This window comes from Saimiri boliviensis, chromosome 3 (assembly GCF_048565385.1).
Source record: "Saimiri boliviensis isolate mSaiBol1 chromosome 3, mSaiBol1.pri, whole genome shotgun sequence".
In the NCBI taxonomy this organism is placed as follows: Eukaryota; Metazoa; Chordata; class Mammalia; order Primates; family Cebidae; genus Saimiri; species Saimiri boliviensis.
In genome coordinates, this window is record NC_133451.1 from 163,726,384 (window position 1) to 163,870,562 (window position 144,179).

Sequence of the window (144,179 nt, forward strand, 5' to 3'; positions counted from 1 at the left end):
GAAAAAAAGATTATCTCTCTTTTTTAAAGCATAAGTCTCTAAGTGAGAAGTTGATTTCTTCCCTTGCCACTTCCTTGGGGTCTTAATCCACCTTATTTGTCTGCAAATGTTTACTTTTATTATGAGCTTTTTGAGATTGTAACAATAAATTTGATGGAACTCACATAAAATTATGATCCCTGAGTTCTAGTGAACTAGTTTATCTCCATGTTTAAATACTATAGCACTAAACATGGACTCTTGAGTAAAATATTAATCTATTTGTTCACTTGAATCATTTATATTTTAGCTGTGTACACTTTTCTTAATAATGTGCAAATATAGAATATAAATATATAGACAATAATGAGCAAATATAGAATCCCCCATGGAAAAAAAGAAATTAAACAAAAGCTTTTCCTTAACGTTAATGCTAAGAAAACAATGTTTCTCCTTCTCTCTAAATTTTGAATCAGTTACAAACTCAAGGCATTTAGAACTTACATAATTAACACACCTTAACTCACATGACTGAGATAATGTGCTTCTGATTTAGATTGTGTTACGCTACCCTCTGTGGCATATCATTCCTTTTTTTTTTTTTTTTTTTTTGAGACAAAGTCTCACTCTTGTACCCTAGGCTGGAGTGCAGTGGCACAATCTTGGCTCACTGCAACCTCTGCTTCTCATGTTCTAGTGATTCTCTTGCTTCAGCCTCCCAAGTAGCTGGAATTACAGGCACCCACCACAACCAGCTAATTTATAAAACTTTGCAGGTAAATTGAGAGGGGAGCCTCTGACTCTCATGTATTATGAAGCATTATGCCAGAGCCAGATGTTTTTGTATGTGTGGAAACAACACATGGCTGCTAACAGAGAGCAAAGACACTTGGAAATAAGTATGCATTCCCATTTAGTCTATTATGACCTTAAAAATTCATTTAACCTTTATCTTGTCTCTTTAATTATTTTGCAAATGGATAATATATGCATCAAATAAAACTAGGATGGTATAAACAAGGGGATATTGCGTCATTTCTCCATAGCTATACCATTTGCCCAAGAGACTGGATGAAGAGAGAGATCAGAAGTTACAGTTAGTGTTTATGGAACACCAGGAGATTTCCTATTTCTATCAGGTAGTGTTTTAGGTATTTACTAATGAAAAAACAATCTACAGCTTAGAGGCTAAAACTGCAATCATTTTAGAATCTCATAGTTCTGAAGTTTGATTGGGTCAGGTAAACAATTATTTCACTTGGGGTTCTTCACAAAGCTGGCTTAAGTGTTGGCTAGGGCTAGAGTCATCAGAAGAGTCCCCCTACCATCAGCCTGCCCACTGGGATGCTAGGCAGGGCCTCTCCATCTCTCCATGTGATCTCAGGGCCATTCCCTGGGGCTTCCTTGTGTGGCTCCTTTGCATGGCCTTTTCAGTAGGGTAGCCAAATTTCTTTAATGATGGTTTCTACAAGTGAACATTCCAAAGTAGGATGCAGAAGCTACCAATCATTTTCAAAATTAGAACTGGCACACTGTTACTTCTGCTACATTCCAATGGTTGATGCAAGGCAAGACCAGATACAATATGAAGTGACTGCTTAAGGACATGAATTCCAGGAGGCATGGCTCACTGGGGGCATCTTTGGAGTCTAGCTACCACACACAGCAAGTTAGAAAAAAGGCATAAAATCACGGCTTCCTTTCTCAAGAGTGTAGGAATCTCCACATATACTTAGAAAATAACTCTAGGTTGGTATTTTCAGTATGTTTGTAGAACAGCAATAATCTCTGACGGGGCCCTGTGCTTCATAGTTAAAACACCTGGGTCCTGGTGCACTGGCTCGTGCCTGTAATCTCAGCACTTTGGGAGACTGAGGCAGCGGATCCCTTGAGTTCAGGAGTTCAGGACCAGCCTGGGCAACATGCAAAACCCCATCTCTACTAAAAATACAAAGATTAGCCAGAAGCGGGTGCAGTGACTCACACCTGTAATCCCAGCACTTTGGGAGGCCAAGGCGGGTGGATCACCTGAGGTCAGGAGTTTGAGACCAGCCTGGCCAAAATGGTGAAATGCCATCTCTACTAAAAATACAAAAATTAGCTGGTATGATGGTGCATGTCTGTAATTCCAGCTACTTGAGAGGCCGAGGCAGAAGAATCACTTGAACCTGGAAGACAGAGGTTGCAGTGAGCCAAGACTGCAGCACTGCACTCCAGCTTGGGCAACAGAGTAAGACTCTGTCTCAAAGAAAAACCAACCAACCAACCAACCAACAAAAAACAGAAAAGAAAAAGAAAAAAGAAAAGATTAGCTAGTCTTGGTGGCACATGCCTGTGGTCCCAGCTATTCCAGAGCCTGAGGTGGGAGGTAGTAGTAAACTGAGATTGTGCCACTAGACTCCAGCCTGGGTGACAGAGCCAGATCCTGTGTCAAAAACAAAACAAAAACCACTTGGCATACAGTGTTCCTCAACCAATTTAATCCAGACTTGTGATTTCAATTACATTTTTCTGACAGAATAATTTTCAAAAACAGAAGAGGCTTTATCAATATTAAATGAAAATAAAAATATATCTTATTCCAAAGGAATGATCATATATTAAACTGACTGGACAGAACTAACAAGAAATACAAGCAACTAGATAAAGTTGACTGACGAGTAAGGATATTATGAATTGCCTCCTGGTGGACATTTACCGTTCAGCCTAACTTAGAAAAAAAAAATAAACAATAAAATTTTCTGAGAAGCAACCACCAAGCCATAGGCCTCTGGGTCTGCTATGCTGCACAGTTGTCCCTGCCCATATCATCAGTTCAGTTCGTGATATTTACAAGAGCCTCTGTGACCTTAGGGAAATGTCTTACGTGTTATTCCTACAGACTCTTTGTTCCATTTATTTTTATGCTTTTTAGTACACAATATTAAACTTCCAAATTAATACAATATACCTTCCTGTGGTTACCAATGCCAAGGCATGCTTAGCAAGTAACAGAGACTTGGACAAATTAAAAATAAGATGTGGTTCTAGAAGAACAGACAGTCTGAGGACAATAAATAAAATAATGTCTCTCATGTACTTGGGAATCTGTCAAATTAATAGACTATTTGCAGCAAAGCAAGTAGTTAGTTTACCTAATGATTCACCAAAATCTGGTCAAAGGATGCATAGTGGGCATAATTGAGAAAGTTTACCTTAACAGATAACATTGAATTATTTTCAAATTAATATAAGTACATGTAATTATTGCTATTATTGCGTGTGACCATGACTGACACAGGACTCAGGGATATAACTTACTACTAAGCCAGTTCCAGCTGTTCTTAGATATTTAAAATGTAGTTCAAAGAATACTTACTTGATGGAGGATATTTATTGGGATCTGAGATTTGATGAAAGGGTGATGGTGACTTTGGTGGTTGGCATGGGGAGGTCATTTAAACTACCTATAGATCCATAGAAGAAAACAAAGGAAAAAGCAATTATGGGAATCCAATAGAGGGGCATGTTAGAGAATCCTAATTTGCTTCTTTAAATTTCTTGCCGAATATTTGAGAATAGGAATTTCAGATCCGTGCTGTCATGTGTACTGTTGGTATAATTTGGGGATCTACTAAGAGTTTTTGCTCTATCTCGGAGCACAGAAAAAAGTGAAGGATAAAGGTGAAGGAAGCACTGTAACTGGTCACAGTTAACTATAGCTAATGAGTCTTCATTTCCCTTCACTGGTAATTCTGCAAGATAAATCTTATTTGGGAATTTGTTTAATGATTTGAAGGAAAGGCCTATATCTTACACAATTTATAAGCAACAGCTATTTCTAGGCTTGTTTTGAAGGACAGGAATGAATACAGCTGGCAACAATTACTTTTAAAATGTAAGGCTTAAATAAGCATTCTTTTAAAAGGGTATTTAAGAGGGTAGCCACAGCTGGATGTTCCTATCATTATGCCTCCCATATCAATCAAAGTTTTTCTATAGTCTAGGTCTCCATCAAGTCCAACGAACATAACTAACAAAATGTGTATTTATGTAAACATAACACTGTTATTAATAGTAGCATTACAATAATCTGGGATGGTTTGGTAGCCCTCCGCTGTTTTATTTTCAGCTTCTGCCGTGGTCTCGTTAAATAGTATATGAATGAAATAAACAGAGTTCTTTAAATTTGTGGGGAAATCTGAAAGTCTGCCAGCAATAACTTTTCCAAATTCAAAGTGACTATCCTTTGAAGGATAGTGTGTAGTGTGCTAGTTGAAAAAAACAAAATATAGATTGATATTGGTGGTTGCTACACATACACATATACACACACATACATACACATACATATAATATATATCACATCCTGGGCTTGGTAGTAATCAGAGAAACTCTCAAGGCTGCTGATCCTGCTAGACACACGGTGTAGCGGTTCAGTGTGCCCGGGCTGGCTGCAGCTGCCTTCCACATGCAAGAAGCCACCTGAATGCCACTTCTGAGAATCAGTAGTAAATGTAGAAAATTACAGGTGAGGTATACCTGAAATATGTGAAATAGAGACTGACATATCCTGTAGTAGACTATATAGCAAGTAGGCCGAATGCTTTTTGTACAGTGCATAGAGTTCTTTAAATTTGTGGCATAACCTGAAACACTGCTAAGGATAAAACATCACTTTGTAAATAAAGTTGAGTGACTTACACTAGTTAATTTAGAGGACTAAAATGAATCCTCTATATTTTCATAGCCTTGCATGTAAAATCATTGGAACTCTAAAATCAAAGTATTCAACTTTTGCAGTTTTTAGGTATTGTTGTACTTATTAGAAACAGAGTTTGCAAATAGAAAGAAATTGAAATCTACCTCTACCAAACAAGGAACCGAATGTTCTCTATGATGAGAACACAGACATTATAAAAGACCTAACTTTTGAAACTTATAACTGTGCTTTGGAATATCTCAACTAGTGGAATCTTTTGATGGAGCTGTTGCTTCTAATTGGGTAACTACATTTTGTATCTAAATGGATTAAAATTAAGATGACATAATTTTGTAGTATTTAAACTTAATTGAAACCATCAAAATAAACATATATTTTAAAGACTTACGTGATGAGCTTTGTCTTGTAAAAACGCTTGTGCAATACAACTGAGTAAGGTTTAAAAAAGACAACAGCTAAGAAAAGATTTGGAATGAAAAATTTGTACATTTCAGTATAGAGAAATTAGAATAAAGAGTAGATTTTATTTAGCAGAGTTTGTTGAGCTTAATACGTATCTTACCACTTAATTTTCTATTTAAAACATTATAGTTTGCAGAGAAGCATTTGTTAAAGCTGTCAGTAATTTCAAATTTATGTGAAACTATGATGATTTCAGGAAATTTTTTGAATAAATTAAAAATAAGAAAGGCCACACTGAAAAAAAATTGCATTCTTTGGAAAAATCCCAGTATCTGGTATTGAAGAAAATACAAATAAGAAGCTGATTAAAGAGTAAGTATTCTGCTTATGCCACATTTAACATTTAGGTAATTGATAAAAAGCAGTTTCATAAAATTATATATATATATATATATATATATATATGTCACTGTTAAGGATTTTCTATTAAAGAAAGCAAAAACAGCAATAAAAATAAAATGTGAAATAAGCTTTAAAGCAAAAAACATAAAATTCTAAATAGGTCTGAAGATTAATTACAGCTTAGTTATAGATGACGTTATTTAAAACAGCATCAAAAAAATTAGCTGGGCATGGTGGCACGCGCCTCTAGTCCCAGCTACTCAGGAGGCTGAGACAGGAGAATTGTTTGAACCCAGGAGGCGGAGGTTGTGGTGGGTGAGCCGAGATCTCGCCATTGCACTCCAGCCTGGGTAACAAGTGGGAAACTTCGTCTCAAACAAACAAACAAACAAAAAACCCCAGCATCCCATGATAGTACTTAGTTATCATAAATGACCCACTAAACAAAAAGTTTCAATTACTTCTCTACTGGACAGAACTTATTTTAATTACTGTGTTAGCTAATGGCTTAATAGAAATGATAATGTGACATACATATTTCTCATTTAATTTTTTTCTCTAAACATAAAATTTTACAACCATGAAACTGAAGGAGTCAACCTATTAAATGACTATTAAGCTTGCAAACAAGCTAAGTGGTAATTAAACCTGTGTAAGCAAAAATAAATCAAAATTGTAGCTTTTTAAAAATCAATTTTCATTCCCCGAATTCTAGAGAATGTATACTCTGCCTCCTTTGCTTGTGTTTCAGGGAAGAAGCCCAAAATTTAGGATTCATAAATTAAAATTAAATATTAAGATCAGTAAACCTCAATTGCCACGAACAAACAATATGAAAGAGTACTCACAAACACGACCTCTTTGTTTACCCATGTTTCTTAATGTGATAGCTATACTATGAAATTCCTAAAACAGATGGGAGACTGGCTTAATATTTTGGCAAATAAACACATTCAAGTTAATGAAGATTGGGAGACACTCTGGATTTCAGCGTAAACAATTAAAATTAAAAGATGCTACATTTCCTATTCCATCAGTTGACGGTATACTCATTTTCCTGGCAGAAATTTGGAATCTAAGCAGCTCAGATCCCGTGAGTGCAAGCAACTGATATGCTTAGTGCAACAGGGCCCTGTGAGCAGGCCCTCTAGGGCATGTCCTCTGATTCCTCATGACCATGGACCTTTCCCCGCTTAGTGGATGCTGGGAGTGATCAGGTGGCCCCGAAGAGCAAGGGCCTGAGCCCCAGTCAAGACTGCTGTCAACCTCCATCTGATGGAGGCCACTTCCTTTCCATGAGGCTGCTAGGAATGTCGCCCTATACCCACACTATTTCTATTTTTGCAACATTCTTCCCAGTCCTTTCCTTCCTTCTCTTCGTCTCAGCCAAAGTAAAAGCATCCCTGGAATTTAATGGACTGAAAGAAGACCAGACGACTGAGGGGCAGAACGGGGCCTGAAGTGGCTCTGGAAGCAAGGCGGTTAAGGGAGAGGCAAGAGGGTTGAGCAGAGAGGCAAAAGACAATCTCCCCCTACCCAACTGCCCCTCCCAGGAGCAGATACGGCCCCAACAGCCGGCGATTCCCTCCGGCCTGGAAGACAAAGGAAGGATCAGGGCCCAGTGGTGACGGGGAGGGTGGGGGCAACGACTCGCGTGAGCACGGGGACGTGAGAACGCAGCCCCCGCCCCGTTCTCCGCCTCCCCTAGGAAAGGCGGGGCCCCAACAGCGCCCCGTGACGGGTATCCCCGCAGCGCGGGTAGCAGATCCCAGGCGCCCGCACACGCCCAGGCACAGGCCGCTGCGGACGGGCGCGGTGGGGGAGGGGAGAAACGCGGGGGCGGAGCCGGCGGGTAAAGAAAGGCTGAGCGGCGAGGCGGGGGCGGGGCCTGGGCCAGGCGGGCGGGGCCCGGAGCGGGGCGGGGCGGAGCCGGCAGGCCGGGGGCTGCCGGAGACAGTCACTGCCCTGACGGCGGCGGCGGCGGCGGCGGCGGCGGCGGTTGGCCGATGGGGGTTGGAACGAGCACGACTGATTCTGCTGGGAAAGCTGGAACTGGCAGCCACCGGGGGCCAAGAGGAGGATCCGGAGCTGGGAGTGTGCCCCGGACCCGGCGGAGGAGGCGGCTGCTGTTGGAGTCGCGGGAGCGCTGCTGGCGGCGGCTTCTCAGCGAAGCAAGTGTTTGAGACCGAGAGTCCGCAGCAGCGGCGGCGGCGGCCACGGAGGCAGCTAGGGCCGAGGTAACCGGGGGGCGGCAGCGGCGGTGGAAGTGAGGCTCCTCCCTCGGCTTGGAAGCTGGGAGGCTGAGGCCGGGGCTTGGTTCAGTCCCAACCACCCACCCTCTCCGGCCTCGATCCCCAGATTTGCCCTCTTTCCTCCCTCTGCCGTCGGCCGGATGGGAGCGGGAGCGGGGTACGGGGTGGGAGCGCAGAGGCGGAAGCCGACCGGGAGGCGACCCCTCGTCGGGGATTGGCAAGGACCTCGGGCACCCCCTCCCCCTTCAAAAGACACACCCCTATCTCGGGGCGGGGCGGGGCGGGGTGCAGAGGCGCTCCCAGCCTCGGGAATGGCAGACCTCGGCGTGGAGGCTGCACCTTCGCTCGTGGCCTCTCCGAGGTGGCCCCCCTGTGGCTCCTCGAGGAGGTTCAAACCCAAGGTGCTTCCCTGCGCTGGGAATCCCGGAGTTCCTTTTGTCTGTCAGCTGAAACTGGAGGCCGGACCTGTGGGCAGACACCCACTAGCACCGGAGCACTCTACTCTTTATCCCTTTCCTGCCTTGGAAGGAATTTCTCCCTTGCAGCCTATTCTGCAGCCAGAGTGGTAGATTTTATCCCTGACCTCCATCCTTGGCCCAGAGGAAGGGAGGATTCACATTTTACTTGTGTTTGATTTATCATTCGTATAAGAACTCATTTTTTTTTTTTTAAGCTGTTTCCCATCCAGCTGCGACCCCGGTAATCTTCCCCTAGATTTTTGCAAACTATCAACAAAGAAATGTGCCTGGGAGTAGTAGACAGTCCTTGACTGACTGGACTGTGTAAGTTAATAGAGCTTCCGTAGCTGGCGCTGTTCTACCAGTCTATTGGGAATGAGTGTTTTGGCTGGAGTTATAAGGACTGTATGTACGTAAAGTGTCTCCCCCACCCCTTGCTATGGTAAAGTTGAAAAAATCTTGGGTAACTTGATTGAAATGTGGCTGTTTGGGAAGCGTAACAATGGGGAAGGAAAATGCAGAAAGGAGAATGTGATTATTTCAGGGACATTTGTCTAACTTTTGAAAGTGCCAAAGGTGAAGTACATGGATTTTTGAGATTACGTTAACTGGTAATTGCATCTTTTATTGACCTTAATAAGTTTTTAACATATGATGTTTTGCACTGAGGTTTTTGTTTGTTTGTTTTATTTTAGTTACTTGTGGAAATTTTTGATTACCTGGACGTCTTAAAACCAAGAAACCTGTGAACAGGTTCCTTAAGAATCTGGTGTCTTGAAAAATGCATTTTATGAATGCTTTGAATTAAGAAGGTCTGTCATTTCTGCCACATAAGAGACTCTATAATCTGAAACAGTACCCTGGCAGTTGCCCAGATGCCTGAAACTGGCAAGATCTAGTACTCTGAGTGATCATCCTTCAACGAGAAATACAGAGCTACTTACATTCTGTACCTCATACCGTATAAATGTAATCTCTCTGATGGCATTTAATGCAATGGACCTCTTTTCTGAATCTAATTGTCAGATGCAGAATTAACAGTTGGAATCTGGAGAAGCATTTTGTACAAATTGAAAGATTTGATTTTTTCTTTAGTTTTCCAGATGTATTGTCTCGTCTCTGTACTTGAAACATCCACAATCACATAAACTCCGGTCATAACCATGGAGTTATGTGACTCATTAAGATATAGGAAAAGTGTTGCTGAGCTGTGGAATCAGGCATTTCTCTCTCAGTTCAACAACTAAACTAATGTATAGACTATTAATCAAGAATACGGAACCAAATAAAGTCATGCATGTTCTGGTGACAAAGGAACTCTGTGGTTGTTGAATTTTTTTAGTTACTCTGTCATTCAGTCAACTTAATATGCATCCTGTGTCATAATGGATGGAAAAACCTGTGTTGATGTATCCAGACTCTAGCAAATGAAGATTAAAAGCCTATTATGACTAATCCTTGGGAAGAGAAAGTCTGCAAAATGGCTCAAACCAGTTTACTGCAAGGGAAGCAATTTTACTGTAGGGAGTGGGTTTTCCACAAGCTTCAGCATTGCCTCCAGGAGAAAAGTAACTGCTGCAATAGTGCTGTCAATGCACCATCACTTGTAATGAATTCTGGGAATAATGCTAGTGGTGTCTCTGGAAAGGGAGCTGCCTGGGGTGTGTTGTTGGTAGGAGGGCCTGGCAGTGGCAAGACGGCCCTGTGTACCGAACTCTTATGGCCAAGTTCACCAACAAGTTTGCAGAGAGGTTTACATCGCCAAGTTTTGGCCTTTCATTTCTGCAAAGCCCAGGACTCTGACACTTTGTGTGTTGGAGGGTTTATTAGAGGTCTAGTATCCCAGATCTGCCGCAGTGGACAACTCCCAGGATATGAAGACAAGCTAAGGGATCCAGCAGTCCAAAGCCTCTTACAGCCTGGCGAGTGCGAGAGAAACCCAGCAGAAGCATTTAAAAGGTAACAATAAAAATGTCATGGTGTTCAGATGTCTATGCTGAAATTGAATTAATTTTTAGTTGTAAGTTTTTGTTTTTTTAACTTTGTAGGGTACTTTTACTGGTGCTATACATTTGGCCTTAATCTGAAGTTATGAATATACCTGCTTACTTTGAATATCAAAGGAAGTAAAATTTAGGTTTTCGTATCGCACAGCATATGGATTAAAAGTGTATCTCGATTTTACTTAACAACAATATGTTACTTATATTACCTATAAATGGTAAGAGAAATTTATTCTTAGGGTAGAGAAGCACATTTAGCTGTCTGGAAATAGGTTACATTTTCAAAGGGAAAACTATACATGGAGCTGAATCTAGAGTAGTTATCAGTATAGCATGTAGTATCTTTTTTTTTTCTTACAGTAGTAGTATTTCTTTAAATAAGAAAGGTTTTCCTTAAAAGAGATTATTGACCATTGAGAATCTGAAGAAAATTTGTTAATGAGTTTTGGGATTTATTCCCTTATTAATTGAAAAGCCGAGTGATATTTTGATATTTTGAAGTATGTGAATTTATAAAATAGTGAAAATTTGGGATCATCTTACTACTTTTACTTTTAGTTGGTGGTACAAAGAAAGTGTTTTCTCCTAACTTCAGCAAAGCTTTTTTTCATGGTAAATGGATTGGTCTAAGAAGTGAGCAAGTTGCTTTTCAGAGTGGTTTCAGATTCAAATCTGTTCAAGAAAACTTAATTCCTTGAAAATATATTTTTTTGCATATCATGCCTCTGCTCTTTGTAAAAGCGGCAGGCAAATTGTTAGTTTGTGCCTCAGTTCTGCTTGAATTACCCATTTTGCTATAAGCTTTTTCTCTTCTCTAATAACATTCTTAGCAGGCAAAAGTTTGTTCTCCAAAGATTCTGGTATACTGTGCACTGGAGGTGTGTGTGTTTGTGTGTGTGTGTGTGTGCACGCGCGTGTGTGCGTGTTTGTGTGTTGGTGGTGGGGCTCTCTTCTGTGTGAGTGTGTTTCTAGGAGAGATTTGAACTGCTCTGAATAGAGTGATGTTTGTTTTTATAATAGTCTCAAATCTAATGGGGTGAAATCTATAAATTTGGGAAATAATATTGAAAATATTTAATAGTAATTACAGTAAGCAGAATGTTTCAATCATGATTCTGAGTACTTTACAAATATTAGATCATTTAATCCTCATAATAATCCTGTGAGATAGTTACTACTCCCATTTTATAGATGAGGAAATTGAGGTACAGAGAGCCTAAATAAATTGTCCAAGTTTACAGACCCGTAAGTGGCAGGGCTGAGATTTTAAGAGGGTCTGTGTGTGTGTGTGTGTGTGTGTGTGTGTGTGTGTGTGTGTGTGAATAATCTTAGAAATTCTTAGGAGGACTTGATGGGAAGAGGAGAGGTTTAGAAAGTTTTATGTGTCAAAGCTGGAGAACGGAAGTTGTGTCACAGTGTGGTTTGAGTGTGGATTTTCAGGTTACCCATAGAGGGAGTGGTATTCTAGAATGAGAATTATGGGTGGTACAGAATTCAAATATGGGAGGAGTTTATTAAAGTCAACCAAAGGGACATGTCTTTGAGAGGTGTGATATTCCTGAAGACTCTTTAACGTGTACATGTAGTGCAATTAAACTCAAGGCAAATCTATTATCTTTTGTTGTTAGCCATCAAAGTAAGTGTTAAAACTGTTGTATCATTCTTTAATTAATGAGAAAATCTATTAGTTGATACCTGTGTCGTGTGAGATGCGAGGTTTGATGAAGAGTATTCAATATGAAATCACTGTATAGAATAATGTATTCTTTAATATAAAACTATACTTTTTAATAGAATTAAAGTCTGTACATAAGCAACTCTTTTCCCCTTCTTTTTCTGAAGATACTAGTGACAGAGCTGAATTTTCATTTCTTTGTGATAATCTCATAAGCTATTTAGATTTATTGGCACCTACCAATAACTTTCAAACAGCTTAGTCTGAGATGAACTTAATCGAATGTAACCAAAGTATGTAATTTATAATTTATTGGAATTCATATGTAAATTTCTAATACCCAAATGTTCAATATTTTAAAATCATGTCTGATTACTATATTTTTGATATATTTTGATCCTAAGCATAGCTTTCTCTATGCTATCAAAGATTTTCCTGAAAAATAATTCTTTTATTCAATTGTTCCTTTCGTTTTTTCTTTTTCTGGTGTGATTCTCAGTTATTAACTAATTGAAGAGGAAGAAGCAATTAGAGCTGTGTGTAAAAACCATATCAGTCCTGCCTCTCCGATTTATAGAAAGAGCCAATCACTTTGCATTCCTAGTCTCCACTTTAATAAAAGAGAAGGCTTAGTCTTTCTACTTGGACCATTTTGGTGCTCTTCACTGATTTCTTACTGGATTTTTCTAAAACCTGTGTCACTTTCTTTCTTATTCATTACAGTAATTGATCATGGTATTAATTAGGTAACTATGGTATTGGAACACTCTTTTTGATCATTGATAGAGACACATTTTTGTTAAAACCATGAAGCTGTAATACAGATATATTTACATGCAAACCTGAGAGCACAATTTGAAGTTAAAAAGATGTATTTTTGTTTTGTCTGTGATATTAGATAATCTAGGCCTCTACATTTGGACAAATAATTCAAGGTTCTATTAGTAGAACCTTGTCCTACTGATATTGTAGGTTCTATTAGTGATTGACAGATTTCTTAAATCCATTTGAGAATTATAATAGGAATGTATTTTATTTAGGCATAGATAGATATAATTAAACAGGTGGAAAATGGGCAGAAAACCATTGTTTCCAAAGAGTTATAATATTTTGAGGGAAATAGAAATGAAGTAAGCTAATTATAACATGACAGGAGATTAAATATAAATGTAAGCAAATAGCAGTGAAATATTTATTTATTGCTTTTGACAAAAACTAAATCCAGAACCAGCTTTTGTATTATTACTTTTTAACCTTTAAATTTTTGATAATATTGATGCTTTCATATACAGAATTTTCCCAGTTTGTGATAGTTCAACTTAGGATTCTTTGACTTTAGGATGGTGAGAAAGCAATATACATTTAGTAGAAACCTTACTTTGAGTATCCATACAACTGCTCTCTTTTTAGCTTTCAATACAGTATTCAATAAATTACATGAGATAGTCAACACTTCATTATAAGATAAGCTTGGTGTTAGATGGTTTTGCTCAAGTGTAGACTAATGTAAGTATTTTGAGCATGCTTAAGGTAAGGTAGGTTAAGCTATGATGTTTGGTGGGCTGAAAGTTATTAGACACATTTTTTACTTAAGATATTTTCAACATACAATGGATTTATCAGTGTATAATCTCATCATCGGTTAAGGAGCATCTGTATTCATATGTGAAACAATTTAATAGTTATAGAAGGTTGATAATGAAAAATTTTAGTTATTTGCAGATTCACAAAGCTGGAGAAATTGCAGAGAAGTGATTTACTTACAAAGTATGCTTTTTTAATCCACTTATCTTTTCTTCAGTTTACTTCCTAGCTTCCTTTAAATTTTTTTATGTCTGGTGATAGTAGATAGAATATGTAATATATGAAACAGTATGACTAAATGGTGAACAGGCAGAATTCTGCCTTCATGGAGCTTAAATTCTAACATTAATATTTATCTTATTCCTATAAAAAGAAGTAACCATCAGAGTAAATACTTGTTATAGTATTTATGAAACACATGAACATTTAAACATTGATAGAATTTTGCAATTTGCTAAAGGAAAGGATGTGAAGACACATTGATATCTTTTTCAAATTTTTTTTTTCTTAACTGGTTACAATACAATGCTATTTTTAATTTGTTTACAATATTTTATTTCCACATTTCTGAAACTAAGTTGATGATTATATTTTTACTTACTTTGAGAACCAAAGGCTGATTTCTTTAATTTTGCCTCCCATTTTAGGCCTTTAGTGCAAATCTTTGTATATTTTGCATTGAATGTATCTTTTCTAGAGTTAGTGTTACAGGTGGACTCCTAGTAGCCCTAATAATTGTAAAACAAATTACAATTATTTTTGACAAAAGGCTCAAGCATCTAAGCGTATGAGGGTGGAGGGTAGTAGCATTAGGTTTTGTGGCTGGTTTAGAAGATAGTTATTTCATTCAACCAGAAACTCCTTTCTGGACTTTGAACAGAAAAATCGTTTTGCAGATTTAGAAGGATGTGTAAGTTTTGAAAGTTTATAGAAAATTTATGCTAATGGTTAAAGGCAGTATACTTTGTTAGAAAAAGAATGCAAACTCGGAGACCAAATGCTGACATTTGTTTTGTATGTCAAATGGGAATCTTTGAATGTTTGGATGTTCTTTCTAGTTATCTCCTCCAGGAGCATTTATGGATCTTCACTTATATCTAGGGTTTAGCTTTTTAGCTTGTGTTGTAGTTATTTATGCATGTATCTTTTGTTATCTTCCCTATTAGGCATATGCTTCTTCTTGGCATACGAATTTCTGATCCATGACTGATGAATTTTTTATATTTGCCATAGTGCTTTGTATGGCACTTTGCATATAGTAATTGTTAAATGACTGTCTTTTGAATGAGTGCATAATGGTACTTGCCTGTCTAGAATATGTGTGATAGGCATATTTCTCTTGAATAAGAAAGCAAATTGAAATGTTACATGATTTAGGTAAGCTTTAAATGCAGACAAGACTGGCAGAGTGATTATTAATTTATTAACCTGCTGTCTGTTCTTTAGCATGTATTAATATGGCATTAGTCCAGATAGTTTTAAGTGGCCAGATATCTATATCCTGTCTCAACTGGCTCCAGGCATTTTTGGCACACTCAACAAAGGGGCCAAGAACAGAAGGGGGCTGGAATGTGTGCCTCCTTCTTACCCTCACTTGTATGTTTTCAAGGCAAAATATATTACATTCATGATCAATATTGTATAACTAGTGCTATTTAAGATAACTGTCATTATCCATTCTTAAGTACTGTCAAATTAAAAGATCCTTCTAAAGTATCATTACTATTCAAACTTTAAATAAAATAAATATATCAATATAATTTCATAATCAGATGTTTACATGTTTGTCTTTTAGTCTAAAGACCATCATCTTTCACTGAATGGTCCATTGTTTCCAACGTTTAACTATACCCTTTCTACTTCAAGTTATAAACTTCTGTTTATTCAGATCCCACTTTCCCTTCTGAAAATCTTTTCTTTTTACCCTAGATTGGCCGTTTTTTTAATACTTCAATCTAAATGCTGCTTCCTTTGGTTCCTGATACTCTATCATTTGCTGAACCAGTCCTCAGCCTCTAGTCACTTCTGCTTTAATGTACACCACTAAATATTGCTCCTGTTGCATACTTAGACCTTTGAAGTCAGCTACGCTCTTAGTTCTTTTCTGCAATCTAATTTGTTTGATAACTCAGAATCCTTTTAGATCAAAGAGAGTAAAGTGGTGCCCTACAAGTTGAGTATGTTTCTTTTTTTCCCAATTCAGTAAATTTCACATATATATTCAGATTTTTGCTTTTTCTTGGAAAAAAAACACACCTGGAAATTTTGACAATACTGGGCTCTCATTCCTTTGAGTCAGCTGATGTTTTTATATGAGCCATACATGCTCTAATTTGATTCAGTCTTTACCATGTTCTATTATTCTATACCAGGACCAGTTCATGTGTTTACATATGCCAGCCTGGCTCCTACTCATTTTCAAAGACAAATATGTTTTTTATTCCTCTGGAGAAAAACACTCTATTCTTTATCACTCCCAAAATTTGCTCTCATACTGTCTAGAGTCTGTATCTACAAGTGCTGCTTCTTCTTCCCTATTAATTTCCCTTCCTCTTTCCTATCAGTTTCTAATTAGCTTACTGAAATCTAACGTTCATCTCTACACATTTACAGAAAGATGTTTTTGCATTATTGCCTGTGAACTTATTGCTCAATTTGCATTTAGCCTTTAAATGATGTACTTTAGAGATTTATTATTATTATTATTTGCACTTTTTTCCTTTTAGAATCTCCCACTGACTCTATTCTTTGGTGGACCTTCCTCTGGGTTCTCTCTGGGTGTTTTCCTCACAAGCTTAGATCTTCTCTCTTTATACATATGCCTTCAATTAATTTGTTTACTTACATGGCTACCAATGCATAGATAAAGCTGTTGACGCAGATTTGATTGCTAATAAGATAGCAATTGCTAATAAGATAGCAGTCAAATCTGCTTCAACAGCCTTATCATCATTCTGATCAATAGATATCCTTTCACTTGGTAGTCCCTCACTAACGTATGCTTAAACTAGCTTCTCTTGAAGCATTTCTATTCGTTGATGATTTATTCATTTCTTAAACAAGTATTCAGTGTCAACTATGTGCCAGATATGTACTGTTAGGGCTAAAGTGGTGAGCCAAGCAGAACACTAAATTACGTGAGGGAAAATACATTGAATAAATAATCACACAAATACCTGTTAAGAAAACACCTTTGGTAAGTGATAAGAAGGAAGAAATAGGATGATAAGAAAGCATGTAATAGGAAGCTTGATTATTATCTAGAAATCTGGGAAAACTGACTCCTTATCTAAGTTCTATAATGATTCTTATTTCATAGGCTCTTTTCTGCTAATAAAAATGTAATCTTAGGATCATTGATATTAGCGTCCCCTGGGAGGTTGTTAGCAATGCAGACTCTCAGGTCTAGGGAATCAGAATCTGCCTTTTAATGAGATCCCTAAGTGAATCCTGTGCGCATTAGAGTGCTTTGAGAAGCACTGTCCTAGGCAGAATTCTAGAGTTTTCTTTGACTATCTTCTGTCATAATATTCTAGTCTAAAATATTTCATCTTTTTCTTGGGATAGTCCTCGAATTCATTTACCCTACTCTACAATTTTTATTCACCCATTCTAGTTGATCTACTTGATTCATTTTTCTCATAGTTGTCTAACTAACCATAGTAAAACAGTATTTTCTTTAGGACATTCGTTGAGCTTGTGATAACCCACATAACAAATTCAAATTTCTCTGCTTAGTTTTAGAAACTTTTAATAATTTGATTATGCCTCATCTAACATATATTTCTATAAGTTCAACAGAGTGCACTGTGCTCATTCATTCTTTCAATAATTATTTTTAAGTGTATGAGACATATTAAAGCTTATAGGAGATACGGACAAATGAGAACATTCCAATTTTTAGCATTTAGTAAAAGCTTTACATGAACAGTAGAGATATGAAACTTTTGTTTGATGTATGTTAAGGATATGATTTTTTTTGCAGTTTGCTTTTAGGTCTTCGTTTTTAGCAATTTTGCCTTTTTAAATTTTAATTTTGTGAAGTAAAATAGTTTGTTTTTTTTTTTTTTTTTTTTTTTTTTTTGAGACGGAGTTTCGCTCTTGTTACCCAGGCTGGATTGCAATGGCGCGATCTCGGCTCACCGCAACCTCTGCCTCCCAGGTTCAGGCAATTCTCCTGCCTCAGCTTCCTGAGTAGCTGGGATTACAGGCACGTACCACCATACCCAGCTAATTTTTTTTTTTGTATTTTTAGTAGGATGGGGTTTCACCATGTTTACCAGGATGGTCTCAATCTCTTGACCTCGTGATCCACCCGCCTCGGCCTCCCAAAGTGCTGGGATTACAGGTTTGAGCCACTGCGCCCAGCCTGATTTTTATGAAATAAGATAACTAAATCCTTTTTTTTATATTTAAAAATCTCTTTGGCTGGTTGTGTTAGCTCATACCTGTGGGAGGCTAAAGTGGAAGGATTGCTTGAACCTAGGAATCTAAGACCAGCCTGGTAACACAGTGAGACCCAATCTCTATAAACAAACAAATCAACAAATGTCTTTGAAGTGTATTCCAATTGGTTGCCTGTCTTTACCCTCTAGTTGTTTTAGTAGTGTCTTTGACCATATAATTTTCATTGTTTCAAATTTCAAACCCATATCTATTATGCTAACCTAATCTCAGAAATATTTCTAATGCCATTTTCTTTCTACTGTGCACATGTTTACCTAAATGTAGTCTTTAATGATAAAATTGAGTTTGAAAATGTTTATTTAATTGCTTAATAAAACTCAGTATTAAGAAGAATTACATGTTCCTCATAGTTATCTTGAAAAATGATTTGGAGCTTTCCAGAAACTGGTAGCCTTTTACAGTTGTCTCATTTGTCTCTATTGTTGGCTCTATTCTTTGTACCTCTATCTTATTGTGGTCTTTGTCCTAAGATATTGCAGGTCTTTTCACAAGAGGAAAAGTGTACTTCTTTGTCTTTTAATTCTGGCTCCGCCGTTAAGATTTGCTTTGGCCAGTGGATTGTTAACAGACATGACCCAAACAGAAGCTTGAAGTTGAGCTTGTCTTCTTGTGTTTCTCCACCACAATGAGAAGGACAAGATCTTGCTAACACTGATCCAAGGAACATGAGAGAGCTGTGGAGCAGATGGGACCCAACCTGCGACTTGTCTCCAACCGTAGAGTAGATCAACAAGAACACAGATGCAGAAGAAAGCTAAAATGATTGTTATCTTAAGCCACAGAGTTTTGGGGTGTTTATGATATACCAGTATTGTGAAAATAGCTAACGATACAAAAATTAAATATTTAAAATGGGAAGTCATTAATTTTTATCAAAAATATAGGAGTCACCATTGATTCATCAGTTTCATTTGTTGTCTACATTCAGTCCACCAGATACTTTGGTCCTGTCTCCAAGATAAAACAAATACCTCCACCTCTCTCTCTCTCTATCAGTACTACTCCCATTTTCTACTGCCTGAACTACTACAGCACTAGATTCCTAACCTCTCTTGTTGTTGCTATTGTTGTTGCTCTTATTTTCACAAAGCAAAGTTACCAGATCGTGTTACTTCCCTGTTTAAAATCTGCCAATAGCTTCTTACTATGTTTAGAATAAAACCTAAGCTCTACATGGTCTACCCCTTGCCTAGCCTTTGACCTTATCCTGTACACTTTCTCTTTCCACATGGTTCTTCATCGACATTGTCCTTATTATATTCTAAAATAGGCCATGTTCCAGCCAGCACGTTTTTGTATGGCTACTCGCCCTGTTATCACTTAGGTACTATCTTTAATGTTACCTCCTCAGAGAGCGTTCCTTATTCACTGAGTCTTTAGAAGTCCCCTACCCAGTCATTGTCTTAAATCACATCACCCCATTTAGTTGTCTTTATTCTTAATTTTCAGTATTCTTTCATGATCTGGAACTATTTGTTCATTCATTTCTTTTGACTTTCTGCCCATCTATTGGCATGAACAGAGTATTTGCCTTTCTTTTCCTCTTTGTATCCAAGACTTATTATACCATAAGAACTTAGAAATTATTTCTTGAATTAATGAATAACTATTTATATTTTAACTTAACATTATAATTTTATTCACACTGATAATTTTTATTGCTTTAGCCATATTCGATTTTTAAGTAGTCCATAGTTGTTTTTTGTAGAACAATTTATGTATGTTGATTATATAGTTATAGATGAAAAGGATTAGTTTTAAACCAGTATTTTGGTTATTGTATATGTTGAAATTAATTTTTATCAAATGGAAAATCTTTTGAATAGCAGTAGATTTATGTTATTTGATGAGAGTCATAGGAGGTCACCTTTTGCCTCTCTTCTATAAATCAAAGTTTCAACTGTGGAATAGCTGTTATTCTTTCTGAGACTATCAAAGTTAATATTTATTTGGAAAGGAGACAAAAATTTTGAATTCAATCTCAATTGATATATTGGTTAAGTTGCCGCTGAGAGGGACACAGCTCACAAACAATAAAAGTCACAGGAATTGAAAGAAAAAAATTAACAGCCCCAAAGGAGAAGAAATCCTTATAAGAAAGCAATTTATGGGAGAAATGTTAGATTGTTTTCATCCCCTAAAGCGTTTCAGTGAGATGGAAAGTAAACAGGAAAGCAAACATACATGTACCTACTCATTTTTTTTTTTTTTTGGTCATATCTGCTTCTAATCTGAGTTTTCTGTCATGTTTTAAAGAACAAATAATCCACATATAAAGGCCCTGAGTATCCTTTCGAATTGAAATCTACTTTACTCACACACATACCCCATAGATGACCCTTCTTGGGTATTTCCTTTTTATGAAATCTATGTAGTGTGAACATAAGAAGAGATATATGGGTATACACACATACTTGTTACAGACTCTAGTTTTGTACATTTTTTTATTCTTTAGCAACAGTTGTCAATTTCTTTAATGCATTTACAGACAATTTTCTTTTACAGTAGCACAAAATAAGCCAAATACCTGGTGGTAAATCTAATCAAAGATGTGTTCAATCTGTACACTGGAAACCAAAACATTAAGAAAAACTGAAAAAAAATTAAGTAACTGGAGGAATATATCATTTTTATGGATTAGAGGATTCGATATTGTAAAGAGGCCAATTCCCACAAGTTAACCTATAGCTTCAATATAATCCTAACAAAAATCCCAATTGCACTGTTTGTGCATTTAGTCTCTTACAATACCTCACATCATGTAGCCCCTGGAAGCTCCCCCTTACCTTCAGAAGTAAATGAGAGTGAAATGAGCTAATATTGTATTAGTATTTCTTTGAAAATAATTTTGACGTCACAGACTCCTGGAAAAGTTCTCATACGTTCCTAGGGTTCCCATATCACACTCTGAGAAACAGTAACCATCCATTCTTTTGCTCACCTAGTTGACCATTTCACACTTCCCACTTTTCAACCTCGAATACCTCCCAGCCCTTACTCTTAGCTAGTAAATTGGCTTCCTATATAATAAAAAGTATTTAAATAAATAGCATATACATACACACGTATATATATTTAGAAGAGAACATCTACACATTCACTGGAACATCTACTATTCTAACCCTCCTGCATTTACATCTATATAGTCTACCTGACATTAACTAGGGATATAGAGTATGGATCTATACGCTAATTACGGTTAAACCATCGGTGCTCCTTTTCCATTCACTTATTTACCAGATCCCACCCCATCTCACCTACTCAATGACATATTTATAGCACTTTACACTTTCTCATCATTATTCAAATATCATGTACTAGTTCCCTTTTTAAAACACTCCCTCAACCTGCATCATTCTTTATCTACTACTCAACTTCACTGCTCCCCTTTACAGCAAATGCTTCAAAAAATTCTGCCCATATTTACTATTCTTCTTTCATGCATTCATGATCCTGTTAGAGTATAATCAAGCTTTATTTTCTACTCCACCAGTATTCCGAAACCTCCATATTGCTAAACCCAATGCTCACTCCTCAACAGAGCTAAAATACTTGACATGACTTATCTCCTACTGCCCACCCCACCCCACTTCTAGCAATACTTTCTTCACTTTCTGACTTTGTTCTCTCCTCTTAACAATACTAGCGACTTTTTCTTCATATCTTACCAATCATGTTAGTCCATTTAGTGTTTCTATAACAGAATACCTGAGGCTGAGTAATTTTTAAAGAAAAGAGGTTTGTTTGCCTCATGAGTCTGGTTGCTGGAAAATCCAAGAGCATGGTACTGATACCTGCTTGGCTTCTGATGAGGGCCTTGTGCTGTGTGACAGCATGGCAGAGAAGTGGAAGGGGAAGCAGGCGCATGCCAAGAGACTTAGCACTAGAGGCAACCTCACTTCATAACTCACCTGCTTTCTTGGGAACTAATCCATTCCCTGGAGATCTAATCTAATCTTAAGAGAAACATATTAATCTACCTTAATAACTTATTCACCTCCTAAAGGGACCACCTCTAAACATTGCTCTACTGAGAATTAAGCTTCCAACATGAGTTTTGGCAGGAACACTCAACCATTGCACCAGCCTTTGATCTTGAAATACATCAGGGTTCAAATCTTGGATCTCTTTTCTTTGTTTGCATTTGCTTCTTATATAAAGCTCGTTAATGGTCTTAATTATCAAGTATATCTCAAGTATATCAAGTGGACCCAGTATTATTTACGCAGCCAGCACCTCTTCTCTGAATTTAGACCTATAAATCTTAACTGCTTACTCAACTTCTTTGTGTAGGTTTCTAATGTTGAACATGTTCAGAATTAGACATCTGACTTCCAGCCTGCATTTTGCTGCTCCCTTAGTCTTCTCCTTTTTAGTAAATAGCAATTTATCCTTCTAAGGAAACCACTAAGTACTAGTACAGTAATTGAAGTGAGAGACAGTGGTGCTTGGATTTGATTTGGTGAAGTATCATTGCAAGTGAAAAGTGTATCCTAATTTATGTTTCAAGATTCATCTGACATATTAGATGTGGGGTATGAAAAATTGAGGTCCTCCACTTTTATGTCAGTTATAGCTATTAAAATTTGTTTGCTATATTTGAAATTTAAACGGATAAATTTTAAATATATCTATATTCATGTATTTAATAATGAATTCATTACATGTTAATATAAATAAAATTTTGATAAAAGAATATGTTGTCTCAGACCAAAAAAAAACTTAAGAGAATGGCATTGTTTTTCATTTTTTGCAAATCTTTTTTAGTTTGTGTTGAAAGCTTCTTGAAGTGTTATTTTTCCTTCTTTAGAGAAAAAATGCCTTTTTTCTCTGGTTCCCTTTAAGGTTTTCTGTCTTTGGATTTCTGGCATGATGTGCCAAAATGTGGTTTCTGGGTGTTTTTATATTTTATATTTATTGAGTTTCTTAAATCTGTGGATTGAGGCTTTTCCTAAGTTTGGAAAAGCCTTAGTCTATAGTGCCTCCAGTTTATTAATTGTTTTTATTTGATGCATTCTTTTTCTTTGGAGACCACAATTACATATATGTTGTTCCTTTTAACAGTGTTCCACACATCTTTTTAATATTTTTCTGTTTTCTCTTTTTCTTTTTTTTCTCTGTGCTTCAGTTTGGATATTTTCTATCAACTTGTTTTGAATTTCTAATCCTGTCTTCTGTTCTAATAAGAATGGTGTTGAATACATTCAGAGTTTCTAGTGTCAAATATTGTATTTTTTTTAGTTCTAGAATGGAATTTTATTTCTTTTTATAGGTTACATTTCAAAATTATAATTCTTTTATCTATTTTTATCCATCTGCTCTACTTTCTTTAACATATTAGTCATCGATAGTTTATACTAGCAAAAGTATTTATATTATTCCTTGGTCTGCATCAATTATTTTTGTTTTCTCTAGATTATCAATCTATATTCCTGACTTTTTACTGTTTAATAATTTTTTATTTTTTATGTCTAAGTGTGTGTTAAATGATTATAAATTTCCAGGTGATATCTTTTATCAGAATAGGCTTTCTAATTAAAACAAAATAACAACAACAAGAAAACCTTGGACCGATAGGGTGAGGGGGCTGATGCAGTCAGTCATTAAGCTGGGCTTGTATTTTTTTATAATATTATTAAGACCCCTGGTTTATTTCTATTATTTTTATGTGGTTCTCTTAAGCTTTTGGTTGGAGACTCAGAAGAGTCTTTTTAGCTCTGAAGACCCTTGGTAATTCAGTTCTTCCCACCAACATAAGAAATTACGTTTAGCTCTTTAGCTTCCTGCCCTTCATACCTTCAAATTCTTGAAAATCTTCTGAGTTACGTGTTTAAAGCAAGCACCTTGCCTTTAGCAGAATATTGTTTCCAACATACTGACTATGAGAGATTTCACGTTGGCTTTTAGATGCAGTTAGCCTAGTTCCCCAACTTTTTAAGCATGACTCAGAATATAAGTAAATGTACCTTGAGGACATTCAGCCTCCTGTTCGGGACACTACATGTTGGCACTTTGCTTTATAAAAGGAATATAACTGACCCTTTGAAAGCCTTGCTGGTTTGGTTCTCCTGGTAGAGTCCCTGAGGGTGAGCCAAACCTGATTCTTAGTCTGTAACTAAAATCAGTAAAGGCTTAGCAAATAAGCAAATAACCCCTGAGAAGACATTAGCAGGTCATTCTTTTGCTCACTTTGGAAGAGCTCCTATCCTCTGAAATTCTAATTCATCTTATCTTCTTGCTTCAACAAGCCCTCTCATATCTTGAAAAAGATAAATTTTGTAATTTATTCATTTTTTTTTTCTAGTTCTTGTAATGGAAGTTTTGGGCTGCTGCCACCTCCTACTACATTTTATCTGGCAGAAGTTCCTATAAACAAGATTTCTCTGGCTCTTTCCAATTTTATTAGATTAATATCTTTGCTAAATAATTTCTTTTAAAAAATTAATTTTATACTTATTATAAATACATTTTCTTTTAATTCTGTGGCAGTTTTATAAATTAATTTGGATATGAATACATATTCTTATTCTGATCATTGAAGTTGTTGTTCTGTTTCTAAGCATTATAAGTTTTATAATTTTTTTCACTCTCTTTTTTGGATCTCCTCTCCATTATCATTTCTACCTCTTTGCCCGTCCTGCTGTCTAATTTTGCTATTGATTGCCTCCATCATTCCCCATCCCCAGTATGATCTAAATGAGGGCTAAAAATTGAGATACAAAGTCTCTACTCCAAGCTGATACTAGCGATTTTGGAAATTCAGTCACCGACCCGTGATCTTTTTAGGTTTAGTTCCTGTCTTTATTGAGGCTAACTTTATGTGGTCCCTGCTGCTTCTTAAAAGCCATAGCCCTGGGTGGTAGTCAGCAGTGCTTTTTGTTTTGTCTTTCTTTCATTATTAATAGGGTATGCCCTAGCTCTAGCTCCTTGTTCCAAACAGTGAGCCTGAGTAGTTCTGTTGCTGGAAGTGGGAGAATTTGTATTCCCTTTACTTCCATCAGCAAATCTGCAGGTTGCCTTGAATACTTCCTTGGCAAACTAGAGATTTTGTCTTCTTACACTTCTTTTCCATTTCTGATACTTTGAAATGTTTATCTTATTCTCGAATGGCTATATTTTACTTTTTATTTAGAATTCCATATTTTCCTGCTATGTTTTAACAAAGGGGGGACAGTTCATAAAAGCATGAAATTACTACACCTTAGTCCAAAATTCAGAGACAATTGTATTCTGAATTTTGGCCAAACTCCTGAACTCATTTCATTTATCAATTTTACTTACTAGTTTTTTATCCTGGTAAATACATAGATAATATTTGTTCCCTGATTAGAAGTATTAATTATATTGCCTGTTTGTTTGTTTTTTTTCTCTTCTACTTTCTTTACTTTATTGGATGGATAATTTTGTTCCTAAGAAAGGAAGGTCTAGGTTTGTTTTCCCAAAATAAGACAAGCTATATTGAGTAATAATTGTTAGTGTTTTACTTTTTCTACTTCTCGTCTTATATAAAAACATTTTTAATACCTGGCTTTTTGTACGAATTTAATCATTTATTTAATAAAGTGATAGGCGATGTGTCAGCGTGTACACCCCACCTATTTTAGAAAGTTTAGGTTCTAGGTGAAATTTAGCATCAAAACACATCTCAGTACTATTTGGTGAAATTTAGCATCAACACATTATACATTTAGAGTTTACCTTCTAGGTAGTAATGAGATTTTAGGCTTCAGAATTCAGAATGGATAAATTGCTAATCTTACATATAATTTAAGTTTTTTAATCCCATAAATATCAAGGTAACTGGTAATAAATGAAGAAAAAAATATGGATACTTACAATTGAAAAGGATTAAATTGGAGGATATTTATGGTTAAAATCATAATTCTGCATTTAGCATAGTAGAAGGGGTAACCGAATAAAATGAAACTTGTGAGAGCAAGCTTCATATTTACAGAAAAAGTATTCTAATACATAATAGGTAATTAACTACAGATCCAGATTTTTGCAAACACCTGCCATTGATTGAGTTTTCTGGAATTTCAATATTGAGATAAGTGATTTTTAGTAAAGGATTTGTAGCAAACAAACAGGAATTTTTAATACCCTCAAGAAAGTGAAATTTGAAAAGTAGCATATTCAGTTAGAAGACCTTAAAAGTTACAATATTATTTCTTCCAGAAAAATATTTTCAGCTAATTCAATTGCTGAAAAGTTAGCATCACTTGCCTTGTTTAGCCAAGTTTTAATAACTTTTATGTTTAATATTGGGCCTCAATGCTCTATCTTATACTCTTTGATATTTTCAGAAGCAATTTAACACAGTAATCAAGAAGAGGAACTTCGAAATGAATAGAATTCTGTTTCTTCTTCTGCCATTTATGAGTTGTCTCACTTAGCAAGGTACTTACCCTCGAAACCCTTGTTTCTTCATCAGTGAAATGGAAGTGATATTAGTATCTTAATTTACAGAATTTGGGTGAGGGATAAATGGGTAAATCCGTAGAGATTGTGCTTCTACATAGTCTAGGCATAAATGTCAGCTTGTGTCTTAGTCCATACAGGCTGCTATAACAAAATGCAATAGACTAGGTAGCTTGTAAGCAACAGAATTTATTTCTTGTTATTCTGGATGCTGGAAAGTCCAAGTTCAAGATATGTGCAGATTTGAAGTCTGGTCACGTCCTTTTTGTTTGTAGATGACACCTTGCTGTGTTGTGTCATCACACGGTATAAAAGGGATGAGCTGCCAGGCATGGTGGCTCATGCCTATAATCTCAGCACTTTGGGAGGCCAAGGTGGGTGCATTACAAGTTCAAGAGATCAAGACCATCCTGGCCAACATTGTAAAACCCTGTCTCTACTAAAAATACAAAAATTAGCTGGGCGTGATGGCGTGTGGCTGTAGTCCCAGCTACTCGGGAGGCTGAGGCAGGAGAATTGCTTGAACCTGGATAGCAGAGGTTGCAGTGAACTGAGATCATGCCACTGCACTCCAGCCTGGTGACAGAGCGAGACTTCGTCTCTCAGAAAAAAAAGGGATGAGCTAGCTTTCTGGAGTCTCTTACAGAACATTAATCACTTTCATGAAGTTTTTGCCCTCATGACTTAATTGCCTTCTGCAGGCCTTGCCTCTTACACCATCACCTTGGAGGTTAGGATTTTAACGTGAATTTTGGGTGGGACTCAAACATTTAAACATAGCAGGATGATTATGTTTATTTCCATTTTTATATTTAGCTTGACTTCCTGAGGAAGAAAATTTATCAACATACATTACACATGTTTCTGATTTAAAAGACAAATACATTACATCCCCCCAATCATTACCTCCCTCCAGAAAGCAAAATTGCTTTAAAATATCTACCAATTTAGTCACCTTCCAAATATGTATTTCAGTGTCTTTATGTTGAGTGTTTAGTACTTGAGAGTTTTGATTCATTATCTGCTTCTGAATACAGAGCATCTTGAACTAATACAGGTTGAATATCCCTTATCCAAAATGTATGGGATTGGAATGTCTCAGATCGGGATATACGTATTTGTAATTTTGGAATATTCTCATATACATAATGAGAGATCTTGGGAATGGGACCTAAGTCTAAACATGAAACTCATTTATGTCTCATCCATACTTTATACATATAGCCTGAAGATAATTTTATTTTTCCCTTGGGAATACAAATAAACTGTGTGTGACGTGCCTGTGTTTTGACTTCAGCTTGTCCCATGACGTGAGGTATGGAATTTTCCACTTGTGTTATGTCAGTGATCAAAAAGCATCAGACTTTGGAGCATTTTGGATTTGGATTTCAGATTTTTGGAAGAGGAATGTTCAACTTGTGTACTGCTTTCAAGTAGAAATCAGTGATCAGTAATTTTGGATTGCTATTACATTAGTTTTCTCTTCTGCTGTCATTTTAGGACCTTTCACTAGAGGCACACAGTTTTTCCTAGAGAAAAGTTTATTTTTCATTTATATTGTACTATTTGTAGGAGACTTATAAAGGGCCAGGGGGAGAGAATTACATGAGACATCAGTACGTTTAAGTGTATTGTTTAGAGCAGAAATGGGAAATCCCTTCTACAAACTTTGTGTCACTAATGTTACACTGATCATAACCCAAAGAAATAATTTCTTGAACTTTAGTATCTTCAGAGAGTTAAATATGTAAGTATTCTTCTTTTTTAAAACCAATGGATAACAAAACAAGTGCAGAATAACGTGATAATATTCTGAATCGTAACAGAAAGTGGGGAATTGCTGCTCCATTTATAATTCAAACCATGGAGCCTCTTTCTCTATTTCTTCTATTCTAGTTTTTTTGTTTTGTTTGTTTTTTAACTGTACTTTAGGTTCTAGGGTACATGTGCAGTATGCAGGATTGTTGCATAGGCACATACATGGCAAGGTGGTATCACCTGTACTGGTATTTCTCCCCTCATTCCTCTCCAGCCCTGCTGTCCCTACCCTAGCCCCTCCCACTGTCTGCAGTGTGTGATGCTCCTCTCCCTGTGTCCACGTTTTCTAATTGTTCAACACCCACCTATGAGTGATAACAAACGGTGTTTGATTTTCTGTTCTTGTGTCAGTTTGCTGAGAATGATGGTTTCCAGATTCATCCATGTCCCTATGAAGGTCACAAACTCAACGTTTTTTATCGCTGCATAGTATTCCATGGTGTATATGTGCCACATTTTTTTTATCCAGTCTATCAATGATGGACATTTGGGTTGGTTCTAGGTTTTTGCTATTGTAAACGGTGCTGCAGTGAACATAGGTGTGCATGTGTCTTTATTATAGAACAATTTATAATTCCTTGGGTATATACCCAGTAATGGGATTGCTCGGTCAAATGATATTTCTAGTTCTAGGTCCTTGAGGAATCACCCCACTGTCTTAATGGTTGAACTAATTTATACTCTCACCAACAGTGTAAAAGTGTTCCTATTTCTCCACATCCTCTCCAGCATCTGTTGTCTCCAGATTTTTTAATAATTGCCATGCTAACTTGTGTGAGATGGTATCTCAATATGGTTTTTATTTGCATTTCTCTAATGACCAGTGATGATGAGCATTTTTTCATATGTTTCTTGGCCTCATCAGTGTCTTCTTTTGTAAAATGTCTGTTCATATCCTTTGCCCATGTTTGGATGGGTTTTGTTTTGTTTTGTTTTGTTTTTTCTTGTAATTCTGTTGTAGTTCTTTGTAGATTCTGGATATCAGCCCTTTGTCAGATGGGTAGATTGCAAAAATTTTTCCCCATTCTGTTGGTTGCTGGTTCTCTCTAATGATTGTTTCCTTTGCTGTACATAAGCTCTGGAGTTTAATTAGATCCCATTTGTCTATTTTGGCTTTTGTTGCCATTGCTTTTGTTGCCATTTTTTTAGCCATGAAGTCCTTGCCTATGCCTATGTCCTGAATGGTTTTGCCTAGGTTTTCTTCTAGGGTTTTTATGGTGTTAGGTCTTATGTTTAGATCTTTAATCCATCTGGAGTTAATTTTAATGTAAGGTGTTAGGAAGGGGTCCAGTTTCTGCTTTCTGCACACTGCTCGCCAGTTTTCCCACCACCATTTATTAAACAGGGAATCCTTTTCCCATTGCTTGTTTTTGTCAGGTTTCTCAAAAATCAGATGGTTGTAGATGTGTGGCATTGCCTCCAAGGCCTCTATTCTGTTCCATTGGTCTATGTTTCTGTTTTGGTACCAGTACCATGCTGTTTTGATTACTATAGCCTTGTAGTATAGTTTGAAGTCAGGCAGTGTGATGCCTCCAGCTTTGTTCTTTTTGCTTAGGATTGTTTTGGTTATGTGGGCTCTCTTTGGTTCCATATGAAGTTTGAAGTGGTTTTTTCTGGTTCTGCGAAGAAAATCATTGGTAGCTTCATGGGGATAGCGTTGAATCTATAAATTACTTTGGGCAGTATGGCCATTTTCATGATGTTGATTCTTCCCAAGCATGAGCTTGGGATGTTTTTCCATGTGTTTTTGTCCTCTCTTATTTCATTGAGTGATGGTTTGTAGTTCTCCTTGATGAGGTCCTTTACATCCTTTGTTAGTTGTATTCCTAGGTATTTTATTCTCTTTGTAACAATTGTGAATGGGAGTTCACTTTTGATTTGGCTCTCTCTTTGTTGTTGGTGTATAGGAATGCTTGTAATTTCTGCACATTGATTTTGTATCCTGAGACTTTGCTGAAGTTGCTTATCTGTTTAAGGAGATTTTGAGTTAAGACAATGGGGTCTTCTAAATATACAATCATGTCATCTGCAAATAAAGACAAGTTGGTTTCCTCTTTTCCTAACTGAATACACTTTATTTCTTTTTCTTGCCTGATTGCTCTGGCTAGAACTTCCAATACTATATTGAATAGAAGTGGTGAAAGAGGGCATCCTTTGATGTCCTCTTTCCTAGGTTTTTATTCCTCTCTGAGTCCTATTTGATTATTCTTCCTGATATTCCTCTAGCATTTACTCTTAAGGCCATAACAAGGAGAATATGTTATATTTATTGAGTTAATTTATGCCTATACTATTCAATAGAAAGTATAAGTGAGTCAAACAGTGTATCTGAAAAATACAAATTTGTTTGGTGTACATGAATCACAATTGATTTTTTCTTCTTTCTATACTTGGTCTTGCTCTCTCTCACAGGTCAGTGGCCTTAAAGAAATATAACTGTACTGTTCACCCCAAACTTACAGTAGAGTGTTCTGGTAGTATTATTTTATTAAAAATTATAAGAATGATTTAACAGCATCCCAAGAGTGGGGAGATGTTAATGCCTAGAGCAGTTAATTACAGTAAACCATGCATGGTCTTCTTTTAATTTTTTAAGGTAATGCTTTAATTTGTAATGATAATGCTATTTATTTTAAATAACTGATTATTGTACTGTCATATTTTTAGTATCTATTTTGTCTAGGTTCTTAGTTGGAAGTGTACATTTTTTGGGGAATGATCTTACTGACATGAAAATGAACCTGTTATAAATATTCCAAAAGACTTTTCTCAGAAGATGTGCTCCCTCTCCTCAAAGGTTAGGTGATAATTTATGTAATGCACCTTAATCTTAAGAGAAGATCAGTTATCAAGAGTATAGGAAATGAGGCAATTGTGTGTTGCCATTTTTTCTGGAAGCTGGGATTTCAGATATGACATATAAATATTTCTCTAGTTTTATATTAGTCAAAGAAAGATGTTGAGTCCTCATTGTTATTCCTGAGTGACAGTAGCAGTTTTGGCCACATTTTGGCATATTGCAAATGTCCCTGCATTTGAAAGGTACTCCTCTTTTAATGACACATTAATTTTTAATTTGTTTTTGTGTAACTCTAGCATTTCCTTTGGTAGCAGTTTAATTTGCTTCTTTCTAGAGCCCCAACCAAAAAAATCATACACAGACTTTTACCTAGTACTTTGAAGTATGGTAAGAATACACTAATACAGCAAAAATGGATTGGAAGATATAAATAAATGTTTTGTAGGTATAAGTAACCTATATAAAGGAAAATTTTTGTAGTAAGCCCTGTATTATGATCCTCTAGAGAAACAGAAGAGATCTCTCTCTCTCTCTCTCTCTCTCTTTATATATATTATATATAAATAAATATATTAATATATATTAATATATAAATTATAACATATAATTAATGTGTAATTAATACAAATATATAATTAATATATAAATCTATATATATAGAGGGAGAGATAGATATATCTCTCCCTCTATATATATTTATATATTTATTTGTATACTTATATATATTTATAAAGCTAAATATATAAATATGTCATATTTATATATTTATATAAATATGTTTAGATATTTATATAAATATAATATATTTAGATATTGATATTTATAAATATATTTATAAAATATATTCATATATTTATATATATAATAATATATTTGGCTCACACAATTTTGGGGCTAAGAAATCCTAAGACCTATAGTCAGCAAGCTGCAAACCCAGGAGAGCCACTAGCTTTATTTCAGTGGAGTTCAGAGGCCTGAGAATCAGGAGAGCTAATGGTGTAAATTCCACTATGAAAGCCAGCAGTCTCAAGACTCAAAAGGAGCTGATTTTTCATGTCCAAAGACAGAAAAAGACTGATGTCCCACCTCATGCAGTCAGGAGGAAGGGTTAGCCTTTTGTTGTATTCAAGCTTTGATTGCATGAAGGCACCACCACACATTAGAAAGGAATATCTGCTTTACTGAGTCTACCCATTCAAATGTCAATTTCATCCAGAAACACCCTCACAGACATACCTAGATTAATATTTGACCAAATGTCTGGGCACCCTGTGGCCCAGTCAAGTTGGCACATAAAGTGAACCATCACAAGCACCTAGGAATTAAATGCAAGCCAACAATGAGCTGTTGTTTTTGTTTAAAATTTTAAAGGCATGACACTGGAATGAATAAGCACTGTTCTGTATACCAATAATGAAATAAACCCATTTATTCATTCATTCCATAAATATTTATAAATCATCCACTTTGTGTAAAGTTCTGTGTTAGCTGCTAGAAATGCATTGGTGAATAATATGTGGTTCCTTCTCTTTCAAAGTTTTTGAAAGTGGATGTTAAACTACCAATTCCTTAGTTACTTGATTAATTACAGTTGTTGTAAGGGCTTTCATGGATGTTGTAGGAGTGTATACATAAAGAACGTTACCTAGTTTGGGTTGTCGGGTAAGGAATGTAGTCAGCAAAGACCTCTCTGAATTAGTGATATTTGAGCTGATTTCTAAAGGATAATAAAAACCTTGAAATGAGGAGGGGTGAAAATTATGACAGGAAAGAGATGAGCATGTATAAGGGTTCTAAGGCCAAAGGGAGAATCTACTTAAAGAACTAAGAGCAAGGCTGATGAGGTTAGAGAAATTGGTAAGATGCCAATTTTTGGTCAGATCCTGGAAAACAGAATCCTATAGTTTGATTCAGCATCCTGCTAGGTCTAGATGGGCCTCAGTGGCTTCACTGCTAATGATCTGATCTAAGAGCATTGGTCTGTTCAGAAGAACCTCAAAGGACCAACAGGAGTGAGGACAACTGAGTAACAATGACTTGCTCAATATTACACATATGAAGGACACAGTCTTCTGAGTTTTGAATATTCAGACTCCCTGGTATGTACCAAGCTATGTCTTTTGTGTTTCAGAGAAACGTTAACAAGTAATAATTTAGCATTAATTTTAGTTTTCATACATTAAAATTTACTGTTTGTAGAGCACAGTTTTATAATTTTAATAGATGCATGGAGCTGTGATACAGAGCAGTTCCAGCACACCAGCAATTCCTACTTGCTATCCTTTTTAGTAAACTCCTTCGTGTAGTCCAACGTATGGCAACCACTGATGTAAATTTTATTCCTATAATATTTTTCCATGTGTCATATAAATGCAATAGCATGTGCAGCCTTGGAATCGGGTTCTTTCCCTTAGAAAATTCATTTAGGATTTATCCAGGCTGTTATGTGAACCAATAGTAGTTTTTTGTTTGTTTCTTTTATGACTAAGTTATATTCTGTTGTATGGATATGCCCCAGTTAGTTTATCCCTTCACCAGTAGAAGAACCTGTAGACTGTTTCTAATTTGGGGGATTGTAAATAAAGCTACTGTGCTGTAACATTTATGTACAGATTTTTGTGTGGCCATACATTTTCAGTTCCCTTTGGTAAATACTTAGAAGTGGGATTGCTGGGTCATGTGTTAGGTATATATTTAAATTTTTTACGGCCGGGCGCGGTGGCTCAAGCCTGTAATCCCAGCACTTTGGGAGGCCGAGGCGGGCGGATCACGAGGTCAAGAGATCGAGACCATCCTGGTCAACATGGTGAAACCCCGTCTCTACTAAAAATACAAAAAATTAGCTGGGCATGGTGGCGTGTGCCTGTAATCCCAGCTACTCAGGAGGCTGAGGCAGGAGAATTGCCTGAACCCAGGAGGCGGAGGTTGCGGTGAGCCGAGATCGCGCCATTGCACTCCAGCCTGGGTAACAAGAGCGAAACTCCGTCTCCAAAAAAAAAAAAAAAAAAAAAAAAAAAAAATTTTTTTAGAAATGTGCCAGACTTTTCTAAAGTGGTTGTACCTTTGTCATTGTTCTGCAGCAGCACTTGGTGGTGTCAGGGTTTTTGCTTATTTGCCAAATTCTAATAGGTGTCTAGTAGTATTATACCGTGGTTTTAATATGAACTTCTCTAATGACTAATGATGTTGAGCACGTTTTTATGTTTATTTGACCCTCCACTATCCTCTCTAAAGTGTCTATTTCAATCTTCTGCCCATTTAACATTTTTTTGTTTTCTTATTTTGAGAGTTCTGTATGTATTCTGAATAAGAGTCCTTAGTCAGAAATTTCCTTTACAAATATTTTCTGCCAGTCTTCAGCTTGTCTTTTCATTATCTTAACAGTGTCTAATAGCTATAGCTAATTTTGATAAAGTCAGATTTTCGATTTATTTTTTCCTTTATGGATCCTGCTTTTGGTGGAGTGTTTAAAAACTCCTTTCCTAACTCAGTATTACAAAGATTTTTCTCCTAAAAGTTTTACAGTTTTATGTTTTACACTTAAGTTATGATCTGTTTTTGGTACATTTTTCAATGATGGGGTGAGAGATATGTATTAAAGTTTATCTTTTTTTTGCATTTGGACATCTGGCTGTCATTGTTTGTTCAGCATCATTTGTTGAAAAAAAACTTGCCTTTCTCAGTTGAATTACCCTGGCCATCTTGTGAAAAATCATGTTCCTGTATATATGCTGATCTGTTTCCAGAATTTCTATGTATCTGTTGTTAACAAATACATAACAAATGTCTTGATTGCACTAGCTTTAATGGTAAATCTTGAAATTGGGTAGTGTGAGTCCTTCAACTTTGTTTTTCTCTTTCAGAATTATTTCTGTTATTTTAGTATTTTATAATTATTTTTTGAAGCCACATATCTTACGTAAAACAACTGGAACATAATAGTCTTTAACTGGAAACAGGCCTACGTTTTGTTTTCTGCAGGAGGCTTTAATGTGGAAGAGAGGTGAGTTAATCTAGTCAGGAGTCATGACATTTGATATGTGTTGTTGCTGTGGGTACCCTCAGTTCACCTCTGACTTCAAATCTTCTAATAATAGGTTGTATTTAGGTTAGGGGCTGATTTTCCAGGTGGATTTTATCAATATCTACTCTACCTTCAATTCTCAAATTCTTCTCTTCTGCGAGTCTCAGTAGTGAGGGCAGAAAATGGGGACATTATCTGTTTTTCTGATTAAGATGATGTATACCTCTTTACCTGGCTTCTGATCCTGCCCAACCCCTTGCTGTAGGCTGCGGTGGGTTTTCATTAGTTCCTCAAAGACAAGTAACTCTTACTCCTCCCCACCCATTCCTTATTAAGGCTTTTACATAGGGGTCATATGGGAGAAGAGCCTAGAAAAAATGGGGTCAGGGTTTCATTCCCTACCTTTCCCAGCCAGGGTGATTGCTGTATTTTTTAAAGCCCTAAGGTGTCAGTAGAGAAAGAGTTAGCAAGAGAGTGTGAATGCTCTTTATCAGTGGCTCTGGGGGCTCCACATTCTGTCTGTAGTTCACACTGTTTCTCCCTCCAGCTCTCTGAGGTGTTTTGTTGAAAGGCTAGGAGGGACATTCTTCCTAATACTTTATGTTTGAACAAGTGAGGAAGAAAGTGAGCTGAAACCTGGTGTTCCATAGAAACAAATTTAAAGACACTTTGGACATGTTCAATCTGTTCATCTACCTAATAGTATATTCCTTATAATTTATTTATAGTAGCTTTCAAAGCTCATTAATCTCCTAAGAAAAAGTCAGTACGTAAATTCATTGTATTCAATAAAATGAACAGTGGATGTCTTTCATTTCGGAATTTCAGCTGCCTTTTGCCAGGAAATCAAGAATGTCACCACAAAAAGGATGACTATGTGAAGTAATACACATGTTAATTCGTTAGAGTTAGGCCTTCCTCAATGTATATCTACTCCAAAACGTCATGTTATACATGGTAAATACTTACAATTTTATCTGTCACTTTTTTAAAAACATTAAGTAAATTAATCAGTAAAAGGCTAGCTATAGAAGGCATTACTCATATTCAAGACAATTGAAAATGGGGGAAAAACTAATGCAAGGATTTTAAATTGAATTAATAAAAATATTAAGAATGTAATAAATATTGGCTCAATATTAATGAAGATAAGAAAGGTAAGACAGTTAAGATATGCAAACAAAGTCAAACCCTGTATCATACTGTTGCTTTTAAATACAGCATTATCTTTATGACTGTGATAACCGAGTGTCATTACATTATCTCATTTGGAATAATAATATACATGTATACAAATATTCACAAACACAGGAAAGTCTGTTTCAGACTGTCTAAATTATTTATGCTTTGTGTACACATACTTTGGTGGGATTTTCATTTACAAATGATAAAATGTAATCTAACAGAAAAATGTGAATTTGTGTGTCACTTGGTATAGATATCCCCAAATAGGTGCTTTTGAAATAATTGAAAGGGTACTTAAATATGGGAATTCTGAGTTTAGTAAATTTTAATCCTTTGTTTTAAAGTAATAAAACTTTTTCCTATCAAGTATCATTCATTCATGAAGCAAATTTATTGAGTGTTTATGATGTGCTAAGAGTGGTTTTGAGTGCTGGGAAACTGAACAGTGCACAAGACAGGCATAGTCCTGCCCTCCTGGAGCCTACAGTATGGTCAAGGAGATGTGGAGGTGTGCAAGAACTTCACTCCTAGCCTTTTAACAAAAGAAGTACAGAAATAACACAAAGTGAATCTAAGAATGTGATAAACGCTACAAAGAAACAATTGCAGGAACAGTACTGCCGATGAGGGCTGCTTAAGATATGGTGGTCAGAGAAGGCTTCTTTCAGGAATAAAATTGGTGCTGAAACCTGAAGGGTAAGAAGTACTGCCTTGGGGAGGGAGCTTTCTTGGCAGAGAGAGTAGCAGCAAGGCCTTCAGTGGAAAAAAGCTCAATGTTCGAAATAGGTCCTGAATGGGGGGGAAAAAAAACTTGGTGTTAAAACAGAAAGGAAGACAGTGTACTAAAATGAAAGGGAGGACGTAGGAATGAATCCTATCTGCTTTTAACATGACTAAGACCATTTAAATAGTCCTGGGAAATAGCTTCAAGGCAAGAAAGTGAATCAAAAGCCCTATGTATTTTGTATTTTGAAACTATGAGAGACCTGTAATCCCAAATCTCAATATAATGTGAAAGTTAGTATCAACCTGAGATGCAAACCTGGCAGACCATTATTGGTTCAAATAAGTGCATACTCTGATGAGTATCAAAAGGACAAAAGCTCTCATTTGATCCCAGGGAGATAAGTTATAGACTTATGCTAGAAGTTTCCTGGACCCAGGTAAGCATATAGAAAGAATGAAGAGGGCAGGGCAGAATGAGTCACACAGATGAGCCATGTGTATGGGTAGGAAGGTATTGAGGGAGGCGGTGCAGTCAGAAACTCTACGGGTAGTTGTGTGCATCCCCACAGCTTTTGATCTTAATTGACTCGGGGGCAGTCAAAGCTCAAATTATTTATACCTGTAACTCTGATGCATAAGGAGACTTCTTGCCAGCATGGACACTGCATATATTTGACTTTTAGTTGCTGATCTGGAAAGAATTTACTCAAAAAGAGTTATCACAAGATACATCCAATATGTCTCAAGAACAAATGGGGAAGGAATGTGAAAAACAGGGCATAAGAAACACCATAAAAAATGTTTCCATCAAAAAAAAAAGAAAAAAGAAATCTGTCACCAAATATATTGCCTTAAATGAAAACATAATTAATGAGTGATTGCCCGAGTTAAACAGTTGCATGAAGCAGACATATAAGTGCTTGGAAAAGAGTTTATAAAACAGAATGAGATGGAACATAGCAAAAATGTTTTCTTATAATCACTGAATTGGGAAATTCCCTTAGAAATGTGACATAAAACTTAGAAGGTGTAAAAGGAAAAAAATAAAGACTGATATGTTACCTATATAAAAGTAAAAGGAAGAAGAAGAAGAGGGGGAGGGGAGGGAGAGGGGGAGGGGAGGGAGAGGGGGAGGGGAGGGGGAGGGGGAGGGGGAAGGGGAGGGGGAGGGGACATTGTACATGTCCAAAAAAAAAAACCTTTTAAAAAGTCAAAAGAAAAATGATAAATGGTGGGAAAAAATTGTATTACATACAACGAACAATTTCATTTTTGTTTGTTTGTTTGGAGTCAGAGTCTCACTCTATTGGCCAGGCTGGAATGGAGTGACACTATCTCAATTTCTTAACACTTAAAGAGTGCCAATATGAGAAAAATTAGCAGTCTTTTGGGAAATGGGTAAAATATATGAAAACACAATTTAAAGAAAAGGAAATATGATTCCTAGGTACATGTGACTATGGTTGCCCTTATGGTAAGGAATTATAAATTAAAAGCATAAAAAGATACATAAATAGAAAGAATATGTTCTCATACTCAATACTAGAGAAAGTTAACCTAATTTATTACATTTTAAAATAGCTAGAAAAGAAGAATTGTAATGTTCTCAATACAAAGAAAAGGTAAATGTTTGTGTTGATAGGTATCCCAATTACCCTGATTTGATTAATACACGTTGTATGTAGGTATCAAAATACGACATGTACCCTCAAAATATGTACAACTCATATATATTGTAATACATAATATTAATATATGTATTATAGAGTTTTTTTTTAACTATAATGAGGATGCTATTTTTCACCTAGCTGTAGAAAAAGTAAATAAAATTAATCACTATTATGGAGGGGCTAGGAAAATACCTACTGTTACACAGCTATTAGCTACGTGTTAGTAGATACATATATACACACATTACATATATATGTCTGTGATAAATACACGCATTACATATGAGTATATATATATATATACATGTGTGTACATATATATGTATACATATAATTCATAAGGAGAGCATCACTTTGGTAATATGTGTTAAAATATACATGAAGGTGTCCCTTAGTCTAACAATTCTATTCCTAGCAATATATCCTACTGATACACATTACAAAATTAGGTGGACAAAATATGATAGATTTAAACTGTACCATATCAACAATTACATTAAATGTAAATGATAAATACCTTAATTAAATGGTAGAATTTGACTGGATAAAAATACATCTAATTATATGTTGCCTATAACAATTACACTTCACATATAAAGAGACAAATAGCTTAAATATAAAAGAATAAAAAAGTAAATACCATGCTAACCCTAATTAAAAGAAAGGTGGTGTGCCTATATTTATATCAGACAAACTGGATTTTGGAAAAAAGAATATTACCAGGTATAAAGAGAGTCATTTCCTAATGATAAAGGGGCCAATTTCTCAAGAGGATGTAACAGTCATAATATTTGTACCCCTTATAACAGAACTTCAGAATACAGGAAGCAAAACTAACACTATCTTAAGAAGTATACACTTATATTCAAATATTTTATCACTCCCCTTTTAACAATCCATAGAATAAATAAACCAAAAATCAGCTAGTACATAGGACACTTGGACAATACTGTTGCCAAATGAGCCTAATTGTCATTTACAGAACAGTCTGCCAGCAACAATTGTATATACATTCTTTTTAAGTGCAAACATAGCACTTGCTAGGATAGATATATTCTGGGCCATAAAATAAGTCACAACAAATTTGAAGCTGTGAATGTTACACAAAACATGTTACCTGATACAATTGTATTAAACTGTGATGATAACACAGTAACATAAAGATAATTGGGACATTCCCAATTATTCTAAAGCTCTATAACTCACTTCTAAATAATGGATGTTTTACAGAAGAAAATAAAGGGAAAGTATTTTGAAGTGGATGATACTGAAAATGCTTAGAGGGAAATTAACATCATTAAAGGATTATTAGAGGAGAATAAAAGTATGAAAAATCACTTTAATTTCCACTATAAGAAATAAGGTAAAGGAAGAGCAAATATCCTGGAATAGGCAAAAGAAAGGACATAATCACTAAATCCTATTAATATTACCAAATTTCTTTCAAATCTATCTACTTTATGCTATCCCCACTGCTACTAATTTATAATATACTTTCTAATATCGGTAATGGTTAGTCAGTGGACCATAGTGGGTAAGAGTATAGACTAGGGTAACCCCCACTATGATGTGCCCAAGACTAGGGAAGGAGGAGATTGGGAGGAGGTGGGACTGGGTCCTGAGACCTGGTGCTTAAAACTGGGAAAGTCCCAGACAAACCCAGATGGATGGTCCCCGCTGTGTAGGTTCTGGAACCAGACCTTGGACTTGAATGCCTTTCTTGTCACTTACAAGTAACAAGTGACTGATCCTCTGTGCTTGATTACCTCTCCTGGAAATGAGTATTATAATAGTACCCATCTTAAAGAATTAATGTGAGAATCAGATAAGTTAATGGATGTGTGAAGTACTTAAAGCATATAGAGCACTGAATTAAAGTTGGTAGTGATGGCATTGGTGATAGTGGTAGTTCTGACGGAGATTTATTTTTTTCTAAGTTCTAAGCATTGGCCTCATATTTCTAAGTTCTAAGCATTGGCCTCTTTTCTTCTAGACTTACCCTACATCAAATTTTCCTTCACATATACCAGAGTTATCTCTCTAAACTACAATATAAACATATCAGTTTTCTGCTTAAAATATTTTAGTGGTTCGTTAGTACCCTTAGGGCAAAGCCCACATTTCATATTAAAACCCAGCATTTACTCATTTTCATGATTCTCATAATTCTTTCTTCTGTACTTCACTGGTTTGTCTCCTCTTAAAGCCTTTGCATGTGCTGTTGCCTCAAGTAGATTTTCTTTACTGCCTGACCTCCCCTAGCCCCAGCTGTTTCTCCTTACTAAACTCCTTCTAGCTTATACCTTAGCAATCTCAATTCCCCAATTTTCCTGACCTCTCCCTGAGACTTTCCCTAAAAAACACTACATGTTCTCACTCATAGGTGGGTGTTGAACAATGAGAATACATGGACATAGGGAGGGGAGCATCACACACTGGGGGCCGTTGGGAGGACTAGGGGAGGGACAGTAGAGGGTAGGGAGGTGGGGGAGGGATAATATGGAGAGAAATGCCAGATATATGTATATAGGTGACGGGGGCGGGGTGGGGGGTAGTGGATGGAGGCAGCAAACCACATTGCCATATATGTACCTGTGCAACAGTCCTGCATGATCTGCACATGTACCCCAGAACCTAAAGTACAATAAAAAGAAATATATATTTATTTATATATAAAAGTAAGTTAAGGTGGCTTCCTGTGTGCTGTGTCTGACGTGGTACTTACTATGTACATTATTCTAGTATATTGTGTTCTGTATATATTTTACCGTATGATTTTTTTTATCAGCCATCTTTGTGCTCATAAGGGACAAAGTGTGTGTGTGTGTATATATATATATATATATATATATATGTAAGATACAGTAGAGTAGGTTTTCCCAAACTCAGCATGTTCCTTGCCAGGATTGCCCCACATTCCCTTTACCCTCCTGTAGCAGTGTGATTGGTTCCTCAAAACCTAGTTCGTCTTGAGCACCTAATATATGAATATTATTCTGACATTCTCTTCCTTCCCTACCTACTGCACTTGAGTTGGTCATTTCTTATCTTTTTAGTAATTTTACTGCTTTTTCTCATAGCACCTGAACACTGCATTGAAGTTAATTCATTTTCCATTCTAGCTTGCAACAATGTCAAGTCTTTAGGTTCTACTGTGGGTACTGTGCTAGGTTCTGTGGGTACACTGATGAGCAACACCAATTTAGTCTCTCGTCTCTTGATGCTTCCAGCTGAAGAGAATTTTAAAAAATGACAGTAAATAATTAAATATATAATTGCAAATTTTATAGTGGAGTGGAAAAGAGCTACTATATTTGACATTATGAAAGCATGTTATAGTGATTTGACCTTGAAAAGGTTACTCTGAACTTAAAATTGAAGATAAACTGCATGAAGAAAGACAGGAAGTGCATATCAGGCAAAGGAAACTACAAATGAAAAGGCTCATATGTAATTGTGTCTCATAAAGTCATTGAAAGAAGGCTAGTCTGGCTGGAAAAACATTTGAAGTGACCCTGGCTGCAGCAGAAACTCACAGGAGAGGAATTGTTGGAGGCATGTAGATTGTTAGGGCAGCCCAGGTAAAAGAGATGAAGAGATGAGAGTAGTTTGGGTTACGGTGATGATGTTACAGACTGAGATGAATTTGAGATTTTTTTAAAAGAAATATTGATTCTTGCATGGTGATAAATTAGATCTTGGTGGCTATTACGTTGAAAGATTAAGAAAACAGTGTTAGAAAACATTATTTGTAAGTTTCTGGTGTCCATAACTGGATGGATTATGTCCTCTTCACTGTTGTATCTGCCCAGTACCTTATTGACCCCACAGCACACATCAGGTAAACATTTGTTGAAAATGAATGAGCATTGTTCTATTTATGAAAAAGTTATATTCAACTGCAATATAAATTACACACATAGGAAATGCATTAATTAATGAAATAAAGCCTAATAGTTTTGTTCTTTACTTGGAAATTTGAAAGTATGGGATCTTGACTATAGTTCATCTTTGTACAGTCTTTTAAAATAAAATGTGTAGAAGATAAGCTAGTATAAATTGCAGTATTTTTGTGAGAAAAATATTGATAAAGTACTTCTAAATTCTGCAGTACTCTTGATATTTTTCTTTTTATTAAGGTGGTCCCCAGCGTTTGTTTTGTTTTCTACTCTGCAACGTATTTTAGCTTTGTCATAAGGAAATCACACTTTTTATCACGGACTCAAAACAATCGGGGAATTTTGAAATCTAGTTTTCTTCATTTCCTAATGCCTTTGGTAATTTATAATTATGCTGAATCACACACAGACACTTTATTGTTGAAAATGCTGTAATTGGAAATGTAAACTATTTGGGACCAGTATTGTACTTAACATAAGGAATTGAAACTTGTATATTTTTTGGTCTGATACCTTATTTTATTCTTAAAGAATATATAATTCAGACTCTAATATTGAATAATAAATCTTAATATCATAGCCATTTGACATTCAAAATGCTCATGTGAATGTGCTTTACAGGTGTGTTCTACTCCCTCTTCTGGGAATGAAGCCTCCGCAGCAAAGCCTATACCTGCTTGTTGATTCTGTTGATGAAGGGTGTAACATTACTGAAGGTGAACAAACGTCTACCAGCTTATCTGGGACTGTTGCGGAACTTTTAGCTGGTCACCATGAGTTCTTTCCACCATGGCTGTTGCTTCTCTGTTCTGCCCGAAAACAGAGTAAGGCTGTCACTAAAATGTTTACTGGTAAGCGTAATTACTTACTGCCATCCTCAAATGCTTTTCATTAATGAACTAGTTTCTTAGAGAAAAAAATATATAGTTGAAGATCTACATGTTGCATTTGCTCCTTCTATCAGCTATTCCCCAACTGTGCCTTTGAAATGTATATAAAAAAGCTTTAGCATGTTTTAAAGATCCTTTCAACATTACCTTTTTTTCAAGATTCTTTTCCCAAGTGCTTTAGTAAAGGTTTGGAGTACTTCATGCCATATTTCCTGCTATACATCTTGGGGCTGTATTTATTATGCTGTTGTATCATGACCAGTTTATGGTATTTGTTCTAACTAGACTGAGCATCTTAAACAGTAGTGAATATGTTTTGTTTTGTTTTGTTTTTAAAAAATCAGGGGCAGTTTACTCTAAGGTGTTTTTCTTGGTAAGTGGACAGACAGTTTACAGCCTTTTAGGATACCTCTTGAAATATATTTTTCTTTAAGCCTTTTTCTGATGTTTGAGATTATAGTCTATATAATATATAAAAATATACTATCAGAGGTTTTTTTTGTTTGTTTTCTTTTCGCTTACTTTTTTTAGTTATTTACTATCATAATAAAGTTATGGTTACTCCTATTAGATTATTTAACACACCCTTCTTTGTCCTGTGGGAAATAAAAGGAGTGTAAAACAAGGATGTATCACAGGATATATAGTGTAATTAGAGAGCTACTAATTAAGTTAATGGGTAATTAGCCATACCACTTTTGAGTAGTTCTATACATTTTACATTATAGTGAAATCTTATTCGTTTGTTAAAATAATTTTCTGTAAGCAGCTTTATTCCTTCTATCAGATTGTCTCTCTTCAATTCCCTTGCTACTAGTGGCAGCACTTTTGGTTTCCACATATGGTATTCTTTTTTCTTACTGATAAAAATGTAGTTGGTAAAAGTTTAGTAATTTAAATGACAGTAGCTAACACTTACGTAGCACTTGGTATGTCAAGTGTAGGTAAAGTAGAAGCTCTTTTGGTCTGTGTCACCATTCCTTTCTTTTCCTTATTAGAGAAAACCAGTATTCACTTATTTTATGTGCTTTCAGCTCATATTTTGTATTGTGTATGTTTATAGTTTACATAAAGGAAACACTCCATACACCATCTTAGCTTTTACCACTCACTATCTGTGTGACTTTATGCAACTTATATTCTCTATTCCCTTATCTATGAAATGGGGATTATAATATTACTTTCCTTATAGGATTTTTCTAAGGTTAAATGGCAAATAACATATGAAGCACTTAGGACAATGCCTAATACATAGTAAGTACTTCAGAAAGTTGCTATTATTCTTATTATTTGGTTCTCTTTTTTTAGCAAACATTATTTTTGAGCTATATTCATTATAAATCAATTTCATTGGTTTTAATTGCTAAATAGTACTCCTTTCCATGAATAAATCTTCTATTGTTTTTTCATTATCCTACTCATGGACATTTAGACATTTTCAGTTTTTTGCTGTTACAAAAAATGCTTCATGAACATATTTGTTCATGTATTCTTATGCACATGTGCTAAAATGTTATAAATCTAGACTTGTAATTGCTGGATTATAGAGTATATACATTTTGAGCTTCAGTTAATTTTACTTCTTTTCACTGAGAAATTATTTCAAATGTTGGGCTGATGTAAACCTATGACCACCTCTCTGTTCATGGTAGATGTGGAATTTTGAGGTAAAAATGTAAGAATATTGCTAAAGTTACTAATACATATTATCAAATTGCTTTCCAAAAGGACGTATATCATTGTATTCCTACCTGAAAGTGTTAGTGTTGGGTGGTTTCTTGTTTTTTTTTTTTTTCTTTTCTGAGACGGAGTTTCGCTCTTGTTACCCAGGCTGGAGTGCAATGGCGCGATCTCAGCTCACCGCAACCTCCGTCTCCTGGGTTCAGGCAATTCTCCTGCCTCAGCCTCCCTAGTAGCTGAGATTACATTTGCACGCGGGTGGTTTCTTTTTACTTGTACCAGTACTGAATTAAGTCTTTTTTTATTTGCTAATGTGATATGTGAAAAAAGCTATGTCATTTTTATTTGTACTTCTTGTTTACTGTTGAACCCTTTCACCCTTATGCTTATTTCATCACTTTGCTTTTTTTTCCTGAAATTTTGCTATCTGACCATTATGTTTTTATTAGAAAGTCAAAGTGATTTTCTTACTTATTTCGAGGGCTTTTATTTGATATTTTTTCAATTCTTTATAATTTTTTTCAGCTGTTTAAAATTGTAATAATTATTTTGAAGTCTATTATATGTAACCTAATGTATTGTCCTTTACTATTCTGTATTCTTAACATTTATCTTTAGTGATTTTGCCTAGATAGATTTTTTTTTTACTAAATGATATGAAATAAGTTTCTAACTTAAATAATCCGTAAAACCATAAATTTTCTCAGCAAATTATTGACGCCTTTTACAATTACTTGGTGATATTTCTTTCATCATACATTAAGTTTTGGTATGTGTGCATATAGATATGTCTGTGTACTATTACTGTATTTCTAAACTATTCATCTGCTCTGCTAAACTATCTGTCAGCATTATTATGCAAATAACATGTTGGTTTAGTTTTTGTAATTTTCTTATTTCATTACTTCCCAGCCCTCTTATTATTCTAAATTATATAAGCAGAATTCTGACTACAATTAGGGTATTACCATAGGCTGTTTATAACAGTAATACAGGCTCCATTTAGAACATATTTTAAATGACAGTATACACAAATATTACACTGGAGATAAATTAATAATTATGCACTCTTAACACATTGTGTTAAATTTTGTATTTGTTTCCCTTCCTAATTGAAAACATGCTGTATATCAATTTGATTTTCTGCCTTTTAAATTTAACACTGACAAACCTTTTAGTGTCAACCTTTTAGTGTCACCATATTGTCTTCCTAATGACTGTTTTAATGCCTACATATTTTATTTGTATATTAACGTGCTGGCATTTGCTTAAACTTCTTTTTACATTTTTAGGTTTTATTTTCATATTGCTCATCTTCACAGGTTCTTTATGATAATAAGTAATTTCAGTAAGCATCAATTTATAAATATTGGCACAGTTCCTCTCTTTTACTTTGTTTTCACCACTAGTGTGAATGCCGTACCCTGAGAAATGTTTCAAGTAAGAAAAGAAGTGTTTCAAGGAGGAATAGAAAAGTTCAAGTAAGAATATAAACGAATAGAAAAGTACTTCTGTTTAGAAAAGTAAGAATAGAAAAGCAATAGGGAGGTGGTCCATCATTTCAGTAAGTAATATTTTTATTCCCCTAGAAGTTTTGATTATTTTTCAGCCCTATCTCATAATGTTTAAAAGCGCTTTGATAGCAGTATATTGTGTGTGTTCATAATAAGAGGATTACATGGGTATTAGTAAGAAGTTATAATTTTAAAAAGTAATATTTTCAACGGCCGGGCGCGGTGGCTCAAGCCTGTAATCCCAGCACTTTGGGAGGCCGAGGCGGGTGGATCACAAGGTCAAGAGATCGAGACCATCTTGGTCAACATGGTGAAACCCCGTCTCTACTAAAAATACAAAAAAAAAATAGCTGGGCATGGTGGTGCGTGCCTGTAATCCCAGCTACTCAGGAGGCTGAGGCAGGAGAATTGCCTGAACCCAGGAGGCGGAGGTTGCGGTGAGCCGAGATCATGCCATTGCACTCCAGCCTGGGTAACAAGAGCGAAACTCCGTCTCAAAAAAAAAAAAAAAAAAAAAAAAAAAAAGTAATATTTTCAGTACCTTAACTCAAGCTATTGAAGTTGTTGATTAATAGATATTCTTAGTTCTGTTTTAATGAACAGGTAACTATTATTGGTGATGAACATAATTTCTTCAATCTAAATTCCATATTATTAAGTATTTAGATTGTGGGAGTTTTATTTTCTAAATTACAAACACTTTGTAAATTTTCTTTTTGAAATTCTATACTTTCTTATAGAATCAATTCTATGTCCCTCCTCCCTCCCCTTCATTCCCCTGTCAAACAGTTCAGTTTTCCTTCACAGCTTTCTATTCTTGTTCCCATCTCAATGAAAAGAGCAAACTTCAAAGTCAAGCAATCAAAATTCTGATTTATCACTTTCTAACTGTGTCACTGTGAGCAACTTATTTAAGCCTTCTAAGATTTAGGTTTCTCATTTTTTCTATAGAAATTTTTATATCACAGGCTTAACAGATGAGAAAGTTATAATGAGTAAAGTGCTGCATTAGAAATAGCTGACTCTAAATAAATGTTGCTCTCTTTTATTCCTTTCTGAAGAACCATACCTATTACTGTGGAGTTTGTCTTAATAATCTCAAGTTCCAATCATGACATCTTAGTTAATTAGGTTTAAATTTTAGTTATTCATAATGCGTCATTTAAATCAATCAAGTAATGTAATATAAAGTATTACATTAAAGTATTACATCACTTGGGAAACCTTAAAACCCTATATAATGTAAGATAATATTATTTCTTAAGTATTTTATTTTATTAACAATGTACTAGGTATTCCCCTTATCTAACTTAAAATTTTAAGTGAGTTGATAAAGCCAAATGCAAATGGACACACAAAGATTTGGAGGCAGATCATCTCACATACTGGTAAAGGTAGATTGCTGTAAATTTCTAGGTATGTTTTAAACCCTACTTAGGTGAGGAGTAACTTTTTTCATAATTGAAATTTATCTTTTGAAATTATTTCTGTTGAGTATTTAATAATTTTGTGTGTGTATACATATACATGTAAAAGTAGATTCTATTTTTATATAGATTTAGGGATATATAAATCTATATAAAAGGGCTATATTAGGGCAACTTTGTTATTCATATTTCATTCTTGGTAGGTTGTTTCTTATTTTTCGGTAACTGTCCATTTCATCTACATCCTTAAAGCTTAGTATTACAAAGTCAAATTCATCAGCTTTTTCTGGAAACCTATTATTTGTCCTTCAGTGGTCTCTTTTTCAGTCCTTTCGGCAGAGCCACAAGTTAATGTCAGCTTCGACTCCTCCTTCTCTCTTTAATTCTCCACATTCACCAAATACCATACAATCTAGCTCTTATTAAAAATTCCCAAGTCCATCACGTTATTTTTGCTGCTGCTGCTGCATCTGCTGCCACCACCGTGGCTGTTGTTCAGGCTCAGAGTGATTTTCATCTAGAGTTTATCACACCCTCTTTAAAAAAGGTTTTGCCTTTAGTCTTGACTTGCTCCACTTCTTTGGATGTTAGAATATTCCTTCAAAGTGCAAATCTGCTCATGTTAGAGCCTTAGTAAGTTCGTTCACTCAGAAGTTTTTTGTTCTGTAAGATGAATATACAGTTGTCTAATAAATTCATATCTGTACATCATGCTGTCATCTCCCTTCAGTCAATGTTACGGCTTCATTTGAAGAACTTAAAATGAGTTTAAAATAGCTGTAGCTAGTGTATTTTTAGGTTGGTTTAAATTTTATTATTTATTTTACAGTGCTGAAGTTTTTTGACTGTAATTTGGCCAAGAAGTTGGATCTTAATTGGTTCAAGCTATTTATTGAGGATCTGAGATTTAGTTATTTTAATTTGATAAAATGTGTAATGTGGTTTAAAGGTAATGACTGGATATTCTAATTAGATGTAAATATTCAGTCACATAATTAAGGCTGTGTACATTCAAGTGTATAGATGGAAATATATAAATTATTTATATGAAAAATATCCTGTAAAAAGAAACTTTACTTGTTATATCTCCTGCAGCTTTTCCCCTAATCACTTGGGAGTTCAGATAATGTTAACTGGGTGCTTTTATGGTTATGTAAGACTGCTTCTTAATTAGTATCTATTACCATGGAGTTGTGAGAGGCACCAAGTTACTAAAGGAATAAGTAGTTGGATTTGTGGGTAGGAAAATGAAATTTTTTCTGCCATCAGTGTGTTTTTATAGAAAGAAAAGAAAACAGATTCACATACTAATAGGTACTGATCTGTTTATTAGTATTAATTTATTAATTGATTGATTGATTAGTTTACATCTTGAAGACATTCTCTACATTCTTCTTGAAGATGTGGTAACTTCTATAATCCTTTGCAACTGATGACATCTACTTTTTTATTTCTTCTTTAGGTTTTCGAAAAATAAGTTTAGATGACCTTCGGAAAGCATATATTGTTAAGGATGTTCAACAGTACATTCTTCATCGTTTAGATCAAGAAGAAGCTTTACGGCAACACCTCACAAAAGAAACTGCAGAGATGTTAAATCAACTGCACATTAAAAGCAGTGGATGCTTTCTTTACCTAGAACGAGTTCTAGATGGAGTTGTAGAAAATTTTATTATGTTAAGAGAGATTCGTGACATCCCAGGAACTCTAAATGGTTTATATCTCTGGCTATGCCAAAGACTTTTTGTAAGAAAACAATTTGCAAAAGTTCAGCCCATTTTGAATGTGATTCTTGCAGCCTGCCGACCTTTGACTGTAACGGAATTATATCATGCAGTGTGGACCAAAAACATGTCATTAACTTTGGAAGATTTTCAACGCAAGTTAGATGTCCTCTCCAAACTTCTTGTTGATGGACTAGGAAATACAAAAATATTGTTTCATTACAGTTTTGCAGAGTGGCTTCTGGATGTGAAACACTGTACTCAGAAGTATTTATGTAATGCAGCAGAAGGACACAGAATGTTGGCTATGAGTTATACCTGTCAAGCCAAGAATTTAACACCATTGGAAGCACAAGAATTTGCATTGCACTTGATTAACTCAAACTTACAATTAGAGACAGCGGAGTTAGCTCTGTGGATGATATGGAATGGTACACCTGTCAGAGATTCCCTTTCTACTTTAATACCCAAGGAACAAGAAGTGCTACAGCTGTTGGTTAAAGCTGGGGCTCATGTCAACAGTGAAGATGATCGCACATCATGCATAGTTCGACAAGCCTTAGAAAGAGAGGATTCCATTCGGACATTGTTAGATAATGGAGCTTCAGTAAATCAGTGTGATTCAAATGGGAGAACATTATTGGCTAATGCCGCATATAGTGGCAGTCTTGATGTAGTCAATTTACTTGTCTCTAGGGGAGCAGATTTAGAGATAGAAGATGCTCATGGACATACACCACTCACTCTAGCAGCTAGACAAGGACATACCAAGGTGGTTAATTGTTTGATTGGGTGTGGAGCAAATATTAATCATACTGATCAAGATGGTTGGACAGCATTAAGATCTGCTGCTTGGGGTGGCCATACTGAGGTAGTTTCTGCACTACTTTATGCTGGTGTAAAAGTGGATTGTGCAGATGCTGATAGCCGAACAGCTTTGAGAGCAGCAGCATGGGGAGGACATGAGGATATTGTACTGAATTTGCTACAACATGGTGCTGAAGTGAACAAAGCTGATAATGAAGGTAGAACTGCTTTGATAGCAGCAGCGTACATGGGACATAGGGAGATTGTGGAACACCTACTGGACCATGGAGCAGAAGTAAATCATGAGGACGTTGATGGCAGGACTGCACTCTCTGTAGCTGCACTTTGTGTGCCTGCAAGTAAAGGACATGCATCAGTTGTTAGCCTCTTAATTGATCGAGGTGCTGAAGTAGATCATTGTGATAAAGATGGCATGACTCCACTGCTGGTAGCTGCCTACGAAGGACATGTTGATGTGGTTGACTTGCTTCTAGAAGGGGGAGCAGATGTAGATCACACAGATAACAATGGTCGTACACCCCTCTTAGCAGCAGCTTCTATGGGTCATGCATCAGTTGTAAATACACTTTTGTTTTGGGGTGCAGCTGTGGATAGTATTGATAGTGAAGGAAGGACAGTCCTCAGTATAGCTTCAGCACAAGGAAATGTTGAGGTGGTACGTACTCTACTGGATAGAGGGTTAGATGAAAATCACAGAGATGATGCTGGATGGACACCTTTGCACATGGCAGCTTTTGAAGGGCACAGATTAATATGTGAAGCACTTATTGAACAAGGTGCTAGAACAAATGAGATTGACAATGATGGACGAATCCCTTTCATATTAGCATCACAAGAGGGTCATTATGATTGTGTTCAAATATTATTGGAAAACAAATCCAACATTGATCAAAGAGGTTATGATGGAAGAAATGCACTGCGGGTTGCAGCCTTAGAAGGGCACCGGGACATTGTTGAATTGCTTTTTAGCCATGGAGCTGATGTTAACTGCAAAGATGCTGATGGTAGGCCCACACTTTATATCTTGGCCTTAGAAAATCAACTTACAATGGCTGAATATTTTTTAGAAAATGGCGCCAATGTAGAAGCAAGTGATGCTGAAGGAAGGACAGCACTTCATGTCTCCTGCTGGCAAGGCCATATGGAAATGGTGCAGGTTCTGGTAGCCTACCATGCTGACGTCAATGCTGCAGACAATGAAAAGCGCTCTGCTTTGCAATCTGCAGCCTGGCAGGGCCATGTAAAAGTGGTTCAACTTCTGATTGAGCATGGTGCTATAGTTGACCATACATGTAACCAAGGTGCAACTGCGCTCTGTATTGCAGCCCAGGAAGGGCACATTGATGTTGTGCAGGTCTTATTAGAGCATGGTGCTGATCCAAACCATGCTGATCAATTTGGACGCACTGCTATGCGTGTTGCAGCCAAAAATGGACATTCTCAAATAATTAAATTATTAGAAAAATACGGTGCATCTAGTTTGAATGGCTGTTCCCCATCTCCTGTTCACACGATGGAGCAGAAACCTCTACAGTCAGTGTCTTCAAAAATGCAGTCGTTAACAATTAAATCAAATAGCTCTGGTAGTACTGGTGGAGGGGATATGCAGCCTTCATTACGTGGTTTACCTAATGGGCCAGCTCATGCATTTAGTTCTCCTTCAGAATCTCCAGATTCTACAGTTGACCGGCAGAAGTCATCACTGTCAAATAATTCCCTGAAAAGCTCAAAAAATTCATCTTTGAGAACTACTTCTTCCACAGCAACAGCTCAAACAGTGCCAATTGATAGTTTCCATAACTTGTCATTTACAGAACAAATTCAGCAACATTCATTGCCACGCAGTAGAAGCCGACAGTCAGTTGTTTCCCCATCTTCCACAACGCAGTCCTTAGGACAGAGTCATAATTCACCGAGCAGTGAATTTGAGTGGAGTCAAGTAAAGCCCAGTTTGAAGTCAACTAAGGCCAATAAAGGGGGGAAATCAGAAAATTCTGCCAAGTCTGGATCAGCTGGGAAAAAAGCAAAGCAAAGTAATTCGTCACAGCCAAAGGTTTTAGAATATGAAATGACTCAGTTTGATAAAAGAGTACATGTAGCCAAATCCGGGACTACTGCACCACCTAAACAAATGCCAGCAGACTCTCAATGCAAAATGATGATACCGTCAGCTCAGCAGGAAATTGGTCGATCTCAACAGCAGTTTCTTATTCACCAACAAAGTGGGGAACAGAAGAAGAGAAATGGAATAATGACAAATCCAAATTATCATCTTCAGAGCAACCAGGTTTTTCTTGGTAGGGTTTCAGTCCCACGAACAATGCAAGATAGAGGGCATCAGGAGGTGTTGGAGGGATACCCTTCCTCAGAGACAGAATTAAGCCTTAAACAAGCTCTGAAGCTTCAGATTGAAGGTTCTGACCCAAGCTTCAACTACAAAAAGGAAACACCATTATAAAAGGTAATATTTTGTCAACAGAAAGAGTAAAAAACAAAAGTATGGTTCCTTCTACTTGGAATGCTTTTTTCCCTGATCACATGACTGATTCCCTCAGTTAACTCAAATGTCATCTGGGCCAGACCTTCCTCATCACCCCTTGACATCAGAATTCTCTTGCCTCTGGCACTCCTTTTCCCCTTCCCTGCACTATGTTATCCAAATGACTTATTATTTAAAATAGTTTAGATGTTTTATTTATTATGCTTATTTTTCTCTTCTGACCTAAAATACAGTATTTGTAAAGGTAGGAAGGTAAGAGATTTTTATCTGTTTTGTTCATTACCGTATTTAATGTATTTGAAATAGTGCTTGGACCTATGTTAGTTTCCCAGTAAAAATTTGTTGAATAAGTGAACGAACTAATGAATGAATGTACTGCACTACTTATGGATCCCAGATTAAGAGTTCTTTCCTATTCTGTTATTTCCTCCTCTTAAAAGATCTTTGATGGTGGCAGAAGGAGGAGGTGTTTCTGTAATACTCATCTTTTTTTTGGTTTGAACACAATAATGTCATTAGCACTTAGTTGATAGTAAATATTAATTTCATTCCTTTTCACCCAGAAAGAAGTGAAAAATTTAATCAGTAGAAGATAATTTTTTTTTTTTTTTTTTTTTTTTTTTTTTTTTGAGACGGAGTTTCGCTCTTGTTACCCAGGCTGGAGTGCAATGGCGCGATCTCGGCTCACCGCAACCTCCGCCTCCTGGGTTCAGGCAATTCTCCTGCCTCAGCCTCCTGAGTAGCTGGGATTACAGGCACGCACCACCATGCCCAGTTGATTTTTTTGTATTTTTAGTAGAGACGCGGTTTCACCATGTTGACCAGGATAGTCTCGATCTCTTGACCTTGTGATCCACCCGCCTCGGCCTCCCAAAGTGCTGGGATTACAGGCTTGAGCCACCACGCCCGGCCGAAGATAATTTTTATGATGACAGATCTCTTGAAAATCTTCCAAGTAATGTTTTCACACATAAGGCATAAATGTGAAAAAATGGTAAATGGATTTTTTGCAATATTGGTATTTAGGGCACTTTATACCTAAATAAAATAGTCATTTATTAAATAAAAACATTTTTTTCTCTTCCCCATGACAAAGGATGCTTCATTCATAATATAGAGGATGTTAGTAGAAAAGTAGGTATGTAAGTTTTATATTTTATATACTTTTTTAGAAGCACATTTATTATATTGGAGATAAATCTGAAGATTGTCTTAGGGATCATCCCTAGCTTACACTGCAACTATATTTATGCCACTTCACTTAATGATTTTTCTTCCTCTAACAAAATTATACTCTTTCCTTTTTGCTACTTCTGTCTTTGTAAATATATTTTAGGAATATAATAGATGAAACATTATAGATTAATTCCCCATATTTTCTAATAATAAACACTTTTCAATGTGAATCTTGGGGTGACCGGTCAAATATTCAAAAATAATTTGAATAAAGTAGTTGATTTATTCCCCAAATGTGTTTCATTTTTAATATAATTCGTTCTGATGGTAAAAGCTTTCAGCTCTCATGATATCTGTTGTAAAGGCAAAGTATAAATACATATTAAAAATGAAACACTAGAATTAAGGTAAACATTTTGTGGAATTTTAAAAGTGGCTTATAAGTTACTTTGTGCTTTTTGTGGTAAACATATAGATATATAGAGATAAATGTATTATATAAAATTTGTAAGTGATATGGAGCTACATAATACAATGTAGAAATTAATTATTTGTTTTTTAACTTTTGCATTAGTTTCCTGTTCTGTGAAACAGAAGACATTGTGATTGGAGTGGTTCTTCAGCTACTGGATGGATACATGCCTGTTGATTTGCTGAAAAAAAAAAAAAAAAATAAGAAAAAAAAGACGAATGTGATATCTGCAGTACAGTTACCTTAATTACTGTAATGTGCCTAAATAGTAAGGCTGCCTTCTTAATGTAACCCTCTGTGCTTAAAAAATTTCATTTTTTGTGCTTTGTATTCACTACACAGGAATAAGCACTTTTTAAAAATGCAGATACATACTGCAGTTCCCTGATAAAAGCTGAAAAGAAAAATTGAGTATTTTAAGTTAAGATTTGATAAAATGTGCATGTGCCATGGTCAAATATATATGAAAAGGCAGTGTTCCTTGTATTTATTTTTTTTCTTTTTGTGACAAAAGAAACTTAAACATACTGTTTCAGTCACACTGCATTGTAGTGTATGGCCTGTTTCTTGTATCTTTAAAAACGTTGTTCAATAAAACAAATCTTGCAACTGTTTTATGTTCACTACACCTTCAGCATTGGATAAAAATCAGTTTCTATATAAATATCACATTGAATAAAAACTGATTTCTTGGCAGATTAAAAAATATATTTTTTAGTAGTTTAGGGAGCTGCTTTAAGTAGTTTAAATCTGGATTTTTCCCAGTAGAATTCTTCTCATCTCTGGCTAAACGTGTCAGAGCAAACAACCAACCAGTCTGTAGGCAGAACAAAGTCCTATTTCATCCACTGGGATATAATTTCACTTCCATTCACTCTGTCATTCCACCTCTAAGAAGACAGACTATCATTCCTGAGGCATGAAAATTCTCAGGGATAAAGCCATGCCTCAGTCACATGTGTGTGCAGAGAGAAATGTACCTGTCTATCTGAAGGTAGATTTTTGATCCCTGAACAATTCATTGACTAAACTGACCTCTTCCTCCTGGCTAAATAAATTCATTTTGCTGGCTTCTCTCTCAGCTGTTTCTGTTTTGTAAATTGCTGCATGACCAAAATAGCCCCACTCAAAATCAATTGGATTAATTTTAATGGTTTGGTTGGATGAATATTCTTGATGAATATAAAATGTGCTGTCCTTCACAGATGACACAACTCACCTGTCAATCGTAGCACATGTGTACTTTTTATTGTTACTTAAAATAATAGTGATGGATTTGCACTTTCCTATCCTCATACTCTTTCCTGTTTTCTTCTTTGTACAATTGCATGCAGGAGGGCTGGATGCCAGGGTTAAGATAAATTCATGACAGGGAAGGTTAAATAGGTTCAAATGAGCATGTGACCCACAGCCTTAATCTCCTTACTCTTAAATCAATGGAGCTATAGCTTAGATGGGTCATTTGTATGTTTGGAAAAGTTGTCAAAACAGTTTAAAAGCCAGGGTTTTGGATTTGATCTTAGAATGGACCTGTTAATCTTTTAGAACCCAGGAATTCTGTTCTTTTCATGTACTGTTGATAAGGAGGAATGAGGAAAGAGAATTTGGAGATTCAGCACAAAACCATTGCTACTTCTAGAACAAAACCTTTAGAATATATCCTAGTAACAAAGGTCAGTAATGTCATCTTCATATATGAAGGACACATGTGATACATTGTGGAAATAGAAATGTATAATTATGATAAATTGTTTCACTTGAATCTTAACGTAAGGCTTTCTTGCTTTTATTTTTTAAAGTCAGCAAAACTCATTTGTCTGTCATCTATAAGTCATAGTGAGGACTACAAGATAAGTTGATAAGTTCAATTGATATTAAGGTGACATGGCAATATTAATAACTCAAATGTGAATGTTTCAAGTATTGAATTCTTGTCCCTATGGGACATTTATTAAATACACTTAATAAGACTCTTGCAAAGTAGCCTTAAAAGTGTTAATGAGTCTATTAATAAATATGAACACATACTATTATTAGAACCAACTTTACTCATATCTCAAATACAGTACATTTACATTACTGTAGAGGATGAAGCTCTAATTTCTATTACATGTATTTTTCTTTAGAAAGAGAACCCTAAAAGCTGCCAATTTTTCTATTAACTTCGAATTATTGAAATTGTATTTATTTAATTTTATTATTTTTACAAAATTGCACCTTGTGGCCAAAGGGCAAAGATACGACATTGCGTAAGGGATTTATGTTTTTCAAAGAGCTAAATGTTTTCATTTCCATACTATATACACTTGAAACAGTTGGTAGGAAGAGCACCTATTGGAAAACTATGATATTCAAAGTAAGTATTCCTTGGGATGTTTTTATATAAATTATGTTTTGGAATAGAACATAAATGACTTTGAGTTAGGATAAGGAGGATAGGATGGGTGCTGGAGATGCCCTGCTTTGCTTATTTGTTTCTGTGGGGGATTTAATATTATAAATGAAAATGGCTTCTGCTCCATTAAAAAATAAAAATTGTCCCCTATAAAACTCCTTAATAGATATTTTTGGAATTAAAATCTTTAAATTTTATAAATCAGCTCTTGCCACTTCAAAACTATGATGCCATGTGCTTATAACATTTTTATAGCATTCTGTCTTGTGTCTATTTCCTAAATATCATGAGTTCATAATAAGGAAAATGATAAAAATACAGTGATGAAATAAAAACCTGAATGTTTCTAAGAAAGGTTTTGGAAGGAAAAATGACCTGAAATCAGTGTGTACTGCAAAGTACAGTCAATATTTTTTGTTCTTTGTCTTCACCCCAACCTCATTGGAATTCTCACCAAAAATAGTTTGATACTTAAAAAACAGAAGTAAATTCTTTCCTCAATATTGTTTTGGCTATGCAAATATTTGTTTTGCTTAATGTCCTCCATTTACACTTAGCAAATGTAGTTGCAAACAAATGCTTTCTTTTTATTTTTCCCTTGGTTTGGGGTATGTAAATAGCCTAAAATGTACATTGAATTTCACATTGTAAAAGTTTTATTTTATTCCTTGTATGATATTATTCAAAAAATCCCTATGTATATGAAAGTGCATAATAAATATATTTGCTTTACAGAGAAAATCTTGTTTTAATTTTCTCCTTGAACCAGTAGAACATGCATGATACACGTATAGTAAAAACAACTGTTAGTTGTTTTAAGCTATTATTTTAAATAAATCCTCAGCAAATGAATTTGGAAACATTTTACAGAGAAGAAAGTGAAATATAACACTGTCCAAAGGAAGGTAGAAAAACAAAAAGATTTAGTGTTTATATCGTCCTAACGTTCTTTTTCCCCCGTGACTGATTACATACTATATCACACCATGTCAGGTTTTGTGCATTCTTAGAATTGCAGTAATACAATAAATTCTGTACATGTGTGCTCCTTCATCAGAATATTATGGCCATCTTATGGTGGATATTTTGGGAGTTATTGCAAACATGGTCATTCATTTTATAAATAAAATTTGTGTGTTTCTTCACTCAGTAACTTGAGTCACTTCTTCATGACCTTCTCTTACCCTCACCAGAACACAGCATACATACACTGTATGTGTATACACACAGACACAAATGGCTTTTCGAATCTGTGGGTTCCACATCCCTGGATGCAACCAACCAATCTCAGATAAAAAATATTCAGAAAAAAAACTCTAAAGTTCTGAAAAACAAAAATTTGCTATGTGCCAAGTACTACCTTGAGTCCACCTGAATGAAGTCATGTGTAGGCATTGTATTAGGTATTTTAAGTAATCTAGAGCTTATTTGAAGTGTACAGGAGGATATGCATAGGTTATATGTAAATGCTCTGCCAATTCATATAAGGGACCTGAGTATCTGAGGATTTTGGTAACCAAGAGGAGTCCTGAAAACAATCTCCCTATTGTTTATTAAGGAATGACTATCCTATTCCTCCAAAGAGAGGTTTCTAAAAAGGCCAACAAGGTATCTTCTGTCCAATCATTTCATGAAGATTATAGTGTTCTGCAGTAATTCCCTTAATTATATTTTTTATACATTTGTTGAATTAATATAAATCTTACTCTAAAAAAATTAGTAATATGACAAAATGTATTTAAACACAAATGTGTGGTATACACAGAAGAATTTAAAACATCCTGGTAGCTAAATAAACTTACATGGAGTTTTCTAGCTAATGATCCAAGGAAATGCACTGTGAGAACTTGGTGATGACTCATGTTTTCACTCCTTTGCCCTAGCAATTGGAAGGATTCCAACTACAGTTGTCCCACTGGATCCTGGGTGGCTTGGTTCCAGGAACGCAGATGAATACTAAAATCTGTGTGTGCTCAGTCCCACAGTCGACCTTCTGTGTTTGCAGATTCTGCATCTCTCCAATACTGTATTTTCCATCTGTGACTGGAAGAATCTGTATATGTGAAATCCGCAGATAGGAAGGGCTGAATGTAGTAGTGGTTAGATATACTCTGAGGATTATGTTGTGGAATTTCTTGGAAAAATTCATTTATGGTGCAATATTTGTGCCTATCTTATTTTCAAGATACAGCCTCTGCTTGCTAGTCTTGCTTTTTTAGTAAAAGTATAATTATCCACTATTAAAATTATTTGAAATTTACTGCATATTTACATTTCCACTTTTAATTTCACACTATTATTACCACATTGGCAAAATTTAGCTAAGTTATGAGGGCCATATTCTTAGAAGAATATATTTGTAATGTTTCTAAGACCCCCGTGTGCCTATATTTTTTAGTCATTATTGGACTTTATGTGTGAACATTGATAATGCTATATATCCCGATAGAATTGAAGCTACATTTTAATGGGTATGTTTGTTACTCTCATTTCATTTGTAAAGTTACATTGAACTCTTAACATAGATACTTAGGAAAATATACAAATTCTAAATTGCTATGCTATCAATTTTTATAAATTGAACAAACCTATTTATCACCTGGATCAAGATGTTGGCTATAATTATAATCTCAGAAATCTATCTTGCCACTTCCAGACATGACCCCCAAGAAAGAAAGCCATGCTTCTGACTTTCATTACTATTAGCATTAACTTTTTTTTTAAACTTCACATTAATGGAATCAAACAAGATGTCCTTTTTGTACTGGTTTCTTTCCCTTAATGTTATGATTGTGAAATTCGTTTACACTGTTTTCTTTGTCCGTTTTTGAATTGTTGCATAGTATTCCATTGTGTGAATATACCATACTTGTAAAAAAAATGTTATTATTATACTTTAAGTTCTGGAGTACATGTGCAGAACATACAGGTTTGTTACATAGGTATACATGTGACATGGTGGTTTGCTGCATCTATCACCTTGTTATCTACATTAGATATTTCTCCTAATGCTATGCCTCCCCTGGGCCCCCACCCCCCAAACAGGACCCAGTGTGTGATGTTCTCCTCCCTGTGTCCATGTGTTCTCATTGTTCAACTCCCACTTATGAGTGAGAACATGTAGTATCTGTATTTCTGATCTTGTGTTAGTTTGCTGAGAATGATGGTTTCCAGCTTCATGTATGTCCCTGCAATGGAAATGAACTTGTCCTTTTTTTATGGCTACATAGTATTCTGTGATGTATATGGTGTCATATTTTCTTTATCCACTCTATTATCAACGGGCATTTGGGTTGGTTCCAAGTCTTTGCTATTGTGAACAGTGCCACAAAACATACGTGTGCCTATGTCTATATAATAGAATGATTTATAATCCTTTGGGTATATGTCCAGTAAAGGGATTCCTTAGGAATTGCCACACTGTCTTCCACAATGTTTGAACTAATATATACTCCCACCAGCAGTGTAAAAGCATTCCTATTTCTCCACATCCTCTCCAGCATCTGTTGTCTCCTGACTTTTTGATGATTGTCATTCTAACTGGTGTGAGATGGTATCTCATTGTGGTTTTGATTTGCATTTCTCTAATAACCAATGATGATGAGTTCTTTTTCATATGTTTGTTGGCTAAAAAATGTCTTCCTTTGAGAAGTATCTGTTCATATTCTCTGCCCACTTTTTGATGGGGTTGTTTTTTCCTTGCAAATTTAAGTTCTTTGTAGATTCTGGATATTAGCCCTTTTTGAAATACATGTTACTACTAATGGACATTTGGATTCTTTTCAGTTTGGGGGCCTTAAGAATACTGCAGGTAATAAGAGTTTTGTACATATAGTTGTTATCTGTGTGTACATATTTCTTTTTAATAATATAAATTACTGGATTTTAGGGTATGTGTGTGATGAGCTTTAATAGATAGTGCCCAATAGTTTTCTCAAGGGGTTTTATTAACTTTTACTCTCTATTGCTCTACATCTTATTTGGAATTTAATTTTCTTCTTTTCTTTTTATTTTCTTAATTCTATTTGGTTCTATACTAGTATTACCTTGAGATTTGAATTTGCATTTCCCAGATGACTAATGAATCAGCCAATTTTGCACAAGATTTTTGTCCATTTGTATATCTTACCTTGTCGAGAAATTTGCACTTTTTTCCCCCTGGAGTTTCTTGGCTTGTAGAAATGCTTTTATATTTTGGATTTAAGTCATTTTATAGCATATGCAATGCAAATGTCTTCTCACATTCTGTGCTTTGTCATTTCACTCTCATAATGACATATTTTGATAAACAAAAATTCTTATTTAATCTAGTCTTTTTAGCAGTTATGTGTTTTATGTCTTGTTGTATAAAAATTACCTACTCCAAGGTCATGATGATGTTCTTCTATGTTTTCTTAATGTAGCTTTTACTTTTCTTAATTATCAAATTAATCCAGCATTATTTTTTGAACAGTAGTTATCTGTCACTGTATTTTAGTGGTAGCTTTGTTATAAATCAGGTACTTTTATATAGGTTGGTCTTTTTGCCCTTCCTTGAGCCAATATTATATCCACTTAATCACTGTAGCTTTATAGTAAGTTTAATATCTGATAGTATAAATTCTCCTGCTTTTTCCCTCAAGATTGCCTTGGCTTTTTTTTTTTCCTTTTGGCCTTCTGCTTTCCATAGAACTTTATAATAGGTGTCTCAATTATTATTTTTTTAATCTGAAATTTTGATTAGGATTACACTGAATCTAAAGATAAATGTGGGGTTGGGTGAATTGATTTGTTTATACTAATATCTTTAGTCTTCCAGTCAAGAAAATTGTCATATCCTTCACTGATTTAGATCCTCTTTACCTTAAGTAGTGTTTCATATTAGGTTGGTGCAAAAGTAATTGCGGTTCTTGTCATTAAAAGTAATAAAAAACCTCAGTTACATTTTGCACCAATCTAATAGTTTTCTGTGTAGATGTGTTTCTATTCACTGTATTCCTAGGTAATTTTTTGCTTATTTATGCTGTTGTAAATAATATTTTTATTTAATTTTCTATTTATTTCTGATATATAGAAATATAGTTTAAACATTGAGTGTATTCAAAAATCTTGAAAAATTTATTTTTTCACTGAAGTATAACTTGCATACACAAAAATTCACCATTGAAAGTATAGTTTAATGATTTTTGACAAGTACAATGTAATCATTATCACAATTGAGATACAGAATATTTCCAAAACCTCAAAACATCTTTTTGTTCTCCTTTGAAATCAATTTTCTCCTCTTATCCCCAGCCTCTGTTAACAACTGGTTTCATTTCTTAATAGTTTCATCTTTCTAGAAATGCCATATAAGTGAAATTATATAATAAATAGGGAATTTTACCTGGCTTATGTTACTTAGCATAATGCTTTTGGGATGCACCCATGTTGTAACATGTATGAGTAGAATGGCTTTCTAATTCTGAGTATTCTGTATTCCACTGTAAGCTTATACCACAATTTGTTTATCCATTCACAAGTTCATAGTATTTGAGTTGTTTCCAGTTGTTGGCTAGCATGAATGATGCTTCTGTAAGCATTTGCATTTAGATATCTATATCAATATGTGATTTCATTTGTCTTGGGTAATACCTAGGAGTGGGATTCCTGGGTTGCTAGGTATATAGTTAAAATTTATAAAAACCTGGCAAAACCTTTTCAAAAATAGGTGTACCATTTTGCATTCTCACCAGGATTGGGAGAGATTTTCTGTTACTCCACATTTTCACACACATGGTATTGTCAGTCTTTTTTGTTGAAATTTTAATTTAGATGACTGTAGATTCACATGCAATCATAAGAAATAACACAAAGAGATCCCAGAGATCTTGTATACCCTTTACCTAGTTTTCTACCATGGTGACAACTTGCAAAACTACAGAACATCATAGCCAGTATGTTAACATTGACAATATCCACTCATCTTATTCAGAGTTCCCCAGTTTTACTTGTACTCATTTGTGTTTGTGTGTGTATGTGTGTGTTTGTGTGTGGAACTAATACATAGTTCTATTCAATTTTATCACATATATAGGTTCCTGTCTCTACACAATAGTCAAAATACAAAACAGTTTCATGACTACAAGTAGCCTTCTTGCTGCCTTTTTATAACCTCACTCAATTGAGATACAGAATGTTTCCATCACCTCAAAATGTTTTTCGTGCTCCTTTCCTGCCCAACCCATTCACTCCTTTCTCCTGGCGACCACTATTCTAGTCTCTATTTTTATAATTGTATCATTTAAAACATATATAAATGGAATCACAGAGTGTGTAATCTTTTGGATTGGCTTCTACTCTGAACTCCCTTGAGATGTGCCCAACTTTTGTGTATCAATGGTGATGTTTTTTTATATTGCTGAGTAGTATTCCACAGTATGTATCACAGTTTATTGAACCATTCACCATTGATGGACATGCGATCTGTTTCCAGTTTTGTGCTATTATGAATAAAGCTGCTAGCCACATTCGTATGTAGGTTTTTATGTGAACATAAGTTATTTTCTGGGACAAATGTTCAAGAGTGTAAATATTGAGTCACATGATAATCGCTTGTTTAGTTTTATAAGAAATGAACTTCTCAATTTTTTTTTTTTTTGGCTGTTTTCTTCTTTTCTTCCTTAAAATTTTTTTTTTTTTTTTTTTTTTTTTTAAAAGGAGGGCTCACTATGTTTCCCAGGCTGCTCCTGAACTCTTCGACTCATGTGATCCTACTTCCTTGGCCTCCCAAAGTGCTAGGATTAGAGGCATGGGCCAGTACACCTGGCTTATTGAGCTACATTAATGGAACAGGATACTTACTATTTAAGAAAACAAGAAATGTGGCTGAGCACGGTGGCTAATGCCTGTAATCTCAGAACTTTGGGAGGCCGAGGCAGGTGGATCACGAGGTCAGGAGTTCAACACCAGCCTGGTCAACATTGGGAAACCCTGTGTCTACTATAAATACAAAAATTAGCTGAGCTTGGTTTCACACTCCTGTAATCCCAGCTACTCAGGAGGCTGAGGCAGGAGAATTGCTTGAACCCAGGTGGTGGAGGTTGCAATGAGCTGAGATCACACCATTGCACTCCAGTCTGGGTGACAGAACAAGAACCAAAAAGAAAAAAAAAAAAAGGAAAGAAAGAAAAGAAAACACAAAGTTTTCCTGATTGACTGTATCACTTTGTATTTTCACTAGCAGTTTATAAATGCTCCAATTTCTTCATATCCTTTTCAGCATTTAGTATTGTCATTATTTTCTGTCTCTGCCATTCTCAAGTGTATAGTGATATGTGGTTATAGTTTTAATTTGTATTTTCCTAATGATTAATGATGTTGAACATTTCTTCATGGGTCTATTTGCCATCTATGTATCCTCTTCGGTGAAATGTTTGTATCTTTTTAACTTTGCAATTGTGTTGTTCTGTTGGTTTATCTTTACTGTAAAGTTTTGAAAGTTTTTTATATATTACAGATACTAGTTGTCCATCAGATGCATGGTTTGCAAATATTTTCTCAGTTTTGTCTTTTTATTTTGTCTCTCATCTTGTCTTTTTATTTTCTTCACCTAGTCTTTTGCAGAGCAAAAAGATATGGTTCAATTTTTCTATAATGACTTATGCTTTTTGTGTCATATATAAAAACTCTTTGCCTAGCCAGGGACCCCAAAGATTTTTACTCTTTTTTCTAAATGTTTTTCAGGGTTTTTTTGTTGTTCTTCTTGTTGTTTTTGAGAGGGAGTCTCGCTCTGTTACAGGCTGGCATGCAGTGGCGCGATCTTGGCTCACTGTGACCTCTGCTTTCTGGGTTCCAGTGATTCTCCTACCTCTACCTCCCGAGTAGCCGGGACTACAGGCATGTACCACCACCTTGCACAGCTAATTTTTTTTCTTTCTTCTTTTTTTTTTTTAGTAGAGACAGGGTATTACCATGTTGGCCGGGATGGTCTCGATCTCTTGACCTCATGATCCACCCACCTTGGCCTCCCAAAGTGCTGAGATTACAGGCATGAGCCACTGCGCCCAACCTGTGTTATGGTTTTTACAGTTTACATTTAAGTCCATGATCCATTTTGAATTACTTTTTGTATAAGGTATGAGGTTTGTTGAGTTCATATTTTTGCCAAAATATGAAATATGATGGGTATTCAATTATTCTAGCACCATTTGGTGAAAAGTCAATTCTTCCTTCACTAATTTGTTTTTGCACCTTTGTCAAAAATCAGTTGAGCATATTTGTGTGGGTCTATTTCTGAGTTATCTCTTTTGTTCCATTGATCTCTGTGTCTATCTATCAGTACCATACTGTCTTGATAGAGTAGCTATGCAGGAAGCTTTAATATGGAGCAGGGTGAACCTTTCCATTTTGTTTCCAAGATTGTTTCAGCTATTCTAAGTCACATGCCTTTAAAATAGCCTTTCTAAGTTTATTCAAAATTTTTCTGAGATTTTGATAGAAATTGCATAAACATGTTAGATCAATTTAAAGAAAATCAACATAGTAAATATCTTGTTGATGTTCTCAAACCAGGAATATAATATGTATCTCCATATATTTAGGTGTTTGATTCCTTTTAAGAACACTTTATAATTTTTCACATATGGATCTTATAATGTTATATTTATATCTAAATATTTAACTTTTGTTGTAGCAACTTTAAATTTGTTTTAATTAAATTTTCACAGTCATTTTGAGTATATATATATATATATATATATATATATATATATATATATTATCTTGCTGAATCCATTTTTCTTTTTTTGCTAGATTTTGGGGGATTTTTTGTGTAGACAATCATTCCATCTGAAAATAGGAATCATATTATTTGTTTTTTTCTTCTCTATATGCCTTTTATCTCTTTTTTTACCTCATTGCAGTGGCTAACTGTTCCAGTGCCACATTAAATAAGAGCAATGAGGATGGATATTCTTGTCTAAAAATTCCCAATTTTAAGGGGAAAATATTTAGTCTTTCATCATTAAGGAGGATGTTCACTGTAGGTTTTCTGTAGATGTTCTTGTCAGGTTGAGGTAATATCCCTCTCCTTCTAATTTACTGAAGAGCTTTTATTATGAATGGGTGTTGGGTTATGTCCAGTGTTTTGTATGCCTGGAATGAATCCTACTTTATCATGTTGCACATTTGTTAATACGTTGTTAGAATTGGTTTGCTAATCTTTTGTTGAAGAATTTCATCTCAGTTCATGAGATATATTGTTATGTAGTTTTATTTATTTACACTATCTGTGGTTTTGGTATCGAATTACTACTGTCCTTATGAAATGAGTTAAGCTGTGTTCCCTTCCTCTCATATTTTCTGCAAGAGATCATATAAAATTGATGTTAATTCTTCTTTGAATGATTTGTAGCATTCTCCAGCTAAACCATCTGGGCTTGACCATTTTTTCTTCAGGAGGTTTTTAATCATGAATTCAAATTTTTAATGGTTATAATAGGACTCTTCATATTATCTGATTCATCATTATTTCACTGACTTCCTCATTTGTTATTTTCAACTTTATTGTTTTCTGTTTTTATCTTTACTATTTATTATTTTCTTCCTTCTGCTTACTTTGCTTTATTTTTGAAAAGCTCTTCCTCAGATTGCTTCTTGTTAGTGGAGCTGGGGATGAATCTCCCTTGCTGGTGGTGCCCACCTGCTGTCTCTTACTAGGTTGGTGTTGGTAAAAGCAAGACCTGGGTCACCTCTATCAGTTGGGTGGGGGTCATAAGACATCCTGCTTCTGTGTTATCTAGTCATAGGGTGCTAAACTAGTTTGCCTTTCTCTTACCATATTTCAAAAAAAACCAAAAAACAAAAAACTAACCACTGTTCTATGAAGATAAGTAATTATCGAGCCCCTATTTGGCTGCCTTTTACCTGACATTCATCATTTACAGTCATTCTTAGTAGAGAGGAGGCCGGAGAAACAAGTCTACATCACTTTGTTTGGTTCAAAAGTTTCTTCTCAGTCTTTTTTTTTAACTTTAACCATTCTAGTGAATGTGTAGTTGAGTCTTATTATAATTTTTATTTTTTTTCCCCACTCTGTAATGATGCTGACTGAGCCTCTTTTCACATGCTTATTTGCCATCTCTATAGTTGATTAAGTGACTGTCTAAACATTTTGTCCATTTTCAATTAGGTCAAAATTCTATATTGTTATTAGTAAATATGACAATTTATTTATATATTTTAGACATTATGATCATTTGATAAAAAGACTATCCTTTTCCCATTGAATTACTTTGGCAGTTTTGTTGGAAATCAGTTGAACACATACATGTAAATCTGCTTATGGACAATATTCTATTTCATTAATCTATATGTCTATTCTTATATCAATACTACACTATCTTAATTATTTTTACAGTAAGTTTTTATATCAAGTAGTTGAGTTTTCAACATTTTTTTAAAGCAGTTTTGGTTTTCCTATTCATTACATTTCTATCTAAATTTCCAAGGCACTTTGGTAATATCCACAAAAAAAATTAGCCACCTTCGATCTTGACTGAGGTTTCACTGAATCTATAGAAAAATTGGGGGGAGACTTGACTTCTTAAGAATGTTGTGTCTTCTGATCCATGAAAACAATGTATCTCTATTTCTTTCAGCAATGTTTTCTAGCTTTCTGTGTACAGTTCTTGAACATGTTTGTTAAATTTATCCCTAAGTATTTCAAGTTTTTATCTGATGCTTTTGCAAATGGCATTTTTATTTTCCAATTTTTGTTATTATTATACAGAAATACAATTTTTGTGTATATGTGTATAGTGACCTTGTCAAATTCACTTAATATTTCAAGTAGATATTCAGTAATTTCTTAGAGATTTTCTACATAGGTGATTGCCTCACCTGTGAATAAAAGCAGTTGTATGTTTTCCTTTCCCATCTACATGCTTTTTACTTTTTTTTATAGCCTTACTGCATTGTCTAGAGCCCTAAATATGATGGTGAATATGTTTGGGGAATGGACATTTTTGTCTTATTCCAAACTTAGGAGGAAAGTAGTCTTTCAACGTTAACTATAATGTCAGTCATAGATCATTTACAGATACCCCTAATTATGTAGAGTGTATTTCTATTTCTAGTTTGTAAATAACTATAATCATAAATGAATGTCAAATGGGCAGAGTGTTGAGCAAACTAATTCAAGTTTAAAAGGCAAATGGTGACGTGGAGATTGAATTGAATCAGTCTAATTCTAGAACTTGCACTCTCTTTTAGTGTATCTACTGCCAAAAGGAGCCCCAGAACCTATGCTCTTAAATTCTATACCCTATTGTCTCTCAATATGGTGTTGGATATTTTAATTTAGAGACACTTTGGATGGAATAAACATATTTTTTATTTCAAAATTAGCCTAGCTTTAATACCGTATCCGGGAGGCAATATCCATTCAACTTCTTCCACACAGTAATTAGCATATGGTCTTTCATCTGTTAAATATAGCATATTAAATAAATATATGACATAACCATCTATGTAGAAAGTATCTCTATATCTAATATACAACTCCATTAAACTTTTAAAACTATTATAATTAAGAATGTGTTAAATATCTTAAATGGAATTAAGATTACAAAGTCAAAAGTTTACTTTAACATCAATATTTTAAGGGATAGTTATTGTGGTAAAGAAGAACAAACAATATAGTATTCATAGTTATTTTGGATGAGTCTTCAAATTTGAAAAGATCATGATTAAGATAAAATAAAATTTTAGCTATTCCAGAGGAGGAGTCCACTCAAATGCTTTCTTTCTTTCAATCTTTTGTACACAGTTTATTGTGACCAAAATGCCATCTTCACGTTCTTAATACGTCAAAATCCAATTCATCCTTAAAAACTAACCACTGTTCTATGAAGATAAGTAATTATTGAGCCCCTATTTTTTGCTATGAGCTGAGAAAACAGCAATTCAGAAGATAAATAATGTCCTATTCATCTGGAACTCCCTTTTTAGTGGTGATGGTAGGTAGGGAAAGGGGACAGAAAAGGAACAAATACACAAACGGAATGGGCCAAGCAGAAAACTGAAACATGGTGTATTAATCTGCTTTCATACTGCTACAGAGAACTAGCTGAGACTGGGTAATTTATAAAGGAAAGAGATTTAATTGACTCACAGTGCCATATGGCTAGGGAAACCTCAAGAAACTTATAATTATGGTAGAAGGCAAATGGGGAGCGAGGACCTTCTTTACATGGCAGCAGGAGAGAACAGAAGACAGTGAAGGAGAAAGAACCCTTTATAAAACCATCAGATCTCCTCAGAACTTACTATCATGAGAACAGAATAAGGGAAACTCTCATTCACAACTGTTACAAAGAGAATAAAATACCTAGGAACACAACTAACAAAGGATGTAAAGTACCTCTTCAAGGAGAACTACAAACCACTGCTCAAGGAAATAAGAGGACACAAACAGATGCTAGAGAGGATGTGGAGAAACAGGAACACTCTTACACAGTTGGTGGGAGTGTAAATTAGTTCAGCCATTGTGGAAGACAGTGTGTCAATTTCTCAAGGATCTAGAATTAGAAATTCCATTTGACCCAGCAATCCCATTATTGAGTATATACCCAAAGAACTATATATCGTTCTACTATAAAGACACATGCACACATATGTTCATTGCAACCCTATTTACAATAACAAAGACCCGGAACCAACCCAAACACCCATCAGTGATAGACTGGACAACGAAAATGTGGCACATATACACCATGGAATACTATGCAGCCATAAAAAGCAATGAGTTTGTGACCTTTGTAGGGACATGGATGAACCTGGAAACCATCATTCTCAGCAAACTGACACAAGAACAGAAAACCAAACACCACATGTTCTCACTCATAGGCAGGTGTTGAACAATGAGAACACATGGACACAGGGAGGGGAGCATCACACACTGGGGGCAGTTGGGAGGCTAGGGAAGGGACAGCTGGGGGTGGGAAGGGTGGGGAGGGATAACATGGGGAAAAAGGCCGGACATAGTATGCACCTATGCAACAACCCTGCATGACCTGCACATGTACCCCAGAACCTAAAGTAAAAAAAAAAAATCAGCAAAAAAATAAATAAATAAAATAAAATGCCCATATTTAAAGTTGCTCTTTAACAATGTAAAGTGTGTAACAATAATACCTAACATTTTAGGGAAAAAAATCTTGAAGGAAAATTTGTGAACTTACTCAAAAGATTTAAAGTAATGTACAAATAGATAAAATGCTTCAAATCCTAAGCTATTGAGCTAGACTAGGTCACAAAGGCTAGTTGTGGTTAAAAGACTGCAAGAAGTACTTTCACTTCGATTTGTTATTGAATCAGCTAGTAAGTATCACATGAATGTACCCAAGATCAAGGATGTGAATGGGACACAGCACCCCAGCATGCCCTTCTCTTCATAAGAGGATGTACTGTTGGGAAAAGCGGCAAAGGAGAAAGGACTTACAGAGTGCCTACAAACATTTGTTACAAGTAACGTATAAACAAGGAACAACAAACTGCAGAAGGCTGCAGGAGGCCTTTGAGGAGGAAAGCCTCTCTGTGTTTTTCTTGTATCTTAATTTTTGTGCCTCTTTCTCTTTGTTTTACACACATCCTTTTTCCATTTTTTGACATACTTTAACCCTTCTAACATTTTTCTGGCTGGAGCGGGACTTGCCTTGGGCTGCTGGTTTTTTCCCCCTGTTGGCACAGGCGTTGCACCTTTTTGCCCACAAGGTTTCTGACACGCAGCCTTGAACCATTTTGCTGATGCTGTTGCCTTTTAAGATATTACGTAGGTTTTGCAACTTACTAATTAATTAGGATTTTTTTTTTTTTTCTGATGAGCAAAAGTAATAAAGTGAAGGCCCCCTGGTCCCACTTTTTCTCTTAATCTGTCTTTCTCTCATTCCTTTGTCACGACCAAACTCGGGGTACCCACGGGTAATGTGAGGCTCATGGATTCCCTACATAGTGGTGCCCAATGTAGGGCTCCTAAATCCCTGCATTCTGGCACCCAATGTGCGGGGCTCATAAATTCCCTACATGTACAAGGTGGTTTGTGGGGCACACAGGGAGTAGGGCATGTGCATTTTTAGAAGAGCTCAGAAAATCATCAATTTCCCCAGCCAACCGTGAGTTATCTCCTGGACTCCTTTGAAAATAGAGCATTTCATTCTACTTTAAAGAAACTGAAATTGAATATTGTAGGTGAGGTCATATAAGTGAGGCACATGCATGAAAGAGGAAAACGAACTCCATCTGGGAGCTCTTGTTAGTGGAAAAGCTTTGTTCTTCCTCGTGAAATTAGCGAAGAAATGCACATTTTTTTTTGTGACTAAAATGTTAAATAAATAACCAAATATTTTGATTAGAAAACCAAATATGCATCCTAGTTGAATCAATAAAAGAGCTTCCACTGTATACTTTAGTCTTGGTACTTATGCTTAAAACTCCAAAGTAACATTTATTGAACTTTGTTTCCAAATTGTGTTAATAGATCTAAAATAAATTTTATGTTGTACTAGGCTTAGTAATTGCTGCAAACTATTCTTCCCTCTCAGAAAATTATAATGCATGTTGTCATACTAAAGGCTCTGAGAGGTCCCGCAGGAAAAATATTAACTATTTAACTTTACAAAAACGAGGTTTTTTTTTCCCAAAAATTTTTTTGACAATAAAATGCCTGTCTCCATATTCTTTTTCAAATTTATCCTGTTAAAGACTAGTTACTTTGCTTCTTGTCTTTTCTCATACCTAGGTACAGTTACACTCCGCATCATAATGCTCAAGTCAACTACGGATTACATATACGACTGTGGCCCAAAATCATTTAATGGAGCTGAAATTTTTCTATCACCTAATAACATTATAATGTCAAATGCAAAGCATTGCTCACATGTTTGTGTGATGCTTTGTGGTAAATAAACCTACTGCACTGCCAGTCCTATAAAAGTTAACACATATGGTTATGTACAGTGAATATTTGATAGTAAATGACTGTATTACTGGTTATTTACTATGCTGAACTTTTTATCATTATTTTCTAGTGTATACCTTACACTTAATTTTTTTTTTAAATCAGCTGTCAAACGGCATCAGTCAGGTCCTAAAAGAGGTATTCCAGAAGGCATCATGATCATAGGCGATGACAGTTCATGCATGGAATTGCCCTGCAGACCTCACAGTGGGGCAAGATTGGGGGGTGGGAAGTAGTGATATTGGTGATCCTGAGCCACTGTAGGCATAGGTTAGTTATGTATATTTGTGACTTGGTTTGTAACAGAAAAAGTCTAATAAGTTTTTAAAAAAATTAAACTTGGGGAAAAGCTTAGAGTATAAGGCTATAAATATTTTTACAGCTCTACATTTGTGTTTTAAACTGTGTTATTACAAAAGAGTCAAAAACTTTAAAAATTTAAAAATAAACTGTAAAAAATTGATATTAAGGTAATGTTAACTTATTATTGAAGGAAGATCAATTTTTAAAATAAAGTTAGTGTAGCCTAAGTGTACAGTGTTTACGAAGTCAACAGTCACATACAATAATGTCCTAGGCCTTCCCATTCACTCACCACTCACTCACTGACTCACCCAGAACAACTTCCAATGCTACAAAGTCTATTCATGGCCTATATGAGGATGTGGGGTCTGCTTTTTTATCTTTTATGCTGTATTTTTACTGTACATTTTCTATGTTTAGAAATTGTAGCCTAGGAGCCTACAGGGTCTAACTCTATCCCATTTCTTATGTTCCTATTCTGTGCTGCCTGCCCATGTCCCATTTCCCCCCTCCTTGTTTAGAGTCTCTCCTGGTCTCCTGGGATTTGCCCTTAACCCATATTCCTCTCTGGTGCTCTGCCTTCTGCAACTCTGCAAGGTGATGGCAGCTAAATTCTCTTCCAGCAGAGCTATGACCATGTCACAGCCTTTTTTGTGCTTCTCAGTCCAGTGCATCTGCTCTGCAGCTTTTCCTTCCTGTGGCCACCAGTTATCTTTTCAAAGCATCACTCTATTACAGCATAATCCGAGCTCTAAACCTTTAAGATCTCTCATTTCTAATAGAATGCCAGTTCATGCGTGGCACACAAAGCTTTTTACAGGCTATCTTTCACCTAACTTTCCAGTAAGTTGCTTCTTCCTCTTTTCTCTGCCACTGCACTACCACTGGACAGGCACCAAACCCTCTGCTCACGTCCTCATAGAAGTGTTTGCTATTGCTGGAACACTCTATGCTTTTTCACGGCTATATTTCTCTGCCCGCATTGACCTTTGCTCTCATCTCCCAGGCAGAGATTATTTATTTTTAATGACTATTGCAATGTATTTCTATATTTTATGGTTCTTTTCCTCTTTTATGCTAAACAGATTGTCTCATTTTTCTCCCACTGTAATCTTCATTTAGATAGAAAATGAGTCTTACTTATCTTGGTATCTTTTGGATTGTCTTGTACATAGTATGTGTTCAATTACTAATCTTTGGATTCCACTTTCTTTTCATTTAGAAACAGCTGTGTGGTAGTAAGAAACACTTAAATCCTGCTATTTTAGGCCACTTGTTAAAACATACTGTTTGCTTAATCATTCTCAGACAGGATCCCAACTCTTAGTACAAAATGGCATATATTTTCTTATCCCTGCTTTCCTATCTGTTCTACTCAGTTTGTATTGAATATGACAGAAAACCAACCAATTATTCATCACTTATTCATTTGAACATTTGTGGGTTGACTGCCTAATTGCTTTTAGTTGATACTCTACCCTGCCCTCTTTTTATTGGAGATAATTAAGTTGAATTCAGTTGACTCTTTTAAGAAAAATTTAATAGCTGTCACTGAAGTCAAAAAGGCCTATCCATTTGTCCTCTAATTATCCGACAAGCGTGGAGAAAAAGAAGGTTTCAGGTATGCAAAAAGAATAAGTGTGGCTGTCAGCCACACTCCATACCACAACCCTTCCTCTGAGCATTTACCATACATGCTACTGGTACAATAATAGTAACAACAATAATAATAATAGGCATTGAATTGAGACCCGGTAATGACTTGTTTGATACAAATTTTAATAGAAGCTGAACTGAAAGCAGATGTTTAGGAAAACTAGCTCATTTAAAATAAAATAAAATTGGGAAAACAAAAGAAGAAGGGCTACACAAGGATGAAAAATAAAAGTATAATCTTAAAACAAAAATAGAGCCCCTACAAAGAAAAGCAAGATAAGGTGACAAAATGTAATCCATGAGGCTGAGTGTGGTGGCTTACACCTGTAAGCCTAGCACTTTCGGAGATCAAGCCTGGAGGATTACTTGAGTCAAGATTTTGAGACCAGAAGGGCAACATAGTGAGACTCTGTTTCTACAAATACAAATACAAATAAACAAACAAACAAAAAGTGAGATAAATAATCAGTGAAGTCTACGATTTTGCCTTATATTAAGGTCCTAGACTACATGTCTCTTGATTTGTGCAAAAAAAAAAAAATCATTATTATTCATTAAACTGTAAAATAAACTTTATTCACACATTTCTTATTTGTTTTTATTTGTATTTCTCACATTTTTTACTTTTTTCTATTTGACTGTAATCATTTATTTTTCTGTTAAATTCTTAATTAATCAAGAATGATTTTTAGTGTTCCTTGAACATTGAGAATTTATTTGCCAAATGCATACTAATTGTGAAAACTATTAGATTGGCCCCACTTAAATACAAGAGAAATCTATTTATTGTTTTATTATCTTAGGTTTAATGCTTTTAATGTTTGTCTTGGACAATTCTGTTTGTGACCAACAATGCATTTATTTCAGTGCCAGCAACTTTTCATTGGAAATGTCATTTATTTATTTAGTCAATAAATGCTTATTGAATACTTAATGTCTACTAATTTTTTTAAAAGAGAGTAGAAATGTGATACAGAATAGAATCAGAATGTGTGCTCAACGACAGTAGAGGCATTTCTCTTTTGTTCATATCTAGCAGTTCTTGGCATAAAGGAAATGATCAGTAAGTAAGTCTTAATGAATGAATGAATGAATGAATGAATGCTTTGAAATAGGTTTCTAACCAGAGAAATAGACAAAATCTAGAAATGCAGGGTGTTTTACCGTTTTTATTTGTTTGTAGTCTTGTTTCTAAACCTCACATGTAGTGGGAGATAACCATGCTTTGTGAAAAAGCAGCCGGCCACAATACAAAAACACATATGACCTTGTAGAGAGTGAGACGCAGACTGCCCAGGATGCTGGCTGATTATGTTAGAGTTCTCTGGTGCAAAGAAACAAAAGCCAACTTCAACCAGAAGAAATGTATTTTGGGATATTTGAATCTCACACAATTCATGGGAAAGGTGATGAAACTTGCCTACATATAGGCAGAGCGCAAATTAGCTACTGATTCTAGGAAAAGGATATACAGAAAGAGCAGAAAATATTTGTTTAGGGAGTCACTGCTGGGGATAAATAAATGGCAATTGTTTTCATGTCTTTGTCACTCTGTTTATGATTCAATGAGGTCAGCCTGCATCATGCCTCCATGTCTTAGCTAAGAGAGGACAGAACACCTAATTAAATTCCTGACAGCAGTATCCAATGGGGAATAAATACGTAAGTCTCAAGAGGAAACCAGAGTACCATTAGGAAATGGAAATAAATTCTAGGAAAACCCCAAAGAAACAGTATCAGCTATAGTAGATGTATGAACTGAGGCATGTAAAGTGCTGTGAGTGGTGTGGGATTTTTAGTCTACTTAGAAGCTCACAAGTTAGCTAGTTACCATTGCATAGATGCCAGCTGTCATCAGAAACAGACAAAAGATATAGATTCCTGGGTTAGAGACAAAGAACGTTATTACTCATAGCACACCAAACAGCATGAGCTCCATCTTTGCACTGGTTTTTGTCTCACCCCAGGCTCCACTCAGATGATTTAGAGGCAGGCACAGAAGAATGTTGCATGCATAGAGGTTGTGCTGAGGAATGCAGAGCCTAAGAAGCCCTCAATCTGATAAAGGGGCCGCTAACAGATTTGCTCCAACTTTGCCCTGGAGAGAGCCATTGTCTTTAACTTAGGCAATAAAGAAATCATCCTCTGCATTGGAAGTATATATTATGTCTGCAAGGCTATTTACTACACAATATCTTTGGGGCTTTTAGTATTACATATTTATATTAATTTTTATTTATATTATATTTTATATTTTTATAGTTACTTCTTTTTGGATGTTTGTTTTAGGTTTGGGTGTCCATATGAAGGTTTGTTACATAGGTAAGCACATGTCATCGGGGTTTGTTGTACAGATTATTTCATAACCCAGGTAGTAGGCCCAGTATCCAATAGTTATCTTTTCTGTTCCTCTCCCTCCTCCCATCCTCCACCCTCAAGTAGATCCCAGTGTCTGTTGTTTCCTTCTTACACAAATATCTTTGAAAGGGTAATAGAAAATGGAAGGTGTCACAGGATGGGCAAAAACATGAGACTCATGGAAAACTGACTCCCAACAAGGTAAGAGTGTGAGTTAAGATGAGTAAAGGAATGCTGACAGATGAATGTCTGATTTAAGTCAAAGGTGGAAGAAGAAGCCACTGTCCAAAACATTAGAACTAACAGTCAAAAGAACTAGAGAATAAAGATAACATTAGGATCACACAGCTAAGAAATTGGGTTTTGCAGATTCAGAGAAAGCCAGGTGCTGGTGCTGATACTAGAATGAAGTTATCCTAAAACCCTCATTGTTATTTGTTGCTGGTGTGGGCCAGGCTGGCTTATAACATCAAGAACAGCATGTACATTTTGTGCCTCTATTTATTTGGTAGAACTTGAAAAATTATATGCATTTATTTGTGAGGAAGGTGTGGGAGCACGTAGAGATCAGGCAAAGCTTGGTTTGGAATTCAGCCAAGAGTTCAACTTCACTCCATTGCCTTGGTTATGAACGACTTAACGTCTGACATCACCTTAGTGAAAGAGTACTTAACTTTGATGCTGCCTTCAAGGAGCTCTTCTTTGGTGTTAATTCCTAGCATAGCAGCAGGACCTTTCACAGACTTCTAAGAGGGAAGAAAACTGTGGTCATCATGCTTTAAAATATTTTCCCCATTAATATGTCTTACTGTGTATGATATAGATATCTTCTCTGCCTATGCTCACAGGTACTTCCTTGGAGAACAGAAGCCAAATTCTGTCATTGTTGGTTGGTGTCAGCCCTTCCCACAGGGCAGTGATGAGAGTACAAATGTGGGACCTGAACCAAAAGTGACACCCTAAAACCTTAATGAGAGAAGACAGGCAAGTATGAGCAAGTTCCCTTATTTGCCCTGCCTAGACTTATTTCTCATGAAAGGTGCCTTTTAGGAAGAGTTGAAGAAGCAGTTCTTGGTTTCTGTTTTAAAAATACATCAATCTGTTAAGTGTAAACATTAGTATTAAAGATTAAAAGTCTGAAGGTAAACTTTTTTTTTTTTGGTTTTTGAAACTAAAGCACAAGGTTATAGTGGTTGAAGTGAGGGTCAGGACTTAGAGCAGTTAGCCCCATGTAGGAGAAAGATTCTACCTAAACAATTTAAAAAATATTTTTTAAGAGAAATAAAACCTGCTAAGTCATTTTTGAAATTTAAGCAATGAAGAGCTAGAGAGAATATAAAATAAAACATCAATTATACAAGAATTGTATGATCATTTATAAAGTCAGATACAACCTTTTTCTGAAGTATTTCCCCTTTTCAGTATTGTTCCTATTCAAATGTTGAATAATTACAGTAGCCATACATATGAAAGAAAAGTTTGACTTCATTTTAGTTAAAGCTGTTATTTAGGATGTAGTTAAATCAAATGTATTTTCAATGGAGTGTTTAAGAATAAAGACTTGAAGGTTATCCAGAATTTCCAATGGGTGAAAAGTAATTTTTAAATAAGAATAACTACTCCTCTAAGGTCTGAAATGCATATTTGGGTTGATTTAAGAACTCTCACTTTTTTAGTCAATTGGTTAAGTTGAGAATAACAGTTATTGCTGCAATGGATGATGTTCTGGTCCTACTTAAAATAATAATTTAGACATAAAGTTTGTCTTGAATCAGTGGATTTTCAAACCTGGCTTGTCATCTGAATCACCTAGCAGCTTCCCAGCATTTCTGAAAATCAGTTCTGCTTATGAAGTACTGCATTGGATCATCTTGTTCAACTTCCTCCTTTAAGAGAATGACTCAGAAAACTTAGTTTCATTCATCTGACAGATCTTCTTAATCCCTGTTGAATGATTTTCTATCCCCACCTCAACCCCTAAGATTTTATGTTTCTACTTTCACATCGATTTTGCTAACATTCTTTTTTCCCTAGAAGGGAATACATAGTGAAGATTCATTATTTCAGAGGAGACTGGATCATATTTCCTTCTTCAGCCTGTCACACAGAGAACAGAGGTGCTTCTGTTTTCCCATCAGGGATCAGCACAGGAAACAGCAGCATATATCCCAGTTGTGAGTAATTTTTCAAGTGGAGAAAGATCACCATGCTATATGAAATACAACCAAACCATGTAAGACACGTTATGAACTTGAACGTGTGTAGACCAAACAATATTATTGGTTTTTTTACTATTACTATCTATAAGCATATCTAAACATCTAAAATGTCTAAGTTTCTATACAGAAATAAGTCTAAAAATTAGAACAAGAATGCTATCAAATGCAAGAAAACTTTTTATTTTACTTGCATAAATTGTCCAGGGTTCCTTTGTATATTCTTTACCTGGATTCTTCCAATGATAACATATTACATTACTGCAGTACATTTACTAAAACTGGAAATTGACATTAGAGCAATACTGTAACAAAATCATAGACTCTACTTGTGTTTCACAAATTTTTATATGTACTCCTTTTTTTACAGTTATTTGAAGCTTTATCAGATATATCCTGAATTAGTAGTCCATATAGTTCAAAATAAAAAAAAAAAGAGTGGAGTTTGCAATAAAGAAGATTAAGTTATTACTATGTGCAGACAATGTCATTGTATACTTAGAAGAGCCCAAGTGAATCATCTGAAAAACTATCTGACAAGTAATGAGAGGTTTCAATAAAAAAGTAAAGTATATAATATATATTTTCAATCATTTTCACATATACAAACAATAACTGAGTATAACATATAGTGTCAGAAATATACTAAAATAACGCTTTTAATCTATTAGAATGGAAAAAATCCAAAAACTTGATTTTAAAAAAATCTCTTTTTATAAAGTCTATGAGAAATAGGCAGGATCACACATTGCAGATAGGAGTAGAAATTGCCACAATCCCCATGAAAAGCAATTTACTTATATTAGAAAATTGTGAATTCATTTACTCTTTGACCTAACAATCCCATTTTGGTAGTTTACCTACAGATATGCCTATACCTGTTCGAAAGTATGTATGTACAACTTTATTCATTGAAGCATTATTTGAATAATTAAAAGATAACTGGCCAACAATGATGAAAGTATAGCACAAAAATGAAAATGATATTGGCAAGAAATTTGAAAACCATACCCATTAGTAGGAGACTGACTCAATAAATTATTGTCTATTTAATGAAATACTCTGCAACTGTAAAAAAAAAAAAAAAAGAAAGAAAGAAAGAAAGAAAGCGGTAGCTATCTGTGTACTAATCCTTTAGTAAAGATTTACTAAAACTCTCCAAGATGTTCTGTTAGGTGAAAAAAAACTTTGTTTAGAACAGTGTGTATCTTATGCTTCCTTTTGCATAGAAAAGTGACAAAATGTCTGCATCAAACAACCACTGAAAGGGCACATAAAAAGCTAATCACATCACATACGGAAAGAGGGGAATAGAAACTCTCAGCTCACAGGGCAAAGATGGAGGTAGACTTTTCACTGGATACCATCCTTTCATTTGCCAAGTGAATTTATTCCCAATTTAAAATAAGTCAATGAAACTGACATTTTTGGTTTTTTTTTTTAAACTTCTTTTCCAGCTCAATATTCTGAAATATTATTTATTTCTTTGGAGCCCTTTTATTCTTTTTTGTCTGAATGCAAGTAGGTCCCATCTGCCAATCTGTACTGCAGTCATGCCATGATGACTCATTGCAGTGTCACCTTAGCACACCATGGTTGCAATCCCATGAACTAGCTAAGGATGCCAAACTCATTTCCTGCCTGAACTACAGGACTTAGCCAAAGTGTGAACTTTTTTAGTCAGGCTTAATTTCAAATCTAGTATTTACCATTTCCTACCACTCTGACCTTAGGCAAATTACTTAACCGTTCACATCTTGTTTCCTCTTTGTAAAATGAAGATAATACACTCACTACAAGGTTGTGAAGATTAAAGGAGTTAACATTATGAAACACCTGTTGAGGCACTAAATAAATGTTAGTTGCCCTTTTGTTTTTCTCTTTGATTTTCACATGGTTTGCTACATTAGGCAAACTATTTTAAATTAACTGACTGGAATCAAATGTGTTTCTTATTTATTCATTAATAACTTTCATAGTCATTGATGACTTGATTATTATGATTAAGAGTAGTTCCAATTTAACTCTTTACAAGTTCTTCTTTTGCTGATATTGTGACCAAGACTATAATTGGCCTTCTATCTGTTCAAACTTTGTAAATAGCTTTTAATGTATAGCATATTCCTTCATAAAATGCTAATTGCTGGCTTATGGACCTTTTGGAAAAAGCTTATTTCATCAAAACTCTGAATAGATTTTTGAGGCAGACAAACTTATTTTTTTCCCTAGCTAGTCAGAATTGATTTTACTGTGTGAAACTGCATGCTTTGATTTAGAGATCAGAAGTAGAACAAACTTTTATTCCTGAAGAATATCATATTAGTAATAGAGGTGAGGCAGAGATAAATAGGAAAAAGGTGAAAGCAGATTAAAAGTCAAATTAGCATCTGCAATAAACTTTCTCTTCAAAGATTAGTAAATATTCTCCTTAGTAAAATGAAGCTATAAGTTAGCTCATCCAGTGGGTGGGTACCTGTGATTTATTTGAGAATTTCCATGGACACAATTATTAAAACTATAGAATTGTCAGAAAAAAGAACCACCTTGTTCGGACACTTTATTACAGAATCATTGCAATAGGTATAAAAGCTATCAAAATACAGGAAAGAATTCACGCTGAATTCTGAATACAGCAAAAACTAGTTGGAGATTTGTAACAAAAGGGCAGGTTGGAAAGTCAGGTTGGTAGATAAAAATTTACTACGTGGAGACATCAAGGGCAGTAGGGGGTCTGGTGAAACTGACCTAACAAGACTCTTGCTGAAGATAGGCCAGACTGACCAGGTATTGAGGGTAGGGCATGAGGAATCTGATTATTAATAGATGCTAAGAGTGATCAGATATCAAGGGTGAAGAGATTCTCTCTAAACTACCTTAGCAGGATTCTTGCTGTAAATGGACACTGAAGAACAGGGGAGGGGAAACCCTGGGTTGAAACCCAGTTGAGAAGAGGGCTCAGAGAAGCCTGACTACAGTTTGGTCAAAGAGAGAGTGTTTGTCAGAACCTTATAGCTGAAAGTCAAGATTCAAAAATGAGACACATTTATACCCGTCTTTAAAAGGCTGGCATTTGGTCCCCAAATGCATTTCTGAAAAAGTATCCTGAAATTTTACGTTGTAAGTGGATAAGTTATCTCTGAGGACAACCTATAATGGAAATCATATTGCAAGATTTGTAGCTGTATGTGATTCATCACAGCATTACAATATGAAAAACAGCCAAAGGACAACAAAAATTGCATATTGACAGAATAAACAAAGCCAGCTTTCTCTTCATCATCTCTTGCCTTTGTTGGATGAAAACACTTTTCACCAAGTTCTGAGGAAAAAAAAAGATGTTCTTAGAACCATGTTGACCAATAACATCACGAATGGCCCCTGTAATTGCCTCTAAACAATATTTTTTTAAAAAACAGAATGCATAGGAAAAAAATGACCAAAGCTTTAGTGGTTTGTTTTGTTTTGTTTTAACAGGAAAAGCCTTTCCTTGATGTGCATGACTATGCAGTTTCTAGCGTTTATGTGGGACATATGCCTACACCAATGGTGAATTCTTTCAATCAAGTTAGAGGTGGAAAGGTCATAAGAGAGAAACTTTGGTATGAAGCTTCTTACAGAGCATGTTGTTGAAAATGTAACCTACATCCATTACCTCACGCATTTATCCTCTGTTTGGTTACAAACATTACAAACATTTAGTTATTATAAAATGTACAATAAATTATTGATGACAGTAATCACAATTGTGCTATCAACTAATAGATGTTATTCATTCTAACTGTACTTTCTGTTCCCATTAACAACCCCATTCTCTTCCTCATTCATTATCCTTCCCAGACTCTGATAACCATTCTTCCACTATCCATCTCCATGAGTTCTACTGTTTTAATTTTTAGCTCCCCCAAATAAGGGAGAACATGCAAAGTTTGTCTTTCTGTGCCTGACTTATTTCACTTAGTATAATGATCTCCAATTCCAACTACGTTGGTGCAAATGACAGGATCTCATACTTTTTTATGGCTGAAGAGTACTCCATAGTGCGTCTATACCACATTTTCAGTATCTATTCAACTGTAGGTGGACACTTAGGTTGCTTCCAAATCTTGGCTATTGTGAAAGTGCTGCAACAACATCGGAGTGCTGATATACTGGTTTCCTTTCTTGTGAGAATATACATAGCAATGAGATTGTTGGATTATATGGTAGTTTTATTTTTAGTTTGAGGAATCTCCGTACTATTCTCCATAGTGATTGTACTAATTTACATTCCCACCAACAGTTAATGAGAATTCCTTTTTCTGTACATCCTTGCCAGCATTCATTTTTGCATGTCTTTTGAATAAAATCCATTTTAACTAGGTGTATTCTCTTCAATCCACAGGCAAAAACTTTCATCTACCTTCCCAAATTAAAAGATCAACTCTTTAGAATTACTGGGAGAAAAATTAAACAGTGTCTATCAGGTTTCTACAATAAGAAATTGAGAATTTCACTTTTTCTGATCATCTTAACAAATTAAAATTTTAATATTTTGCCCCTTAAAAGGAAACATCTTTTAGGTCACAGAGTTAGTTATTCTGGTGATTTGGAGAGACAATCAGGAGGAGGTGGTACTCTTGCTGATCTCAGGCAAGAGGAAAGTTAACCCTGTAATAGCTTTGGGAGACTGAGCCATCTGGTTTTACAGTTCATTACCCTTTCACTCTCAGGAGCAACACATTCTGTGAGAAGTTGCTCTTTGCTTGCTGAGTAGTTTAGAATGGAATAAACAATGGGATTAAATTCATTCTGCTGCCCTGCAGGTTTCCATCCTCAGGGTACCCTCAATTTGAAGAATAGTAACATCAGCTCAGGAGTTGGGGAAATGAGAACAGCAGGCAGAACACATGGGCCTAAGGCAATCAAGGGATGTGTTTGTAAGGAAATAGCCTATTTAGGATGAAGCCAATAGGCAAAGCCAGAAACAGAGCCAGCCCCTGCAAACACAGCCACAGTGCACAGTCAAAAGACAGGCAACACTATGAACTGACCAAAGCACAAGAAATGCCTTTCCTGGGGAATCCATGAATTTTGGTAAAATCTAATTTAGAGATTTTTTCTTTTTTCTTTTCTAAGGAGAAATATCTTGTAAATTACAGATAATCCTCTCTGCCCTCGTCCTCCTCAGCCTAGGGAGCTGTGAAGAAAATACAGTTTACCAGACGTTTAGATTCCAGACACTGTGCTAAGACTATTATATACAGTTAAAAATGTACAACATTTTATAAAATAAGTTTTATTAACTATATCATATGAATTAAGGAAATAGTTTTAGAGAGGTTAAATAACTTAGTCATTGTCAACAAAGTAAGTAAAAAGACAGAGCCAAGATTTTTGTTTGTCATTATTGAATGCTAGCTGAACAAAACCCTGAAGAATCAGGTGACAATTTAGGCATCTATGGATGAGTCCAGTAAACTGCGATTGCAAATGTAGGAAACAAAATAATAAAATATAAAGGGTGACAATATTGTCTCTGAATTCATACAATCAATAAGGAAAATGTTACATAGTTGTTTGTACCTTACATATAAAAAAGAACAATAGGCACAACTTAAATTTATAATTGTTTAGTAATAAATGATTTTGTGATAGGAAGAATTTAAGGGTGATGATCCTCAGAAAATTAAGAAAATTAAAATATATGTCATTTTGATGAAAAAGATCTACCCATAGGGAGGATTTAGAATGAAATGATCTCTTAATTGTTCTCTTAATTATTGCCTTTTAATTACGAGAAAAGTTATCAAAACTGAAGATACACCAGTAGATGTAAAATAAAAGAGGACGAGATAATCAAGATCATCTGAGTTTCTCCCTGTTTTCTGAGCTTTTTAGGCAGAGAGCTTCAATAGGAAAACCTCCAGGAGGATTTTTCAACTGTTTCAGAAAATGAGATTCTGGCATGTCGTTGACATGGTTTTCAATGTGTGGGGAGTGGAAGGGTTGCCACAGGAATTTGGTTATCTTTGAAAATGTATTAGTCTGTTCTCACACTACTATAAAGAAATACCTGAGATTGGGTAATTTATAAAGAAAAGAGGTTTAATCAACTCATCATTTGACATTCTGTGCAGGAAGCATAGCTGGAGAGGAATCAGGAAACTTACAATTATATGGCAGAAGGGCAACGGGAAGCAGGCTGTCTTCACATGGCCAGAGCATGAGGAAGAGAGCAAAGCAGAAGGTACTACACACTTTCACACAACCAGATCTTGTGAGAGAACTCACTCACTATCAGGAGGACAGCAAGAGGGAAATCTGCCCCCATGATCCGGTTGCCTCCCACCAAGCCTGTTCTCCAACACTGTCGATGACAATTCAACAAGAGATTTGGGTGGGGATGCAGATCCAAACCATATCAGAATATCAGGAAAGAAACAAGATGAAACTATAGGCTATTATGTATAAACCAATTTTGGAGTAAGGCTTTGATACAAATTCAATGTCCTTACTGAAACAAAACAATCGAAACCAAACACTCACTACCAAACCAATTCACAACTGAAAGTGTTTTCATTCATAAAACCACAAAAATAAACTGTTTTCATACCTTTTCACTGTGATTCATCAATTAGCAAAAATAAATAAGGCTTAGTTAGCTGTCTTTCAGTGAATCTTGAGGATTAATGGTGCTGTGCTTTCTGTTAGTATAAAACATAAATTCTATTCGTTAAGGATTCGAATGCTAAACTGGAAAATCTTTCACAGCTACATGTGTGGTTTATTCCTGGCAAAATTAACTTTGCATCAATGTTAATTTATGCAGTACATGTACAAAAGCAAAACAAAGAAAAATCTGATTTCATAGGTTTCTGTAGGGACCATTCCTTTGTAATTAAACTTTGGAGCCTTTTTTTTAAATAGCATGTGATGTATTAGAAAGATCACTGAGTTAGCACCCAGGAGACCTAGAAAGTAACCTACACTTTGCTGTCCTTTGTTCCACATCCCTTACTTGGCTACTTTTCTATGCATCTGTGAATTAGAAATAATAATTCCTATTCTTCCAGCTGTTCATATGATTATATGAAAATATCCTCCCAAGCATAAAATGAGAGATGGTATACCCAGATTTTAAATACTGGTGACTGTTAATATTGAGACTTGATTCAAAATTATTTCTAGATTTTAAAAAAATTAAAAAGTTCAAAAGTGAATTTGAATAGTCATAAATTTCAGCATCTCAACACCAGGAGACATGAAATCTCAAATATTTACAAAGAAGAAAACAAGAAGACTACAATGAAGACAGAAAACTTAAAAATCATATTCAAATATTAAAAGTGAACATAATTGATTAATGACAGTATTTGATAATCTGTATTTTGTTCAGGTTAGCCTCCCTAGGATCCTGGACTATGGTTATATGGCTTTGTGTTTCTAGAGTCCTATTTTTGTTCTATAATTCAGTCTTTTATTGATTTATTAGAGAACTACCATTGACCATTTGGATCCCTACAGTTTATCTGTCACTTCTATCTTTTCTTCCAATTTATGCTTGATGTCCAAGCCCACTCTTCACAGGACAGAATACACCACAAACATTTTCAAAACCCTAATTTTAATGTGCTTGAAAAAGGCCAATGTTCCCCGAGGAAAATAAGTCAAAACTGGAAGAGCCAAGATCTTCAAATCTACTCTCTTTTTCCCAAATAGGCACACATCTCCTTTACTATGTGATAGTATATGTTTTCATTAATTACTGACACAGGTTTTGAGAATATGTATTCCCTCAAAAGAAGGTTCCAGTATCATTTTACATTGATGAATAGAAGAATGACAGGAAAGTTGAATTTCTAGAACCATAAGGCCTTGTTTCAAATCCCCCAAATATGCTTCTTCATATCCATAAGTTTCTCTTTAAAGTAAATACATTGCTGAGAACTAAGAGAGAAAAGTACAATAAAGGGAGAAACATGCATTTTGCCTAGGGCACTTTAATTGATCTAAACAAAGGCTGAGCTCCAAACAAATGTAGCTTTGGAGATCAGAAGAAGATTGCAGCTGCTGGCAAATAAGCAGGTTTTGGTAGTTCATACATGGGAGGGCCTGCTATGGCTGCTCAAGAGACCCCCTTACATTTTGCCGGTGGTTATTGAGGAATCAAAACATTTAGAATTCTCATGGAGATTTGCCTGAAGCAGGTATGAACATCCTGAGATGTAAAGTAATGATTACTTCATGACTAGAGGTGTTGCCCTGGTTATTTTCTCAGTCTCTTTTGGATTATTATTATTATTATTTTTTCCTTTGAGACGGAGTTTCACTCTTGTTACCCGATTATTCTTAATGGGAACAAAGAACACAAAGAGTTTTCTAACATGTACAGAGCTGTATTTCTCACGAAATATTTGCAGTAACCCCTTACATCAGAATCAGGTCATGGGCTAGGCAGTCAGATTATGGTCTGTAAAATGGGCTCCTAAAAGTACCTGGTTGTAGATTTATTACAAACTTCATATGCTAATTTACTTTTATATGTTACCTGTTTACAGAACTCTGCTGTACTTTGTTCTACCACTCATAGATATGTGTTCACCCTAAAATTAATGATGAAACCAAAATGGCTCTTGTGACTAAATCCACTGTGATCCTACAGTGCTGAAAGCACCACATTAAGACTTCTGTCTTATCTTTATTTTAATGCCCCAAGCTAATCTGAATGTAAGTTCTTTTTGATGGAAAGTCTAAATTCAAATTAACTCTGCAAGGCCTGGAAGAGGAGGAAAGACAGGTCCATTTATACCGAATCTAAAATAAACTTGCTTTTTGGCTGAGGGAACAGGTTGTTGATATGGTAGATCCTTCATCAGAAGATATGAGTACATATAGGTCTTAAACCTTTTAAGCTGAATAATACAGGTACAGTTTAGTTAAAAATACCTCTGGAAAAAAATGTTATTCAGTCTTGAAATAACTTTGAAAACCTGCTTTCTACGAAGCATTTCTGTAAGACAACAGTAATGTTTTTGCTTCGGATGGTTTCAGTAAAGCCTATCAAAAGGTCATGCTAACTAGCCAAAGAGAAGCAAAGGCCTCCCCACACCAGATCTAAGATCTCATAAAAGGAGAGTTATTCAGTGGCCACAGGAGATAATTAATCATGAGTCTTCGGTTTGCAGATGACAGAAATCCATTCAAATTATTCTCAAAGAGGGAACTTTATGGAAAGGCTAGGTTGCCTAACCATGGAACCACAAAATGCAGCTTAGCCCGAGGGCCAGCTGAATCCAGGAACTGGATATCCTCCTGACCGTCTCTCTTCTGTTCTCTCTAGATTTTTTTTATTGAGGATCGACTTCTTTCATAGGTTAGGGTCTTCAAATCTTACAATACTACCATTACAGACAGATTTTCTGTCTTTTCACTCTTCATAGAGGAGAATTTAGGTTGGCTCACACTTGAATAAGTCAACTCAATTGGGGGAGGTAAAATATTAGAATTCTCATGGAGATCTGCCTGAAGCGGGTCAGCTCCCCCTGGAACTTCAAGGTTGAAGGGGAAGAAAAGAACAGCATCCTAATGCAAAAGGGGTGTAGATCCTCCAAAAAGGGAAAAACAAAACTGGAGGAAGTCAATATACCTTAGAATGGGCAGAGATAAATTATTAGTTGTGCTTAAATTGAGAATCCTTGCCAAGGGAAACTGAGGGCAGAGGAATACAAGGATTAGAATGTGGGAGGGATATTGGGACTTATTTTTCCAGTAAATGGAGAAGGATCAGGCAGGCAGTATCTTGTTCAAGTGACTGTGACAAAATTCTAGGAAATTATCAGGCTGATGAGATAAAGAGCAACTTGAGATTACTCTGTAGAAAGAATTAAGGCCAATGAGCCATTCAAGCCTTGAGATTGTGATGACTCATGACTTCCTGCAACTTCCGCTGGTCTTCAAAGAACCACAGCCTCAGGGTTAGTGGGGCCCTTTCTGCCAAGTTTCAAAAGTATTTCAGACTGTGGTATCACTACTGACTGCCTACTCACCTCTGTAAGCCATTTTGGGCTGAAGACGTTAGAATTCTCTCATTTCCTCAACTCTACAACAGGCTTTACTTTTAGCAAATTTAATTGAAAGATGAATGCATGATTCTTTTTCTCTTTTAACCTGTTAGGCCTTAAGACAAAAGGCAAAGCAAAACAAAATTTTTTGAGAACTATTTTGAAAATTACTTCTATTCTGATATGGAACTTTATAAACCCTGACTTTTTTTTTTTTTTAAGAATTTCTTCTGTCTTTTGTTTTGAAAATTCAGTGAATATATTTAGACCTAAATGTCTATTCAGGCCCTTTATGTCTAGAGACAGATATTTTGTCTCTAATTATCATTCTGTCTTCATGTCTCTAATTTTTATTCTGTGACAATATATCAGAGAAGTCTTTTAATTTTTTTGAACTCCAGTTCTTTCAAGCATTTAGTAGAGTCAACACCTGCTCTTTCTGCTCTTCTTAGGACACTTACCTAATAAATAAAACAATATCACAGCAAAATGACAAAACCCTTCTGTGTATCTCCTTAGAATAAAAACAAGTTATTTCAGAACTTTAAAATGAAGTTTAATTAGTACTCCTTTTCAGCATTCCTTTTGTCAAAATATCTATCTCTGGACAAAGGACCTGAGTAGACATTTTTCCAAAGATTATATACAACTGGCCAACAAATATATGAAAAGATGCTGAACATCGCTAATCATTAGGGAAATGCGAATCAAAACCACAATGAAGTATCACCTCACACCTAATCAAATGGCTACCAACAAAAAAACAAGAAAACAAAACAAAACAAAAAAACAGAAAATAAATGTTGGCGAGGATATGGAGAAATTGGAACCTTTGCTCATTGTTGGTAGTGAGGGACTTCTCTTCCTGGATCCACAAGGGGCATGGTTTCAAAGGCAGTAGTTTCCCAGCTCCATGCCTCCATCCAGGAACCAGAGGGGTTTCAAATGTAAAGTACTTTGGGTTTCCTGAACAAGGGCTAGGTAGGGAAAGCCAGGTGAGGCTTCTTTGTCCAAAAATCCCACTGAAAGCTCTGGGAGGAGGGGGATCTATAACTCACGTCTGTGGACCAAGGAGCCAATCTGGTATCAGAGTCAAAGATCAATCACTCCAGAGGAAGTTTGAAAGAATACCTTTCATTGGATAAGAACATAAATGGGGAAGGAATAACTTCAGTGTTAAAACTTCAGGTGCTCCTTACCTGAACAGATATCCCTCTCTAGATTCCCCTCCTACAACAGCGTGGAAGCTCTCTGTCTGTCTGTCTCTCTCTCTCTCTCTCTCTCTGTCTGTCTCTCTTTCTCTGTCTGCCTGTCTCTCCCTGTCTAATTGCTCTCTCACAAAACTCTTTGGGTCAACACTATTTATATGAATGGTTAGCTCACCCACCTCCCGGGCCCCTTTCCCCATCCTTCAGTGTAAAAGAGGCCAAGAACCTCTTCTGAACTGGGAGCTGGGGACACTGTCCCAGTTACAGTAGGAATGTAAAATGGTACAGCTGCTGTGGAAAACAGGATGGCAGTTTCTTGAAAGTTTAAAACTAGAATCAACATATGACTAGCAATTTCACTTCTGGATATGTATCCAAAAGAATTGAAAGCAGAGTCTCAAAGAGATTTGCACACCCAAATTCATATCAGGAACTATTTACAATAGCTAAAAGTGGAAGCAACCAAGTGTCCATTGATGGGTGAATGAATAAACAAAATGAGATGAATACATACAAGAGAATATTATTCAGACTTAAAAGGAAGAAAATTCTGATACATGTTACCACATGAATGAACCTCCAGGGCAATATGCTAAGTGAAATAAGCTAGTCATAAAAAGACAGGAACTTTACAATTTCATTTATATGAGAAATCTAGAATAGTTAGATTCATAGAAACAGAAAATAGAATTGGTGTTTGACAGGGACTGGGAGAAGAAGAGAATGGGGAGTTTTTGTTTAGTGGGTACAGAGTTTAGATTCTATAAGATGAAAAGTTTCTTGAGATTAATTGCACAACAGTGTACATACACTTAACACAACTGGACTGTAAATTTAGAAATTGTTAATATGGTAAATTTTATGTTGTATGTTTTTAACCACCTTAAAAATAATTTTTAAAAAATAGCTCTAGGGATAGATTTATAGTTTTTGCATATTCCTTAGACTGTAAATATTATTAGAATGTGCAGTTCTAAAAATATTTTGGGGAGGCCGAGGCAGGTGGATCACGAGGTCGAGAGATCGAGACCATCCTGGTCAACATGGTGAAACCCCGTCTCTACTAAAAATACAAAAAATTAGCTGGGCATGGTGGTGCGTGCCTATAATCCCAGCTACTCAGGAGGCTGAGGCAGGAGAATTGCCTGAACCCAGGAGGCGGAGGTTGCGGTGAGCCGAGATCGCGCCATTGCACTCCAGCCTGGGTAACAAGAGCGAAACTCCGTCTCAAAAAAAAAAAAAAAAAAAAAAATTTTGATTATTTAAGTAGTAATGTTTCTATTATTAGTTGATTTGACATAAAACAGATTTTTAAATGTCTTGTAATTTATACTGGTTTGTGTTGTATAATATTTTCATCTAAAAATTACATTTAGGCAATTGTGGCTAACTTTGCTACATTAATTTTAAAAAACTATAATGTTTATAAACACTACTAATTTTAAAATTAGATTTTCCCCTACATATTCGCTTTTATAACATAAAAAATATGCATTTTAAACAGTGTTTAAATCAATCATAATTAATTACATTTCCAGACACATCTACTAAGCTGAGCTTTACAATTCCAAAGCTAATTATATTGAAAATGAAATTTTACTATCCCCAGGCGTGCTCTGTTATTTCCGTGCTCTAATTTAGGCATGCAAGAGTTTATTTGCTGCTAGGCAACACCTGATAAAAATAAGTATATGCAGGAACAATTATATACCTATGAAGACATGCAAAACTTAGCTTTATGTGAGAAAGGTTATCATCTGCTTAACATTTTGAATATTTTTTTGATTTGTATGTGTTTCTAGTACAATCAGGCAATATAGTCCTTGCCACAAATATAGACTGCAAAAGATACTGGGTTTTCAAAACTGAGGTTATAGTCAAGCTTTTATGTATACCAAGGCACAAATTTCTCTATATTGAGGCATGAGAGATGTCACCTAAGTAGGAGTTATTTTGTAGGTTAACAAGTGAAGACTTCTACTAGAATTTTCAACTTAGTATGGGAGAATATTAGTGTCTTAAGAGGTAGTCAACTACTAATCTCTCTAGAGAGGTAAAGTTTAATACTAGGTGTGGTACAGAAAACAAAGAGCTCACCTTATGCCTTTAATTTTTATTCTGTGACAACATATCAGAGAATTCCTTTAACTGTTTTGAATTCCAGTTCTTTCAAGCATTTAGTAGAACCATCAACTGCTTTTTATGTTCCTCTTAGGACACTTAGTTAATACAATAAAACAATACAACAACAAAACAAACAAAACCCTTCTGTATATCACCTTAGAAGAAAAAGAAGTTATTTTAGAATGTTTAAAATAAATTCATTTAGGATATTTTTTTTTTGAAAAAACATTAGCACTTAGGTAGTGACTACTATACAGAAGCAGCACTTTCAATGCAATGGAATAAATTTTTGTTGTTGTTGTTCTAATAGTTTTTGTTTTGTTTTTAATTGTACTTTAGATTCTGAGGTACATGTGCAGATCATGCAGGGTTGTTGCATACATACATACATGGAAAGGTGGTTTGCTGCCTCAATTCCCCCTTCACCTATATCTGGCATTTCTCCCCATGTTATCTCTCCCCAACCTCCCCACACACTGCTGTCCCTCCCCTAGGCACCCCCAACAGACCCCAGTATGTGATGCTCCCCTCCCTGTGTCCATGTGTTCTCATTGTTCAACACCTGCCTATGAGTGAGAACATGTGGTGCTTCATTTTTTGTTCTTGTCAGTTTGCTGAGGATTATGGTTTCCAGATTCATCTGTGTCCCTACAAAGGACACAAACTCATCAATTTTTATGGCTGCATAGTATTCCATGGTGTATATGTGCCACATTGTCCTTGTCCAGTCTATCATCGATGGGCATTTGGGTTGGTTCCAGGTCTTTGCTATTGTAAATGGTGCCAAAATGAACATATATGTCCATGTGTCCTTATAATATAATGATTTATAATCCTCTGGATATATATCCAGTAACAGGGTTGCTGGGTCGAATGGAATTTCTATTTCTAGAGTCTTGAGGAATTGCCACACTTCCACAATGGCTGAACTAATTTACACTCCTACCAATAGTGTAAAAGTGTTCCTATTTGTCCACATCCTCTCCAGCATCTGTTGTCTCCAGATTTTTTAATGATCGCCATTCTAACTGGCATGAGATGGTATCTCAATGTGGTTTTGATTTGCATTTCTCTAATGACCAGAGAGGATGAGCATTTTTTTCATATGTTTATTGGCCTCATATATGTCTTCTTTTGAAAAGTGTCTGTTCATGTCCTAACCCACTTTTGAATGGGTTTTTCTTGTAAATCTGTTTTAGTTCTTTGAAGATCCTGGATATTAGCCCTTTGTCAGATGGGTGGATTGCAAAAATTTTTTCCCATTCTGTTGGTTGCTGGTTCACTCTAATGATTGTTTCTTTTGCTGTACAGTAGCTATGGAGTTTAATTAGATCTCATTTGTCTACTTTGGCTTTTGTTTCCAATGCTTTTGGTGTTTTAGTCATGAAGTCCTTGCCTATTCCTATGTCCTGAATGGTTTTGCCTAGGTTTTCTTCTAGGGTTTTTATGGTGTTAGGTCTTATGTTTAGATCTTTAATCCACCCGGAGTTAATTTTAGTGTAAGGTGTCAGGAAGGGGTCCAGTTTGTGCTTTCTGCATACGGATAGCCAGTTTTCCCAATACCATTTATTAAACAGAGAATCCTTTCCCCATTGCTTGTTTTTGTCAGGTTCCTCGAAGATCAGATGGTTTTAGACGTGTGGCATTGCCTCCGAGGCCTCTGTTCTGTTTCATTGATCTATGTCTCTGTTTTGGTACCAGTACCATGCTGTTTTGATTACTGGAGTCTTGTAGTATAGCTTGAAGTCAGGTAACGTGATGCTTCTGGCTTTGTTCTTTTTGCTTAGAATTGTCTTGGCTATCTGGGCTTTCTTTACATTCCATATGAAATTTGAGGTGGTTTTTTCCAGTTCTGTGAAGAAGATCATTGGTAGCTTGATGGGTATAGTGTTGAATCTATAAATTACTTTGGGCAGTATGGCCATTTTTGCAATATTGATTCTTCCTAACCATGAGCATGGAATGTTTTTCCATGTGTTTTTGTCCTCTCTTAGTTTATTGAGTGGTGGTTTGTAGTTCTCCTTCAAGAAGTTCTTTACATCCTTTGTTAGTTGTATTCCTAGGTATTTTATTCTCTTTGTAGCAATTGTGAATGAGTGTTTGCTCTTGATATGGCTCTCTGTTAGTCGGTTTTTTGTGTATAGGAATGCTTGTAACTTCTGCACATTGATTTTGTATCCAGAGACTTTGCTGAAGTTGCTTATCAGTTGAAGGAGATTTTGAGCTGACAGGGTGGAGTCTTCTAAATATACAATCATGTCATCTGCAAACAGAGATAATTTGACTTACTCCTTTCCTAATTGAATACCTTTATTTCTTTTTCTTGCCTGATTGTTATGTCTAGAACTTCCAATACTATGTTGAATAGGAGTGGTGAGAGAGGGCATCCTTGTCTAGTGCCAAATTTCAAAGGGAATGCTTCTGGTTTTTGCCCATTCAGTATAATATTGGCTGTGGGTTTGTCGTAAATAGCTTTTATTATTTTGAGATATGTTCCATCAATACTTAGTTTATTGATAGTTTTTAGCATAAAGGGCTGTTGAATTTTGTCGAAGGTCTTCTCTGCATCTGTTAAGATAATCATGTGGTTTTTGTTTTTGGTTCTGTTTATGTGGTGTATCATGTTTATAGACTCACATATGTTGAAGCAGCCTTGCATCCTTGGGATGACACCTACTGGATCATGATGGATAAGCTTTTTGATGTGCAATTGCAATTGGTTTGCCAGTATTTGATTGAAGATTTGTGCATCTATGTTCATCATGGATATTGGCCTGAAGTTTGTTTGTTTGTTTGTTTGAGTCTCTGCCAGGATTTGGTATCAGGATGATGTTGGTCTTGTAGAATGATTTGTGAAGTATTCCCTCTTTTTGTATTGTTTGGAATAGATTCAGAAAGAGTGGTACTAGCTCCTCTTTGTATGTCTGGTAGAATTTGGCTGTAAACCTGTCTGGACCTGAACTTTTTTTGGTTGGTAGGCTATTAATTGCTGCCTCAACTTCAGCCCTTGTTATTGGTCTCTTCAGGAATTCAACTTCTTCCTGGTTTAGGTTTGGGAGGGTACAAGTGTCCAGATATTTATCCGTTTCTTCCAGGTTTATTGGTTTATGTGCATAGAGTCATTTGCAGTAATCTCTGATGGTAGTTGGTATTTCTGTGGAATCTATGGTGATATGCCCTTTATCATTTTTTATTGCATCTATTTGATTCTTCTTTCTTTCTTTTTTGTTAACCTGCCTAGTGGCCTGTTTATTTTGTTGATCTTTTCAAAAAACCAGCTCCTGGATTTATTAATATTTTGAAGGTTTTTTTGTGTCTCTATCTCCTTTGGTTCTGCTCTGATCTTAGTTATTTCTTATCTTCTGCTAGCTTTTGAGGTGTTTTTTTTTTTTTTTTTTTTAATCTTACTCCTCTAGCTTTTTCAATTTAAATGATAGGGTGTTGATTTTAGAACTTTCCTAGCTTCTTATGTGGGCATTTATTGCTATAAATTTCCCCCTAGACACTGATTTAAATGTGTCCCAGAGATTCTGGTACATTGTGTCTTAGTTTTCTTTGGTTTTGAAGAATACCTTTGTTTCTCCTTCATATCATTGTTTATCCAGTCAACAATCAAGAGCCAGTTGTTAATTTTCCATGAAGTTTTGTGGTTCTGAGTAAGTTTCCTAATCCTTAGTTCTAATTTGATTGCACTTTGGTCTGAGAGACTGTTTGATTTCCATTCTTTTGCATTTGCTGAGGAGTGATTTTCTTCCAATTATGTGGTCAATTTTAGAGTAGGTGTGATGTGGTGCTGAGAAGATGTATATTCTGTAGATTCAGGGTGGAGAGTTCTGTAGATGTCTATTAGGTTTGCTTGGTCCAGATCTGAGTTCAAGTCCTGATATGCTTGGTAATTTTCTGTCTCGTTTATCAGTCTAATATTGACAGTGGAGTGTTAAAGTCTCCCACTATTACTGTGTGGGAGTCTAAATCTGTTTGTTGGTAATTAAGAACTTGCTTTATGAATCTGGGTGCTCCTTTATTGGGTGCATACATATTTAGGATCATCAGGTCTTCTTTTTGCATTGATCCCTTTATCATTATTTAATGCTCTTCTTTGTCTCTTGATCTTTGTTGGTTTAAAGTCTGTTTTATCAGAGACTAGGATTGCAACTCCTGCTTTTTTTTTTTTTCTCTCCATTTGCTTGGTAAATCTTCCTCCATCCCTTTATTTTGAGCCTATGTGTGTCCTTGTGTGTGAGATGGATTTCCTGAGTACAGCACACTGATGAGTCTTGAATTTTTATCCAATTTGCCAGTCTGCGTGTTTTGATTGGGGCACTTAGCCCATTTACATTTAAGGTTAATATTGTTATGTGTGAATTTGATCCTGCCATTTTGATGCTAGCTGGTTGTTTTGCCCATTAGTTGATGCAGTTTCTTCATTGTGTCAATGGTCTTTACCATTTGGTATATTTTTGGAGTGGCTAGTATTGGTTGTTCCTTTCCATGTTTAGTGCTTTTCTCAGGAGCTCTTGCAAGCCAGGCCTGGTTGTGACTAAATCTCTCAGCAATTGCTTGTCTGTAAAATATTTTATTTCTCTTTCACTTATAAAGCTTAGTTTGGCTGTATATGGAATTCTGGGTTGGAAGTTCTTCTAAGGGTGTTGAATATTGGCCTCCACTCTCTTCTGTCTTGTAGGGTTTCTGCTGAGAGAGCTGCTGTGAGTCTGATGGGCTTCCCTTTGTGGGTAACCTGACCTTTCTCTCTGGCTGCCCTTAGCATTTTTTCCTTCATTTAAACCTGGTGAATCTGATGATTATGTGCCTTGGTGTTGCTCTTCTTGAGGAATATCTTTGTGATGTTCTCTGTATTTCCTGGACTTGAATGTTGGCCCGCCTTGCTTAGGTTGGGGAAGTTCTCCTGGATAACATCCTGAAGAGTGTTTTCCAGCTTGGATTCATTCTCCCTGTCACATTCAGGTACACTTGTCAAACGTATAGTAGATCTTTTCACATAATCCCATGTTTATTGGAGGCTTTGTTCATTTCTTTTCACTCTTTTTCTCTAATCTTGCCTTCTCATTTTATTTCATTGAGTTGATTTTCAGTCTCTGATATCCTTTCTTCTGCTTGGTCAATTCAGTGATTGAAACTTGTGTATGCTTTGCAAAGTTCTTGAGGTATGTTTTTCAGCTCCATCAAGTCATTTTCGTTCTTCTCTAAGTTGGTTATTTTTGTTAGCATTTTGTTTAACCTTTTTTAATGTTCTTAGTTTCTTTGCATTGGGTTAGAGCATGCACTTTTAGCTCAGAGAAGTTTATTATTACCCACCTTCTGACAGCTTGCTTCTGTCAATTTATCAGCTCATTCTCCATTCAGATTTGTTCACTTGCTGATGAGGAGTTGTGATCCCTTGGAGAAAGAGGGACATTCTGGTTTTTGGTGTTTTCATCATTTTTGCACTGGTTTCTTCCCATCTTCATCGATTTTTTCTACCTGTGGTCTTTGTACTTGGTGACTTTCAGATGGGATCTCTGAGTGGACATCCTTTTTGTTGATGTTGAAGATATTTCTTTCTTTTTTTTTAGTTTTCCTTCTAATAGTAATGCCCCTCTGCTGCAGGTCTGCTGAATGTTCACTCCAGAGCCCGCTTGCCTGAGAATCAGTGATAGGGGCTGCAGAATTGTAAGGGTTGCTGCCAGTTTCTTATTCTGTTATCATCATCCCAGAAGGGTACCCAGGAGATGTTGGCCAGAGCTCTCCTTTATGAGATGCCTCTTTTTATCTATGGGGGTCGAGGAGCCACTTGAAGAGATAGTCTGTTCCTTATCAGAGCTCAAGTGCTATTCTGGGAGCTCCATTGTTCCATTCAGAGCTGCTGGGCAGGTATATTTAAGTCTGCTACAGTGGAACTCATAACTACCTCTTTTCCCAGGTGCTTTGTCCTGGGAAGGTGGGGCTTTATTTATAAGTTCCTGAGGTTCTGCTGCCTTTTTTTAGAGATGCCTTGCCCAGCAAGGAGGTAGTCTAGTCACAGTCTGCCAGCAGAGGCATTGCTGAGCTGCTGCGGGCTCTGCCCAGCTGCTGTGTAAACTTCCTTGCAGTTTTGTTTACAGAGGTACAATTAGAACTGCCAGAAATTGTTTCTTTTATGGTATATTACTCTAAGTGCCAGGCTGTTAAAAAGTTTCAAACAGAAATAACACTTTATCACACTTGGTTAAACTGAATTTTTGTACTTTGGTTTCTGAAAATCAAAACTCCTCATGATTTTATTTAAACAACTTTAATAAAAGTGGGCTTATATGAAGTGAAGCAGTATGAAGAAATATGATAAAGATAAGATGTGTGTATATATATGCACACACACATACTAAAGAGATTAGAGATGAAGTTAAGATCAGAGTCAAGTCTTTTTATTAAATATAAAATCCTGTAATCAAATAATAATTGAATTTCTATAATAGATCTTTCATATGTCAAAGCATTATTATAACTTTTGGTACTCAAATGTCTTTTACTTCTGGCATGTTCTATTATGGAATTATTAATTCAAAACAGCAGATAATCTTGAATGTCATACTTTAGAAAAATACAAATAGAGCCAGGTGTGGTGGCTCATTCCTGTAATCCCAGCACTTTGGAAGGTCAAAGTGGGCAGATCACATGGGATTAAGAGTTCAAGACCAGTCTGGTCAATATGGTGAAACCTCATCTGCACTAAAATGCAAAAAATAGCTGGGTGTGGTGGTGGGTGCCTGTAATCTCAGCTACTTGGAAGGCTGAGTGAGGCAGGAGAATCACTTGAACCCAGGAGGCAGAGGTTGCACTGAGTCGAGATCCCACCACTGTACTCCAGCTGGGCAACAGAGTGAGACTTAAAAAAAAAAAAGAAAAAGAAAAAAATACAAATATTAGGTCAATAAAATAATCTGTATTTTAATATTTCTTTGGATGTATAATCAATTTGATCAAAAGATATAAATACTGAAAATGTGTCAATATATTATAAATTTTAGATAAATCACTCATTATTTAGACTTCTAATGGAACTGAAAATGCTTAGTTATAGTTTCATTGATTGACTCATATTCATTCATTATTTCTGCTCTCTTAATACTGGGAAGGATGAAATGATCTTTTGTTCATGTATACTAGCAACTAGATTATTGGTAAAACTAGTTCTTCTTTAATTATGTCGGTTTGTATATGGAAAGTGAAATGTCACTTATTTGGATGTTTATGTACTTCTTGTTAAAGAACGTGTGGACGATCTATTTTTTTTTTAAATTTTTACTCTCTTTACACTGATTCTCATGAACCCAGTTCTATTTTCTTTATCTCTGAAGTGTCTTTCTAGATATATGGAGAAGATAAAAGGAACAGTGGAAGCTGAATTCTTCACTGGTCATCACGGGTCCAATTCTGCTATAAGTTATTATCTAGAATAGCAGGATGAGAAATGAAGAGCAAGGTGTAGCAAAGAACACAAGAGTCTAGTCACAGAGGAAGAACCGATAGATAAATACTTTTGTGTTAATTATTTCACTTCCTAGTAACAGGCTCATTGTAACCAATGCTGCATTCTTTATCCCCCACCACCTGACTCCCCAGAACTGATGAAGATCCAATGTTCCCTATGCCCAACTAACAGTTTTATTTTTAAAATGTCATCAAGCTAGACACATATTTGAAAAAAGTTCATTACAATATTCTGAGAAATTACAAAGAGTGAGTCTTCACACTGTGGCAGAACCAGGGTGAGTTAAAGGCTTACTTACTGTTTTACCATGGTTTATTAAAGCTGTCAAATGAATATCTGGGTCAGTTCATTTAGGCACCCTGCTAACTAGAAACATAAAAAAGTCCATAAATTAGGAGAGTTTTGAATAGCTTTTCTATAGTGCAAAGAGATTTAGCCTTTGAGGGAGAAGCAATATACTTTATATTTGGAAAATATATCTTATTTTATTGATATCTATAAAATATAATTCATCTGTCATATTTATAAACCATTTGCTATATAAGAAAATATGATTTACAGTTTATAATTTAATGTGATATATACACACATATAGTGTATTCAGAAATTAAGTAAAAATACATGATTGCAAAACAATCACATATCATCTCTTATGGTTCTATAGTTAGCCTGGGTTTAATAGGGCAGTTCGCTTTTAGGGTATCTCATACCATCTAATGATTTGATAGAAAAATACTCAAGATGAATGTTTTGCTGAAATGTCTGGAGCCTCAGTTCTCCTTGGCCTCTTGGTCAGTCGTTATGACGTTTTGTCTTCCAAGGGTTCCCCAGGTAGCTAGGACTACCACAGAATGATAGTCTCACTTCTTGTGGCAGCTAGCTTCCAAGAAGCAAGAATCTGAAGCTACCATGTCAGCAAAGGACTGCCCCAGAATTGGAATTGTTTCACTTCTGTAATATTCTATTAGTTAAAATAAGTTCAGGATTTAAGAGTACAAAGACATACACTCTACCCTTTGATAAGTATGTGGAAAAGTTGCATTACAGGAAACTGTGTAGAATGGAAATTATTGTTACCTTTAGGAAATGTAATATGATACAATTTTAAAGTAAAAATGTTAACAGATAAATATGAGATTAAATGCTAACAAATATAAGCCTGCTGTTTGGGGGAAAAGGGGTCGATGAAAGATGGAGAGGAGCTCTGGTGAAAATATGCGGGCAAAATGGATTTTACCCATTGGTTAAGGAAACCAGGACAAAGAGAGTCAAGAATGAGTTATAGGCTAATGAAAATATCTTTGAGAAAAGTCGGAAAATAATAGTAGAAAAGGAGGGTAAGAATCAGGAATCTTAAATGACAGTATTTTATGGTACTTACTAAAGTAGTGAGGGATGAAATGTGCTTATCAAAAGCGAAAGACAGAATTTATTTCACTAGCTTCTAATGTGGCTAAGACTGGAAGATTGGCTGTAAAATAAAATAAAACTTTTTTGCTCAAAGAGAGAACTAGAATGGCTTATTATTTTTAATGCAGAATTTGGAAAGGGATGGTTAAATGATTTACTCCTCTCTCTTGGTTTGAAATGTATTTCTGCTGCATATAGTTTGTATTTTTGTCATAAGTCTTCCAGTTTATCCTCAACACTCAGAGGTCCGACAAATAGATTTTCCTTTATTTTCTCCAACTGGTATTTCTAACGTGAACTCGAATTTCACTTGGTGACCATTCCTCTACTCACCTCTGAAATACTCACTCCCCATTCTCTGGGGTTGTCTCTGTGTTTCAAGGAGCTTAGAGTGCCAAGTGGCTAAGGACAGCTTCAGTCTTGGGTAGGCACTCTGCATGTCTTGCAGCAGCCTTCTGTGTTACAGCCTTTTCTGGCCTTTGTGTGTTGACTGATGCTGATTGCTGTTGTGACATTTTAAAATCTTGCAAGGCTCCATGGGTCACATTATGATGCAGTTAATGCCTGGGTCCTTTTTCCATGCACAAGTATCACTTTATTTTTGTCTGTCCTAGGACTACAGAAACCCAGTGGGGCCTTGTCTTCGTCTGTTATGTGTTGCTATAAAAGGACACCTGAGGTAGAGTAATTTATGAGAAACAGAGGTTTATTTCACTCATCGTCCTGCAGACTACATTTTTGGGTGAGTAGAGGAATGGTCACCAAGTGAAATTAGAGTTTATGTTAGAAATACCAGTTGGATAAAATAAAGAAAAATAGTACTAGAATCATGGAGCTGCAATCTGCTCAGCCTCAACTGCATCCTCTCATTGTGGAAAGCAAAGGAGAGTCAGCATAAGCAAAGATCACATGACAAGACCGGAAGCAAGGGAGAAAGTGGGAGGTGTCAGGCTCTTTTTTAACAGCAGCTTTTATGGGAATTACTAGAGTGAGAATTCACTAGACCCCAAGGGAAGACACTAATCTCTTCACCCTCATGACCCATACGCTTCCCACTAGGCCTCTGATCTCAACAATGCCACACTAGGGAATACATTTTAGCATGAAATTTGGTAGGGGTAAACATCCAAACCACAGCAGGCTTCATGTAACTCAGCTCTTTACCTCTTCCTATTTACTCAGGAAAGGGGGAATTATCTATTCCTGGTATAAGAAAGTTGTATTTTGAAGGCATTCCTACCCTGAGGAACTTTCCCTTTATTCATCTGTATTCGGAAAAATGAAGCAAGTGATGTCTCTCTTCTTGTTTTCCACAACAGATTGAGAGTCCTTCTGTCATCCTCCCTCAAGGATGACAGCAGAATGTGACTTCTCTCAGCAGAGTGTGGATGTCTCTATCTCAATAGCTTACAATGTCTACTTATTCATAGATTTTCTTCCCACTGTCTTCTCCCAATTTTTGGAGTTGCTTTTTATCTTTGGATGTGAAAAGAGAAGGGAGGAGGGGACAGAAACAGTAAAATTTCACTTGCATCATAAAATATCTATGCCTTGAGTTTCTTTGTGGGCTACATTTTCCTAATAACAAATAGAGGCTTTTGATCCTCCAAAGGCTGTTTTCTGTTCCTGTGAGTACATTTTTTTTTTTTTTGAGGAGACAATGGATGGTGCATGGTTTAGCTGCCTGCTATGGTTTGAATGTACCCTTCAAAATTTGTATTTAAATGTAATTGCCATTGATTGTAACAGTGTTGAGTGATGGGACTTTTATGAGGTGATTAGATTATGAGAGTTCCACCTTCATGTATAGATTAATATCCTTATTATAGAAGCAGGTTCATTATCATGGAAGTGGGTTCCTAATAAAAAGATGTGTATGGCCTGATTTCCTCTTACTGTCTCATATGCTTATTTCTGCCCTCCACCCTTCCACCATGTAATGGTCCTTGCCAGATGCTGGTATAATGCTCGTGGACTTCTCAGCCTCTAGAACTGTGAGAGATAATTTCTTTTCTTTGTAATTTACCAAGTCTGTAACATTCTGTTAGAGCAGCAGAAAACAAATCCAGAACTATGAAAAATGATTTCTTTTCTTTGTAAATTACCAAGTCTGTAGTATTCTGTTATAGCAGCAGAAAACAAAATAAGAGAGAAAATTGATGTTGGGAGGTATTTGTTTCTATAACAAATACTTCAAAATGTGGAATGGCTTTGGAACTGGATAATGGCTAGAAGCTGGAAGAATTTGGAGGAAAGGCTTTTAAAAAAGCCATATTGCTGTGAATGGAACATCAAGGGTGATTCTGGTGAGTGCTCAGAAGAGAGCTGTATGAAAGTCTGAATCTTCTTAGAGATTGCTTCAAAGATTGTGACCAGAATGTTAATAGAAATATAAGGAGGAAAGGTCATGCTGATGAAGTCTCAGACAGAAATGAGGAACAAGGTTTTGGAAACTAAAGTAAAGGTCATTCTTGTTATAAAGTGCATAGAATTTAGTGGAATTGCTTCCATGACTGAGGGCTTTAAGGAATACAGAACTCAAGAGCAATGAATTAGGATATATGGCATAAGTAATATCTAAGCAACAAAGCATTCAGGCTGAGTTCTGGTTACCTTCAATTGTATTCAATTAAATGGGGAGGAAAGGAATGGCTCTAAGGAAGAATTTATAATTAAAAGGGAAGCAGAATAAAATGATTTGGAAAATTCACAGCCTGGCTTCCTAAGCAGTGAAAAGCTGTATTAGGGAGAGAATACCAAGGGAGCAGCCAAGTGACCCATTGCTAAAGATACTAACATGGATAAAATAGAGCCAGATCCTATTCATCAGATCAATGAGAGAAATACCCCAAAGGCATTTCAAAGATCTTCAAGATTGCCCCTCCCATCACAGGCTCAGAGCACTGGGAAGGTAGAATGCTTTTTGGAGATGGGCCAGGGTACCCTCCACAGGCTCACTTCCCAGAGCTGCCTTAGGTCTCTGCTCCCCATATTTCCACTCAGTGTCTTCTGGCCATGCCATCCATACTCAAGTGGACTCTGGTGTGGCTTGATCCACTGCTTTGGAAGGTATAATTCTGCAGGTATGTAGAATGCAAGAGCTTTGGGGCATGGCTATCTCCATCTAGATTTTAAAGGATGTTAGGAATTACCCGGGCATCTGAGCAGAAACTTGCCACAGGGATGGAGCCACTGCAGAGAGTTACCACTAGGGCAGTGCCTGGTAGAGTCATGAAAGTTGGGCCTCCTGTAAAACCCCAGAACCATAGAAGATATCAGCATACAATGCTAGCCTGGAGAAGGTAGGTGACTCAAACCCATGAGAGGTGCTGGGTGGACTAAGCCCAGCAAAGCCAAAGGTGTAGGGCTGCCCAAGATCTTGGGGGGCCAATCCAGTGTGCCCAGGGTGTAGGAGATAAAGTCAAAAAGATTATTCTTCAGCTTAAATACTTCATGTTGTTTTCCCTGTTGCGTTTTGGACTTTCTTGGGACCAGTTATCCCTCCATTCTTATCTATTTTTCCATTTTGGAATGAGAATATCTTTCCTATACCTGTCCCACTATTGCATTTGGGAAGTAAGTAACTTGTTTTAATTTCATAGGCTCACAGCTGGAGGAATTTGCCTCAGATGAATTATGCCTTGAGTCTTACCCATATGTTAATTAGATAAGAACTTGGACTTTAGAATTGATGCTGTAATTAGTTAAGATTTTAGAGACTATTGGTATGGATTAAAAGTATTTTGTCTATGAGAAGGCATAAATTTGGGGGAGCCAGGGGCAGAATGCTATGGTTTAAATGTCCATTTATTGAAATGTTGAAATTTAATTGCCTTTGTAACAGTGTTAGAAGTGGGATTTTTAAGAGGCGATTAGATAATGAGGGCTAAGCCTTCGTGAATATACTAATGCCTTTATTGTGGGAAAAGGTTAATTATCTTGGGAGTAGGCTCTTGATAAAAGGATAAGCTCAGCCTTATTTCCTCTCCCTGTCTTATGTGCTGGCTTTTGCCATCTGCCCATCTATCAAGATGTCAGACCCATGCTCTTTGACTTCCCAGCATCCAGAATTGTGAGAAATAATTTCTTTATAAATTACCCAGTCTGTGGTATTCTGTTATAATGGCAGAAATAAGCTCAAACATTGCCCTAATGCCAGAAGGTCACAGGGTAACACAAAATATAGAAGATAACAAGATAGCTAAACTTCAAAATATTATTCTACCACAACACTAAATTCTGCAACTCATTGGAAAGTCAATTTAATGTTAATATGACAAGAGGGGAAAATACTAGGTTGGGTCATAGGAAAATGCTGATAGTTGACCATTTTCACCAGAAGTGCAGAAGAAGATTTCAATATAGAAGTGTGATTTCTAATATACTTTTTCACATGATGTGGTCCAAGTAACTTTGCTTCAGAATTACATATGACAGGTGTAGTTGTGGGAGATAAAGAGAATAACAAGGCTACAAAATTGGCACTAATTGCAACCATTTTCCAAACTTTTTAACAAGTAACTAGAGGTGAGGTGCATGAATTTGTATTTTATACAGTGTATTAGATGACTGACTACTCTCTATATACATTAGCTTCTGCTTGTGATTTTTCTATCTTTTAATGATGGTAATGAGTAATCAGTCTGAATCAGCAGCAAATGAGAAATTACATTTCATTCGAAAGTCATCATTTTCTCTCATTGGCCTCAGCCATTGTGGGCTTATGACACTTTCTATCATATATGCTAACAGAAACTTAAACTATATTTTTACATCATTTTGTGATGAGTGATTTGTTTTACTTGCAAAGTGGGAGTGGGAAAGTATTCTTCCTTGGTAAAGCATATTTATACCAACAAAATACACAGTGGATAAAGTAAAGAGAAACTCAAGGCTGTAATCATTGTTTGTATAAATAAATAGAAATGTGTCTACATTTAGTAAATAGAGGAAAAAAATTGGAAAATGTAAGTTGTATTTATGTAAAATAATAATAAGATTGGAATTCCTGTTTTTAAAGGTGAAATTACTTTATAGGTCACAAAAAGAAAGACATATATAACTACTAATAAAAATATTTGAGTTTATATTGTGATCTGATATATTAGACTTTTACAAAGTGGGTATACTAACCCAACTATTTAAATTAAATTTTTAAAAATATAGAAACAAAGCTAATGAAAAATTTCATGCTTAACTACTAATTATGAGTTGTAGGTTGGGAAAAATATTTACTTGAATTTAATTATAGGAAAGAAGAAAAACCAATACATTACTTGGAACAGCAAACCAAGGTGCTGTGTAAGCTAGTCATGTATCAGCAAACAAAATGCTGAAGAAACTGGAACTTGCAATTAAACTAATTTTGGCAAAAGAAAATTGTCATTTTTTTCATGAATTGGTTATTTAACCACTGCCTTTAAAGTCTGTGGCCTCAAAGGAAAGATGTTGACTGAGTTTATATATACCGTTTCAAGAGCTTTTGTTTCAGCATGGTCAAATTCTGATTAAATTTAATCCATATGACTGGAACATCAAATCAACTATGTTTTTCCTCAAAAAGCTGAAAAAATGAAGTAGCACACAAGAAATGGGCTTATGTCAAGATTTTATTTTACCAAATTCCACCAAAGTTTCTAGAGCACAGTTTGGTGTCAGTATTCAATGGAAAAATGAAACAAAACAAAATAAAAGAACCTCAAAAACAATGTTTCCACTCCACTATTCTCTTTACTATACAATGATTATATCCATCCTCTAATTGTTGATCCTAGGCTATGTTAAATTCTATTAAAAAGAGTCTGTTATGTTCAATGTATTCTACTTCCTAAGGCAACAAAGCAGACCAATGTATTCTTTATTTTAAAAATAGAAACATATAGAGAATGCCAAGAATGTTTTAATTTGCAGTTAATCAAAATGCTGAAGTAATCTAGAACAATCCATTTATTGAACTTTTTGATTAAGTAAATTTAAACTTTAATAGCTGAGGCAACTTATTGAAAACTCATAGGAAGTTACCAATAACAAGAATGAATGGCTCCAACAATGGTATATTCTAAACTGGAGACAGTGACCTCTCTCTCCAAACACACTGAGGGGAAATTAAAATCACTCATATGTATTTCTGCTTAGTCCAAGCTTTAGAATGGAAAAGAAACAAGGGGTACAAGAATAAGAAAATAAACAGAAGAAAGAATGATTAAAAAATAAACAAACAAATTAGATGAGAAAGTGAAGGACGAATGTTCTCAGATATTGCCTTGGGTCCCATTCAGTGGTATCTCTCTACTGATGGGTGAAAACACATATTCCAAAAATTACTACTTTACATAAGAGTTTGTGATTTCAATGATGTCTATAATATTAATCTTTATGATATAGTGACTTCTTGGACCAAATATTTTATTGAATCATTTAATATACTATCATTTATGTATAAACATACAAAAAATAAAGTGTTGTTTTCATGGTGCCTACTACACAATGATATACCAATGGTGATATTAACTGAGAGAGGATGGGCAACTAACAAAATTTAAAACGTAGCTTATGCTGTGAGCTACTAAATAGTATCGAACAATACAGCTATCTCTTCTGTGTTTCTAATAATGATGATTCACACAGCTTTTAGGTAGGTCACAGAGAAGGATACACAAAATAACTTTGTTCTAAATGATCTTACATTTATCATTTACATAAATGAAACAAGGATTTCTGCATTATCAATTTTTTTAAAATCCTGAAAGAATTTAATTGCCATTTATTGAGCAACTACTACTCTCAAAACCCTGAGCTAGCTCTGTTGAAGACACAGAAAAAAGAAAGACTCTTTCCATGTTCTGCAGGAGCTCACAAACTGTTTCATCAAAACAGAGCACACATATTTAAGATGGAATATGGAAAGCAAGAAATTCAAAATAAGTGATGTTAGAGTTTGAGGAAGGAAAGATTAATAAGAAGAAAAGATTTCTTTTTTAAAAAGAAAGCATTGTGTGAAAGGAAGATATAGAGTTGAAAAAGTAGAGTAGAATTCAACAGAGAAAAATGATGGAGAAGGCCAGGTGCAGTGGCTCAAGCCTGTAATCCCAGCACTTTGGGAGGCCGAGGCGGGTGGATCACGAGGTCAAGAGATCAAGACCATCCTGTCAACATGGTGAAACCCTGTCTCTACTAAAAATACAAAAAATTAGCTGGGCATGGTGGGGCATGCCTGTAATCCCAGCTACTCAGGAGGCTGAGGCAGGATAATTGCCTGAACCCTGGAGGCGGAGGTTGCGGTGAGCCGAGATTGCGCCATTGCACTACAGCCTGGGTAACAAGAGGGAAACTCTGTCTCAAAAAAAAAAAAAAAAATGATGGAAAGTATGTCATTTTAGGAAGAAAGAATAGAGTAAGCAAAGGTTGAAAATGCAAATTTCCTAAGAGGTGCTTCATCAGCCATCAATCTTCAAGGGCCTCAAACTAAAGCAGTGTGGCTCAAGGATGATGATGATATAACTGAAATTGGTGTCTGGCAGCAATGGGTGGAATATGGTTGGAAAGGAGTATTATTGTTTTTATTTTTATTTTTTATCTTCTTATTTGCTGAGAAGAGTCAAATAGCATCACCTTTTAGAGTGTATTAGTCTGTTCTCACACTGCTATTAAGAACTGTCAGAAACTGGGTAATTTACAAAGGAAAGAGGTTTAACTGACTCACAGTTTCGCAGGCTGTGGAGGCCTCAGGAAACTTAGACTCATGGCAGAAAGGGAAGCAAACATGTCTTTCTTCACATGGCAGCAGGAAGGAGAAGTGCTGAGTAAAGGGGGAAAAATCCCTTATAAAACCATCAGATCTCATGAGAACTCACTATCTCAAAAATGGCATGGGGGTAACTGCCCCCATGATTAAATTACCTCCCACTGGGTCCCTCTCATGACACGTGGGGATTATGGGAACTACAATTCAAGATGAGATTTGGGAGGGGACATGGCCAAACCATATCATAGACCGATGTGAAACACCATTTAAATATTTCATGTTTGGGTCTTTCTGAGGCCACATTCTTTTGTGTTTTTTATATTGCTTCTGGACTTTTTTTGTTTGTCTGTTTGTTTGTTTTTAATGTCAGCCTACCTATATAGGATTCTTATCTAATCATTTTACCATATCTTCGTTAAATAAGCAAAATCTAAAGCATATTTTTTTGTCTAAGCTGTTCAATTAAATGTATATATTTGTTTTATTTTGAGGCAATTGTGACTGTTATGGAGAGATTAGGCTTGGAGTTAAAAGATAAGGTTTGAATCTGAGCTCCTATACTTATCATCTCTATGAATGTGGGACATTTTCTTAACTTGTTTTATTACTTGAAAAAGAAAGGTGTTAAAATGTTCTTGGCAGCTATTGGAAGAATCTAAGCATTTTAAAGTGCCTAGGACTTAGACATGCTCTCCTTAGATGAATGGTTATTTTTTCATTTTTGACAGTGAGTTTAGAGAAAACTTACCTACTTTACCCACTTTATGTGTTATTAATCACATTGTGTGCCTGTAATTGTTAGCATCTCTCATTCGCTAAGAGATTAAGATGACATGATTAACCAGAGAGAGTTCTCATTCGGAATTTCAGAGAGAAAGCAGAAATATTTCTTTTGCTGTCTATGCGAAGTGTATGATCTCATTATTCTTTTATACAAGAAATTGAGTTTCCTAAGAATTATGCAAAGAAGTAACCCTTATTTTTCCAATATGAAATCTTTTTTTTCTGATGAGCTGTGTCATCAGAAAAATATCCTTCCATGTCTTCTCATAGTAGAGTAATTCTATATGGACGTGAACATAATCTCAGTTATGGAAGAGAATTTGAGAAATAATGATAATCTAGTGTACGTACTTATTCATTCTCCCTGAATAACATTACTAATCTGAGTAAAATAGGTGTGTATGTGTGTGTTGAGATAGGTAAAGAAAAAAAGTGATCAAAAAGAGATCATTGTTACTCCTTTGCTTTTAGAAATAATGCCTGATTGCTCTGGCTAGAAATTCCAATACTATATTGAATAGGGGTGGTGAGTGAGGGCATCCTTGTCTAGTGCCAGATTTCAAAGGGAATGCTTCCAGTTTTTGCCCATTCAGTATGATATTGGCTGTTGGTTTGTTGTAAATAGCTTTTATTATTTTGAGATATGTTCCATCAATACCTAGTTTATTGAGGGTTTTTAGCATAAAGAACTGTTGAATTTTGTCAAAGGCCTTCTCTGCATCAATTGAGATAATCACGTGGCTTTTGTCTTTGGTTCTGTTTATGTGGTGAATTACATTTATAGACTTGCGTATGGTGAACCAGCTTTGCATCCCCGGGATGAATCCTACTTGATCATGGTGGATAAGCTTTTTGATGTGCTGTTGCAATTGGTTTGCCAGTATTTGACTGAAGATTTTTGCATCTATGTTCATCATGGATATTGGCTTGAAGTATTCTTTTCTTGAGTCTCTGCTGGGTTTGGGTATCAGGATGATATTGGTCTCATAAAATGATTTGGGAAGGATTCCCTCTTTTTGGATTGTCTGGAATAATTTCAGAAGGCATGGTACCAGCTCCTCTTTGTATGGCTGGTAGAATTTGGCTGTGAAACCGTCGGGACCAGGGCTTTTTTTGGGTGGTAGGCTCTTAATTGCTGCCTCAACTTCAGACCTTGTTATTGGTCTATTCAGGGTTTCGGCTCCTTCCTGGTTTAGGTTTGGGAGGATGCAAGTGTCCAGGAATTTATCCATTTCTTCCAGGTTTACTAGTTTATGTGCATAGAGATGTTTGTAATAATCTCTGATGATGGTTTGTATTTCTGTGGAATGATATCCCCTTTATCGTTTTCTATTGCATCTATTTGATTCTTCTCTCTTTTCTTTTTTATTAATCTGGCTAGTGGTCTGTCTATTTTGTTGATCTTTTCGAAAAACCAGCTCCTGAATTTACTGATTTTTTCAAGGATTTTTTGTGTCTCTATCTCCTTCAGTTCTGCTTTGATTTTAGATATTTCTTGTCTTCTGATAGGTTTTGAGGTTTTTTTGGTCTTGCTTCTCTAGCTCAATTTTGATGATAGGGTGTTGATTTTAGACCTCTCCTTGTTTCTCATGTGTGCATTTATTGCTATATATTTTCCTCTAGACACTGCTTTAAATGTGTCCCCAAGATTCTGGTATGTTGCGTCTTCATTCTAATTGGTTTCAAAGAACATCTTTATTTCTGCTTTCATTTTATTGTTTTTCCAGTCAACATTCAAGAGCCAGTTGTTCAGTTTCCATGAAGCTGTGCGGTTCTGAGTTAGTTTCTGAATTCTGTGTTCTAACTTGATTGCACTGTGGTCTGAGAGACTGTTTGTTATGATTTCCATTCTTTTACATTTGCTGAGGCAACTTCAGCAAAGTCTCAGGATACAAAATCAATGTGCAAAAATCACAAGCATTCCTAAACACCAATAACAAACTTAAAGAGAGCCACATCAAGAACAAACTGCCATTCACAATTGCTACAAACAGAATAAAATACCTGGGAATACAACTAACAAAAGACATAAAGGACCTCTTCAAAGAGAAATACAAACCACTGCTCAACAAAATAAGAGAGGACACAAACAGATGGAGAAACATTCCATGTTCATGGTTAGGAAGAATAAATATCATGAAAATGGACATACTGCCCAAAGTAATTTACAGATTAAACACTATCTGCATCAAGCTACCAATGACCTTCTTCACAGAACTGGAAAAAACCACCTTAAACTTCATATGGAACCAAAATAAAGCCCGCATAAGCAAGTCAATTCTAAGCAAAAACAAACTAACAAACAAAAAACATAACAAAACAAACAAACAAAAACAAAGCAGGAGGCATCACACTACCAGACTTCAAACTATACTACAAGGCTACAGTAACCAAAACAGCATGGTACTGGTGGTATCAAAATAGAGATGTTGACCAATGGAACAGAACAGAGGCCTCAAAGGCAACACCACACATCTACAACCATCCAATCTTTGACAAACCTGACAAAAACAAGCAATGGGGAAAGGAGTCCCTGTTTAATAAATGATGTTGGGAAAACTGGCTAGCCATGTGCAGAAAGCAGAAACTGGACCTCTTCCTGACACCTTACACTGAAATTAACTCCAGATGGGTTAAAGACTTAAAAATAAGACCTAACACCATAAAAACCCTAGAAGAAAACCTAGGCAAAACCATTCAGGACATAGGGGTAGGCAAGGACTTCATGACCAAAACACCAAAAGCATTGGCAACAAAAGCAAAAATAGACAAATGGGATCTAATCAAACTCCACAGCTTCTGCACAGCAAAAGAAACAGTCATTAGAGTGAATCGGCAACCAACAGAATGGGAAAAAATTTTTGCAGTCTACCCATCTGACGAAGGGCTGATATCCAGAATCTACAAAGTACTAAAACAGATTTACAAGAAAAAAACAGACAAGCCCATTCAAAAGTGGGCAAAGGACATGAACAGACATTTTACAAAAGAAGACATACAAGAGGCCAACAAACGTGAAAAAATGCTCATCATCACTGATCATTAGAGAAATGCAAATCAAAAAAACTGCATTGATATACCACCTCACGCCAGTTAGAATGGCAACCATTAAAAAATCTGTCCTTTGTAGGGACATGGATGAACCTGGAAATCATCATTCTCAGCAAACTGACACAAGAACAGAAAAATCAAACACCACATGTTCTCACTCATAGTTGGGTGTTGAACAATGAGAACACAAGGACACAGGGAGGGGAGCATCACACACTGGGTTCTGTTGGGGGGACAGCAGGGGGTGGGGAGTTGGTGAGAGATAGCTGAGGAGAAATGCCAGATATAGGTGATGGGGAGGGAGGCAGCACATCATACTGCCATGTGTGTACCTATGCAACAATCTTGCATGTTCTTCACATGTACCCCCAAACTTAAAATGCAATAAAAATTTTTGAAAAAAAAAAGAAATAATGCCTGAGAAAATATAAGAGCTATGCACTACGGTGTATATAAAATGACAATATAACTTTATTCAATGTATTGCAGCAGTGCCCACCTCATAAGTGAACATGGTCCTATGGAATCAGTGAGACAACTCTCTTAGAATACATCTTGAATGAACCTTTAATAATGGAATGATACGTGTTGAGAAGGACAAGAGAAAGCTTTCCAGACAGAAGTCTGAAAAAAGATTGAGTGTGTGAGAATTTAAGCAGATTTGGTTGCAGGAAAAGAGAGGTGGGAGAGAGAGGGGCGATGTGATTGGAGAGCTGGAGAAGACAGTTGAGGAGTAGAGGGCATTACAAGATTTATTTTTGACACAGGGAGGGGCAATACTGTTTCAGAGTTCCTGCTGAGTTCTTTCCAGAGAACATCATATCATTTAGGCTCAACCTTGGGGTAACTATGCTGTGACACTACCCACGTTTTTGCAAGTGCTAACAAATGCCAGGTGGTTCCACCTGTCATACCACTCAAATTAGCATGACTTTTATCACTGCTGTTTTCTCAAAAGCCAGGAAGAGAAATTCAGAAAATCTTAAACCTCTTATTCCAGTGGAGTCCTGGGAATATATTTAAATGAGACTGTGCAACCTTGTAACTTTACCTCTTGCACATAGAAAATTATTTTTTCCTGGCTATTAGCAAAACATGTCTATAGCCTATATGTCATGAAAAGATTTAGAATAATCTGTATTGACACTTAAAAATGTTTTTCTCCCTCAGAGGATCTGCTTTCACTCAGCATTACTCTGCAAACAAGGTGTTCCTTTGGCAAATATTCTTTCCATAGCTAAAGTGTACTACAATTTCCAAGCTATCTGCCAAACTCATTACCTTTTTTAAATATGCTTAATTTATTTCCCAGGTAATTTAGTTTTTATTGTTTAATTTGGCTCCCCCATTTACTTCTCTTTCTCCTTTTCTCTCCTCTTTCCCTAAATTCCTCCTTCCTTTTATTTTTGAATCACTGAGTCTTGTATTTGTGCCCACTTGCCTCCCCCAGGTGGGGAGACCGAGAAGGCTGACTTTGCGTTTGTAAAGCCTCTGACCTCTTAAATACAATCTTTTATGGATTTGTTCTTTGATCTGCAGTTTCCACTTTACCTGACACTTTTCAGTTCTTGACCAGTCCCACCTGAATCCAATGTCCTATCTGAATCCTGAAATTCCAACTTAACATATTTATATGTCACCTGTTTGTCTAGGTCCAGATTGAATGAACACTGCAAATGCTGTCTAAGCCATTAACAACACAATGGGGTATCACTTCCTGTGTTCTGGACACACTCAAATATTGATGAATTGTAAAGATTTGCTAATTTTGAACAACCAGATTATACAATTGACTCATTTAATTTGAGATTATGTAAAAAATAGATTTTTAAAATCAATGTTTAAGTCACCTAAGCATTTATTACACATAGCTTAAAAATGTAATTTGTAGATAATTATTGATCCAGAGAATATTAAAGTATCTAATTGAAGTTATGTAATGTTGTCATCTTACTTTATTAGAACTGGAACCCTAAGTGATCTAAGATTATACTTTGTTACTGGTGGAGCCAGCACTAAACCCAAGTTTTCTAACACAGTACTCCACAGATTATGAAACAAGTTTTGAAACTTGCTTCTGCTTTCTGTCTCAGTCTCTGCTTTCAGGGAGAACTACTACCTTCCATAAAAAGCACTGTGGACTCTTGGTTAAAACTATGGTCCTTGGGGTGTAATTAAGTAGAGGTCTAGCCTTAGCCTTACAACTTTCTGATTGTATAACCTTGGGTAACCCGGTTAACCTCGCTGAGTTTCAGTTGTCACATATTTAATAAAAATTAATAATGTTTCTCTTACAGAATGTCTGTAGGAATCAACTGAAAATATAGTACCTGTCATGTAGGAAACAGTAAAACTGTCAGCTATTGTTATATACATCTCCAAATTTAGTAAGCATTTCAGCTACATACTCATATAAATTCTGGAGGATAAGATAAACATTTTAAATCTAGAGATTCATCTCTATATTTTATTTGACTTCAATAAGAGAAAGAGTGAATTTCCCAGGTGTTAGGCAGTCATCTGAACACCTCTATTAGGAAGCTTCGAAATTATTTTATTACTGAATTTTGATTCCCTATTATGAAATTTGAGACAATGTATAATAAATGTAAGACCATTGGTTATTTAAGCAGACATGTAATTAATCATAAGCAAAGCATCAACAGAACATGGTGGAAGCATGTGCCCACTCATTTACCTAGACAAAGTATTTATACTAGGGACACACTTTGACACTCTTCCACGTTGCAGTTACATGACAGCACTGTTTTGAGATAAACTCAATATAGTTATTGTAAGGGAAAAAAAAATTACCATTTCATCAACTGGAACTGCTTTAGAATGGATAAATGTCAAATGATTAACATTTATTTCTGAATAAATGAGTTACCATTGACATGGAGAAGGAATAGTTTAGATAAGCAATGGATTTAGAAACAAAAAGTAATATGGCTGATATTGTTGGTTGTCACTAATAGTTGTTCTATTCTTCCATGGTTACAGTACACTTGATTTTTAGGTGACTAAATGGTTGTTTAGGATAAGTAATACATTTTTCACCCTCATCTGTAGCTGCATATCAACATGTGATTTAATTTTTTGGTTATAGAAGATAAGAAGAGGTTATGTGCAACTTCTGGGAAGTGCCTTTGAATGAAAAAGGCATGCCTTTCTTTGTCTCTTCTTCTATCCTGTCCGCCAAAATGAGATATGATTGCTGTGCTTGAACAGCTGATTTGGACCATAAAAGAGAAGCTATACACTGAAAACAGGAAGAACAGAAAGATATAAAGTGCCCTAGCTTCTTATGGGCCAGGACTGCTCATATCCAGAAATGAACATTTATCTTATTTAAGTCATTACTAATTTGAGGTTTCTGTGCCTTCAACCTGAATTTAATCTTAACTTGATTCAGGCTGAAATAAATAGGTTACTTTAATAAATAAAATCTGCCAGGGATGGGTCCTAAGGCTACTCTTTGTAACTTTTAAATTGACTTTGATCTGCTTAGTGAAATTTCAACATAGCTCATTTATACATAGCTTCCTTAGAATATAAAGGTGTCAATTTAAAATATTTTATGCAAAAATATTCTAATATTTGAAAATAATTTAATCAAATGTTGGAGGAAAAAAGTAAAACAAGTTTTGGTGGCTGTTATTGAACTACTTCTAAATAAATCTGAAGGATTAACTATTGACTACTCTATTCCTACAATTTCCATCTGTATTTCCAGATGAAAGGATCTGATGTGGTTGAATAACCAGTAAGTTTTCCATCCTTATCCTTAGGAACTGTTTGAGGTTATTTCCAAAATGCCATTTATAACGCCATAATTAAAAACCTAGATGAAGAGAAAAACTTCACTATAAATATTCTCATTTCTCTCTGTATGCTTCAGCTTGCAATATTTCCATTAAATGATGTAGAAGATTTAAGCTACAGGGCATAAAAGCCACATTACTTTTAAATTACTGTAAGTATTACAACTGGTAACTGTAATTACAAGGCAGATTCAAGGTAATAAAAATGTAAACATAGGACAATTTCTGCTTTTAAATTAGAATTTGAGTTATGCTGTAATCACTTTTGGATTGACTGCCTAAAACTGTATTAGCCAAGCATTCTGAGAAAATGTTATTATTCTATCTGGTGTGTATCCCACAATCACAATCTATTGGCTTCAACTAAGCGACAAAACTAATTGTAGCATAGTAATAAGAATTCAAAATAACTCTTTATGATTATAAAGAAATTCACTGTACTAAATAGGAAATGCATTACACCTAAAGGATTTGATTTATATTATGCCTCAGAATTATAGTAATCATTGCAGTTAAGTAGAAATTATTGAAGCATACAGGTACATGGTAAATGCACATTGCACTGACATGAGAATTAGCCTAAAAATAAACTATTGGGAAAAATTAGAATATAAAAGTTTTCTCTCTACATGCATGTATACATGTACATATGTATATAGGTGTATACAAAATAAACTTATTACAAATGCATAAATTAAATTCTCCATTTTATAATTAATATTCAACTTAAGAAGATAGGTAAAAGCATGTTGAAGAGTAAAGGGAAATAAGATGCTTTCTGTCAAAGTCCAGGAAGTTTTAAGAGAAATTGGTAATACAATGTCAAGACATATTCACAATCAATTGGAAATTTGACAGCAGAAAGTACGTATTAAGTTTTTCTAATTCTTTATAATTACAAATGCCTCTGTAAGGATTTTAGTCACTTAAGTGGCTTAGACAGCATGAAGGCTAAGAACATTGACTTGTTAGGAAGCCCCAGCTCAATTTTAGGCTTTCATACTTATTATATAATGTTGGTTATATAACTTAACTTTTCTAAGCTTCAGTTTCTCATATGTAAAATTAGAATAATCACATAATCTATTTCAAAAAGTTTTGTTTAGAATTGAGCTAATACATCTAATAAACACTGAGTATGGTATTTAAGGATTGATACATATTAGCTACTATTATTGTCCCAGAGATAATCCTCAAGATTTTTTTTTTGTTTCAAATTAATTAGTTAGCCTAACCTTAACCTTCACCTATGCTTTAACCTTAGTTTAAGTTCACCATCGATTTGAAAATAGTATTTTCTGGAAAATGTAGAATTGAATAGGGGAAAGTAGACTACAGAGTTGTTTAAATTAAAAATAATTAAAAAGCAAAACCTAAATTATTTAGCTGACTCCAAGAACCATAAGAACCAGAATTGTGATTTAATTACTAAACTTGTCAATTCCATCAAGCCACATAGTAAATGGGATTGACTGGCAGTGACCAAATCAAGGACTCAAACTCACTCCTCCTTTTCACACTTAGGTTGCTTGGCTTCTGTGACTCCACATGCCCTTTGTTTTCCTTCTACCTCACTGGTTGCCTCTCCTCAGTGTCCTCTGCTGACTCCTCTTGTACCTAATGTGTGATGTTGCAGCCTGTGAAGGCTCCACCCCTGGTCCTCTTTTCTTCTCTATCTACATTACTCCTTCGGTAATGTAGATAGAGAAGAAAAGAGAACCAGGTACCGAAGGTGTGATGTTGCATCCTGCTAAGCCTCCACCCCTGGTTCTCTTTTCTTCTCTATCTACATTACTCCTTTTAATGCCGTCTATAAGTTAAAGACTTCAGAATACACATCTCTGGCTCAGACTACTATTTTGTATTACAAACTCATACATCCAATTGCTTATTTGACTTATCCACATGTCAACTTTACATGTCCAGGGAGAATTCCTGATCTTCTCATTCAAATCTGTTCTGTTTGAAGCTTTTGCCATCTCATTTGATGGCCACTCTGTTCTTCCTATCACTAGTCCAATGCCTCTTGGGTCATCCTTGATCTCTTAATTTATCTTGCACTCTACATAAAGGAAATTCTGTTGGCTTTGACTTCTATGACAGAATCTTACCACTTACCACCATCTCTGTTGCTGTGAATACTACTCTAGTCCAAGTCATCATAACCTCCCACCAGATTACTAAAATAGGTCTTACCGATTAGAATCTATTCTCACGAGCTGGAGTGCAACTTGTACAGCCAGAGTTAAATCATGTCACTCCTCTGTTCCTTTAGAGGAAAAGTCAAGGTCCCTGCAATGGCCTAAAAAGCTTTTCGTTTTTCTGCCCCCATTCACTCTCTGAGCTTTTCATCCTTCGGCCCTCAATCACTCTCTGATTTTTCTATTTCTACTCTTGCTGCCTACTCCTCTCTATCGACACTGGGTCTTTGTTATTTCTTTCTTTCTTTTTTTTTTTTTTAAGTATAAAACTTTTTTTTATTTTAATTGCATTTTAGGTTTGGGGGTACATGTGAAGAACATGCAAGATTGTTGCATAGGTACACACATGGCAGTGTGGTTTGCTGCCTTCCTTCCCCTCACCTGTATCTGTCATTTCTCCCCATGCTACCTCTTCCCACCTCCCCACACCCCTGTCCCTCCCCCATTTCCCCCCAACGGACCCCAGTGTGTAGTGCTCCCCTCCCTGTGTCCATGTGCTCTCATTGTTCAACACCCACCTATGAGTGAGAACATGTGGTGTTTGGTTTTCTGCTCTTGTGTCAGTTTGCTGAGAATGATGGTTTCCAGGTTCATCCATGTCCCTAAAAAGGACACAAACTCATCGTTTTTGATGGCTGCGTAATATTCCATGGTGTATATGTACCACATTTTCCCTATCCAGTCTATTGTCGATGGGCATTTGGGTTGGTTTCAGGTCTTTGCTATTGTAAACAGTGCTGCAATGAACATTCGTTTGCATGTGTCCTTATAGTAGAATGATTTATAATCCTTTGGATATATACCCAGTAATGGGATTGCTGGGTCAAATGGGATTTCTATTTTTAGGTCATTGAGGAATCGCCACACTGTCTTCCACAATGGTTGAATTAATTTACACTCCCACCAACAGTGTAAAAGTGTTCCTATTTGTCCACATCCTCTCCAGCATCTGTTGTCTCCAGATTTTTTAATGATCGCCATTCTAACTGGTGTGAGATGGTATCTCAATGTGGTTTTGATTTGCATTTCTCTAATGACCAGGGATGATGAGCATTTTTTCATGTTTGTTGGCCTCCTGTATGTCTTCTTTTGTAAAGTGTCTGTTCATATCCTTCACCCATTTTTGAATGGGCTTGTTTGTTTTTTTCTTGTAGATCTGCTTTAGTTCTTTGTAAATTCTGGATATCAGCCCCTTGTCAGATGGGTAGACTGCAAAAATTTTTTCCCATTCTGTTGGTTGCCGATTCACTCTACCGACTGTTTCTTTTGCCATGCAGAAGCTGTGGAGTTTGATTAGGTCCCATTTGTCTATTTTGGCTTTTGTTGCCATTGCTTTTGGCGTTTTGGTCATGAAGTCCTTGCCTACGCCTATGTCCTGAATGGTTTTGCCTAGATTTTCTTCTAGGGTTTTTATGGTGTTAGGTCTGATGTATTCCTATACACCAGTAACAGACTTAAAGAGAGCCAAATCAAGAACAAACTGCCATTTGCAATTGCCACAAAGAGAATAAAATACCTAGGAATACAACTAACAAGGAACGTAAAGGACCTCTTCAAGGAGAACTACACGCCACTACTCGATGAAATAAGAGAGGACACAAACAGATGGAGAAACATTCCATGTTCATGGTTAGGAAGGATCAACATCGTGAAAATGGCCATACTGCTCAAAGTAATTTACAAATTCAAAGCTATTCCCATCAAGCTACCAATGACCTTCTTCATAGAACTGGAAAAAACCACCTTAAACTTCATATGGAACCAAAAGAGAGCCCGCATAGCCAAGTCAATTCCAAGCAAAAAGAACAAAGCAGGAGGCATCACACTACCGGACTTCAAACTATGCTACAAGGCTACAGTGATCAAAACAGCATGGTACTGGTACCAAAACAGAGATATAGACCAATAGAACAGAACAGAGGCCTCAGAGGAAATACAACATATCTACAACCATCCGATCTTCGACAAACCTGACAAAAACAAGCAATGGGGAAAGGACTCCCTGTTTAATAAATGGTGTTGGGAAAACTGACTAGCCATGTGCAGAAAGCAGAAACAAGACCCCTTCCTGACACCTTACACCAAAATTAACTCCAGATGGATTAAAGGTCTTTGATATTCCTAAAACACAGCGTCATTGTCTAATTTTTCCATTTCCCTGGGATGCTTATGTTTCTGTATTTCTTCTTGGATACTTCTCTCATATCCTTCGATCTTTGATCGCATCTCATTTATTCAATAAGACCTAGGCTGGCCACTAAATTGGATGCTGCAGCCAATCTCATCCCTTATACATCTGACCTTCTTCATCTGCTCTTATTGTTATTTCTGTGATAAAATTTATCGATTTCTAAGATATGATAAAGTTAGTTATATATTATGTATATTAGTTGTTTCTGTCTTTCCATAATAGAATATAATCTCCACATGGGCAGCAATATTTTACTTATCTCTTTAATGACATAACCAAGCTGCCAAGAACAGTGTATTGTTGAAAATAAGTGCTTAATAAATATTTGCTGGATGAATAAAGAGACCACTAGCACCCCCAATCATAGAGAGGAGTTAGTTTCAAGAAACGATTGGTCAATAGTGCCAGTTACTTAGAGATAAATATAAACATGTGCCAAGGTGGTCAGAGCACAGCTTGGTTTTATAAATTTTAGGGAGACAATGAGACATTAATCAACATATGTAAGATGACCATTGGTTGGTCTGAAAAGATGGGACAACCCAAAGCAGAGAGAGGGTTTCCAGGTCATAGGTAGATAAGGGACAAATGGTTGTATTCTTTCGTGTTTCTGATTAGCTTTGCCAAAGGAGACAATCAGATATACATTTATTTCATTGAACCAAGGAATGACTTTGAATAGAATGGGAGGCAGGTTTGACCTAAGCAGTTACCACCTTGACTTTTTCCTTTAGTTTAGTGATTTGGAGGCTCCAAGATTTATTTTTTTTTCACACAGAATATGTTTGAAATTAATGAGACTTATTTCTTATGACTTGCTTTGATTTATAGAATATGAAAGAAGTGACAGTGGACCCATTCTAAGTGTAGGTATTAGGTATCATGTGTGCTACCTTTTTTCTCTTTTGTATCTCTGCCACCACCATATGAAAAAGTCCAAGCTGGCTTGTGGGAGGAGGAGAGACCACAGGTTGCAGAGAAAAGAGACTGCAACAATTCTCAGCAGAGTTCATCTTGAACCAGCTCATCCCCCGCCAATCCAAAGCTGACTGAAGATTCAAGACTGAACCCAGCTGAGAAAAGTAGAAGAACTACTCAGCTGATCCACAAACGTATATGTAATAGATGTTTATAGTATCAGGTTGGTGCAAAAGTTATTGTGGTTTTGCAACTACAAGTAATGCAACCTGATATTAAGCCACTAAATCTTGAGTTCTTTGTAATGCAGCAATGGCTAAGTGGCACACACCAAGATGCTCAGCAGGTGCGTTAGCATCTCTGAGCGACTGAACCCCTCTTACCTACTTGTATAATTCCAATTTTCCTATTACATAAAATATTATGTCCACACCATCTAAGAACTGTTAGTAGGCTAGTGTGTCATTGGGAGCAGAAGGTATCTTAACAAATAAGATGGCTCATTCTGGCCAGGCACTTTGCTAGAGCCTAAGAAGAAAAAAGTGAGCAAAACACATATGGTCTCTCTCTTCATGATACTTTCAGAGCAACGGGAGAGACTAGAACTTAAACAATAAAAACGGAATTTAAAAATGTGAAAAGTGTGATTAGGGAAAGCATTATGTGCTATAAGATTGAATAGCAGAGAGACTTTATTTGTCTTTGCATTACTAAATCCCCTTTATTAGTAAAAAAAAAAAAAAAAAAAAAAAAAAAAAAAAAAAAAAAAAAAAAAAAAAAAAACGACAAAAACTCTCTGGCAGTGATCTGTGTAATTCTGAAGGTTCAGACATGTCCAGGGCCCCTTTCTAAGTTTTTTAATTTAAAAGAATTATCTACTTAATTCAAAATTTTGAATTTGGTAATGTGGTTAACAGTAAGCTCTGGAGTTCCATAACCTATTATAAAATCATTTCTCTTGTTATACTACCTGGGCAAAATATTTAGCCCCTTTTTGCATAAGTTGTCTCATTTGTAAAGTGATGTTAGCAATACAGTACTGATGTTAAAAGGTTGTTGTATGGTTTAAAAGGGTAATATTGTTTTCGAACACTCTTATCAGAGAGTCTGACATACCATATTGCAATGATATTATTATTTTGTATGAATTCTGCAAAATTACGGGATTATATGAAATGTCTTTGGTTAATGGCAGCATAGCATTTTATGATATTGATAAAAGAAAAACTTCAGCCAAATTAAATTGGAAGGAGTTTAATTGAGCAATGAGTGATTCAAAACCTGGGCAGCCCCCAGAATCATAGCAGATTCACAGAGATTCCAGGGGTGCCTCGTGGTCAGAATACACTTATAGACAAAAAGGGTAAAGTAATGCACAGGAATCAAAAGTAAAGTACAGAAACAGTGAGACTGATTGCGATTCAGCATTTGCCTTATTGAAAACAGTTTGAAATTCAGTAGTCTATGAGTGGTTGAAGTAGGGCCAATGGAATTGGCCAACACTCAGCTATTGTTACAGGTATACTACTAAGTTAGGTTTTCAATTTCATCTGACTATTAAGCTAGGTTACAGTCCATCCACAAGTACTCAAATACAGAAGTATGGAGTCCTTCTCAGGCCATATTTAGTTTGCTTTAACTATATGTTATGAAAGTTTTAAGAGTCATACATTCTTATTTTTATATTCTAAAAGTATTCATTATTAGATGATATAAAAGCCACATTTAAAAAAATTATTTTTTTAAGTTCCAGGGTACATTTGCAGGATGTGCAAGTTTGTTACACAGGTAAATATGTGTCATAATGTTTTGCTGCACCTATAACCCATCACCTAGGTATTAAGCCCAGCATGCATTAGCTCTTCTTCATAATGCTTTCACCACCCCCTACCCTCCCCTGACAGGTCCCAGCATGTGTTGTTTCCCTCCCTGTGTCCATGTGTTCTCACTGTACAGCTCCCACTTATAAGGGAAAATATGCGGTGTTTGGTTTTCTGTTCCTGTGTTAGTTTGCTGAGAATAATGGCTTCCAGCTTCATCTACATCCCTGCAAAGGACATGATCTCATTTGTTTTTATTGCTCCATAGTATTCCATGGTTTATATGTACCACATTTTCTTTATCCAGTCTATCATTGATGGGCATTGGAGTTGATTGCATGTCTTTGCTATTGTGAATAGTGCTGCAATGAATATATGTGTGCATGTATCTTATAATAAAATGATTTATATTCCTTTGGGTATATATCCAGTAATGGGATTGCTGGGTCAAATGGCATTTTGGATTCTAAAACTCTGAGGAATTGCCACACTGCCTTCCACAATGGTTGAATTAATTTATATTCCCATCAACAGTGTAAAGTGTTCCTTTTTCTCTGTAATTTCATCAGCATCTGTTGTTTCTTGACATTTTAATAGTCTCCATTCTGATTGGTGTGAGATGTTATCTCACTGTGGTTTTGATTTGTGTTTCTCTAATGAACAGTGATGTTGAGCTTTTTTTCATGTTTGCTGGCTGCACTTATGTCTTTTTTTGAGAAGTGTCTGTTCTTGTCCTTTGCCCAGTTTTTATTGGGGTTGTTTTTCCTGTAAATTTGCATAAGTCACTTGTAGATTCTGGATATTAGACATTTGTCAGATGGATAGATTGCAAATTTTTTCTTTCATTCTGTATGTTGTTTGTTCTGTTCTGATGATAGTTTCTTTTGCTGTGCAGCTCTTTAGTTTCATTAGATCCCGTTTGTCAATTTTTGCTATGGTTGCATTACTTTTGGCAATTTCATCATAAAATATTTGCCCATACCTATGTTCTGAATGGTATTGCCTAGATTTTCTTCTAGGGTTTTTATAATTTTAGGTTTTACATTTACGTCTTGAATCCATCTTGAGTTAATTTTTATATAATGTGTGAGGAAGAGGTCCAGCTTCAAAATTTTCTTAATATGGCTGGCCGGTTCTCCTAGCACCATTTGTTAAATAGGGAATCCTTTCTCAATTGCTTGTTTTTGTCAGGTTTGTCGAAGATCAGATGGTTGTAGATGAAAGCCACATTTTAAACTATGCCTTGCAATGAAGACCTCCAAGAAAAGTTTGGTTTGTATATTGAAATGATATAAATAGTATAGTAGAACCAATTAAAGCAGATTAATAATTAAAATATAACATCAAATCACAATTAAAATATGTGCACAAGTCTGCATATTTGAAATCAGAAAATATTAATAGATCTCCAATGATTAAAAAAAGACACAGATTTGAGGATGTATTTTTGGCTTGGTTTAATATTTTATCTGTCTTATTGATTTAATTTGTTTACTAAAACTATTTCTACATATATAGCAAATAAAATGAAATTATTTGTGCTTTTGAATTTTTTTAATGTCTTAGTTCTTATACAGTAATGTAGTTTAACTCAAGTGAAAAATAAAAAACATTCTAGGAAATCAAGTCATCCTTATTTTAAAATGTCATATAAAATAAAATTTACTTGTGAATAATACTTTCAGTTGATTTTATTTCTATTAAGTTTTCAAAAACAATTTGCTTTTTATGTGAACCAGAATGACTTTTATAGAGTCAATAATTAGAAGGGACAAATAACAACATAGAAATGCATAAGGTAAATGAACAAGCCAAAGATTTCCAACTATAATACAACCTTGTGAGTATATGCATGTAAACAGATGGAAACAAATAGGAAAAAGCACTATCAGCAAAAGTATTAAGGAGGGATATTTATTTTATTATATTTAAAATAAACTTTAATGTCATTATGTTATGATATTGTAATAAATAAAACATACATTCAAAAACATTTTCTAAAAGTTGTTCTGTAACTAAGAGACAATATGATTTTCAAGCAGTTTGTCTTCTAATTATGGTTTTACTTCACCATGGTGTACTCTGACATCAGCTTTCCCCAGAGGTTATTTTGTTCATTTCACTCAGCTAAACACAGTTGGATGACCCAATTTTTTTTTTAATTATTAGATTTTATTTTTAGAACAGTTTTAGATTTCAGTAAAAATTGAGAAAATAGTATGAAAGTTCCATATACACAGCTCCATCTATTATTAAGCTTTCATGGTAGTATGACACATTTGTTACAATTAATTAACAGATATTAATACATAATTGTTATCTAAACTTTGTATTCTATTTTGATTTCTTTAGTTTTTACTTAATGTCTTTTTCTGTTGGAGGATCCCATCTAGGAAACCACATTATACTTGGTTATCATGACTCCTTAAGATGTGCTTTGACTGTAACAGTTTTTCAGATTTTTTGTTTATTTAATGACTTTAACAGTTTGGAGGAACACTGGTCAGGTATATTTTAGGATTCTCTTCTATTGGAATTTTGTCCAGTGTCCTTCCCAGGATGATATTGGGATAATGGATTTTGGAAGGAAGACCACAGGAGTAAACAAACATTTTCATCATTTCAGATCAAGGGTACATACTATTCACATATTTATGGCTGCTAATATTAAACTTAATCACTACTTAAAACACTCCTCTGGCTTATATCATGTTTGTCAAGCTTGTGCATTGTAAGGTTAGTCTATTCCTAACCCGCACCCCTCAATCTGCTCTTAAATGAAAGTCACTATGTGCAAACCATGTTTAAAGAGTGGAAGTTTTGCCATCCCTCCTTGAAGGTAAGTATGTATATAATTTATTTGAAATTTTGTGCAAGAGATTTGCCTCTTTTCCCCTCACTTATTAATTTATTCAATCATTTGTTTATAGCAGTGTGAACAAATAGATATTTATTTTATACCTTGCATTATCATCCAATACTACTTTCTTCATTTTGTCACTTAAACTAGTCCAGCTTTGGCCATTGGAAGCTCTTTCTGCTGTCTTTTGCACCTTTTTGACATACCCTATCACTGAGATTTTAGAGGACCCATTTTTAAATGTAAACTCTGTTCTAATGCTAGAACATGCCTAATTTTTTCTGGGCATGAAAAGACACTATGAAAAAAATTGTTCAAAAGTTGCAATGTTAGGAACAAGAAGTGATCATTGTCATTATAGCCAGAGCTGAAAATTTGGGGGCTTAAGAAGGCTAAAAGAAGTGACAAAATTGGGGTCCACAGCACTATGAACACAGTAAATGTCTTTCACTGACAAGGAAGCTGATAGTAATGTTACATTCTCTCTAAATCTTTTCTCTATTGTGTTGTCCATATTTAGCAGAATAAGAAGCTAAGACTAGTAAGTCTTAGTCTTAGCCTTTGCCTAATGTATAAATTAAAAATACTGTAAACTGCACTCAGCCATTTTTTGAATAACAGCAAGCCATCTGTATCACTCTTTATAAATCACAGAAGTTTCCGTTTTTTTTTTTTTTTTTTTTAATTAGCCTTAGATTCAGAAATGCTTCCTCTCTTAGAGAAATGGAATACTCCAAATTTGCAAAGCCCTATTAAGTAAAAGTCTTCACAAGTTTATAGGTGACATTTTTAAAGAAATAGCTGGCCTGGCTTTTCCACTGTTCGAGGTGAGTGGTGTTGAGCTGTTTCTTGAAAATTCCCAGGTTTTCAGAAGAAAATAGGTCAAAAGTAAAGAGAGGGAAAACCCTATAGAAAATAATACAATTTCCTGCACTGTATAAACCCAGAAACAAAGGAAATCTTCCACATTTAATTCTTAATCAATGCAACTCTAACCATAGAAGCATGCTATTACAATAAAAAAAAAAGAAGGATCTGAGGATAGTCTTACAAGGCACTTATTTGTAGAGTGAATTATTGCTCCATTCTAAGCACTAATCATCATGCCAATTCTTAGGAACAAAAATACCCCATGAAAGCCCATAAATGTTAAAACTGGAGTAGTTCCTCAGATTATACTGATAAGTCTATCCATTCACTACTTTCCAAGATGGATACACTTGGAGGAAACAATTTTAACTGGCTAGAAGAATACAGCCTGGAGCAAAAATTACCTGGATTCAAATCCCACCCTCCACCTTCTATGCACAGGTTGTGTGATATTAGCAGCCCCTTTATTAAAAGAAAGGCTTCAGCCAAATTACATTTAAAGGACGTTAATTGAGCAATGAACAATTCACAATTCTGGTAACCTCTTGAGCCAGAGTAGTCTCTGCAGCACCAACACAGCCACATGGTAGAAGATTTACAGACAGAAGAAGGAAAGTAACATACAGAAGATGGAAGTGAGGTACAAAAACAGCTGGATTGGTTACAGATCAGTATTTGCCTTATTTGAACATGGTTCAAACAATTGGATACATCTGATTGGCCAACACTCAGTGATTGGAACAAGTGTAGGCTATGGCTGGTTTACAAATCTGCTTGTTATGGTTCACAATGTAGAAAGAAATCTTTAGGGCAAACTTAAAATATGTAAGGAAGCAACTTTAGGCTAAACTTGATTTAATACCATTTAGTCTGTGAACCTCACTTTTTTAAAAAAACTGCTATTTATTTCTTTAAGTTGATACGAGAACCTGAACATAAAAATTATGCAAAAAGCTAAAGTTAAAATGCCAATATAATGTAAACCATATTTTAAAATGTCAGCTGATTCAATTGACTAGCATCTAATCAGAACTTAAGTTATTTGAAGATCAAATATCCTAAATAGTATGCATAATAATTCCCTCATTTGTACCACACTTCAATAAGTTCATTTTTCATTAAATCTTTTTGATAGCTCTGTGAAGTAAGTATTTTAGAAAACTTATGATCATCTACTTTCCAGTGGAAGGAAATTGAACAGAAGGCTTGTGAGTCATCTATGATTCATCATTAAGTGAATAAGATACTACCAACTTTCTTGAATTATATATATTACAGGATTCTGTTAGTACCATCTTTATGAAGTTAGTACAATTAGAAAATTAAAATAGGACTAAATCCTCTCCAATTCACCACTATCCTAGTTATCACATTTCTCGTCTCTTATTTTTTAATAATAGATGCTACAAACACTATTTTGGGAATTCCTAACCTAATGTAATTTTAGCTGATTTCAAAGTAAGTTCATGTAGCCTGGCATATATTTCTATTGCTTGTATCAAACAGGTATTGTCTTTATTTCAGTTTATTATTTGTGTTTTAATTCTAAAGTAATAAAGGCCAAACGTTGATAAAAAGGTAATGAAACTCCCTTTGGTCCGTATTTCCAAATACATCTGTTCTGTTATAATCCAGTATTGTCTTCTTGATAAATGAAGTGGAAACTCTAAGTTGGTGAATTAGTACAAAGGAGACATTTTACCTTCTATTTTAAAGCTGCAAGAATAAAAGTGCTACGTGTAAACAATGGATATAATCTCTAGTTAATCCCCCCAACAGTAAGGTTTTTTTCTTTTCCTTGGCTTATAAAAATGAAATATAAGACCAGCCTATAGGCTCATAAAAGCATGAGTCTTCTTACTGAAAAGCTGTGTGAGGAGAATATATTTACAGGAGAGAAAGACAAAGAGAAATGCAGAGAATGAGAGTATCAGAACTACCTAGAATTTTGGAAACTAAAAACAGAAGTTAATGAATCATGCCTATAGCAAATCCACGTGTAAATGGTGAGGATTAGTGAAGAGCAGGTTTGAGTTCTGAAAGTCTGCTCCATACAAGTTAATCATCTTTACCATTAATCTCCTAGCTTCTATTTTTTCAGCACCAAATGACACAAATTAAGCCCTGTTCATTTATTCATTCACGTATTGATTCGCTCATTCATCCATTTATTACTTCGACAAATAATTTATTACACGTCTACCTAGCAGAATCCTCTCCCCCACACCCAACCTGTGGTTCCAGAGAGACACTTACTAATGTGCTTCACACTGACTAAATTGACTCCCAGCACTCTCATTTCTGTCAGCAAATGAAGCTGGAAAACTGCACATGTTATTAAAGCTCTCGGCTCCAGGCACAACCCTGTACATCAAACACAATATGAAGAAAGAGGACAGCTGGTGCAGTGAGAATCTCACAGGACTCCGTTGCCTTTAAGCTGGTTCAAATAAAAATCCTTTCACGATCCCTTCATCAAGCTTCAGGTCGGCTTGAGCTTTCTCAGCTCTTTCTTATCACCTTCCCAGGAGAACTGCTTCTCCTTAATGTGTTTGAGTGATTCTTTCCTTTCTAGCTACAAGATAGACTCTTTTGTGCCCCCTGGGACCTGGATAATTTATGTTAAGATATACAATCTCATTTCTCCCAGGTCCAAACTTGTGTTGCTGCAATTTAAATTTTCTTACTGTTAATCACATCAATCCTGCGTGACAGATCCAGAATTTTCTTAAAATAGATGCTGTAAGCAAGTAAGACACATTTCATCAAGGGCTATTTGTGACTCTTCAATTTAGTTCCTCTCTCATTCACATGTCATGTATTTTTCTAAAAGTTATGCATCATATTGATTTTTTTCTGATATTTATTATGTAGAATCATTCAATCAGATCTATTGGCTGAGGTTTAAAACTCTCAATTGATTCACTTGACTAATACACATGACAAACTTTTATTAAGAACTTTTTTTCTGCCAGATAACATAGTGGATGCTAGGGCATGGAAACTAATTAAACAAAATCTCTACTGTCTAGGAGCTTAATGTTTAGTAAACAGCACAAAAACCAAGTGAGCAAATTATCTATGCACTGGACACTTGAAGAGCAGTACTAATTTGGCTACCATTCTTAAGTTTTATGTTTCAACAGTTTAGTGTTAATTTGAAAAATTAAAATGTAATTTAGCCACTTTAAAGTTCTCCTTTTCTAGTGTATTCTTCCTCAAGTTTGGCAAATATATACATTTGTGTCACCACCACAATGAAGATATTTAGAAAAGTGCCATCACCCCCATTCTCCTATTTCTTTTTGGTCAAACCATGTACGTACTGCTCTCTCCAGTCCCCACAGTCTCTGGCAACAACTGTATGATTTCTGCCCTTATAGCGTCACCTTTTTCAGACTGTCATGTAGTATGGAATCATGTAGTATGTTGCTTCATGCATCTGGACTTTTTCATTTAACACAATGCATAGATATTTTTCCATACTGCTGAGTATACCACTAGTTTTTTTTTGTTTTGTTTTGTTTTTCCTTTTGTTGTTGTTAATTAGTACTCAATTATATAGATTACCACAGCTTCCTTATTTTCCAATTGAGACACATACGAGTTGTTTTAAATTTTGAGATATTAGGAATAAAATTGCTACAAATATCCAAGTATAGACTTTGGCATGGGACATAGGATTTAAATTTACAGGGAAAATACCTAGGAATGAGATCACTGGGTTATCTGATCAGTTTATGTTTAACTTTATAAGAAATTGTCTGTTTTTCCAAAGTAGCTGGGCCATTTTTCAATAATCTCAGCAATATATGAGAGTTCCAGTTGCTTTGTATACTAGTGAGCACTTGATATTGACATGTTCTTTTTTAAACTTTGGTCATTCTCATAGGTGCGTAATAGTATTTCTTAGTGGTTTAAACTTTTGTATTATTCTAAAAAAACTAATACTTTTTAAAAAAAAAAAAATCTTCTTTGAGAAGGTGCCTACTCAAATCTCTTGCTATTAATTGTTTTTAAGTTTTGATCATTCTGTAAAATATAATTATATAATATATATATATATATATATATATATATATATATATATATATATCTCCACACAGACACACATATGTCTAAATCCATTTGTGTCACTATAAAGGAATATCTGAGACTGCATAGTTTAGAAAGAATATCAGTTTATTTGGCTCACTTTTCTGTAGGCTGTACAAGAAACAAGATGCTCTAGCATCTACTTGGTTTCTGGTGCTGTCCTGGTGGAAGGTGAAGGGGAGATGTGTGTCCTGATATCACCTGGTGAAAAAGAAAGCAAGAGATATGGGGGAGATGCCAGGTTCTTTTTAACAACCAGCTTTTGGGAGAATGTACTGCGAACTCACTACTGCAGGAATGGCACCAAGTTATTCATAAGAAAAACATCCCCATGGCCCAATTACCCCCTACTAGGCCCCACCTCCAACCTTCATTATTGAAGATCAATTTCAACATGAGGTTTGGAAATGACAAACATCCAAACTGTTATCAATATATAATTCTGTATAAACACACACGTTTTCTGAGTAGGCTTATGAAGGAATGTTGAATTTTATAAGAGAGTATTTCTGAAATGAGAATTAAGTATATTTTTTTCTTAATTAGTATTGATATTGTGAATTATATCAATTGAGTTCCTAAAGTAGTCCCCATTTGGACATGATCGATTATCCTTTTAATATATTGCTGAATTTGTTTGCTAGTATTTTTTGAAAAATTTGGCATTAATACCCATGAGGGATATTTGTTTACAGTTTTCTTTTCTTGTAATGTCTGTGCCTGGTTTTGGCATCAGGGTAATGCTCAGTCAAGTGTGCTATTTAATTTCCAAATATTTGAAAAATTTTCAGTTATCTGATTTCTCATTTAATTTAGTTTCATTTCAAAATAGATTTTTGAATAGAGTCCAGAATATAGTCTCTCTTTCTGAATATTAATTACACGTTCATTTTAAACAAATATTCATTCTGATAATATTGGGTAGAGTGTTTTATAACTGTCAGTTGGTTCTATATTGGTGATAGTGATGTTGAGGTGATCTGCATCAGAGCAGAATTTCTGTTTGGCTTTTCTTGATTCTGAAAGAAAAGTGCAGAAAGTCCAACTAGAACTGTGAAGATGCCTATTTCTCCTTTTAATTCTTTAAATTATTGCATTATGTTTTCTGAAACTGTTTTGGTGTGTATGAACATTTAGGATGTTTATACTTGCCTGGAGAATTAATTGCTTTTACATTATAGAATTTTATTCTTTATATGTAGTGAGTTACCTTGTTAAGAAAATTATTTTAATATTATGATTGCTGCTTCCATTTTCTTTTAGTGTATATTTTCCATTCTTCTTCTTCTTTTTTTTTAAAAAGACAGGGTTTCACCATGTTGGTCAGGCTGGTCTTGAACTCCCGACCTCAGGTGATCCGTCTGCTTTGGCCTCCAAAGTGCTTGGATTACAAGTGTTTATACGTTTTATTTAATGTGGGGAAACTGTGGAAAGCCTATATTAAGGTCTTGCTTTTTAAAATCCAATATAACAATTTGTGTCTTTTAATTGATGTCTTTCTGGTCATAAATATGTTTTCATTAAAGTCTGCTACTCGCTAGATGTTTTCTATTTGTTCCATTTGTTCTTTACTTCTTTTTCATCTTTCCAGCTTTTTCTTGGGCTAATTGGTGAATGTTTATGTTTCCATTTATCTCTACTTGAGACTTATTATTTGTCCCTTTTAAAAGAAGATTTTTTAGTAGTCCTTTTTATGTCCTATTATGGTGTGGGAATTTGGGGAAACTGTCCTAGTACATCTTTCTATACTCTACTGTGTCCATCATGTTATCTACCACACTGTGTGAAGATAACCTGATGCTCTTCACTGGACTCTATTTAAGTCAGAACAATTGTGGCTCTTTTTCTCACATTTTTTTCTAAAGAAAAAGGTGAGAGATGAGGCCCTCATCCTCATGGGTGAGGCCGTCTGTTCTTAAAGATTCTCAGTGTTTACTTGCTCATAGCTTCCTCCCAGGAAACATGATCTAGCTTGGGAGAAATGGGGAATTCTCTCGCATCTTTGAAGATATCTATGTCCTAACTCTTCTCAAGGACTACCTATTTGACATTGAAATCATTTTCTCTGATTCCGCTGTAATATCACTTTGTTAAGGTAATAATGTCTGGACTTTAGAAAATACATACATGAAGGGGGCAAAAATGCCATCATTGATCTAACAAAATGTTATCCTAGCAACTCTTTATACACTACACTAGTGTATGAAATCATTTATGGTAGGGGATATGTCTTCTTTTTTTTTTCTTACTAAACCAAATGTATTAGTCCATTCTAACAATGCTCTGAAGAAAAACCCCAAACTGAGAAATTTAGTTAAAACGAGAGGTTTAACTCACTCACATCAGCTCTTGGGAGCATACACTAAGGAATGATGTTCCCTAACCCCAATTCTTCCACATCACTGGGGAGGTGTCAGGAAACTTACAATCATGGCAGAAGGCACCTCTTCATAGGGCAGCAAGAGAGAGGATGAATGCCAGGATGGGAAATGTCAGGTGCTTATAAAGCCATCAGATCTCATGAGAACTCACTCACTACCACAAAAACAACATGGGGGAATCTACCTTCATGATTCAGTTACCTCCCACCAGATACCTCTCATGACACGTGAGAATTATTATAATTCAAAGTATGATTTGGGTGGGGACATAGAGCCAAACCATATAATTCCTCTCCTGGCCCTCTCAAATCTCATGCCTTCACATTCAAAACACAATCATGCCCTTCCAATGGTTCCCCAAAGTCTTAATTCATTCCAGCATTAACCCAAAAGTCCAAATCCAAAGTCTCATCTGAGACAGGTCTCTTCTACTTATGAGCCTGTAAAGTCAAAAGCAAGTTAGTTACTTCCTCGATACAATGGAAGTACAAGCATTGAGTAAATATGGGAGAAATTGGCCAAAACAAAGGGGCTATTGTCCCCATGTAAGTCTGAAAGCCAATAGGGCAGTCATTAAACCTAAAGTTCCAAAATGGTTTCTTTAGACTACATGTCTCATACCTGGGTCATGCAAGAGGTGAGCTCCCATGGGCTTAGACAAATTTGCCCCTGTGGCTTTGCAGGGTATAGCTCCCTTCCTGGCTGCTTTCATGGGCTGGTGTTGAGTGTCTGTGGATTTTCCAGGTGCATACTGCAAACTGTCAATGGATCTACCATTCTGGGATCTAGAGGACAGTGGCTCTCTTCTCACAGCTCCAGTAGGCAGTGCCCCAGTGGGGACTCTGTGTGGGGAATCCAACCTGACATTTCCCTTCTGCACTATGCTAGCAGAGGTTCTCCAGGAGGGCTCTGCTTTTGCAGCAAACTTCTGCCTAGATAACCAGGCAGTTACATACATCCTCTGAAATCTAGGCAGAGGTTCCCTAACCTCAATTCTTGTTTTCTTTGTACCAGCAAACTTAACCCACATGGAAGCTGCCAAGGGTTGGGCATTGTACCCTCTGACAATAGCCCAAGCTTTACCTTAACTTCTTTCAGCCACTGCTGTAGCTGAAGAAGCTGAGACTCAAGGCACTCAGTCCTGAGGCTGCTATAGAGCAGCAGGGTCCTAGGCCTGGCCCACAAAACCATTTTTTTCCCTCTAGATTTTCTAACCTGTGACAGGAGGGGCTCCTATGAATGTCTCTGATATGCCTTGGAGACAGTTTTCCCATTGTCTTGGTGATTAACATTCTGTTCCTCATTACTTATGCAAATTTCTGCAGGGGGCTTGAATTTCTCCCCGGAAAATGGGGTTTTCTTTTCTATTGCATCATCCAGCTGCATATTTTCTAAATTTGTATGTTCTGCTTCCTCTTGAATGCTTTGCCACTTAGAAGTTTTTTCTGCCAGATACCCTAAATCATCTCTCAAGTTCAAAGTTCCACAGATCTCTAGGGCAGGGGCAAAATGGTGCCAATCTCTTTGCTAAAGCATAGCAAGAGTCACCTTTGCTCCAGTTCCCAAGAAAAAAACTTCTCATCCCCACCTGAGATCGCCTCAGCCTGGACTTCATTGTTAATATCACTATCAGCATTTTGGTCAAAAACATTCAACAAGTCTCTAGGAAGTTCCAGACTTTCCCATATTTTCCTCTCTTCTGAGCCCTCCAAACTGTTCCAACATCTTTCCGTTACTCAGTTCCAAAGTTGCTTTCACATTTTGGGGTATTTTTATAGCAGCACCCCACTCTCTTCAGTAGTACCAGTTTACTGTATTAATGTATTCTCGCATTGCTTTAAAAAATATCTGGTAATGGGGAATTTACAAAGGAAAGAGGTTTAGATTGGCTCACAGTTCATCACTGCTGGGGAGGCCTCAGGAAACTTACAATCATCGTAGAAAGCCTCTCTTCACAGGATGGCAAGAGAGAGAATGAATACCAGCAGGGGAAATGCCAGATGCTTATAAAACAGTTGGATCTCATGAGAACTTGCTCCTGAGAACAGCATCAGGAAATCCACCCCCATGATTCAATGACCACCCCCGAGTTCCTCCCACATTCTGGGATTACTACAATTCAAGTTGAGATATGGGGGTGAGAACACAGAGCCAAACTGTATCACTCAGGAACTTAGCTAGTTAACAGCAGAAATGTAGTAAATACTCATTGGAAAATAATAACACAGAAAACGGAAAGCCTAATTGACATAGTAGGAAGAAATGATTTATAGGGAATATATCATAAAGCACATTTTCCAGAAAGACAAAGAATGGAGGATAATCTTCAGACTAGAGGTAATTAACATTTTTACAATCTCATTTATTAAGGGTCAGGAAATTGTTTATGATACCATTAGTAGAGATTTCATCTTATGGTGTTTCTATTTTATTCATAAAAGCAGAGTCTGTAAGAACTACAACATGCTTTCGCAACTAATATATTAATAGGATGCAGGGTCAAATATATATGTAGATTTCAATATGCTACAATTGTTTCTCTGTGTTAAGCTTAAAATGCATATGCTCTGGGGTCAGCTAGAGCCAACCCCAAAACTGCAGTTGACACTGCTGGTCTATGGCATGAGTATTACAAGACATGTACAACAGACTGATGAATACGGATGGAAGCTCTTGCAGGCTGAGAAGCACACAATATTTTAGAAAGTGGATTTGTTTAGGTCAGAGTATTTGCTCTGTTTTATAAGATATCCAAGAAAAAACATTTCTTCATTTCACATGGGATAAGTATCCTGCAATTTTATCCTTATTACAAAGCTTCAGCAAACTATAATTCACAGGTTGGCATGACTTCAGTGGGTACTGACTTACTGAAGAAGAAATGTTTTTTAAGTTTTATTTATATTTTCTGCACCACACTGTGAAGTGCCCCTGATGCTTTGTTTCTCAAAGGCAGGATTAGAGCACAGATGGGAGAAGAAAGGCATGAAATTCTATACTTTGAAACATTCAGTCAAGATTTATATTGTATCTCTGGTTACCTGGCGCCTCTATAATACCCTTCATTGGAGAATTTCAAAGCCCATAAAGCCTCACAGTTCTATAAATAGGTCAAAGTTAAAAACAATTATCTGAAGGAAGAATAATCAAGCTTCATTGAAGGTGAAATTTTAATAAACAAATAAAAAGAAGGGGCTCTTTTTGTTTGTTTGTTTGTTTTGTCAATAAGATCTAATGTCAAATAGAACTAATCCGTTTAGAAAGCATCAAAGCCTTAGTTTTTTTCTGTTTACTTCTTCTCGGCTCTAGTACAGTTAGGCCATTGACAATTAAGGGAAAATACCAGTTTCTCTCTCATGTGTCCAGCATATGTATCCACAGTACAAAATAATCTCTACCACAACCACATCAAACATTTTATTTTTAGTTGGCCTTTTTTTAGTTAACATTTTGGTAAATTATAATCTAACCCTTGCATAAACATATTCTAAAAATATAAAACAGTAGCTATCTCTCCAGAAATAATGGTGCAAAATATGTCATATTTTCTTCAAAATGCAGTAGATTGAAGAAGATGGATATCTCCAAATATTAAACAAATATTCTTTTAACTTTAAGGATGTTATTATATTGAAAAATTATGGAAAAGAAAGAGGTTATAGCATATTATAAACCATGTGAATGCTTAACTTTTTCTACTAAATATTTTATGTGACCAAATTAAACACATTTTGGATTACTCATGCAGAAAACAATATATTAGTTATGTAACACTCAGTCAGGTTTGGTTAGGAATCCAGAAGCTATTCTGTATAAGCCAAAAATAAAAAGTTTAATTCAGAATTAAGTACTTATAACTACCGTTGGAGGGACCAAGGTAAAGACATTAGGAAAACAGCTATAGAAGATTAGGAGTTGACAGTGACTATTTTAGACCTGAGGTTCTCAACTGGGACAATTTTGTCCCCTATGGAACATTCAGCAAGGTCAGGATACAGTTTTGATTGTCATGACTGGGGTGGAGGAGTTTGCTACTGCCTTCCAATGGATGAGGTCAGATGTTTTAGCCACATTACTTTGGTTGAGGTTTGATGAGGCCAGAGACAAGTTAAGAAAGAGGAACCAGGAAGAGTGTTACAGTTTTGTTATACTCAGTATTTCCTTGAGGAGAGCATCGCATGGAATGCAGAGCCACTGAGAGGAAGCACAGGAGGCATCTTTGTTGTGGTTTCCAGAAAAAGCAGCAGGTGAAGCAGGGCAGCAGGCTTAGGGTTGGCTAACTGTATTTGAAGGTGGCTCTCCTGGTAAATTCAGGTTAACTGTGATTGTCAGAGCCTATAGTTTGACACTATCTGAAGTCTCCAGATGTTTTTAGATGAGCCAGAGTTTATCTGGAAACAGCTAATGGCCATTTTGTAGGCATAAAGCATTAATTTACAGAAATTGAAAGTACGGTTAATACACCAGCATGCTACTTAACATTCCACAATGCACAGCACAGCTTTCTCCCTCCACCAACAAAAAAACTATGTGGTCCAAAGTATCAATGATGCTGAGGCAGAGAAATCTTGTTTTAGACACTAAAGCCCCAAGGCAGGAAATGGGAGCTGCTGCCAATATTGACAGTAAATGTCTCAGTGTGAAACACTGATGTAGGGGTGGTAGTAAAGGAACTGGAGATCAGAAGTAAGAGTGCAAAGCCAGCCATGGCTGCTTGTGGGGCTCTTGGCATGATCTTCAAAGCCCGTAAGAGTGAAGCAGGAGGTCATAGAGAGATCTGCAAAGCTGTTGCCTCTGATAAAGCCTTCCTGTGTGACCCTATAAGAACTTCATTTCCTCTTTGAACTCCCTTACATGTTCTTCTCACTTACTGGGAAAGGGATTCTGAGAAGTATGGTTTTAGCCTTCATGGTAGCGATGCCAAAGTGCCCACAAATATTATGGTGCAAGTATCAGTAATTTTTGAAACAAGATGGGTGATATAGTTTGGCTCTGTGTCCCTACCCAAATTTCATGTTGAATTGTAATCCCCGATGCTGAAGGAGAGATCTGGTGTGAGGTGATTGGATCATGGTATGGGATTTCCCCCTTGCTGTTCTCATGATAGTGAGTTCTCACAATATCTGATTGTTTAAAATTGTGGGGCACTTTCGTGTTCTCTCTCTCTTCCACTTCAACGTGATGAAGGGAAACATGCTTGTTTCCCCTTTGCTTTCTGCCATGAGCATAAATTTCTTTTTTTCTTTTTTCTTTTTGGTTCTTTAACAAAAATAAGGGGGGATACATGTGCAATGTGCAGGTTTGTGACACAGGTATACGTGTGCCATGGTGGTTTGCTGCACCTATTGACTCACCTTCTAAGTTTCCTCCTTGCACCCCTCAGCCCCCAACAGGTCCTGGTGTGTGTTGTTCCCCATTCTGTGTCCATGTGTTCTCATTGTTCAACTCCCACTTATGAGTGAGAACATGTGGTGTTTGGTTTTCTTCCTGTGTAAGTTTGATGAGGATGATGGCTCCCAGCTTCATTCAAGTTCCTGCAAAAGACATGATCTCATTCCTTTTTATGGCTACATAGTATTCTGAGGTGTATAGGTGCCACACTTTCCTTATCCAGTCTATCACTGATGGGCATTTGGGTGGGTTCTATGTCTTTGCTATTGTAAATAGTGCTGCAATAAACATACGTGTGCATGTGTCTTTATAGCAGAATGATTTATATTCCTTTGGGTATACATCTGGAAATGTGATTGCTGGGTCAAATGGTATTTCTGGTTCTAGATCCTTGAGGAATTGTCATACCATCTTCCATAAGGGTTGAACTAATTTACATTCCCACCAACAGTATAAAGTGTTCCTGTTTTTTTTTCACAGCCTTGCCAGCATCTGCTGTTTCCTGCCTTTTTAATAATTATCATTCTTACTGGCCTGAGATGGTATCTCATTGTTGTTTTGGTTTGAATTTCTCTGATGATCTGTGATGTTGAGTTTTTTTCATGTTTTTTGGTCACATAAGTGTCTTCTTTTGAGAAATGTGTATATCCTTTGCCACTTTTTGATGGGGTTGCTTGCTTTTGTGTTGTAAATTTGTTTAAGTTATTTGTAAATTCTGGATATTGAACCTTTGTCAAATGGGTAGATTGCAAAAATGTTCTCTCATTCTGTAGGTTGCTGATGATAATTTCTTTTCTTGTGCAGAAGCTCTTTGGTTAATTAGATCCCATTTGTCGATTTAGCTTTTGTTGCAATTGCTTTTGGCATTTTTGTCATGAAGTTTTGCCCATGCAAATGTCCTGAATGGTATTGCCTAGGTTTTCTTCTAGGGTTTTTATGGTTTTGGGGTTTAAATTTACATCTTTAATCCATCTAGAGTTAATTTTTGTATAAGGTATAAGGAAGGGGTCCAGTTTCTGTTTTCTGCAAATAGCTAGCCAGTTTTCCCAGCACCATTTACTGAGTAGGAGATCCTTTCCCCATTGCTTGTTTTTGTCAGGATAATCAAAGATCAGATGGTTGTAGGTGGGTGGTGTTATTTCATGTTTTTGTTTTGGTTTGGTTTTTTTGAGACAGAGTTTCACTCTTGTTGCCCAGGCTGGAGTGCAATGATGCAATCTTGGCTCACTGCAACCTCCGCCTCCTGGGATCAAGCGATTCTCCTGCCTCAGCCTCCTGAGTAGCTAGAATTATAGGCATGTGCCACCATGCCTGGCTAATTTTATATTTTTAGTAGAGATGAGGTTTCTCCATGTTGGTGAGGCTAGTTTTGAACTTCTGACCTCAGGTGATCCACCTGTCTTAGTCTCCCAAAGTGTTGGAATTACAGGCGTGAGCCACCGCACCCAGCCTTATTTCTGAGGTCTCTGTTCTGCTCCATTGGTCTATATGTTTGTTTTGATACCAGTACCATGCTGTTTAGGTTACTGTAGCCTTGTAATATAGTTTGAAGTCAGGTAGCATGATGTCTCCAGCTTTGTTTTCTTGCTTAGGAGTATCTTGGCTATATAGGGTCTTCTTTGATTCCATATGAAAATTAAAATAGTTTTTTATTCTAATTCTGTGAAGAATGCCAATGGTAGCTTGATGATAATAGCATAGAATCTATAAATTACTTTAAGGCAGTATGGCCATTTTCATATTTATTATTTCTGTCTATGAGGATGGAATATTTTTCCATTTGTTTGCATTCTCTCTTATTTTCTTGGGCAGTGGTTTGTAGTTCTCCTTGAAGAGGATCCTTAACATCCCTTGTTAACTGTATTTCTAGGTATTTTATTCTCTTTGTAAAGATTGTGAAGGGAAGTTCATTCACAGTTTGGCTCTCTGATTTTGGTGTAAAGAAATGCTTGGATTTTTATTCATTGATTCTGTATCCTGAGACTTTGCTAAAATTGCTCATTAGTTTAAGGAATTTTGGGGCTGAGATGATGGGCTTTTCTATATATAAAATCATGTTGTCTACAAACAGAGACAACTTGACTTCGTCTCTTCCTATTTGAATATTTTTTATTTATTTTTCTTGCCTGATTGAACAGAACTTCCAATACTATGTTGAATTAGAGTAGTGAGAGAGGGCTTTCTTCTCTTGCACCAGTTTTCAAAGAGAATGCTTCCAACTTTTGCCCATTCAATATGATATTGGCTGTGGGTTTGTCATAAATAGCTCTTACTATTTTGAAATATGATTCATCAATATCTAGTTCATTGAGAGTTTTTAACATGAAGGATGTTGAATTTTATCAAAGGCCTTTTCTGCATCTATTGAGATCATCAGTGGCTTTTGTCTTTGGTTTTGTTTATATGATGAATTACATTTATTGATGTTCATATGTTGAACCAGCCTTGTATCCAAGGGTTGAAACTAACTTGATCATGGTGAATAAGTTTTTTGATGAGTTGCTGGATTCAGTTTGCCAGTATTTTATTGAGGATTGTTGTATCAATGTGCATCAGAGACATTGGCCTGAAGTTTTCTGTTTTTGTTGTGTCTCTTCCTGGTTTTGGTATCAGGATGATGCTGGCTTCACAAAATGAGCTAGGGATGAGTCCCTCCTTTTCAATGTTTGGAATAGTTTCAGGAATGGTACCAGCTCCTTTTTGTCTTTCTGTTATAATTCAGCTGTGAATTTGTCTGGTCCTGGGCTTGTTTTGGTTGGTAGGCTATTAATTACTGTCTCAATTTCAGAACTTGTTATTGGTTTATTCAAGGATTCAACTTCTTTCTGGTTTAGTTTTGGGAGGGTGTATGTGTTTATGAATATATCCATTTCTTCCAGATTTTCTAATTTATTTGTGTAGAGGTGTTTGTAGTATTTTCGGATGGTAGTTTGTGTTTCTGTGGAATCAGTGGTAATATCTCCTTTATCATTTTTCATTGTGTTTATTTAATTCTTCTCCCTTTTCTTTCTTATTAGTCTAGCTAGTAGTCTATCTATTTTATTTTTGAATAAAAACAGCCCCTCAATATATTGATAGTTTGAAGAGCTTTTAGTGTCTCTATCTCCTTCAATTCTTCTCTGATGTTAGTTATTTATTGTAGTCTACTGGCTTTTGGATTAGTTTGCTCTTGCTTCACTAGCTCTTTTCATTGTGATGTTAGTGTGTTAGTTTAAGATCTGTGAAGCTTTCTGATATGGGCATTTACTGCTATACATCTCCCTTTTAATACTGCTTTAGCTGTGTCCCAGACATTCTAGTATATTGTCTCTTTGTTCTCATTGGTTTCAAAGAACTTCTTGATTTCTGCCTTAATTTCATTATTTACCCAGGAGTCATTCAGGAGCAGGTTGTTCAATTTCCATGTAATTGTATGGTTCTGAGTGAGTTTCTTGATCCTGAGCGCCTATTTGATTGCACTGTGGTGTATGAGACTGTTTGTTATGATTTTTGTTCTTTTGCATTTGCTGAGGAGTGTTTTACTTCCAATTATGTGGTTGATTTGAGAATAAGTGCCATGCAGCGCTGAGAAGAATGTACATTCTATTTATTTGGCATAGAGAGTTCTGTAGATGTCTACTAGGTCCACTTGACCCAGAGCTGAGTTCAATTCCTGAATGTCCTTGTTAATTTTCTGTCTCATTGATCTATCTAATACTGACAATGGGGTACTGAAGTCTCCCACTACATTACTGTGTGAGAGACTAAGTCTCTTTGCAAGCACCTAAGAATTTGTTTAATAAATCTGGGTGCTCTTGTATTGGGTGCATATATATTTCAAATAGTTAACTCTCCTTGTTGAATTGTTCACTTTGTCACTGTGTGCTTAAAGTCTGTTTTGTCAGAGACTAGCATTGCAACACCTGCTTTTTTTTTTTTTTTTTTTTTTTTTTTTTTGCTTTCCATTTGCATGGTAAATTTTTCTCCATGCCCTTATTTTGAGCCTGTGTGTGTCTTTGTACACGAGCAGGATCTCCTGAATACCTCACAGGATGCATCTTGACTTGATTTAATTCACCAATCTTTGTCTTTTAATTGAGACATTTAGCCCATTTACCTTTAAAGTTAGTATTGTTATATGTGAATCTGATGCTATCATTATGCTGCTGTTTGGTTATTTTGCACACTAGTTGATGCAGTTTCTTCATCATGTAATTGGTCTTTATATTTTGCTGGGTTTTTGCAGTGGCCAGTAATGGCTCCCCCTCTCACCCCATATTTAGTGCTCTTCCAGGAGCTTTTGCAGGGCAGACCTGATACTAACAAAATCCCTCAGTATTTGCTTGTTGGGAAAGAATTGTATTTATCCCCCACTTATGAAGCTTAGTTTGGCTGGATATGAAATTCTGGGTTGAAAATTCCATTCTTTAATAATGTTAAATATTGGCCTTCCATCTCTTCTGGCTTGTAGAGTTTCTGCTAAGAGGTCCACTGTTGGTCTGATGAGTTTCCCTTTTTAGGTGACCTGACATTTCTCTCTGGCTGCCCTTAACATTTTTTCCTTCATTTCAACCTTGAAGAATCTGATGATTATGTGTCTGGGAGTTAATCGTCTTCTGGAATATCTTAATGGTGTTCTCTGTATTTCCTAAATTTGCATGTTGGCCTGTTTTCCTAGGTTGGGGAAGTTCTTCCGGATAATATCCTGAAGTGTGTTTTCCAGCTTGTTTCCATTTTCTCATCTCCTTTTGGTACTGCAATCAATCATAGGTTTGGTCTTTTTATTAAATCCCATATTTCTTGGAGGCTTTGTTCATTTCTTTTTGGTTTTGTTTTTTTTTTCTAGTCTTGTCTGCATTCCTTATTTCAGAATGTGGTCTCCGAACTCTGATATCCTTTCTTCCACTTGTCTATTGATACTTGTGTATGCTTCACAAAATTCTCATGCTGCATTTTTCAGCCCTATCAGGTCATTTATGTTTCTCTCTAAGCCAGTTATTCTAGTTACCAATTCCTCTAACCTTTTTATCAAGGTTCTTAGCTTCTTTGCATTGGGTTAGAACATACTCCTTTAGCTCAGTGTAGTTTTTTATTACCCATCTTCTGAAGCCTACTTCTCTCAACTCGTCCATCTGATCCTCTGTCCTGTTCTGTGCCATTGATGGAGAGAGATTGCAATCATTTGGAGGAGAAGAGGCATTCTGGCCTTTTGAGTTGTTAGCATTTTTTCATTGATTC

General features: G+C 35.7%; 1 protein-coding gene across 2 annotated transcripts; it reads left to right on the forward strand.

Annotated features, from left to right (window-relative positions):
- The first annotated feature begins 7,439 nt into the window (after positions 1-7,439).
- ANKRD50 (ankyrin repeat domain containing 50) lies at positions 7,440-57,814 on the forward strand. Of its 2 annotated transcripts, none has more exons than XM_003936244.4 (5): positions 7,440-7,722; positions 8,891-10,154; positions 43,089-43,318; positions 49,441-52,991; positions 54,781-57,814. In XM_003936244.4, exons 2-4 carry the CDS (start codon positions 9,643-9,645, stop codon positions 52,986-52,988), a joined length of 4,290 nt encoding a protein of 1,429 aa, XP_003936293.1. In that variant the 5' UTR covers positions 7,440-7,722; positions 8,891-9,642; the 3' UTR covers positions 52,989-52,991; positions 54,781-57,814. The 2 variants fall into 2 exon arrangements, with proteins under 2 accessions (XP_003936293.1, XP_074253032.1); XM_074396931.1 differs by lacking the exon at positions 7,440-7,722 and adding an exon at positions 8,114-8,436.
- Positions 57,815-144,179: the final 86,365 nt, after the last annotated feature.

What these genes read in the sequence shown, in the direction of transcription:
- ANKRD50 (XM_003936244.4), top strand. Translation starts at nt 9,643, where the DNA reads ATGACTAATCCTTGGGAAGAGAAAGTCTGCAAAATGGCTCAAACCAGT. An exon ending in CCAGCAGAAGCATTTAAAAG is followed by an intron (nt 10,155 to 43,088) that starts GTAACAATAAAA and finishes TGTGCTTTACAG; the next exon opens with GTGTGTTCTACTCCCTCTTC. An exon ending in TGTCACTAAAATGTTTACTG is followed by an intron (nt 43,319 to 49,440) that starts GTAAGCGTAATT and finishes TTTCTTCTTTAG; the next exon opens with GTTTTCGAAAAATAAGTTTA.